General features: G+C 45.4%; 1 protein-coding gene across 2 annotated transcripts; it reads right to left on the bottom strand.

The window, feature by feature from the left end:
* Positions 1 to 49,611: 49,611 nt before the first annotated feature.
* Positions 49,612 to 102,201, bottom strand: gdf3 (growth differentiation factor 3). Of its 2 annotated transcripts, XM_031898480.1 has the most exons (4): positions 102,051 to 102,201; positions 63,486 to 63,588; positions 51,759 to 51,933; positions 49,612 to 50,978 (listed from the first exon to the last, which is right to left on the bottom strand). In XM_031898480.1, exons 3-4 carry the CDS (start codon positions 51,925 to 51,927, stop codon positions 50,167 to 50,169), a joined length of 981 nt encoding a protein of 326 aa, XP_031754340.1. In that variant the 5' UTR covers positions 51,928 to 51,933; positions 63,486 to 63,588; positions 102,051 to 102,201; the 3' UTR covers positions 49,612 to 50,166.
* Positions 102,202 to 114,623: the final 12,422 nt, after the last annotated feature.

Raw genomic sequence — 114,623 nt, 5'->3', positions numbered from 1 at the left:
AATTTCAGCAGCTATCTGGTTTGTTTACCTTACCAACCAGGCAGTGGTTTAATTGAGAGACTGGAATATGAGTAGGACAGGGACTAAATATAAGATAAGATAAAGATAAGTAATAAAATGTGACAATAAAGATCACAGAGCAATAGTTTTTGGCTGCTGGGGGTCAGTGATCCCAATTTGTGCAGGGCAAATAATTTAAAAACTATAAAATAGAAATAATGAAGACCAACTGTAAAGGAATAGGGCATTATATAAAATACTAAAAGTTAAGATAAAGATGAACCACCTCTTTTAAGGTTTTCTTCATCCTTTATTGGTAACCATTTTCAATAACTATAGGATAGAGACACAACCGGTGTTTGACCATATCGTAGTATTCTAGTGAACCTAGGAAATCAGAACACCACACTTAAGAGCCAGTAGTAGTAGTAAATAGGAGTATGGGAGAGTACATCATCAACAGGCCTATACTGTCCTTGCCCAACAGGATATTCTAACTTGCTACCAGTTTGTCTCTATATAAAGAAATATTAAGGTGCTGAATGTAAGGATAGAGGCTAAAGCTGAATAATGCCCATTATATTGGGCAACTTTAGAAACTCCAATAATTCAAATAAAAAATCAGTCTTTGTGCCAAATAATTAATAATAATGCAAGCTTGAGAGGTCAGCAGCAGTGGTTCATTCCAAGTCTTTAGGGAACTTAACTGTCCTACTATCAAATAGCTCCAGGCTTCACTGTTAAACTAAGCTTAGTAGTGGAAAGCCTAAAAGAATGGGGGTTTCCATCCGGCCCAGACTGACAATCTGTAGATTCTGGCAATCCTGCCAGAGGATTTGCTGTAAGATGAAATAGACAGTGACTATTCATTTGGCTGGTGGGGCTGTATGGGCCACTGTGTATTTGAATTGTTCGGGCCTATTTTGAATCCCAGTCCACACCTGGTTTCCATTGTGTTAGACAACCCACCATTGCCAAAATTGCTATGTTTTTTCTGGTCCAGTGTTTTAAAAAAATGTATCACCCAGGCTTCCCTTGTGCTGATTCAAGCTGGGTACCCTGTGCATTCCAACATGAATTAGAAGTTTTAACTCTCACTTAAAGAATCATCGGGAGAGACATGCAAATTACTTCTTTTTATCCCTGTAGTCAACTATACATCCAGAACTGCTTGGATTACTAGTACAAATACAACCTAAAGAATCGTACCCAAAAATCCTAATGAATGCCTTTTATAGCTAGGAATCTTAGGCTAATAGCATGTTCTCGTGCACCTTGTGTGTACAGTAACCGGTAAATGCCATTTCCCTATCACAGCACACACAAGCAAATTGTGTTAGTTACTGAATGCACAAGATGGCAGTGGGTTGTAGTGGTAGCAGGTGGTAGTGGTCACTTAATTGTGGGGGGGACGACACATATATTTGCATCCAAAATTTGCAATTTGGAAACTAAACTGTGTTCATAAATGCCCCTTTATCCGTTGTAAGTCAGTGCTTTTTGTCTAACACATGGGATGTGGATTACCCTTTATAGTCTAGTGCTGGGGTCCCCAACCTTTTTTTTACCCGTGAGCCACATTCAAATGTAAAAAGACTTGGGGAGCACCACAAGCATAAAACATGTTCCTGGGGGTGCCAAATAAGGACTGTTATTGGCTATTTGGTAACCCTTATAAGGACTGGAAGCCTACAGGATGTTCTGTTTGGCAATACATCTGGTTTTTATGCAACCAAAACTTGCCTACAAGTTAAGAATTAAAAAATATGCACCAACTTTAAGGCCACTGGGAGAAACATCCAAGGGCTTAGAGAGCAACATGTCGCTCACTAGCCACTGGTTGGGGACCACTGGTCTAGTGCCTTTCCACTGGGCTCCTCACAGACACAGCTGGTTGGAAAATTCTGATTTCACTCTAATCACAATACACAGTTTTTAAAACATATAATACAGAGCCCAAAGTACAGATATGACAATATTTTTAATAATTTACATCTTAACATCCCTCATTGATGGTCCCTAATATTTATTTATGGAGCATCAGAATAGAATCTAGCTTACTGGCGCACTAGGAGGTACATGTTAGCTCCATAGAAAACCGCTAATGTGTAATAAGGCACCCAGCTTTTTTACGTACTGCAGAATCTGTATCTCTGTACACAGTATGATGAAGTTATTTGGACCTTTTTTGACTTAAGAAATTTTTGTTAAAAGAAAGACCAGATACGTGTATGTTTTGCTTTACTTCAGATGCCATTGGTGGAGTTCAATACTAATGAAGCACAGCATCTCTTTAACAAACATCATGCCTGAATTCCAATTCCACTTTTTGACAAAAAGGCACCTCTTGCATTCTTAGGCACGACAACCGGACCAAAACTATTAGTACCATCAGGCTTCATTATCAGTCCCATTTGAATCTGCTGTCTTATTCACCTAATGTCAAGTATTACCAATGGCCATTACCATCAGTTCCTACTGCATGAGCCGCTCCCTTTAACACTTTCATGAGCACCATCATTTCCAACAACTTTAGCCCATTTCATTTGCCCTTCTTATCTTGCCCTTTTAATAGACCATTGCCTTTTGACTTTGTTATCAGCCTCTGCTTCTTTTGATAGATCTTTCCATTTGCTTATGGCTCTTCTGACATCTGCCTTTGGCCCATTCCATCGGCTATTGTCTCTGGCCCTAACAACCAGCCCTTTCAGTCTGCCTCTGCCTGCAGCCCCTTTCACTGGCTGCAATCTCTGGCCAATACCACCAACCCCCAAAAGTGTCCCATTCCATTGGCTTCTGCCTGCAGCCCCTTCCACCAGCTGCTGTCTCTGGCCCACACCACTGGCCCCCAAATGTGGCCCATTCCATTGACCTCTGCCTGCAGCCCCTTCCACCGGCTGCTGTCTCTGACCCACACCACCGCCCCCCAAATGTGTACCCTTCCACCAGCTGCTGTCTCTGTGCCTTGCCACCGGCCCCCAAATGTGGCCCATTCCATTGGCCTCTGCCTTCAGCCCCTTCCACCAGCTGCTGTCTCTGGCCCACACCATCGACCCCAAAACTGGCCCATTCCATCGGCTCTGCCTGCAGCCCCTTCCACCGGCTACTGTCTCTGGCCCACACCACCAGCCCCCAACACTGGCCCATTCCATCTGCCTCTACCTGCAGCCCCTTCCACCGGCTACTGTCTCTGGCCCACACCACCGGCCCCCAAAAGTGGCCCATTCCATTGGCCTCTGCCTGCAGCCCCTTCCACCAGCTGCCTTCTGTGGGCCTTACCGGCCCCTAACACTGGCCCATTCCAATGGCCTCTGTCTGCAGCCCCCTGGCTGCTGTCTCTGGGCCTTGCCACCGGCTCCCAACACTGGCCATTTTTTAACTGAAAAACAAACAACTTAGAAAAACGTAAAAAATTATAATTACAAAACAAAAGCAGATATTCTGTCTTACGTATAAACAAAAATCCACAAATAAACAAAATGTGCATCAGTAAACTTGAACTTATATCATATATTTACATGCATTTAACCAACTTCAACCAAAGTATAAAGATAAATATGACGGTAGGGTAACTGCGCATATATACATATACAGTATTTACTCAATACAAAAGCCATCTCTGGGCTTTGCCACTGGTCCCCTACACTGGCACATTCCATCAGCCTCTGCCTGCAGTCCCTTCCATTGGCTGCTGTCTCTGACCCACCCCACTGGCCCCACACAACACTCTGTGGCCCTTACACCTTTAGCCTTTCTCATCATACCACATTAACTTTAATTTTAAACATTACTTTTTACTACTTTTCCAAAAGTTACCACCACAAAGCTTCTCCACAAGCACATACATAGCATTAGAGTGCCCTGTAAACCATGTTGTGTTCATGATATAGAACCTTTTTTAATTTTCTCATTGGCCGCAATCCATCAGATTTTCCATCGCGCTACCTGCTGATTGGGTGGGGCCCGGCCCTTTCCATGTAAAAGCAAGGGCACACCTTGTGGCATTACATATAGGGGTAAAAATCTTATTATGATGTTTCAGTGTGTCTGGAAGGCATCTCCCCAATAATGCAGTCCATGGGTCAGGTTCCATATGTCTTTGTTATAGCTGTGAGAGAAGAGTAAACATGTGGGTCTGGCCTTGCTGTATTCCCGGGCATACCCACCAATTATTCTGCCACTGCACAGCAAACCCAAAAGCATGTTCCCTGGTAGCCTGAATCCCATTTCCATATATGTGTGGGGATATTCACTGATATAGATTAAGATTTTATAGAGTTTTTATAATCACATTCAATCAAGTATTTGCCATGTCCCCAAGTAGTTCAGACTGTATTCATCGATACAGGCTTGATATAGTGGGTTATTTGGCAATACTGAAACTTGTCTTGTTAAGACATCAAACTTGTCTTTGATGGAATCCCAAAAAGCTAATTTTCCTAAATGAATCATTTTGTACATAGACTAGATACAGTACCTTTGTTTGCCCAGAGTCTGTATCCTAGAGTAACTAAACTTGGAGGGGAATTAAGGATTATTATGTATGGGGACAGTAATACTTTTAATACTTTTAGCACTCCCAGATCTGTAGTGTATGATATATATGAAAAAAGGAGTGGATTGTAGATGAAGGCCTATGTTTTTTGGCTAGTTAAGGGCGATCTCTTACCACTAAAGTATTTCCAATGTCCACTCTCCTATGAGGCAATTCCATAGGGTGCCGCTGTGCTAATTGTGCCAGCCTGGGTAATTTTAATGTTGGACAGGCTCCATTCACCGCTTAATTTGTAAAGCAGGACAGAATAAATTAGAGTAATGTAATAGGGTAAATACAATAGTTATAGTGGAGGTTAATGTAGGAATGCAGGAAACTAGCAACAGTGTATTATTTAATTTGAAGGTGACTATAATAGTTGTAGCCATATTAGTTTGCGTGTTGGTGTGCGTCTGGATTACATATTGACAAAACACAGCAGTAATCTAAAGGTAATGCACAAATAAAATAAATCAAAATCTTGCGCTAAAAGGCTTTCCAGGATAGGATCACCTCGTGGGTAAGGGCCCTATTCTTATATATTGGTATGAGAAACTCTGCTTTATATCTGAGTAACAATCAACTCCCTTAAATCCGAGCTGGGAGTGAAGAGACAACAAGGTTTAATGTAGTTCAGTTAATAGGGAATGTTGTACCACTGTGTCTGGAAGGCAGCCCTGGCTTTTTTTCCTGGTTTTCCCTTACACCCTATAACAAAATACCTCAAAATGAGAAAAACAACGCTTGCTCTAAAACACTGGACAAATTAACCAAATGGTGCAGTTAAAACTTAGTTTTATTTAAAGAAAAAACATCTCAAACAAAAAGCCTGATGCGTTTCATGCCTTTCAGGCACTGCTTCACTTTACTATTTAATCCATCTGAGGTACTATGATTAGTGCCATCTGGCCATACCTTCAGCACTATCTGGCTGATTATCTGCTTTTTATGGGTCTCCTACATGGGGCATGTGGATTGCCACCAATTGGGGGTCACTTGGCACATGGCATTTCCATCAGTCCTGCGCAGCCTCTGTGAGTCCTTTTTTCCCTATTCATGTGTCATCAATTCTAAGCCTTGATCATGATTCATATTGTCTGCATCTGTTGCACAAATTTTGCTGTGAACTGGTTCTTCTCAAAACCCTCCATAGACCTGTTTTGTGCAAAATACTGGCTGCTTTTGCCCCATTTTTTTGCGGTTTACACATTTCCCTGGCTTGATAAATGAACCCAAATGAGCCCTAATGATGTTTATGTATAAGTGATGTGCGGGTCGACAAAATGTAAACATACACCTGACCCTACCTGCACCCATCCTGACCCAGCAAGGCACCTGTATTTATAGACCCGCTCGCCCCATCCCCAACATCACAAGGGGGAATGTGGGTAAGGGAGTAAGGTTTGTGGGTGTGCGGAAGGGAGAGCTCAGCCTAAACCTGGACACAACCCGCAAGTACTGTGTGAAGGTCGGGCCCAACCTACCGGCAAACCTGCCCCCCCTCACATCACTATTATGTATATTCTCACTTATAACTGACAGCCTTCTCTCTATAATTGTATTTTATATGTAGGAGTTGCTATAGTGTTTTCCTTAGGAAGTACAGTATGAGGGTATAGCACATTTTGCGTCTGATCCCGCAATTTCAACTATATAAAAGGAGTATTTTTTGAAAAAAAAAATGGATGGGGTGTGGTAATTGGGGCGTGGCCACAAAAGTGGTCGTGGTCAAAAATTTTGCCGTGCTGCACGCGCCAAGTCTTTTTATCCCTCTTTTCATTTTTCAAATGTTGGGAGGTATGTATATGTACATATGTTAACATTCAGGAGTACCACACAAAGTGGCATAAGGGGAAAAGCTTTTCAGGTTCTGTAGGGAAATGTTTAATACTTTTAGTGTCCATCTTCTTTCTTCCATTTTTTTGTACCTAGAAGCCCTTTATTAAATTGTGCATTATCTTCATTGTAATTTTGTGCACAATGCCTGCTGGAAGAGTCATTTCCTTATTTGTAAGAAAACTGCATGGAGGCTTTTCTCGATAATGAACGTTCCCTGAGTAAAGGATAGTATAATGTAAGTTACATTCTAGGGCGATTTGGGGACAGTTATATGGTTTGGAGTGAGACATTATTAGATATTTTGTTAATCCAACTTGGAATTTCCAGTGAAATTATTGCATATAATATGTAATAATACAAAGTTAAAAGAACTGTATAGCCCCTGTATAACCCCATAATATGTAATCTTTTTCTCTTTTGAAAAGCTTCTATGCAGCAGAGTTGGTATGTGGCCTGGAGTATCTTCATTTAGGGATTGTCATCAGGGAGTGACAGCATGCAATACCTTTATACAAATGGCTATCCTATAGTGAGTAAACATGTACTGTCATCTGTGGTTTTTTTCTCTTCACTTATGTGAAGATTCGCTGTTTCTTTAAAGGGGAGTTGTGATTCCCCAAAAAGGTGCAGAATTACAGGTATATATTGATTAAAGCAGGTCTCCTCTAGCAATTAGCTTTAGGCTGTATTATCTGGCAACTGGGCTCTGCAAAAATATGGTTTTGTTAAAACAACAACAACAACAAAACCCTTACACTATTTTGTTTCTGAAGGTACTTATATAAAAGTCCATGCATGGCTATCCTGCTGTCAACTGAGATTTTTGTGTGTGTGTGTGTTTAATAATCAAGGCATTGGGCATAAGGGGAGAAGATTAAAGAACTGGTAAGGGATGACCTGATGACATAAGGGTTTGATTGGTGCCATCAATCATATGTGCCTAGGGCAGCCCGAACTTTAACTACTGTGTATTATTGAGTTTGTGAGGCTAATCCTAATTCAGGACTGTGTCATTTTTTGAGTAAGGGAATTCAACCCATTGTCTGAGTAATGCCTCCTTAACCTTACCATTTTAATTCCAAATCAAGTTTCTACTTTACTTATCAATGTATTGGAAATAATATAATCTGACTAAAAGGGCTTCCCCTGAAAACTGCATTACCTGCTGGTGAACAAGCAGTAAAATCCCAGTTGAGTCTGTAAATAGGTTACAAACTTGACTTTTCCAAAATCTTGGAAAAACTATTTTCTAACTTATTATTGTTAAGTTTCATTATAAATATATTTTTCTGAGAATGATGCTTGAGCAATTTATTGGAATAATTAATTGAGAAGGCCAGTTCTTACAGTTTTGATCCATTCTGGAGAACGAGCCTCAATATCCACATTGGCACAACCAAGAATGACATCATTTTCTGCAACAGGTAAGTATAAGAAATTAGAGCCAAATAATAAGACATTTCTCTAGAATGATTTATATGTGAAATGGTGGAAATAAGAAAGTGTTAATCTGAACTGACATTGGTTGAGGCCCACTGGGAAATTTTTTGGTACTGTGGCAGGCCAGTCTGATGCTGCATGGCAGTTTCCAGAGGCCAAGGAAAACTGTGGAGAAAGGTAACAAAGCAGATACAAACAGCAAAGACTTAGGGGCATATATATTATAGTGTGTGGTGATGTTGTCCATAGCAACCAGTCAGCAATTAGAATTTAATGGTCATCTACAAGGTAGAAAACAAAGGCTAAGATCACATTGGTTGCTATGGGCAACATGGGCAACATCACTGTTGATGTTGGCTTACACAGCATAATAAATATGCCCCTTAGTTTCTTGGTCCAACTTGTTTGAAGAAATGTTCTTTATTATGTTGTTTTATTCCATCGTCATTCAACATTAAATATTATCACCTTCTTTAAACACCTGATTACCATTGGCTTAATTTTCAGCCATTACATTGGGTCAATATCATGCCCTGCCATCAGTTTCAATAGGCACTGCCACCATCTCCATGTGCAGCCCAGTCATTATCTGACTCTACCATCTTCTGCTCTATCATTTGCTTCATCTAGGGCTCTTCCAGTGCCTTCATTTATTACCCCGCTAATGGCTTAATTTTTTGCAGTCAGCTTTATCTAAAGCCCTCACATTGGATTCACACACAGGTAGCTCTCTTTAATCAGCTTCATATATAGGCTTAAGGATAAGATACTGTACATTACATTTAGACAGCAGAAAATAAAAATCTAATATCATAGATACAATCTGCTAATAAATTCTAGGATATGATAGGACATAATAAACTATGAAGGTATTAACATAGAATAAGATAAAATAATTATAGGATAAATACCTGTAGAATATACAGCAGAAGATAAGGATTGGTGAAATATAATAACAAACCAGAATAACTTTTGTTGCAGGAATTAGTAAATATTGTAAGATCTTAATCCAGGGAATTATTAAATTGCCAGTTCAGGTGTCAGAAAGGCTGCAGACAACTTCTCATGGGGCTTTTTCACCTTTCTCTGGACAAGCAAAAAGTTACAGTAGAATATAAATATAACTTACACAGTAAAAGGCAAGGATAAAATGCATATATTATAAAAGATAAAATATAAAGCTAGAGAAGCCAGTAGTGGTTACGCACAGAATACATTTGTAAAATAAAATAGAAAACGAGGATAGAAAAAATAAATAAGACAAGAACACAAGGATGTTTAGTGATCTATGAGACAGAAGACAATAGGTAAAGACATATAATAATACTTAAAATATATTAGACAGTAAAAACTAAAGCTGGCCATACACGCACCGATAATATCGTACGAAACATCGTTTCATACGATATTCGGTGCGTGTATGGCAAGTCGGCGAGTCAACTCGCCAATCGGCCAGGTTTAAAGATTTTGATCGGGCGCCATAGAAGGCGCCTGAGCAAAATCTGCCGTCAGGGCTGAATCGGCAGAAGGAGGTAGAAATCCTATTGTTTCTACCTCCTTATCTGCCGTTTTAGCCCTGAACGGTTAGTGGCTGATTGAACGATCTTTCGTGCGACCATTGGTCCCAAATCGCCACGTGTGTGGCCACCTTAAGGATACAATAAGTATATATATATATATTTATGTGTGTTAATCAATGATACAAAGGATACATTAAGTAAATATAAATAAATAAAAAGATAACAGCTTACAGTGAGAAAGAAAATAGAAGTAATTGATAAAGTAATTACATAAATTACACAGTAGAGCAAGACTGGGATAAACAAAATAGAATAGAAAATTGGACCTGAGGATCAAAAAGTTCCCCCCCTTTTACTGATGTTCCACAGGATTTTGTATTGGCATGGAATTTAATGTTGTCTGATTGCTCTAGAACAGTGCTGTCCAACTTCTGTGGTACCGAGGGCCGGAATTTTTCCGACCTACGTGGTAGAGGGCCGATAATGGAAGCCAGTTTTGACCACTCCCCTTTTTGAAACCGCACCCACTTGAAACCACACCCATGTTATCACATGACCATACCCATATTAATGGTTGTAGTACAGCAAATACCTGCCATACTCTGCCTTCCCTACCCTGCCTGTGTGTGCCATACTCTGCCTTCCCTACCCTGCCTGTGTGTGCCATACTTTGCCTTGCCTACCCTGCCTGTGTGTGCCATACTCTGCCTGCCCTACCCTGCCTGCGCCATACTCTGCCTTCCCTACCCTGCCTGCATGTGCCATACTCTGCCTTCCCTACCCTGCCTGTGTGTGCCATACTCTGCCTTCCCTACCCTGCCTGTGTGTGCCATAATCTGCCTTCCCTACCCTGCCTGTGTGTGCCATACTCTGTCTTCCCTACCCTGCCTGTGTGTGCCATACTCTGCCTTCCCTACCCTGCCTGTGTGTGCCATACTCTGTCTTCCCTACCCTGCCTGCATGTGCCATACTCTGCCTGCCCTACCCTGCCTGCGCCATACTCTGCCTTCCCTACCCTGCCTGCATGTGCCATACTCTGCCTGCCCTACCCTGCCTGTGTGTGCCATACTCTGCCTGCCCTACCCTGCCTGTGTGTGCCATACTCTGCCTTCCCTACCCTGCCTGTGTGTGCCATACTCTGTCTTCCCTACCCTGCCTGTGTGTGCCCTACTCTGCCTTCCCTACCCTGCCTGTGTGTGCCTTACTCTGCCTTCCCTACCCTGCCTGTGTGTGCCATACTCTGCATGTGTGTGCCATACTCTCTCTGCCCTGTATGGCACACACAGGCAGCATACAGTGACACAATGTTGGCACTGCTCCTACAGTCTGCACAATAACTATATATTAAAAAAAAAAAAAAACTTTTTAATTGCAGTACCACCTCAGTTCTTTTTGTAGTGTGCAGGGTTTATTTGTGGGTTTCTACTGCTGTCTGAGGTGTGAACAGGTAAACAATGTGGGTGATTACAGCCTGAGCCTGAGGTGTGAACACTGCAGGGGTTAAACAATGTAGGGATTAAAAGGTGTGAACAACACAGTGGATTACATTTTTAAACAATACAGAGGGATTACAGCCTGAATCTGAGGTGTGAGCCATGCAGGGGGACAGTTAATCACAGTACTGATACCATTTAAAGCTTACATAAGAGTAAGCCATCAAAGCAGCCAGGCAGGTGGGGGGCCACACAGAGGGGGGTCGCGGGCCGCATGCGGCCCGCGGGCCGCCAGTTGGACAGCACTGCTCTAGAAAGCTTATGGAGCTCATTGTAACATATGACAAGCAGGAATTGGAACGTGTGCAAAAGGAAGTGACTGATTTACAGCTGAATGTTCGCTTCCATGCAGGAGCAGAGTCACGAGATGTGATACAACTGGATAAACTTACTAACCAGGTTAAACAATATAAATATGTTGTTAAGAATGCTAAAAGAAAGAAATTCATGCGGAATAAACATGATTATGATATGGTTTATATATGGAATAATATTAATCATGAATCCTTTACCCCTCGGTGGCATTTTGAAAGACATAAGAAATACCAATTTTAAAATCAAGCAAGTCTGTCCAATTTGCGGAACATGAGGGGAAGCCTTATATCGCTCAAGAGTCACGGTCTTGTTCCCCCTCCTCTTTTTTAATGTCAGACCCTGATCTGTCAGGGAGCGATCCAGGTGAGAGCCGGGAATCCACTATGCGGTTCGTAAAGAGGGGAAAGTCTTCGACACAGAGGAAAAAACCAATAAAGACACGCAGGTATCGAGGCAACAGAGGAGAGGTGGATGGCGAGGCAGGCCAATAGACATACGTAAAACGTTCAGTGAGGAACAGGAAGCCATGGGGTGGTAAGAAGTCATGTAGTTAAAGTTATCTCTGATTTATCGAATAATACATCTGTCGACCTATCCACATCTCATCCTGCTACGTACACTCCTAATGAATATACAGATAATGTCAATGGTTTGACTATCTCAGAATCCTTTAAAAATGTTCTAAATCTATCCTCTTGTATCCTATCCCCCGATTAGTGTAGTTTGTTGTTTAGGGATCTGAACTTTATTCTGGATAGTGAATTGGATATGTTCTCCACCATTTTGGATCTTAATATTTTTGTGAGACTGTTAACTTTGAAACGTCATTTTGCTACTTAAAGTGTTGTTGGAGAATCACTTGAATTAAGGGATGAAAATGATATTTCTGAGGATGGAATTATGACTACTAACAAAAAAGATAATTTAATAGAAGAATCCCCTGTGGAAAATATATTGGTATGCCAAGATGGGTTTCAAGACTTTTGTGATCTGATTTACAGGATCTGGAAGATGAGGGATCCACTCAGATGGAGAGAGACTCCTAAAAAAGTAGCGATTGTTTCTGGAATGAATAAACACTCTGATTTTTATCCAATAATTCCTAGAGTCAACAGATAGTAATGTTTCACAAGTTGGTTCAGAATAATATTGAGGATATGGGTAATAGAAGGAGAATGACTAAATATAGGAATATTACTATGGTCAAACGTAAAGCATTGCAATCTTTGAGCCGCAATGAAAGTATTGTTATTAAAAAGGCAGACAAAGGTGGCTCAGTGGTTGTCTTGGATGCCTCGGCTTATGTAGCAGAGGTAATGAGACAACTAACTGATAAAGAGAGTCTACTAAAGAATCAATAAAACGGTAATTAAATCCAATAGGATGGTTTTGCATCCAATAAGGATTATTTATATCTTAGTTGGGATCAATTACAAGGTACTGTTTTATTACTACAGAGAAAAAGGAAATCAGTTTTAAAATTCTGAATTATTTGATTAAAATGGAGTCTATGGGAGACGGGCATTCCGTAATTCAGAGCTTTCTGGATAACGGGTTTCCGGATAAGGGATCCCATACCTGTACTATGTATTTAGCATGAGGCAAGAGAGGAAGGAATAAAATAATCACTTGGGGCTTCTAAGTTGTTAGGCTTCCCCCAGTGATTGTAGTTGTTTACTTCTGAGCCCGGGCCAGCATTCCCCTTCTTGTTTCCTACAGTTTCTACAGGTATGGGATCTCTTATCCAGAATTACAGGAAGGGCATCTCCCGTAATGTGCATTCTAACCAAATAATGATTTCCTTTTTCTCTGTAATAATAAAACAGCACCTTGCACTTGATAATTAAGCTGCATGAATCCATATTGGTTTCCCTAAATGCCAAAAATTAAATGTTGATACTTGTCATTACAGTTGGAATTTTTCAAAAATCCAGGCCTTTATACCTGAAAAAGCTTCTATTTCTTTAATCCCCATTCTGTTTTATTGGATATCATAGGCAATTTAGACATTCATATGTCAGACCCTTTGCCCCTTTAAAGTAATCCACTTATATAATATATAAATTATATTTAATTAGCTATTTCCTATATGATAAAGTACCGGTGTCCGAGAGTAGATGTATGTACTTATCTTAAAGAGACATGTCTGTTAGATGCAGAACAATATAGAAATGATTCAAAAATATTTAGAAAAAAATATTAATATTACATGGATGGTTTATTTTAGTAACATAAGAGAGTTTATGTATAGTTTCAAAACTATATGAATTAACTTTCTATTCTAATCTATTTTGGCCTTGCCCTGGTGCTCATCGAGATGTTCTCTTTCTTTCTCAACACACTCATCCATCTTATTTAGGGTCCCCAATTCAGGGCTGTTTCACATAAATTGGAACACTTGTTGCATGTATAAGAACTCTTCTGCTTGTATCTGTATCTTACAAAGGCCAAGGTAATATTTACTCTTCTAAGTTCTAGTGAGTGTTTTCCCTGATGCATGCACATATACAGCACATGACACTGTGACAGTTGGGCTCAATCTTGAGAGTGACAGTTAAAACCAGTACATTGGTTTGACTCAGACCAGCGTGCATCTCTGTGAGATTCTGAAGCGCCTACTAGCGATTTTTTCATTTAAAAAAAGCGAAATCCCCAATTATGGGTGAGAAAGCTCCACCATCTGTGGAGAAGAGTACTCCTCCAATAAGGAGTGAGGAAAAAGAACAATTACAACCAGCTACAAAGGAAGAGATGGATAATGAGAAGAGTGGGAACATCAGGATGAAGAGAAAAATGGACACTGAAGGCAGCACTGAACAAGAGGTAAGTGGTAAAAAAAGGAAGAAAAAGGTGAAGAGACATAGTTGCAGCATCAACAGCAAGAAGGAAGAAAAGGAGGAAAACCATGAAGAAGAAAAGAATGAGAAAGAAAAGAAGGAAGAACCAAAGAAAAGGCCTAGAAGCAATGATGAGTCCAATAAAGCAGAAGGTATGTAAAAATGGGTGATAAGCCTAAAAATAAAGGATACAGATTCTGTATTTATGGGTTAATTGCCACAGTTTATAATGTGTATTTTAATGAAAGTCTCAGGTGGCAAAATCTAGAACTAATGTATCTGTGTAACTGTCTTCGTACTTGTCAGTTGGTCAGATCTGCTCTGCTCTGTTCTTTCTGTGTTAGTACCCATCTGTATATCACTCTTTCTACCTATTACATTTTTTTGGTCTATCTATCTACCAACAAGTTAAAAGAATTCCTTTCCCATTTCCTCTACCATAGTATGCACTACCGCATCTCTCTAAATCAAAATCGCATGCCTCTGTGTGTATTCACAATCCCTTACAGACCCATCTCAACAGATTTTTTAGGCTGTGGTGTGTCTGTTTATATATACATAAATAATCTAGTTAGCTTGTGTTGTGTGTATTTCATAATCTCATATTAAATAAATGCCAATATGCACAAAGGGAAAGTTGTTTTTATATTTTCCAGTAACTACTTTTATCCTATTTATGTTTCTTTTCTCCCATAAGGAGGAGGTGACATGAAGAGGCCCTGTTTGAAAGATGAAGAAGAAATTCCTCTCCCCATGGCAGTCAGCAAGTGTACGTTCCATGCAAAGCTTGGGGGCGGAGCATATGGCAAGGTAAGTGATGGATATCTGGGAAATAGTTGTTTTTTCCTATTTAGATCAGGTAGTAAGGATGAAAAACAATGATTGTCCAAATAGCTTTACTGAAACATTAATAGCAACTGAACTGAAATATCTTAATATGGATAGAGACTGAATTAAAAGAATGTAAGCAGCAACCATAACTTTTCTATTCCTTTTCTAAAACCAATAACTGTCACTTTTATGTCCTTTCAAATGTATAAGTTTATTCAGAATCTGATGCCTCCTTTTATCGCAGGATTTGTAGAAATTCTACATACTACAGGCCCAAATCCACGGTACCAGAACTTGTGGGGGTTGCAGGGAGCCCTGTATTTTGCTACTGTTCTCATATTTATAAAGCTAGATCTAGGACATTTTGGGATGAATCATATGCTTATGTAGGATTAATGTCAGGATTCTGCCCATGTGCCACTGCTTTAAAACAGTGGCCTGTGTGGCGTTACAGGTAAATCCAGCCATGGACCTTGGAAACAATCTCTTAATCAGTTTTCTTTTTTACAGGTAGTTTTGGCATCTTTGCCCAACAAAAGCCAGCAGGTAGCCATAAAGTTTATCAAGAAAAATGACAAGATCGATCCTGCTGTCCTCAAGAAAGAGGCTCGTGTGCTGAAGTTGGCTGCTGGGTGCCCCTACCTTTGCCATGCTTATGGATCATTCCAAACTAAGGTACAAAATGTGTCCCTTGAAGTCAATAACTTAATGGGGCGTGTTTATCAATGGGTGAAATAGAACATGCCATGATTCACTTTAAAAGGGTTTGTAGGGACATATAATAAAGGGTAAACTCTTACCCATTGATAAATGTGTCCCTTAAAATCCCATACAAGTGTACAGAAAGTTATGGTGAGTTCCATTTCAACCTTTGGTCATTTTGCACCAAAGTGAGTTTTTAATTAATATCCAGTCTTTCCCAAAAAAAAGTACCGGCCTTCCTATCATTGTTATATATCTTCAATGTAAACTTGGTATGAAGTTCCATCCACCTCTCTCTAAATGTCTGCATATCTGTATGTAATGAATTTGAATTTCTCTACCGATCTCTAAATCTGTTTGTCTATCCATCTCAATACACTATTTTTTACACTCTATCTTGTGTAACCGCCTTAGACTCAAAATACATTCCTGACTTCTACCTTTTGCTGTAATGTAGAGGTATCATGCCAGTTGGCCTATTTTTCACCATACTATGGGCACAAGAAGGGGGTTAGCAATACATACAGGGCCCTCTCCATCATGATAACCTGGAACCTGATTTCAGAACCACACTGGCTATTTTACTAACAGTTTCTTTGGCCATAATATCAGTGTGTATTCACCAGGATAATAACAAAATAAAATAAACTTTTGTGCAAAAGTCTGCAGTCATTTATGTGTCTTATTTTCACATGGACAAGTGGTTTTAGATTTTTCCCTTTTCTTTCTCCAACCAGTGCAATGCTGTCTTTGTTATGGAATATGTCTGCGGAGGGACCTTGGAAGATCTGATCAAAGATGCAGGACTGGAGATGGACTCAGTGATGTAAGTGGCCAAATATGTGTGATAGGGATAAGACATAACAGACAGAGCAGGGTATGGCTGAAAGAATCTGGTTATTTGTAGTTTCATATAAAAGCTAGAATAAACTGAGGTTGGTACTCTTGGGGTCATTTTTGAAGTTGTGGGCCAGGTGCAAAACAGTGACAGAAACTACTAAAATGGGAGCAAATCTTTGTGATTTAGTACCAAGAAGACCTAAACTCCCCCCTTAAATACAGCACTTATTTCATTTGGCAGCACAGTATTTATCAGGGCAGGCTGGAGGAGGTGCATAGGTTTAATGACAGCCCTAAGGCAGTAAGAACAGTGCTGCCTTGTGCCCACAAGTATTGCACCTTGCACCAAATGTTTATTCTGGTGCACAGTGCATATTACATAGTGCAATGGACCTTTTTGTTCCCATTAGTGCTCCAGCTCCTTTAGAGGCTACACTAATGAAAGATACCTATTTATTATAAATATTTAATTTTTTTTATTTATTTCAAAGATTCTGTTCTGCGGAGATTGTGTGCGGCTTGCAGTTTCTGCACAGCAACGGGATTATCCATCGGTATGTAAGATTTATAAAAACCTCACTCATTATATTTCTGGGTCTCATGTATCTATTCTGTCTGGTGAAACGACATGGAGCTTGTCTGTGACCCGGGCTGGGGATGGTTCATGGCACCTGTCACCGTGCCACTGGCATGCAATTTGTCCAATGCCTATAGTCCCTCTGTTACCTGGGCAGCAGGTGTCCCTTTCTAGCAGGGTACCAGGGGGCCCAAGTGTACATTGGGGGAACAATCCAATCCCAAAATTTAAAAATAAGTCACTGTGACTGCCCAGGTCCCACCTGGGTCCTTCTCAGAACTTCCCTCTGTCCTGCCTGGTAGTGGCTCTACCTTGCAACTAGGTATTTGTTTGTATATAATAACAAAGGAAGAGTTGCTTAAGTTTTTTCTATTGACACCATGGTAACTTTTACGCCCTATTCTAACTTATTAAAAGTGGATCACATAATTTTAGATTTAAGATCATGAATAGCAATTGATCCTTTACAGAGAGTGACACTTATGGGATTTCAGCTGTGGGATTTTAGACTTTCAAAATTTGGGTTCAACATCCCTGGCCATCTTTCCATTCAAATTTTGTCAAGCCTAATCTGTACCTTGCAGGGATCTCAAACCAGCAAATGTCCTAGTGACCAGCGAGGGACATGTAAAGATTTGCGACTTTGGCCTGGCAGTTGAGGGCATCTTTGGAAACAAGAAAACCAGAGGGGTAACAGGAACACTACTCTACATGGCTCCGGAGGTAAGAGACTCAAAGCAAATGCATGTAGCACCAAGGTGTTAGGGGTATGATCTAGGATAGGATATATGCTTTTTGTGGGGGGTTTTCTAATTTACCATTCTCTAAGCATAAGAGGCTATTTACAACCCACAAGTACAGTGTGTCAAGTGCACCATTGGACACCATTGTCATGTTTTTAGCCACAATGCAGCATAATGTCAGCTAAATTCTAGTCACCAGGTGGACATAGCTATGGGCTATTTAGTACAACTACAACTTCACTTGTAAATGACCCCTCTAGTGTAAATGCACTGCGTGTAGAAGGACCATGAGGAATATGAGTATGTTTGTTTATTACCTGCTACAGCTAAAACTTCTTAAAAAGCACCAATTTAGTGACAGTCAGGGCAGGATTTCTGAATAGGGCACCCCGAGGCCACCCGCACTCCCCCCGTGTGCGGTTATGTGCACCACCACCCGCACGCCACTTAACTCATACGGAGCGGTGGGGACAGGACACGCTAATGTTTCTGTGTGTCCTCTCGCCATTCCTCCATATGCGGGCGAAATACTCTGGTGCGGCTGTGTGGCATGCCGCCCTAAGCCTGGGCCTTTGTGGCTTCACCACAAATGCGGGCCTGGTGACAGTGGCCTGAATGGATCAGAAGCTGGTTGGCTGCTGGAGATAAGTTTCAAGGCAAAGATTATTACTGTCAAAATTTAAGACATTTGCAAGCAATTTAATACACTTCCCATTAATGTCTATGGTCATTAGCTGTCATTTTTATACTTATTGTATCTCTTTTTTAAATCACGCAAACCCAAGTGAATAATGCAACTAATGAATTGGCCCCTACATTTAGAGAGAGATTTATCAATGTTTGAGTTTGATTGTTTTCCCAATTTGAGTTTCTCTGTGCTAAATGTCTGGTATTTATTAAGTGCAAAAAACCTAAAAACTCGAATGTAAAAATGTACCATCTAAAAGCTTGCGAGTTTCTATAGAAGTCAATGGAAATTGTCCTAGGCAAAGTCAAGCCATATTTTGAAACTTAAATTTTTGTGTGTTTTTTTTATTCAAATGAGATTTCTTTAACTTGCCCAAAAGCAATTATGTAAAGAGGCAGTGAAATACCAAGGTTAAAAGCACAGGGGGATAATAATGCTCTATATGTGAGTTCTCCGGAAACTTTTGATAGTTTTGAAAATAATTATTTTTTAATTACTAGTTGCTAAAAAAGGAGGACTATAATACAGCAATAGACTGGTGGTCGTTTGGAATACTCCTATATGAGATTGCCACCAGATCCCATCCCTTCTATAGAGGCAGTGATGCAGAAGATTGCAAGAAAGCCATTATCCATGAGGAGCCCTGCATTCCAGATTGGCTCAGTGAAGAATTTCAAGATCTTCTGAGACAAGTGAGTACAGGAATTTATGTGCAGGATGTCTCCAGCCCTGATATAACATATATGTTCCCAGAGAATGTATATATATATATGTACAGGTATGGGACCTGTTATCCAGAACGCTCCGGACCTGGGGTTTTCCGCATAAGGGATCTTTCTGTAATTTGGATTTTTATACCTTAAGTCTGCAAAAAACAGTTTAAATATTAAATAAACCCAATAGGATTGTTTTGCCTCCAATAAGAAATAATAATGTCCATAAGTTAGGCTCAAGTATAAGGTACTATTTTATTATTACAGAGAAAAAGGAAATCATTTTGTAAAATTAGAATAATTTGCTTATAATGGAGTCTATGGGAGACGGTCTTTACGTTATTCTGAACTTTCTAGATAATGGGTTTCCGGATACGGTTCCCACACACACACACACACATATATATATTAAATGTATATTGCCTAGGCTTTGCCTTAAATAACGACCGGTTTGCACATAAAGGTTTGTTAGTCTATAGCTGGTTATGTGTGCTTTATGTCATTACCTCTTGTTACATAGTTTGATACATAGACCCCTACATGAAATAATAGTGAATAAAAGATATCATACTAGATACTCCTATTGAGGAACCTGAAAATGATCATCCATTCATAAATTTCCACATTAATAGTCAATGAGCAAATTAATCATAAAAGTTTTGGCTTTGGCCAAAACAAATGAAAACAACAAAGCGGTGCATTTCATCAATATTTATACATAATATGTTGCAGCTAACAATAATGGCAATAAAAAGTATGATAAAGTAAAGGTGGAGTTAAATATGTAGATAACGGATGTGCAAATATGTTTGGTTAGCTGGGAGCTCATGCAAACTGCACTGTTTGTGCCCAAGGGTATGGGAAGGTATAATTAGGGGGAACTGAATGCATCTAAAGGCAATATATTTAGGGCCACCCCCTCAAGAAGGGGGTTAATGCATATATATTGCATAATATATATATATATTCATTTGTCCCATATCAGTAATGTCATTAATTAATCATATTGTCATATTATCATTTTGTTACAATATTGAGTATCATTTTTGTTCACTACGACATCTTCAGGTATATGTATAGGTGAACTGTATGAAATACACCAACTTTGGTTTTAGTCTGTTCTGAATTTTGATTACTTGCTTCTTTGTGATATGAATGGCAGGTGTTTAGCTTAAGTTTAGCAATATATAAATAACTGATCATATTATCTTATACTTCAGCTTTTGAAGAAAGATCCCGAGGAGCGACTTGGCTGCAACGGGAACATCCGGGAACACCCATTCTATCATTCCATTGACTGGGTGAACCTAGGAAATCAGAACACCAGTAGTACTACTAGTAGTAGTAGTAAGTAGGAGTAGTAAGTACATGTCTGTAGTATAGCTAATTCACCAGAACCACTGCTCTACTACTAGAGATATAGGATGTATTATCCAGACTTCCCAACAAGTTGCTGTCTCTGGCCCACACCACCGGCCCCCAAAAGTGGCCCACACCATCGGCCTCTGCCTACAGCTCCTTCCACCGGCTGCTGTCTCTATGCTTTGCCACCAGCCCCCTCAACACTGGCCCACTCCATCGGCCTCTGCCTGCAGCCCCTTCCACCGGCTGCTATCTCTGTGCCTTGCCACCGGCCCCCCCAACACTGACCCACTCCATCGGCCTCGGCCCGCAGCCCCTTCCACCGGCTGCTGTCTCTGTGCCTTGCCACCGGCCCCCCCAACACTGGCCCACTCCATCGGCCTCTGCCTGCAGCCCCTTCCACTGGCTGCTATCTCTGTGCCTTGCCACCGGCCCCCCCAACACTGGCCCACTCCATCGGCCTCGGCCTGCAGCCCCTTCCACCGGCTGCTGTCTCTGTGCCTTGCCACCGGCCCCCCCAACACTGGCCCACTCCATCGGCCTCTGCCTGCAGCCCCTTCCACCGGCTGCTCTCTGTGCCCTGCCACCGGCCCCCCCTAACACCGGCCCACTCCATCGGCCTCTGCCTGCAGCCCCTTCCACCGGCTGCTATCTCTGTGCCTTGCCACCGGCCCCCCCAACACTGGCCCACTCCATCGGCCTCTGCCTGCAGCCCCTTCCACCGGCTGCTCTCTGTGCCCTGCCACCGCCCCCCCCCCAACACCGGCCCACTCCATCGGCCTCTGCCTGCAGCCCCTTCCACCGGCTGCTGTCTCTGTGCCTTTTCACCGGCCCCCCTAACACCGGCCCACTCCATCGGCCTCTACCTGCAGCCCCTTCCACCGGCTGCTGTTTTTGTGCCTTGACACCGGCCCCCCCAACACTGGCCCACTCCATTGGCCTCTGCCCGCAGCCCCTTCAACCGGCTGCTGTCTCTGTGCCTTGACACCGGCCCCCCAACACTGGCCCACTCCATCGGCCTCTACCCGCAGCCCCTTCCACCGGCTGCGTCTCTGTGCCCTGCCACCGGCCCCCCCTAACACCGGCCCACTCCATCGGCCTCTGCCTGCAGCCCCTTCCACCGGCTGCTGTCTCTGTGCCTTTTCACCGGCCCCCCTAACACCGGCCCACTCCATCGGCCTCTGCTTGCAGCCCCTTCCACCGGCTGCTGTCTTTGTGCCCTGCCACCGGCCCCCCCAACACTGGCCCACTCCATCAACCTCTGCTTGCAGCCCCTTCCACCGGCTGCTGTCTCTCTGCCTTGCCACCGGCCCCCCTAACACCGGCCCACTCCATCGGCCTCTGCCTGCAGCCCCTGCCACCGGCTGCTGTCTTTGTGCCCTGCCACCGGCCCCCCCAACACTGGCCCACTCCATCGGCCTCTGCCTGCAGCCCCTTCCACCGGCTGCTCTCTGTGCCCTGCCGATGGAGTGGGCCGGTGTTAGGGGGGGGGGCGGTGGCAGGGCACAGAGAGCAGCCGCTGGAAGGGGCTGCAGGCAGAGGCCGATGGAGTGGGCCAGTGTTGGGGGGGGGGCGGTGTGAAGGCACAAACACAGCAGCCGGTGGAAGGGGCTGCAGGCAGAGGCCGATGGAGTGGGCCAGTGTTGGGGGGGCCGGTGGCAGGGAACAAAGACAGCAGCCGGTGGAAGGGGCTGCAGGTAGAGGCCAATGAAGTGGGCCAGTGTTGGGGGGGCCGGTGTCAAAGCACAAAAACAGCAGCCGGTGGAAGGGGCTGCAGCCAGAGGCCGATGGAGTGGGCCAGTGTTGGGGGGGCCGGTGGCATAGCACAAAGACAGCAGCCGGTGGAAGGGGCTGCAGGTAGAGGCCGATGGAGTGGGCCGGTGTTAGGGGGGCCGGTGGCAAGGCAGAGAGACAGCAGCCGGTGGAAGGGGCTGCAGGCAGAGGCCGATGGAGTGGGCCAGTGTTAGGGGGGCCGGTGGCAAGGCAGAGAGACAGCAGCCGGTGGAAGGGGCTGCAGGCAGAGGCCGATGGAGTGGGCCGATGTTAGGGGGGCCGGTGAAAAGGCACAGAGAAAGCAGCCGGTGGAAGGGGCTGCAGGCAGAAGCCGATGGAGTGGGCCGGTGTTGGGGGGGGGCGGTGGCAGGGCACAGAGAGCAGCCGGTGGAAGGGGCTGCAGGCAGAGGCCGATGGAGTGGGCCAGTGTTGGGGGGCCGGTGGCAAGGCCCAGAGATAGCAGCCGATGGAAGGGGCTGCAGGCAGAGGCCGATGGAGTGGGTCGGTGTTAGGAGGGGCCGGTGGCAGGGCACAGAGAGCAGCCGGTGGAAGGGGCTGCAGGCAGAGGCCGATGGAGTGGGCCAGTGTTGGGGGGGCCGGTGGCAGGGCACAAAGACAGCAGCCGGTGGAAGGGGCTGCAGGCAGAGGCCAATGGAGTGGGCCGGTGTTAGGGGGGCCGGTGAAAAGGCACAGAGACAGCAGCCGGTGGAAGGGGCTGCAGGCAGAGGCCGATGGAGTGGGCCAGTGTTGGGGGGGGGCCGGTGGCAGGGCACAGAGAGCAGCCGGTGGAAGGGGCTGCAGGCAGAGGCCGATGGAGTGGGCCAGTGTTGGGGGGGGCCGGTGGCAGGGCACAGAGAGCAGCCGGTGGAAGGGGCTGCAGGCAGAGGCCAATGGAGTGGGCCAGTGTTGGGGAGGCCGGTGGCAGGGCACAAAGACAGCAGCCGGTGGAAGGGGCTGCAGGTAGAGGCTGATGGAGTGGGCCAGTGTTGGGGGGGCCGGTGGCAAGGCCCAAAGACAGCAGCCGGTGGAAGGGGCTGCAGGTAGAGGCTGATGGAGTGGGCCAGTGTTGGGGGGGCCGGTGGCAGGATAGGCTGCTGTCTTTGTGCCCTGCCACCGGCCCCCCCAACACTGGCCCACTCTATCGGCCTCTGCCTGCAGCCCCTTCCACCGGCTGCTCTCTGTGCCCTGCCACCGGCCCCCCTAACACCGGCCCACTCCATCGGCCTCTGCCTGCAGCCCCTTCCACCGGCTGCTCTCTGTGCCCTGCCACCGGCTCCCCCAACACTGGCCCACTCCATAGGCCTCTGCCTGCAGCCCCTTCCACCGGCTGCTGTCTTTGTGCCCTGCCACCGGCCCCCCCAACACTGGCCCACTCCATCAGCCTCTACCTGCAGCCCCTTCCACCGGCTGCTGTCTTTGTGCCTTGCCACCGGCCCCCCCAACACAGGCCCACTCCATCAGCCTCTACCTGCAGCCCCTTCCACCGGCTGCTGTCTTTGTGCCCTGCCACCGGCCCCGCCAACACTGGCCCACTCCATCGGTCTCTGCCTGCAGCCCCTTCCACCGGCTGCTGTCTTTGTGCCTTGCCACCGGCCCCCCAACACTGGCCCACTCCATCAGCCTCTACCTGCAGCCCCTTCCACCGGCTGCTGTCTTTGTGCCCTGCCACCGGCCCCCCCAACACTGGCCCTCTCCATTGGCCTCTGCCTGCAGCTCCGTCCACCGGCTGCTGTCTTTGTGCCTTGCCACCGGCCCCCCAACACTGGCCCACTCCATCGGCCTCTGCCTGCAGCCCCTTCCACCGGCTGCTGTCTTTGTGCCCTGCCACCGGCCCCCCCAACACTGGCCCACTCCATCGGCCACTACCTGCAGCCCCTTCCACCGGCTGCTGTCTTTGTGCCTTGCCACCGGCCCCCCCAACACTGGCCCACTCCATCGGCCTCTGCCTGCAGCCCCTTCCACCGGCTGCTCTCTGTGCCCTGCCACCGGCCCCCCCCCCCAACACCGGCCCACTCCATCGGCCTCTGCCTGCAGCCCCTTCCACCGGCTGCTGTCTCTGTGCCTTTTCACCGGCCCCCCTAACACCGGCCCACTCCATCGGCCTCTACCTGCAGCCCCTTCCACCGGCTGCTGTTTTTGTGCCTTGACACCGGCCCCCCCAACACTGGCCAACTCCATTGGCCTCTGCCCGCAGCCCCTTCCACAGGCTGCTGTCTCTGTGCCTTGACACCGGCCCCCCCAACACTGGCCCACTCCATCGGCCTCTGCCCGCAGCCCCTTCCACCGGCTGCGTCTCTGTGCCCTGCCACCGCCCCCCCCTAACACCGGCCCACTCCATCGGCCTCTGCCTGCAGCCCCTTCCACCGGCTGCTGTCTCTGTGCCTTTTCACCGGCCTCCCTAACACCGGCCCACTCCATCGGCCTCTGCTTGCAGCCCCTTCCACCGGCTGCTGTCTTTGTGCCCTGCCACCGGCCCCCCCAACACTGGCCCACTCCATCGACCTCTGCTTGCAGCCCCTTCCACCGGCTGCTGTCTCTCTGCCTTGCCACCGGCCCCCCTAACACCGGCCCACTCCATCGGCCTCTGCCTGCAGCCCCTTCCACCGGCTGCTGTCTTTGTGCCCTGCCACCGGCCCCCCCAACACTGGCCCACTCCATCGGCCTCTGCCTGCAGCCCCTTCCACCGGCTGCTCTCTGTGCCCTGCCGATGGAGTGGGCCGGTGTTAGGGGGGGGGGGCGGTGGCAGGGCACAGAGATCAGCCGGTGGAAGGGGCTGCAGGCAGAGGCCGATGGAGTGGGCCAGTGTTGGGGGGGGGCGGTGTCAAGGCACAAACACAGCAGCCGGTGGAAGGGGCTGCAGGCAGAGGCCGATGGAGTGGGCCAGTGTTGGGGGGGCCGGTGGCAGGGCACAAAGACAGCAGCCGGTGAAAGGGGCTAAAGGTAGAGGCCGATGGAGTGGGCCGGTGTTAGGGGGGCCGGTGGCAAGGCAGAGAGACAGCAGCCGGTGGAAGGGGCTGCAGGCAGAGGCCGATGGAGTGGGCCAGTGTTAGGGGGGCCGGTGGCAAGGCAGAGAGACAGCAGCCGGTGGAAGGGGCTGCAGGCAGAGGCCGATGGAGTGGGCCAGTGTTAGGGGGGCCAGTGGCAAGGCAGAGAGACAGCAGCCGGTGGAAGGGGCTGCAGGCAGAGGCCGATGGAGTGGGCCGGTGTTAGGGGGGCCGGTGAAAAGGCACAGAGAAAGCAGCCGGTGGAAGGGGCTGCAGGCAGAAGCCGATGGAGTGGGCCGGTGTTGGGGGGGGCCGGTGGCAGGGCACAGAGAGCAGCCGGTGGAAGGGGCTGCAGGCAGAGGCCGATGGAGTGGGCCAGTGTTGGGGGGGCCGGTGGCAAGGCCCAGAGATAGCAGCCGATGGAAGGGGCTGCAGGCAGAGGCCGATGGAGTGGGCCGGTGTTAGGAGGGGCCGGTGGCAGGGCACAGAGAGCAGCCGGTGGAAGGGGCTGCAGGCAGAGGCCGATGGAGTGGGCCAGTGTTTGGGGGGCCGGTGGCAGGGCACAAAGACAGCAGCCGGTGGAAGGGGCTGCAGGCAGAGGCCAATGGAGTGGGCCGGTGTTAGGGGGGCCGGTGAAAAGGCACAGAGACAGCAGCTGGTGGAAGGGGCTGCAGGCAGAGGCCGATGGAGTGGGCCAGTGTTGGGGGGGGCCGGTGGCAGGGCACAGAGAGCAGCCGGTGGAAGGGGCTGCAGGCAGAGGCCGATGGAGTGGGCCAGTGTTGGGGGGGGGCCGGTGGCAGGGCACAGAGAGCAGCCGGTGGAAGGGGCTGCAGGCAGAGGCCAATGGAGTGGGCCAGTGTTGGGGAGGCCGGTGGCAGGGCACAAAGACAGCAGCCGGTGGAAGGGGCTGCAGGTAGAGGCTGATGGAGTGGGCCAGTGTTGGGGGGGCCGGTGGCAAGGCACAAAGACAGCAGCCGGTGGAAGGGGCTGCAGGTAGAGGCTGATGGAGTGGGCCAGTGTTGGGGGGGCCGGTGGCAGGGCAGTCTGCTGTCTTTGTGCCCTGCCACCGGCCCCCCCAACACTGGCCCACTCTATCGGCCTCTGCCTGCAGCCCCTTCCACCGGCTGCTCTCTGTGCCCTGCCACCGGCCCCCCTAACACCGGCCCACTCCATCGGCCTCTGCCTGCAGCACCTTCCACCAGCTGCACTCTGTGCCCTGCCACCGGCTCCCCCAACACTAGCCCACTCCATCGGCCTCTGCCTGCAGCCCCTTCCACCGGCTGCTGTCTTTGTGCCCTGCCACCGGCCCCCCCAACACTGGCCCACTCCATCAGCCTCTACCTGCAGCCCCTTCCACCGGCTGCTGTCTTTGTGCCTTGCCACCGGCCCCCCCAACACTGGCCCACTCCATCAGCCTCTACCTGCAGCCCCTTCCACCGGCTGCTGTCTTTGTGCCCTGCCACCGGCCCCGCCAACACTGGCCCACTCCATCAGCCTCTGCCTGCAGCCCCTTCCACCGGCTGCTGTCTTTGTGCCCTGCCACTGGCCCCCTAACACTGGCCCACTCCATCAGCCTCTACCTGCAGCCCCTTCCACCGGCTGCTGTCTTTGTGCCCTGCCACCGGCCCCCCCAACACTGGCCCTCTCCATTGGCCTCTGCCTGCAGCCCCTTCCACCGGCTGCTGTCTTTGTGCCTTGCCACAGGCCCCCCAACACTGGCCCACTCCATCGGCCTCTGCCTGCAGCCCCTTCCACCGGCTGCTGTCTTTGTGCCTTGCCACCGGCCCCCCCAACACTGGCCCACTCCATCAGCCTCTACCTGCAGCCCCTTCCACCGGCTGCTGTCTTTGTGCCCTGCCACCGGCCCCCCCAACACTGGCCCACTCTATCGGCCTCTGCCTGCAGCCCCTTCCACCGGCTGCTCTCTGTGCCCTGCCACCGGCCCCCCTAACACCGGCCCACTCCATCGGCCTCTGCCTGCAGCCCCTTCCACCGGCTGCTCTCTGTGCCCTGCCACCGGCTCCCCCAACACTGGCCCACTCCATCGGCCTCTGCCTGCAGCCCCTTCCACCGGCTGCTGTCTTTGTGCCCTGCTACCGGCCCCCCCAACACTGGCCCACTCCATCAGCCTCTACCTGCAGCCCCTTCCACCGGCTGCTGTCTTTGTGCCCTGCCACCGGCCCCGCCAACACTGGCCCTCTCCATCGGCCTCTGCCTGCAGCCCCTTCCACCGGCTGCTGTCTTTGTGCCTTGCCACCGGCCCCCCAACACTGGCCCACTCCATCAGCCTCTACCTGCAGCCCCTTCCACCGGCTGCTGTCTTTGTGCCCTGCCACCGGCCCCCCCAACACTGGCCCTCTCCATTGGCCTCTGCCTGCAGCCCCTTTCCACCGGCTGCTGTCTTTGTGCCTTGCCACCAGCCCCCCAACACTGGCCCACTCCATCAGCCTCTACCTGCAGCCCCTTCCACAGGCTGCTGTCTTTGTGCCCTGCCACCGGCCTCACCAACACTGGCCCACTCCATTGGCCTCTGCCTGCAGCCCCTTCCACCGGCTGCTCTCTGTGCCCTGCCACCGCCCCCCCCCCCAAACACTGGCCCACTCCATCGGCCTCTGCCTGCAGCCCCTTCCACCGGCTGCTCTCTGTGCCCTGCCACCGGCCCCCCCCCCAACACTGGCCCACTCCATCGGCCTCTGCCTGCAGCCCCTTCCACCGGCTGCTGTCTCTGTGCCTTTTCACCGGCCCCCCTAACACCGGCCCACTCCATTGGCCTCTGCCTGCAGCCCCTTCCATCGGCTGCTATCTCTGGGCCTTGCCACCGGCCCCCCCAACACTGGCCCACTCCATCGGCCTCTGCCTGCAGCCCCTTCCACCGGCTGTTCTCTGTGCCCTGCCACCGGCCCCCCCCCAACACCGGCCCACTCCATCGGCTTCTGCCTGCAGCCCCTTCCACCGGCTGCTTTCTCTGTGCCTTTTCACCGGCCCCCCTAACACCGGCCCACTCCATCGGCCTCTGCCTGCAGCCCCTTCCACCGGCTGCTGTCTCTCTGCCTTGCCACCGGCCCCCCTAACACTGGCCCACTCCATCGGCCTCTGCCTGCAGCCCCTTCCACCGGCTGCTGTCTCTCTGCCTTGCCACCGGCCCCCCTAACACTGGCCCACTCCATCGGCCTCTGCCTGCAGCCCCTTCCACCGGCTGCTGTCTCTCTGCCTTGCCACCGGCCCCCCTAACACCGGCCCACTCCATCGGCCTCTACCTGCAGCCCCTTCCACCGGCTGCTGTCTTTGTGCCCTGCCACCGGCCCCCCCAACACTGGCCCACTCCATCGGCCTCTGCCTGCAGCCCCTTCCACCGGCTGCTCTCTGTGCCCTGCCACCGGTCCCCCCCCAACACTGGCCCACTCCATCGGCCTCTGCCTGCAGCCCCTTCCACCGGCTGCTCTCTGTGCCCTGCCACCGGCCCCCCCCCCCAACACTGGCCTACTCCATCGGCCTCTGCCTGCAGCCCCTTCCACCGGCTGCTGTCTCTGTGCCTTTTCACCGGCCCCCCTAACACCGGCCCACTCCATTGGCCTCTGCCTGCAGCCCCTTCCACCAGCTGCTGTCTTTGTGCCCTGCCACCGGCCCCCCCAACACTGGCCCACTCCATCGGCCTCTGCCTGCAGCCCCTTCCACCGGCTGCTCTCTGTGCCCTGCCACCGGCCCCTCCTAACACCGGCCCACTACATCGGCCTCTGCCTGCAGCCCTTTCCTTCGGCTGCTATCTCTGGGCCTTGCCACCGGCCCCCCCAACACTGGCCCACTCCATCGGCCTCTGCCTGCAGCCCCTTCCACCGGCTGCTCTCTGTGCCCTGCCACCGGCCCCCCCCCAACACCGGCCCACTCCATCGGCTTCTGCCTGCAGCCCCTTCCACCGGCTGCTTTCTCTGTGCCTTTTCACCGGCCCCCCTAACACCGGCCCACTCCATCGGCCTCTGCCTGCAGCCCCTTCCACCGGCTGCTGTCTCTCTGCCTTGCCACCGGCCCCCCTAACACTGGCCCACTCCATCGGCCTCTGCCTGCAGCCCCTTCCACCGGCGGCTGTCACTCTGCCTTGCCACCGGCCCCCCTAACACTGGCCCACTCCATCGGCCTCTGCCTGCAGCCCCTTCCACCGGCTGCTGTCTCTCTGCCTTGCCACCGGCCCCCCTAACACCGGCCCACTCCATCGGCCTCTACCTGCAGCCCCTTCCACCGGCTGCTGTCTTTGTGCCCTGCCACCGGCCCCCCCAACACTGGCCCACTCCATCGGCCTCTGGCTGCAGCCCCTTCCACCGGCTGCTGTTTTTGTGCTTTGACACCGGCCCCCCCAACACTGGCCCACTTCATTGGCCTCTACCTGCAGCCCCTTCCACCGGCTGCTGTCTTTGTGCCCTGCCACCGGCCCCCCCAACACTGGCCCACTCCATCGGCCTCTGCCTGCAGCCCCTTCCACCGGCTGCTGTGTTTGTGCCTTGTCACTGCCCCCCCCAACACTGGCCCACTCCATCGGCCTCTGCCTGCAGCCCCTTCTACCGGCTGCTCTCTGCCCCCCCCCCTAACACCGGCCCACTCCATCGGCCTCTGCCTGCAGCCCCTTCCACCGGCTGCTGTCTCTCTGCCTTGCCACCGGCCCCCCCCAACACTGGCCCACTCCATCGGCCTCTACCTGCAGCCCCTTCCACCGGCTGCTGTCTCTCTGCCTTGCCACCGGCCCCCCTAACACTGGCCCACTCCATCGGCCTCTGCCTGCAGCCCCTTCCACCGGCTGCTGTCTCTCTGCCTTGCCACCGGCCCCCCTAACACCGGCCCACTCCATCGGCCTCTACCTGCAGCCCCTTCCACCGGCTGCTGTCTTTGTGCCCTGCCACCGGCCCCCCCAACACTGGCCCACTCCATCGGCCTCTGCCTGCAGCCCCTTCCACCGGCTGCTCTCTGTGCCCTGCCACCGGTCCCCCCCCAACACTGGCCCACTCCATCGGCCTCTGCCTGCAGCCCCTTCCACCGGCTGCTATCTCTGTGCCTTGCCACCGGCCCCCCCAACACTGGCCCACTCCATCGGCCTCTGCCTGCAGCCCCTTCCACCGGCTGCTCTCTGTGCCCTGCCACCGGCCCCCCCCCAACACCGGCCCACTCCATCGGCCTCTGCCTGCAGCCCCTTCCACCGGCTGCTGTCTCTGTGCCTTTTCACCGGCCCCCCTAACACCGGCCCACTCCATTGGCCTCTACCTGCAGCCCCTTCCACCGGCTGCTGTTTTTGTGCCTTGACACCGGCCCCCCCAACACTGGCCCACTCCATTGGCCTCTGCCCGCAGCCCCTTCCACCGGCTGCTGTCTCTGTGCCTTGACACCGGCCCCCCCAACACTGGCCCACTCCATCGGCCTCTGCCCGCAGCCCCTTCCACCGGCTGCGTCTCTGTGCCCTGCCACCGGCCCCCCCTAACACCGGCCCACTCCATCGGCCTCTGCCTGCAGCCCCTTCCACCGGCTGCTGTCTTTGTGCCCTGCCACCGGCCCCCCCAACACTGGCCCACTCCATCGACCTCTGCTTGCAGCCCCTTCCACCGGCTGCTGTCTCTCTGCCTTGCCACCGGCCCCCCTAACACCAGCCCACTCCATCGGCCTCTGCCTGCAGCCCCTGCCACCGGCTGCTGTCTTTGTGCCCTGCCACCGGCCCCCCCAACACTGGCCCACTCCATCGGCCTCTGCCTGCAGCCCCTTCCACCGGCTGCTCTCTGTGCCCTGCCGATGGAGTGGGCCGGTGTTAGGGGGGGGGGGCGGTGGCAGGGCACAGAGAGCAGCCGGTGGAAGGGGCTGCAGGCAGAGGCCGATGGAGTGGGCCAGTGTTGGGGGGGGCGGTGTCAAGGCACAAACACAGCAGCCGGTGGAAGGGGCTGCAGGCAGAGGCCGATGGAGTGGGCCAGTGTTGGGGGGGCCGGTGGCAGGGCACAAAGACAGCAGCCGGTGGAAGGGGCTGCAGGTAGAGGCCAATGAAGTGGGCCAGTGTTGGGGGGGCCGGTGTCAAAGCACAAAAACAGCAGCCGGTGGAAGGGGCTGTAGCCAGAGGCCGATGGAGTGGGCCAGTGTTGGGGGGGCCGGTGGCATAGCACAAAGACAGCAGCCGGTGGAAGGGGCTGCAGGTAGAGGCCGATGGAGTGGGCCGGTGTTAGGGGGGCCGGTGGCAAGGCAGAGAGACAGCAGCCGGTGGAAGGGGCTGCAGGCAGAGGCCGATGGAGTGGGCCAGTGTTAGGGGGGCCGGTGGCAAGGCAGAGAGACAGCAGCCGGTGGAAGGGGCTGCAGGCAGAGGCCGATGGAGTGGGCCGGTGTTAGGGGGGCCGGTGAAAAGGCACAGAGAAAGCAGCCGGTGGAAGGGGCTGCAGGCAGAAGCCGATGGAGTGGGCCGGTGTTGGGGGGGCCGGTGGCAGGGCACAGAGAGCAGCCGGTGGAAGGGGCTGCAGGCAGAGGCCGATGGAGTGGGCCAGTGTTGGGGGGGCCGGTGCAAGGCCCAGAGATAGCAGCCGATGGAAGGGGCTGCAGGCAGAGGCCGATGGAGTGGGCCGGTGTTAGGAGGGGCCAGTGGCAGGGCACAGAGAGCAGCCGGTGGAAGGGGCTGCAGGCAGAGGCCGATGGAGTGGGCCAGTGTTGGGGGGGCCGGTGGCAGGGCACAAAGACAGCAGCCGGTGGAAGGGGCTGCAGGCAGAGGCCAATGGAGTGGGCCGGTGTTAGGGGGGCCGGTGAAAAGGCACAGAGACAGCAGCCGGTGGAAGGGGCTGCAGGCAGAGGCCGATGGAGTGGGCCAGTGTTGGGGGGGGGGCGGTGGCAGGGCACAGAGAGCAGCCGGTGGAAGGGGCTGCAGGCAGAGGCCGATGGAGTGGGCCAGTGTTGGGGGGGCCGGTGGCAGGGCACAGAGAGCAGCCGGTGGAAGGGCTGCAGGCAGAGGCCAATGGAGTGGGCCAGTGTTGGGGAGGCCGGTGGCAGGGCACAAAGATAGCAGCCGGTGGAAGGGGCTGCAGGTAGAGGCTGATGGAGTGGGCCAGTGTTGGGGGGGCCGGTGGCAAGGCCCAAAGACAGCAGCCGGTGGAAGGGGCTGCAGGTAGAGGCTGATGGAGTGGGCCAGTGTTGGGGGGGCCGGTGGAAGGATAGGCTGCTGTCTTTCTGCCCTGCCACCGGCCCCCCCAACACTGGCCCACTCTATCGGCCTCTGCCTGCAGCCCCTTCCACCGGCTGCTGTCTTTGTGCCCTGCCACCGGCCCCCCCAACACTGGCCCACTCCATCGGCCACTACCTGCAGCCCCTTCCACCGGCTGCTGTCTTTGTGCCTTGGCACCGGCCCCCCCAACACTGGCCCACTCCATCGGCCTCTGCCTGCAGCCCCTTCCACCGGCTGCTCTCTGTGCCCTGCCACCGGCCCCCCCCCAACACCGGCCCACTCCATCGGCCTCTGCCTGCTGCCCCTTCCACCGGCTGCTGTCTCTGTGCCTTTTCACCGGCCCCCCTAACACCGGCCAACTCCATCGGCCTCTACCTGCAGCCCCTTCCACCGGCTGCTGTTTTTGTGCCTTGACACCGGCCCCCCAACACTGGCCAACTCCATTGGCCTCTGCCCGCAGCCCCTTCCACCGGCTGCTGTCTCTGTGCCTTGACACCGGCCCCCCCAACGCTGGCTCACTCCATCGGCCTCTGCCCGCAGCCCCTTCCACCGGCTGCGTCTCTGTGCCCTGCCACCGCCCCCCCCTAACACCGGCCCACTCCATCGGCCTCTGCCTGCAGCCCCTTCCACCGGCTGCTGTCTCTGTGCCTTTTCACCGGCCTCCCTAACACCGGCCCACTCCATCGGCCTCTTGCTTGCAGCCCCTTCCACCGGCTGCTGTCTTTGTGCCCTGCCACCGGCCCCCCCAACACTGGCCCACTCCATCGACCTCTGCTTGCAGCCCCTTCCACCGGCTGCTGTCTCTCTGCCTTGCCAACGGCCCCCCTAACACTGGCCCACTCCATCGGCCTCTGCCTGCAGCCCCTTCCACCGGCTGCTGTCTTTGTGCCCTGCCACCGGCCCCCCCAACACTGGCCCACTCCATCGGCCTCTGCCTGCAGCCCCTTCCACCGGCTGCTCTCTGTGCCCTGCCGATGGAGTGGGCCGGTGTTAGGGGGGGGGGCGGTGGCAGGGCACAGAGAGCAGCCGGTGGAAGGGGCTGCAGGCAGAGGCCGATGGAGTGGGCCAGTGTTGGGGGGGGCAGTGTCAAGGCACAAACACAGCAGCCGGTGGAAGGGGCTGCAGGCAGAGGCCGATGGAGTGGGCCAGTGTTGGGGGGGCCGGTGGCAGGGCACAAAGACAGCAGCCGGTGGAAGGGGCTGCAGGTAGAGGCCAATGAAGTGGGCCAGTGTTGGGGGGGCCGGTGTCAAAGCACAAAAACAGCAGCCGGTGGAAGGGGCTGCAGCCAGAGGCCGATGGAGTGGGCCAGTGTTGGGGGGGCCGGTGGCAGGGCACAAAGACAGCAGCCGGTGGAAGGGGCTAAAGGTAGAGGCCGATGGAGTGGGCCGGTGTTAGGGGGGCCGGTGGCAAGGCAGAGAGACAGCAGCCGGTGGAAGGGGCTGCAGGCAGAGGCCGATGGAGTGGGCCAGTGTTAGGGGGACCGGTGGCAAGGCAGAGAGACAGCAGCCGGTGGAAGGGGCTGCAGGCAGAGGCCGATGGAGTGGGCCAGTGTTAGGGGGGCCGGTGGCAAGGCAGAGAGACAGCAGCCGGTGGAAGGGGCTGCAGGCAGAGGCCGATGGAGTGGGCCGGTGTTAGGGGGGCCGGTGAAAAGGCACAGAGAAAGCAGCCGGTGGAAGGGGCTGCAGGCAGAAGCCGATGGAGTGGGCCGGTGTTGGGGGGGGGGCGGTGGCAGGGCACAGAGAGCAGCCGGTGGAAGGGGCTGCAGGCAGAGGCCGATGGAGTGGGCCAGTGTTGAGGGGGCCGGTGGCAAGGCCCAGAGATAGCAGCCGATGGAAGGGGCTGCAGGCAGAGGCCGATGGAGTGGGCCGGTGTTAGGGGGGCCGGTGAAAAGGCACAGAGAAAGCAGCCGGTGGAAGGGGCTGCAGGCAGAAGCCGATGGAGTGGGCCGGTGTTGGGGGAGGCCGGTGGCAGGGCACAGAGAGCAGTCGGTGGAAGGGGCTGCAGGCAGAGGCCGATGGAGTGGGCCAGTGTTGGGGGGGCCGGTGGCAAGGCCCAGAGATAGCAGCCGATGGAAGGGCTGCAGGCAGAGGCAGATGGAGTGGGCCGGTGTTAGGAGGGGCCGGTGGCAGGGCACAGAGAGCAGCCGTGGAAGGGGCTGCAGGCAGAGGCCGATGGAGTGGGCCAGTGTTGGGGGGGCCGGTGGCAGGGCACAAAGACAGCAGCCGGTGGAAGGGGCTGCAGGCAGAGGCCAATGGAGTGGGCCCGTGTTAGGGGGGCCGGTGAAAAGGCACAGAGACAGCAGCCGGTGGAAGGGCTGCAGGCAGAGGCCGATGGAGTGGGCCAGTGTTGGGGGGGGGCCGGTGGCAGGGCACAGAGAGCAGCCGGTGGAAGGGGCTGCAGGCAGAGGCCGATGGAGTGGGCCAGTGTTGGGGGGGGGCCGGTGGCAGGGCACAGAGAGCAGCCGGTGGAAGGGGCTGCAGGCAGAGGCCGATGGAGTGGGCCAGTGTTGGGGGGGGGGCGGTGGCAGGGCACAGAGAGCAGCCGGTGGAAGGGGCTGCAGGCAGAGGCCAATGGAGTGGGCCAGTGTTGGGGAGGCCGGTGGCAGGGCACAAAGACAGCAGCCGGTGGAAGGGGCTGCAGGTAGAGGCTGATGGAGTGGGCCAGTGTTGGGGGGGCCGGTGGCAAGGCACAAAGACAGCAGCCGGTGGAAGGGGCTGCAGGTAGAGGCTGATGGAGTGGGCCAGTGTTGGGGGGGCCGGTGGCAGGGCAGGCTGCTGTCTTTGTGCCCTGCCACCGGCCCCCCCAACACTGGCCCACTCTATCGGCCTCTGCCTGCAGCCCCTTCCACCGGCTGCTCTCTGTGCCCTGCCACCGGCCCCCCTAACACCGGCCCACTCTATCGGCCTCTGCCTGCAGCCCCTTCCACCAGCTGCACTCTGTGCCCTGCCACCGGCTCCCCCAACACTGGCCCACTCCATCGGCCTCTGCCTGCAGCCCCTTCCACCGGCTGCTGTCTTTGTGCCCTGCCACCGGCCCCCCAACACTGGCCCACTCCATCAGCCTCTACCTGCAGCCCCTTCCACCGGCTGCTGTCTTTGTGCCTTGCCACCGGCCCCCCCAACACTGGCCCACTCCATCAGCCTCTACCTGCAGCCCCTTCCACCGGCTGCTGTCTTTGTGCCCTGCCACCGGCCCCGCCAACACTGGCCCACTCCATCGGCCTCTGCCTGCAGCCCCTTCCACCGGCTGCTGTCTTTGTGCCTTGCCACCGGCCCCCCAACACTGGCCCACTCCATCAGCCTCTACCTGCAGCCCCTTCCACCGGCTGCTGTCTTTGTGCCCTGCCACCGGCCCCCCCAACACTGGCCCTCTCCATTGGCCTCTGCCTGCAGCCCCTTCCACCGGCTGCTGTCTTTGTGCCTTGCCACCGGCCCCCCAACACTGGCCCACTCCATCGGCCTCTGCCTGCAGCCCCTTCCACCGGCTGCTGTCTTTGTGCCCTGCCACCGGCCCCCCCAACACTGGCCCACTCCATCGGCCTCTACCTGCAGCCCCTTCCACCGGCTGCTGTCTTTGTGCCCTGCCACCGGCCCCCCCAACACTGGGCCACTCCATCAGCCTCTACCTGCAGCCCCTTCCACCGGCTGCTGTCTTTGTGCCTTGCCACCGGCCCCCCCCAACACTGGCCCACTCCATCAGCCTCTACCTGCAGCCCCTTCCACCGGCTGCTGTCTTTGTGCCCTGCCACCGGCCCCCCCAATACTGGCCCACTCTATCGGCCTCTGCCTGCAGCCCCTTCCACCGGCTGCTCTCTGTGCCCTGCCACCGGCCCCCCTAACACCGGCCCACTCCATCGGCCTCTGCCTGCAGCCCCTTCCACCGGCTGCTCTCTGTGCCCTGCCACCGGCTCCCCCAACACTGGCCCACTCCATCGGCCTCTGCCTGCAGCCCCTTTCACCGGCTGCTGTCTTTGTGCCCTGCTACCGGCCCCCCCCAAACACTGGCCCACTCCATCAGCCTCTACCTGCAGCCCCTTCCACCGGCTGCTGTCTTTGTGCCCTGCCACCGGCCCCGCCAACACTGGCCCACTCCATCGGCCTCTGCCTGCAGCCCCTTCCACCGGCTGCTGACTTTGTGCCTTGCCACCGGCCCCCCCAACACTGGCCCACTCCATCAGCCTCTACCTGCAGCCCCTTCCACCGGCTGCTGTCTTTGTGCCCTGCCACCGGCCCCCCCAACACTGGCCCTCTCCATTGGCCTCTGCCTGCAGCCCCTTCCACCGGCTGCTGTCTTTGTGCCTTGCCACCAGCCCCCCAACACTGGCCCACTCCATCAGCCTCTACCTGCAGCCCCTTCCACCGGCTGCTGTCTTTGTGCCCTGCCACCGGCCTCCCCAACACTGGCCCACTCCATTGGCCTCTGCCTGCAGCCCCTTCCACCGGCTGCTCTCTGTGCCCTGCCACCGGCCCCCCCCCAACACTGGCCCACTCCATCGGCCTCTGCCTGCAGCCCCTTCCACCGGCTGCTCTCTGTGCCCTGCCACCGGCCCCCCCCCCAACACTGGCCCACTCCATCGGCCTCTGCCTGCAGCCCCTTCCACCGGCTGCTGTCTCTGTGCCTTTTCACCGGCCCCCCTAACACCGGCCCACTCCATTGGCCTCTGCCTGCAGCCCCTTCCACCGGCTGCTGTCTTTGTGCCCTGCCACCGGCCCCCCCAACACTGGCCCACTCCATCGGCCTCTGCCTGCAGCCCTTTCCACCGGCTGCTCTCTGTGCCCTGCCACCGACCCCTCCTAACACCGGCCCACTACATCGGCCTCTGCCTGCAGCCCCTTCCATCGGCTGCTATCTCTGGGCCTTGCCACCGGCCCCCCCAACACTGGCCCACTCCATCGGCCTCTGCCTGCAGCCCCTTCCACCGGCTGTTCTCTGTGCCCTGCCACCGGCCCCCCCAACACCGGCCCACTCCATCGGCTTCTGCCTGCAGCCCCTTCCACCGGCTGCTTTCTCTGTGCCTTTTCACCGGCCCCCCTAACACCGGCCCACTCCATCGGCCTCTGCCTGCAGCCCCTTCCACCGGCTGCTGTCTCTCTGCCTTGCCACCGGCCCCCCTAACACTGGCCCACTCCATCGGCCTCTGCCTGCAGCCCCTTCCACCGGCTGCTGTCTCTCTGCCTTGCCACCGGCCCCCCTAACACTGGCCCACTCCATCGGCCTCTGCCTGCAGCCCCTTCCACCGGCTGCTGTCTCTCTGCCTTGCCACCGGCCCCCCTAACACCGGCCCACTCCATCGGCCTCTACCTGCAGCCCCTTCCACCGGCTGCTGTCTTTGTGCCCTGCCACCGGCCCACCCCAACACTGGCCCACTCCATCGGCCTCTGCCTGCAGCCCCTTCCACCGGCTGCTCTCTGTGCCCTGCCACCGGCCCCCCCCCAACACTGGCCCACTCCATCGGCCTCTGCCTGCAGCCCCTTCCACCGGCTGCTCTCTGTGCCCTGCCACCGGCCCCCCCCCAACACTGGCCCACTCCATCGGCCTCTGCCTGCAGCCCCTTCCACCGGCTGCTCTCTGTGCCCTGCCACCGGCCCCCCCCCCAACACTGGCCCACCCCATCAGCCTCTACCTGCAGCCCCTTCCACCGGCTGCTGTCTTTGTGCCCTGCCACCGGCCTCCCCAACACTGGCCCACTCTATTGGCCTCTGCCTGCAGCCCCTTCCATCGGCTGCTCTCTGTGCCCTGCCACCGCCCCCCCCCCAACACTGGCCCACTCCATCGGCCTCTGCCTGCAGCCCCTTCCACCGGCTGCTCTCTGTGCCCTGCCACCGGCCCCCCCCCCCCAACACTGGCCCACTCCATCGGCCTCTGCCTGCAGCCCCTTTCATCGGCTGCTGTCTCTGTGCCTTTTCACCGGCCCCCCTAACACCGGCCCACTCCATTGGCCTCTGCCTGCAGCCCCTTCCACCGGCTGCTGTCTTTGTGCCCTGCCACCGGCCCCCCCAACACTGGCCCACTCCATCGGCCTCTGCCTGCAGCCCTTTCCACCGGCTGCTCTCTGTGCCCTGCCACCGGCCCCTCCTAACACCGGCCCACTACATCGGCCTCTGCCTGCAGCCCCTTCCATCGGCTGCTATCTCTGGGCCTTGCCACCGGCCCCCCCAACACTGGCCCACTCCATCGGCCTCTGCCTGCAGCCCCTTCCACCGGCTGTTCTCTGTGCCCTGCCACCGGCCCCCCCCAACACCGGCCCACTCCATCGGCTTCTGCCTGCAGCCCCTTCCACCGGCTGCTTTCTCTGTGCCTTTTCACCGGCCCCCCTAACACCGGCCCACTCCATCGGCCTCTGCCTGCAGCCCCTTCCACCGGCTGCTGTCTCTCTGCCTTGCCACCGGCCCCCCTAACACTGGCCCACTCCATCGGCCTCTGCCTGCAGCCCCTTCCACCGGCTGCTGTCTCTCTGCCTTGCCACCGGCCCCCCTAACACTGGCCCACTCCATCGGCCTCTGCCTGCAGCCCCTTCCACCGGCTGCTGTCTCTCTGCCTTGCCACCGGCCCCCCTAACACCGGCCCACTCCATCGGCCTCTACCTGCAGCCCCTTCCACCGGCTGCTGTCTTTGTGCCCTGCCACCGGCCCCCCCAACACTGGCCCACTCCATCGGCCTCTGCCTGCAGCCCCTTCCACCGGCTGCTCTCTGTGCCCTGCCACCGCCCCCCCCCCAACACTGGCCCACTCCATCGGCCTCTGCCTGCAGCCCCTTCCACCGGCTGCTCTCTGTGCCCTGCCACCGGCCCCCCCCCAACACTGGCCCACTCCATCGGCCTCTGCCTGCAGCCCCTTCCACCGGCTGCTGTCTCTGTGCCTTTTCACCGGCCCCCCTAACACCGGCCCACTCCATTGGCCTCTGCCTGCAGCCCCTTCCACCGGCTGCTGTCTTTGTGCCCTGCCACCGGCCCCCCCAACACTGGCCCACTCCATCGGCCTCTGCCTGCAGCCCCTTCCACCGGCTGCTCTCTGTGCCCTGCCACCGGCCCCTCCTAACACCGGCCCACTACATCGGCCTCTGCCTGCAGCCCCTTCCATCGGCTGCTATCTCTGGGCCTTGCCACCGGCCCCCCCAACACTGGCCCACTCCATCGGCCTCTGCCTGCAGCCCCTTCCACCGGCTGCTCTCTTTGCCCTGCCACCGGCCCCCCCCAACACCGGCCCACTCCATCGGCTTCTGCCTGCAGCCCCTTCCACCGGCTGCTTTCTCTGTGCCTTTTCACCGGCCCCCCTAACACCGGCCCACTCCATCGGCCTCTGCCTGCAGCCCCTTCCACCGGCTGCTGTCTCTCTGCCTTGCCACCGGCCCCCCTAACACTGGCCCACTCCATCGGCCTCTGCCTGCAGCCCCTTCCACCGGCTGCTGTCTCTCTGCCTTGCCACCGGCCCCCCTAACACTGGCCCACTCCATCGGCCTCTGCCTGCAGCCCCTTCCACCGGCTGCTGTCTCTCTGCCTTGCCACCGGCCCCCCTAACACCGGCCCACTCCATCGGCCTCTACCTGCAGCCCCTTCCACCGGCTGCTGTCTTTGTGCCCTGCCACCGGCCCCCCCAACACTGGCCCACTCCATCGGCCTCTGGCTGCAGCCCCTTCCACCGGCTGCTGTTTTTGTGCTTTGAGACCGGCCCCCCCAACACTGGCCCACTTCATTGGCCTCTACCTGCAGCCCCTTCCACCGGCTGCTGTCTTTGTGCCCTGCCACCGGCCCCCCCAACACTGGCCCACTCCATCGGCCTCTGCCTGCAGCCCCTTCCACCGGCTATTGTGTTTGTGCCTTGACACCGCCCCCCCCCAACACTGGCCCACTCCATCGGCCTCTGCCTGCAGCCCCTTCTACCGGCTGCTCTCTGTGCCCTGCCACCGCCCCCCCCCCCCCTAACACCGGCCCACTCCATCGGCCTCTGCCTGCAGCCCCTTCCACCGGCTGCTGTCTCTGTGCCCTGCCACCGGCCCCCCCAACACTTTGAGTAGCACCCAACTTATGTACACCTTTGGGTCCAGATTCAGCTCCTTTGATTATATTTATTATGTATGGCAAAGGATATAACTAAAGGACTCGTATTTAAAAAATGAAGAGGAAGATTTACATTGTTTAGCCATATGGTATAATTAGGAAGGGACAGAACCTTAAACATTAAATAGACTACCCGAATATAGGCTACCAGAATAAATAAGGACCACTACACATAGTACATTAGCGACCCAGGGACCAGTACAATTACCATATTGGAGTCAGGAAGGATTTTTTTTCCCCTTTTGAGGCACATTTGGCACATTTGCCTCAGAGGGGTTTTGTTTTCCTTCCTCTTGATCAGCTTTAAGATAAATAGGAATTTAATGAATTAAAGCTTAAGCTTAAATTTAACCATAGTTTTCCCACTTAATAAGTAGATAGTACCTTGTAATACTTCCAAATTATAGAAAAACCACAACTCCCAAAAATGTTGGATAATTAATCCCATATTTGTATATAGATAAAGTTCATCAGGATTGGATAAGATAAAATGATTAAAAATTTTATGCCAGAAGCACTAAATAGCAAAGAATACATAACATTAGATTATAAAAAATTGTGAAAAAAATAAGGCTAAATAATAAAGTAATAAGGACAAGAAATTTAAATTAGGATAATAATGATAAGGAATACAACAATGAGGATACAGAATAAAGAAATAAAAATAATAAAAAATAAGAATAAGATGGTAAAAAATAAGGATAGTTACATATTTCCTCATTATAGAATTGCCTTCACTTACTGCCATCTTAATACTAAGGACAAATATGCTAGTGCTGGCCTGAACTTATAGCTTAAAGGAGTACAGTGTAAGGTAAATAGAATACAAGTAGAATAACATATATAACATAGGATGGCAGAAAATAAAAATAGGTTATCATAAAATATAGCTGAAAAGATTAACATTAAAGGCAATGGCTGCTATTTAATGTCACCGATAGTTAGTGAAATGGGACTGGCTTCTCTGGCCCATGTATTTTAGAGTTAGTGGATGTAATACAGGGTAGAAATAACTAGGTGATTTAAGAAGATGGATAGAATAGCAGTAGAGGAACGTAAAGTAGTATAAAAGAAATGACATAAATGTAATAAGATGGATAGAATAGTTATAGTTAATATAGGAATACAACAAACTAGCAACAGAGTATTATTTAATAAGGTGGATAGAATAGTTGCAGCCATATTAGTCTAAAGGTAAAATATTAGTACTTGTTGGTACCTGTTTGGATAATATATTGAGTTTTTAGGGCTAACTTCTCTATGTCAGGGCCAAGCAGCTCTTATGCTGATCAGTACCGCTTAGACATGAGGGAGAATGAAGTTGTTTCTCTCAAGAGCTAGCCATAAAAGTTTAGTTGAATAGAAATATATATTCCAAATACCACAGTACTTATATTTTACTCATTTAATAAGATGGTTAGGATAGGTTAGGGACCTGCTCAGCGAGTCTACCTTGACGTGGTGGCAGGCTTCATATCCTTTAGCCAAACATATTTAATTTTTATAAAGTACTAGAATTGTTATTGGGTGCCATTCAGGTTGTACAGAGCCACAATTTCTGATGGGATCTCTGGCCATAGAAGAAGCCAAGAAATAACTGAAGATATAAAGCTGCTTGAAGCAAACATTTATTTCCCTCAGCATGATTCATACCTCTTCTGCTATGGAGCCGGCCAGGAACGAGATGTCATTGTGTTCCTGAGGTTTGTACTATTCACTAAGCCTAAGCAAGTAGTTCTGTAGGACAACAGTGCCATATAGTACTCTGTCCAAAGTCCAAGGAAAAGAAATTGTAGGCTAGAAACCACTCAAGAAGGTGAGAGCTTGTCTTACTGTGTTTGTGCCAAATGCACCCATAATCTATTCTCCTGTTAAGTGATGTACCTCAAGGCTTTGTGCTGGGTCTTCTGTTTTATCTTATGATACTAAAGATCCAGTATAAATCTATACATGCCTTGTCAGTATCTGCCATGAATGGCAAGTCACAGTCATAAAGGACAAGGAAAGGCTTTACATTGGGGTGCTAAAATGTTAAGACATGTGCCCCCACATTGAAATCAAGTTTTTTTTTACCCAAGTTGGTGATCCTTAAAGGGATAGTGACACATTCCAGATTTTTACAGGAACATGTCACTATGCCTGCATGAACCCTAGTGATGCTTTTCTTTTCTACTGAAAGTGTCTCGGTCTCACCATTATCCATCATAATTCCCTTCATGCCAGTGTGTGCCAAGAACTTACAATCACCAAGAAAGGTCTCAGACATGCACACTGTAGCCTCTCTGCAAGCCAAATGATGTTTTTCTTAACAGATGTGTGTCAGTTTAGGCATTTTTTATCTGATATTAGCAGAAAGGATGACAGACAGGCATGGTGGACTGTGTTTTGTCCTAAACAGCCGTGAAAACTATGTGCTGTAACCCTTAAGGTACCCTTAAAGGTAAATCAATCACTGGGGGAGCCATATGTCAGGAACCCCCCAGTGACTTAGATGATTCTACTGTTAGCAAAAAAACTGCCCTGGCCTGGGGGTACTTCTTTGCAAGCTCCCACCAGAGAGCCATGTTCTTTCCTTCTTCTGCCCTTAAAACCCCAGAGCCGACACATGCAGAGTAGAGTGAAAAAGCCTGCCTTTTGGTAAAGTTCGGCTTTTCACTCAACTACAGATGTGCACCTGCGCGAAGAAAGACAAAGCAGGAAGAGGAGCACTCTGTAAAGCTTGCACAGAAGTACCTTGAGCCGGTGCAGTCTTATGCATGCAGTGAAGTGCATGGGGAAAATCATGGGAGATAAGGGTTACCGGAGATGGCAAAAGGAAACTGCCGGTAACTTGGTAATAGCCGAAATTGTTTTTAAACCTGAAATTCAGCTCTTTCTATTTAGGAGTACCCAATAGCACATAACACTTAAAAAGTATATTTTTATGAAAACAGCAATGCAAAGCATCCTGCCTGCGTATCATGTGTAACTGTACAAAGATCACAGAAAACCATATATCTTTTTTCTTTACTAGATGCTCTCAGAAAACTTAGCAGTATAAAGGTAGCGCTAGCTTCATGCTCTGTCTGTAAAACATAGCTGTGTAAAGGCAGAACCAGCTTCATATTTAATGTCTACCTTTAGCTACTACAGGTAACAATTTCATATACGTAACAATCACGTTGGTAATATCTTATTACGGTTAAAATAAATATAAATGTGATGGTGTAATAAAGAATATAACGAACTAGAAAGGGAAGTTTGAGAACAAACTTCATGTTGGTTTGAAAAACGTGAAGTCACTGAATGAAATCTGATTTGTTGTTGGCTCCGCCCACTTTTTCTAACCTTGGGCCACAGTTAAAGTAAAACCAATGTGCAAAGTTTGGGGACCCTGGTTTTAATAGTGTCTGAATGGCAGCAATTTAAATTTCCCCACTGAAAGTCAACGAGTGACATCTGATTGGCGATTGGTGGCTCACTTTTTCTAACCTGGAACTGCAGTTACCCTGTGACTTACTCTGCAAAGTTCAGGGACTCTAGGATTAATAGTTAACAAACAGCAACAGTTTCAATGTAAAGGCAAGAAGTCTATAGGTGAAATCTGATTGGCTGTTGTTGGCCCGCCCACTTTCCACTTGGAATGTAGTCACCCAGTGACAAACTGTGCAAAGTTTGGGGACCCTGACATTAAACATGTGAGAATGGCAGCAGTTAAAATTTCCCCACTTAAAACAGTGAAAGAAATGTGATTGGCTTTTGGCAGCCCTGCCCACTTTTTCTAACCTTGAGTACGAATTCACCCAGTGACTGACTGTGCAAAGTTTGGGAACCCTGGCATCAACCCAATAAAATTCAATAGGTGGAATCTGATTGGTTGTTGGTGGCTCTGCCCACTTTTTAAAACTAAAACTGCAGTCCCCTAGTGACTAACTGAAAGGTTTGGGGACCCTGGTGTTAATACTGTGAGAATGGCTCCCAAATGGCCCACTCCATCGGCCTCTGCTTGCAGGTCATTCCACCGGCTGCTGTCTCTGGCCCACACCACTGGCCCCCAAAAGTGGCCCATTTATTTTTTATATTGAAAAAACAAGCAACTTAGAAAAACAATAATAATAATTACAAAACAAAAACAGATATTCTATCATAAGTATAAACAAAAATCCATAAATATAAACAAAATGTGCATCATAAAACTTGAACTTATATACATATATTTTATACATATATTTACATGCATTTAACCAACTTCAACCAAAGTATAAAGATAAATATGTCGGTAGGATAACTCTGCACATATATACATATACAGTATTTACTCAATACAAAAGCCCACCCCAACCCTAAGTACAGAAAGACAGAGACGCAGGTTACTCACCTAAACCAGCTCCCAAGACTGTCTTCTCTGGGCCTCGCCACCGGCCCACAACACTGGCCCATTCCATCAGCCTCTGCCTGCAGTCCCTTCCATTGGCTGATGACTCTGGCCCACACCACTGGCCCCCAACACTGGCCCCCAACACTGGCCCATTCCATCAGCCTTTGTCTGGAAACCCTTTCTACTGGCTGCTATCTCTGGCCCACGCCACTGAGCCTCAACACTGGCCCCACACAACACTCTGTGGCCCTTACACCTTTAGTCTTTCTAATCATACCACACTAACTTTATTTTTAAACATTACTTTTTACTACTTTTCCACAAAGCTTCTCCACAAGCACATACATAGCATTAGAGTGCCCTGTAAACCATGTTGTGTTCATGATATAGAACCTTTTTTAATTTTCTCATTGGCCGCAATCCATCAGATTTTCCATCCCGCTACCTGCTGATTGGGGCGGGCCCTTTCCATGTAAAAGCCTTGTGGCATTACATATAGGGGTAAAAATCTTATTATGATGTTTCAGTGTGTCTGGAAGGCATCTCCCCAATAATGCAGTCCATGGGTCAGGTTCCATATGTCTTTGTTATAGCTGTGAGAGAAGAGTAAACATGTGGGTCTGGCCTTGCTGTATTGCCGGGCATACCCACCAATTATTCTGCCACTGCACAGCAAACCCAAAAGCATGTTCCCTGGTAGCCTGAATCCCATTTCTATATATGTGTGGGGATATTCACTGATATAGATTAAGATTTTATAGAGTTTTTATAATCACATTCAATCAAGTATTTGCCATGTCCCCAAGTAGTTCAGACTGTATTCATCGATACAGGCTTGATATAGTGGGTTATTTGGCAATACTGAAACTTGTCTTTGATGGAATCCCAAGAAGCTAATTTTCCTAAATGAATAATTTTGTACATAGACTAGATACAGTACCTTTTTTTGCCCAGAGTCTGTATCCTAGAGTAACTAAACTTGGAGGGGAATTAAGGATTATTGTGTATGGGGACAGTAATACTTTTAATACTTTTAGCACTCCCAGATAGTGCTGGGCGGTATACCGATTTAACCGGTATACCGGTTTTTTTAAAAAAAACGATATGAATTTTACACATACCCCTATACCGGTGTGCGCGCCTCCTGCAATTTATTTCCGGGTTGCGCCCCGTGCGTACGTGATGTCAGCGCGCATGAGACGTCGGCGCGCACGCAACGTCTGCAAAAATCCAGAGATGTTGACATTGGAGCGTTGCATTGTTGAACTAGAGCATTTTGCAGCTTAGACATTTCTGGTTTGTACAGCTACTTCTATGAGAAGAGCATTAAAAGAAGAACTTATTTATGCCTTATATTTTATTTCTTTTAATGAGGATTGTGTTTTCTGTATTAACCCTTTTATTACCAAATGAAAAACAAGACAATTAGTATTGTAGAGCTGTTTTGTTTTCAGTTGTTTTACTGTATTACTTCCTGCCAATTAGGGACTCATGGGGGCCTATACCTCTGCTTCCTGTATTTACACCCCAGCCTAAAGGGTAGTGCTTGGCGGTATACCGAATTAACCGGTATAGAGTTTTTTTTAAAAAAAAAAACGATATGAATTTTACACATACCCCAATACCGGTGTGCGCACCTCCTGCAAGTATATCCGGGTTGCGCCCCGTGCGTACGTGACGTCAGCGCGCATGTGACGTCAGCGCGCACGCAACGTCTGCAAATAGGGGTACAGGGGCCTGGCCACCAATATTTATTATTTATTTATATACCGTCAAATACCGTGATACCGATATAATTTTGAAAAATACCGTGATATAAATTTTTGGTCATACCGCCCAGCTCTACTCCCAGATCTGTAGTGTATGATATATATGAAAAAAGGAGTGGATTGTAGATGAAGGCCTATGTTTTTTGGCTAGTTAAGGGCGATCTCTTACCCCTAAGGGCTGCACTAAAGTATTTCCAATGTCCACTCTCCTATGAGGCAATTCCATAGGGTGCTGCTGTGCTAATTGTGCCAGCCTGGGTAATTTTAATGTTGGACAGGCTGCAATCACTGCTTAATTTGTAAAGCAGGACAGAATAAATTAGAGTAATGTAATAGGGTAAATACAATAGTTATAGTGGAGGTTAATGTAGGAATGCAGGAAACTAGCAACAGTGTATTATTTAATTTGAAGGTGACTATAATAGTTGTAGCCATATTAGTTTGCGTGTTGGTGTGCGTCTGGATTACATATTGACAAAACACAGCAGTAAATCTAAAGGTAATGCACAAATAAAATAAATCAAAATCTTGCGCTAAAAGGCTTTCCAGGATAGGATCACCTCGTGGGTAAGGGCCCTATTCTTATATATTGGTATGAGAAGCTCTGCTTTATATCTGAGTAACAATCAACTCCCTTAAATCCGAGCTGGGAGTGAGGAGACAACAAGGTTTAATGTAGTTAATAGGGAATGTTGTACCACTGTGTCTTGAAGGCAGCCCTGGCTTTTTTTCCTGGTTTTCCCTTACACCCTATAACAAAATACCTCAAAATGAGAAAAACAACGCTTGCTCTAAAACACTGGACAAATTAACCAAATGGTGCAGTTAAAACTTAGTTTTATTTAAAGAAAAAACATCTCAAACATAAAAAGCCTGATGCGTTTCATGCCTTTCAGGCACTGCTTCGCTTTACTATTTAATCCATCTGAGGTACTATGATTATTGCCATCTGGCCATACCTTCAGCACTATCTGGCTGATTATCTGCTTTTTATGGGTCTCCTACATGGGGCATGTGGATTGCCACCAATTGGGGGTCACTTGGCACATGGCATTTCCATCAGTGCTGCGCAGCCTCTGTGAGTCCTTTTTTCGCTATTCATGTGTCATCAATTCTAAGCCTTGATCATGATTCATATTGTCTGCATCTGTTGCACAAATTTTGCTGTGAACTGGTTCTTCTCAAAACCCTCCATAGACCTCTTTCGTGCATCCGTGCGCATATGCCCAAGTCCAATAATTAATATATTCAAAATGACATTTAGGAGCTCTTATCAACCAAGTATCTGTGATTCATATTTAACAATATATGTGCTCTTTCCTCTCCAACCTTAGGGGCAAAGTGTGAAGTGCAAAATACTGGCTGCTTTTGCCCCATTTTTTGCGGTTTACACATTTCCCTGGCTTGATAAATGAACCCAAATGAGCCCTAATGATGTTTATGTATAAGTGATGTGCGGGTCGACAAAATGTAAACATACACCTGACCCTACCTGCACCCATCCTGACCCAGCAAGGCACCTGTATTTATAGACCCGCTCGCCCCATCCCCAACATCACAAGGGGGAATGTGGGTAAGGGAGTAAGGTTTGTGGGTGTGCGGAAGGGAGAGCTCAGCCTAAACCTGGACACAACCCGCAAGTACTGTGTGAAGGTCGGGCCCAACCTGCCGGCAAACCTGCCCCCCCTCACATCACTATTATGTATATTTATAAGTTTGATTTTAAGATCTTTGTAAGCATTGGAATTGTTGCTATTTTATCTTCATACTTTGAGCTGCTGATCGACTGATAATATCCTGTGATGGTATTTATCAACATTTGTCATTTTTTTCCAGAATTAAATTTTTCTTTTTGCATTAAAAATCAATTCATTTGAATAATGGCTAAAAAAACTACAAACTTTCACTATTTATTAAGTAAAAAAGAACACAAAAAATGCAAATGTAAATCTTCTAAAGAAGGTCACATAGAAGTCATTGGGAACTGCAAAATTTTAACTATTCAAATTTTTGAATTTTTTCTTTCCAACTTTATGACCTCTTAAAAATGATGCAAAAATGTAGCATTTAAGAAATTCAAATTAATTAATGGTTTTGGTCAATCACATTTATCTAATACAGATTTTTTTTTAACATTTTTAGGGTATTAAAAGTAGGAAAAATATGAAAACAACACAAATATTGATAAATAAGCCCTTAGCTGTCTTTCCCTTTAAAAGCCAATAAAGCAATATTAATTTGCAAGTGATCTATAATTGCACCTCTGGCTTGAGGAAGGGTTGTTTGTATTCTGACACATTGCCATATAGGGGGATTTTACAAACTATAATTATATATATTAAAGAAGTGCTGCTGTTTTAATCGTGTGCGTGTATATATATATATATATATATAATCTACATGATTTGACTTTTTGTGATGATGTGAGGGAGAGAAAATTAAACGGTAGGTGTACATTGTGTATTCCCTTGTTGTGCAGAGGCCCTTCATTTACTTCTGTGTAAAAATATTCTCACATTGCTATATTTAAAAGACATCACTGGGGTGTAGGTAATTAATGAAGAATTGCATGCTTTGCTTTCACGCTTAAAAGCCCTCCAGCAATTAGCTGAGTAAATTTAGATAGAGACAATCAACTCTGTATAAACAATCCCTGCCCCTCTTTTTGTTGTGACTGTTTCGGTTTTACAGATATGCAGAAGTCCATTTTGCAGGGGGTTTATCTTTAGGCTGGTAGTTGAATTATCTACGAAGAGCCAGGAATTTGAGAATATGAAAGCTTAATAGCAAGAAATAACAAACACCACACATTTTTTATAATTACAACAACAATCAGTGTATTTATGAGAAGTCTAAATTATTTTGAATGGGGGTATAAAGCACATTGGCACAAAGCATCATTTTTACCAGTGACCTTTAAATCGACATGCAATAGTGTAATGGTGCAATGGCTGTGCTACCTTAAAGCTGCTGCTACTACTCTCCACCACCCTTCTTGTGTGAGGAGTAACAGCTCACAATTAGGCAACCCAATGTATTTCCCCTACTGAAAAAATGAAATAAATGAAAATAAGAATGTTAAATCACATTTTATTTACAACAATCAACTGTATTTAAACATTAGTCTTAACAGTTCAAGAGCAAAGCAACAAGTGCAGGCCAGTTCTTGGGCACCAACCTAGCCATATGCCCAATATATACATACATAAAGAAATTGAGAGCAGTAGTCATTTTGCAAAGCATTTCATCCTGTAGCTCTGTTAAAAGTCACAAATGAAAGTGGCCCATCCACCTAAAGGGCAACTTTTGTTTTGCTTCCTGTGCCTAGCATATGCCAAAGAATCTGAATTTTAGCTAAAAACAATGCATAAAATTTGTGCATATTAATGTTATTGGGGAGAAACAGGTTTTACAAAAAATATAGTCTCTGTTTTTATGGGAATACATTTCCTGGTACGAATGTTACAATTTCTAGCTAACAGAAGCCTATCTTGCTTCATGGGGGGAATTGTAGCTGAACACTAATGGTCAAAGCCACTGTCACACAAGGAGAATCACTCCATGATTAAGTTGCCAGCAGTCCCTTAGACAATAAGTTTAATGAGAAGAGTAGTCCTAGCCAAACTCACTTGCAACCACATTCATCTACTACCATATCTTCATAGTGCCTCAGTACCACATTGTCATTGTTGTCATAATATAGCATGGAGATAGGAGACAGCTTAGTGGGGGCACAGCAAGGCAAAGGGGTGCTTTCTGGTTCTACAGAATGCACCAGAGTCTGCAAAACAGCATGATTTGTGCCCCTGAGCATTTCTGTCAGTGGATAGGGGCACTCTCCATAGCAGTAGTTGGCCATGTAACCACGGGGTGCAATCACCCAGTTCTGCCATCCAACATCCTTGAAGTCAATGTACAGGCGCCTCTTTTTGCAGATATTACTTGGGGTTGGAGGCGATGAATGAGTACTTCTCTTGGCTCGCGGAGTTTTGCAGCTGGATGGGTCTAGAGACACAGTGAGCAGAGAAGTGTAAATGAAAGACTGGATTGGTTCACACACTGCAAATGATCTGTTGTCTCCTGCAAGTTTACTGCTAGCATATATCTCCAATAACAGTCCCATATTCTTCTCAGGGGTTTTCCAGTCCTTTGCCACCTTGGTCAGGTTAAAATAGAGGGACTTATGAAGAAGCCGGAAAGACTGTGACACTAGAAGCTTCCTGTTCATCTTGCTCTCTCTCATACCCTTTAGAGATAGCTGAAGGGTGCGGTAGAGGCGCAGATGGAACTGTTGTCCATAATACGAGTTGTGCTTGAACTTAATTTCCAGTTGGCCTAGGGTCAGTTGCTCCTTATTCTCCACTGCTGATAGGTCAAAAAAGAGAAATTTCTTTAAGCACAGTGATTCTTGTGGCTCCTCCATGGCTGCTACAGGTCCTAGGAGAAAGATGAAAAATGGACAACTGTTAATTATGATCTTATATAATCTTGTTCTTAAAAGATTTACAAACACTTTCATCATATCTTTTAAGCATATTTATGTACATGTCAGGAGAGAACCAGATAACACTGGTTACCAAGTCGACAGAAAAAGTAGGTATATTCCATAATAGGTGCTGAGTAGGGTACTCCTCCCTCCAGTCAGTGCATGCTTATAAACAATAGGTTAGGAGTGGGTGCACACCAGCAAAACGATCTATCCAGTGCTGGGTATACACTGGCAGACTCAGAGGTATTTTCTGTACAGAAGTACAATAGGACAGTCATTAGTGATTATAACTGTTATTATTAAACGGACAGGCAGAATGCATTAAAGTTAAAGCTCCCTTTTTCACTTTTTACCACGTGTTCAAATACTTTGTTTGCACTACTAGTCAAACACTTACATTTAAATTGTACACCCCTTCATTTTCTAATGAAGGTGCCATGTTTAAGTACCTACACTGGAAGTCTGGTTTATCTTGCCAGCAGGCTGGTGTGTCTGGCTTAATTTATGTCATACACGGAGAGGTACCAGATCAAAATATGCCCTCAAACAATGGTGCCTACACACAGTATTTATAGTTCATTAATTGTAAACACTTTTCAGCACTGCATTTTGGATAACCTCTCATTTTCTGGTTAGTTACATAATCTTTGTCTGACTATACACTAATAACTATATAAATGACAAGTTTCAAATTACAAATCCTTATCCTACAGGATTCCCTCACTTACCTTGATCTCGATATGAGCGGACAATATTTCCGGGTACCCCAAAACCTTCCATCATGCAGGGGTTGTCCTTGTTTATCCCCTTCTCAAAAATGTCTCTTAAAGACTTAGGTACAGGACCTGGAGCAATGGGGTTTGGTCTGGTGTTCAGCCCCAAGGCTTTGAGGAGCATTCTTTCCTGGAAGGTGAGTGGAGAGGATTTCACCATTAAAAGAAAGGAGAAAAAGCAAGCGAGTGAGAGCATCATCCCTTCCATGTTGCTTTCAGCTGTAGGTCTGGACTTCTGACTTTGAGCTCCTGTCTTAATACCCTGCAAGTGTCCTTTGTGTGAAATCTGTCAGCTTTCTGGAGTCAGGAGGGAGGTGTCAACAGTTCCTCATCCTGTCTCCTCTCTTTCTCATTTAAATCCCCCTTTCTATGAAACAATCACCTATCGCAGACACCTCTCTGTGCTCATCCACTGAATATACATGTGCATGTTAATTACGCCCATTCCTGCCTCCATTGTTTTGTTGGACAACTTATTGGTTTCAGACAAATATTATGACAGAAATGCAGGGGGTCATCTTTAAATTAAGTACAGATTATCTGAAAATACATTGACAGTTTGTTAGTATAAATATATAGTAAATAGTGTCCCAATGAAAGCTATTCTTGTATTATTATTATTATTAACATTTATTTATAAAGCGCCAAGTACCAATAGAAACCATATCTTGCTACATACAGTGCAAGTATAGGGCCTGTTATCCACAATGCTCAGGACATGGAGTTTTCTGGATAAGAAATCTTTTTGCAATTTGAATCTCCATACCTTAGGTCTGCTAAAACCTCATTTAAAAATGTAATAATAATAATAATAATGCCTCCAATAAGGGCAAATTATATCTTATTTATGATCAATTACAATGTATATTTTTATTATTACAGAGAAAAAAGGAATAGTTTAAAAAAAATGTAAATTAATTGATTAAAACTGAGTCTATGGGAGATTCTTGTAATTAAGAGCCTTCTGGATAATGGGTTTTGGATAACAGATCCCATACCCTTTCTACCCATACATAGTGCACAGACACAGGTTGACTTTATGTGATCACTTCTGATTTATTTACCTTATGGTTTGAAATTTCAATCTCCTTTCTCTCCAAGAGCCAAAACTTCTAGGAATGTTTGCTCCCAACATTTGGAGCCACTGCCATAATATTAAATTGCATTAAAAAAATGTATTATGGTATTTACCAGGGTCCCCTGACCAACACAGGAGCCAAGTGATCCTCCTGCTACATAAAAATGACTTCTTAAATTGTGTACTAACGTAAATATTCCTTTAGTATTCATATTGTTAATGAGTATGATTTATATATAATATTAACCAAACAAGGTCAGATGGATTTGTCAGTCTATATAATCTACCATAATGCTTTAGTCCCAACCCAATGTTAATGTTAGCACCCCTCCTCAAAACGCCAGTTAGCTTCCTGAAAGAAATAGTTGAACCTAGGTTTTCTAACCCTTTTTACTTGCCCCAAATTAGTTTTCGTTTGAAATCTATGACATGAAAGATTGGTTTAGAATCAATTATTCACCTCATTTTAACTGTTTTTATCTTTTCAAGGCAGTCATATAGTATTAAAGGGGATCGAGGGGACCAACCCTAAGCAGCATTGTGACTAATTTTTATTTTACTTTTAAAAAAAAATGAATTATAATCTTATAATGGACTCTATGGGAGATGGCCTTCCAGTAATTCTGAGCTTTCTGCATAATAGATTTCCAGAAAATTGATACAATCCTGTAATTATAGTATCGATAATTTTGCTTGAACTGTCTGTATTGTCTTTTGGATCTTTCTACAGATACAGTACTGTGGAAGATGTTGGTACATTATGAATATATGGTAATAATAATAGAGATCAGTAGTTCATATGGCCTCTCTGCTGAGCTACAATGTATTACTATATACATTCACATACTGTATAGCAATCATTTCACTGTTTTTGTTTGGGGGAGATAGGGTTTATGTTATTACAGTAGAATTAATATTGTATTTTTCTTTTATTTCGTTCCATTGAATTCTGATGCCTATGCCATGTTTATATCTGCTGGTACTTATTTGAATGGGCAAAGGCAACCTTTCAACAACAGCCATAACAATAATAAAAATCATTAATGCCATTATGGGGATGTGCCTTTGAATAGAAAGGATGTTTCATGTCAAACAAATAGGTGCTGTGCCAGTTTGTTTTGCTAAGCTATATGCTAAGTAACCCAGCTATTGATAGATTGAATCCACAGCTGTTAAACAGCTATTTACACTGATACTGGAGTCTGCTAGGCCTCACCGCTCTGAACCCAGTTTCACACCAGCTCTGAAGTGCCAACTGTTTTAAGAGGTGTCAGAACCACTTGCACCCTGCTGGCAAGAGCCACTCATATCTGCATGACTAAGTGGTTCAGGGACCTAAGTGTGAACTGAATGTACAGAGAGCACACTTATTTATTCTCTCTGCTTTCTATCTGATCCTAACAGTGAATAAAAGATTAAGGGGCAGATTAAAACACATTCTAATTAGTTTTCTAAATGCATACATTTAATTAATATATGTGTTTAGACCATGGAACCAATGCTGCCTCTGTGCTTTTGGCTGTGTGTACAGAAATGAGCAGAAAATGTACAGAATAAAGGTCCCCATACACAGGCTGATTCTAGCTGCCGATATCGGTCCCTTAGACTGATTTGGGAGCTAATCGGCCCGTGTATGGGCACTACCGATGGGCCTGCCCAACCGATATCTGGCCTGAAATCGGGCAGACATCGATCGGGCAGTTTAAAAACTCTAGTCGGATCGGGGAACGCGTATGGGCGCTACCGACAGGCCTGCCCGACCGATATCTGGCCTGAAATCAGCCAGATATCGATCGGGCAGCTTAAAAAATCTAGTCGGATTGGGGACCGCATCGGCTAGTTGATGCGGTCCTCGGACCGAATTTGCCTATACCCGTTGTTATAATTCGATCGTTTGGCCCCAAGGGAATTAGCCTGGATTCTCTCAATATCGCCCACCCGTAGATGGGGGATATCAGGAGAAGATCCGCTTGCTTGGCGACATTGCCAAGTGAGCGGATCTGAAGGTGTATGGGGACCTTAAGTATATAATTGTTTGTTTTAACACTAAAGCTTTTGCGCACACCACGGTTTGCTGTAAGCGCCGGTCTCAACATCTTTGCGCACATTATAAGAGTTCAGTTTAGGCCCATTGCCTGGAACTCTAGTTCTCATATCAGTTAAATTAGGCCATAAAGAATGCATTTTTATATTCAGTGAGCGAACAATTATCCTTTACCATAGGTGGAGGGTAACTTCTCTGTTTGGGGAGACTGTTTCAAAAATTATTTTAGAAGTATTCAACCGTCAAGTACAAAGAAATGCATTGCCTATATGATTTAAGCTGTCCAGAGAAAAATGAGAAAATTCAATGGCAACTTGATGTTTAATGCCCCCAGAACATGACAGAAAACATGCATTGTCTATTTTATTTATATTAGTCCAGAATGCATGGCAGGATAAATATGGTGCTAGTTGTAACTAAAAAAAACACTAGAATACATGGCAGCAGGGTCGGACTGGGGGGTGAAGGGCCGTGCCGCCACTACCCCCCCCCCACAGGGGCCCCCCTAATGTGAAGGGGCCTGGCCTGAAACATTGTCATTTTTATCTTGACACAAGGGGGTATATTTATCATGCTGTGTAAAAAGTGGAGTGAAGCATGACCGGTGATGTTTCCCACAGCAACCAATCAGCAATTAGATTTCAACAGTTAAAAAACCAAAGCAAAGCATCTGATTGGCTGCTATGAGCAACATCACTGGTAATGTTTTACTCCACTCTTTACACACCGTGATAAATATACCCCTAAGTAAATACAGGGGTTACTTTCCGTTTGGTAGTTCAGTACTAGTGCTGGTATTTATTTTAACTCATCCTGTGTAGGGGTGCTGTCCTCCTATAATCCTATACAAGCACTGTATACTACATTTTAGGGAAAATGTGATGCCATTGTCATGTGGTATACCCACAGAACACAATGTGATATATGCAGTTCCAATTTAATGAATAATACCCCAAGAACATATGGCAGAGTAAATGAAGGTCAAGGATCAGCCCCTACACTGGCATCAGCCTTTCCCTGTCCCTGCACCTGGAGCCATTGCTTTGGCCTGGGTGCAGGCAAAAGGAGTGAATTTCGGTGTAAAATGTATACTCAAGCGATTCGTTACCAAACTCCGCTCCATGTGCCTGCACTTGGGCCAACCCAATGGCTCCAGGTGCAGGCACAAAGAAAGGCTGATGCCAGCATAAGGGCTGATACTCGGCCTGCATATATCCACAGGCCGAGAATCAGCCCGTGTGGCATTACCCTAAGCTTCCCTTAAAATACACCCATGCTTCTAATACACTAGAGGTTACATATACCAAACAGACATATTTGAAGTGAGTGTTTAAGACTAGCCCCCCATATTTAAAAAAAGGCACTAAGTTTGCCCAGGTGAAGTAACCCATAGCAACCATTAACATGTTTGCTTTTAAACAGTTGACCAGTAAATGCTACCTGCTACAATGGTTGCTACAGGTTACTGCACATGGGCAAACCTAGTTAGTTTAATACATCCCCCCCCTTTAATCCGAAATGTTCATAAAGTTCTCATATGACACTTGTGTTAAATGTGCTCCCTTTGAAGTAAGAAGGACAAGTCTTTACAACCAAATACAAAATCTCTTCATCGAGGTCTGGGCTGGTATTGAAAATAGGCCCTGGAATTTCAAGTACAAAGAGTCCCAAACAGCCCCATAGCCCAATAAATAGTAACTGTCTATGGCATCTTACAGCAAACGCTCTGGCATTTGCCAGAAATTAGCACAGCTTGCCTTTTGGTTCCTTGATGTTGGTTTTATATTGTTACATTGTTTTTAAACGTATAGGCATTCTGTATTTAAGGCTGATGCCACACGTGGGGTTTTTACGCTGCGTATTTTCTCAGCCTAAAAACGCTGCACAAGCCACACAGCCCCTGACTATGGCTTTTTTCAGCCTAGTACTGGTGACGTAGCAAATCCCGTTTCCATGGTGCTAATAGTGCGAAATAGTAAAAAATGCTGCGTATTTCCGCTAGGTCTGGCAGCTGCCTTTGTGTATACATAGGAATAGCTTGCTGTGCAAATACTGGCGTATTTCGGCCTACGCTTGAAAAATCCGTGGTAAGGTGTATTCTAGCGTATTTACGCATTGTGTGGTTTGCTTTGTGTCTTTTCAAGTTATTTCTATGGATGATATCGTGCGTTTTTCAGCTGCCGAGAGAATTAGAAAATACGCAGCGTAAAAACGCCACGTGTGGCATCAGCCTTAAGCAGTAGATGGCACTGTCTACAAGTGTTTCAATGGAATGCACACATGCTGTCTATTAGCCTATAATTAAGGGTTCTTCCAGAAACGTGTCAGGCTGTTTCCTTCTCAGTATTCATACATGTTTTTATATTTAATGAAATAAAAACTTTAGAAGGAGTGCAGATGTTTTTCTTTTTTTATAGTGTCCTAGCAACCAGCTGCAGAATAACTGAACAGGAGAGCCGCTAAACTAAAGCTTAATCATTCAAAATACCAACTGCAAATTACCTCAGAATATCAGTCTACATTACACTAAATTTAATGCAAAGGTGAACTAGGCCAATAGAATAAGTACAATAGAAGGTATTCAAATACCACATTGTATTTACATAGCATTGCCGTATGAATGACAGATTTTAGCACACACTTCAGGATGGGTGCAGGGTCAGATTGGGGTGTGCAGAGCCCACCGGAGCTTCTGCCTCATGGGCCCCTGCATCCCCCAATGGTCCCCACTGCCATCACACACTCTCCCCCTCCGCAGGGACCCCCCAACACCAGTCCGACCCCCTCTCCCAAGCACGCCTAAATTAAACTTACCTGAAGCGTGTTGAAGGAGGGCGACCAGCAGATCAGTGATGCTCCCTGCTGGGATCGGGTGTGGGCCGGGGCTCGCCAGGTTTAAGAGTGAAGACACATGGGGCGACTAATTGCCGTGCCACAAATTGCCGCACCATTGGTCCCGCCGACTAGTACACGATTAGTCGCCGCTGTCGTGGTCATGGAGATTAATAGCCCCATGTGTCTTCTCCTTAAACATTCCAGTTATCTATCATAGTTGTTGAATAAATACAATACATACTCAGATATTACACTATAGCGTAAGGCATTAGTACTTACGTATCTCCAAATACTCTACACTACATGTAATAAGTTGGGCAGTGCTGGTAGCATCAAACAGGAATCAGTGAAGCAAGGGGCACCATAAGATTGCCAAGTATTGCAGAACACCAGGGGTTTGCTTAATATTCCAGAACCCCAACAGATTGCTAAACATCTCAGGAGATTGCTAAACATTCCGGAAATGATAACATAATCAACCAGTTAGAGATCCATATATATTTGGAAAACAATATAAATTAAAAATATGCTAAGGAGCCTCCGACATGCCCCCCATATAAGCTTTGAAGCCTTCATCCAATGAACTTCCCTGCAGTGCAATGCTAGCGTGCATCCAGAAGTTGACATTAACCCAGTTTTTTTCTATTAATGTAAAGGGTAACTTGGCCCTCTTATTTGAGTAGAACAACAAAAAAATGTAAACAGTGTGTTGGCTCTGCTGCACAATTGATGGAGTTGGTGATTAATAAAGTCTTTTATAATAATATGTGGCAGATGGTACCATTTTGCAAAGTACCCCCAGTCTAGGGCTTGCCAATAGTTGGAAACGGAACAGCTTAATTGCAAAGACCATCAATAATAAAGGCAGGAGTGGTAACAATAACATTCAAAAAGGTAATTTATTTGGACAGAAAAAAGTCTAACGTGTTTTGTGCCTTATGGGCACTTACTCATAGGCTCCATGGGCTCAAATAGATCCACCGCCTTGACAGTCCCCATGGACTGAATGAACTGATTTCTTATACCCCCTTTTATTAATGGGAGCGATTGTTTCAGACTTATGTATTTAACCCAGCACATACAAACCTATACTGACCCATCTATACACTCACATACATAAACTATATATATACCAACATCAATACTATCTGTAGATTTTAGTATCACAATAGCCTTGGATACTATGCTTGTTCAAGAACTCATCCAGGCATTAACAGAATCACATCACTAGGAAGGGCATTCCACAACCTCATTGCCCTCGCCGTGAAAAACCGCCTACGCTGCTTCAAATGATAGTTCCGGTTGTAGCTGGCACAGCCTGGCAGCACTAGTTAATTGAATTCTAGAGGGGTCTGATTACAATGCTGACTGGCATTTCTATATCTTTTTTGACTTCTCTCTTTTTCTTCCTTCCCTCTTCCTTACTCTGCTCTCCCAGTACATTGGAACTGGGCATTACATCTAGGTTGCTAGCTAACCTCTAAATAGCATTACGGAACGTCTTATGATCTCTACTTTGTAACAATGAATATCCGGCGTGAGTCTCCACACTGACCACAGCACTGATTTGCCGGTTGCTAGATACACGACTGCCCTCTGTAACCCGTAGTATTTGGTGGTGTTTTCTACAAGTACCATATAATCTGTCCCGTTGAGCGGCACCCATCCCCGTTATGCAATAGCCCTGGATTGCATCTTTTCGTATATATAATCGCTTCCCTGGTTTCCGCGCTGCTCACAACTAGCGTCTTGTTCCTATCCCTCTGTACTAACATAGATTCATTGTGCGCATTTTTGATATTGACAGAATGACATTTCTCTACAAACTTCAAATTAATTATGTAGTTATTTTGTTTGTTTAAATAGAAAGGAAACTTTGTTATCTAGCAGAATCTGAAAATGCGGTTACTTTGTTTATTTTGAATTATGTAGAAGGTTTCAGTTTTTTTTTTTTTTATATCTGTCTTGTACTGTTTGCTTTTTTTCACTGTGATGCATTAATGGCCTTACTGCAGTGACACCCTGGTGACGCCACGCCTGCTACTTTCCCGCCACTTAGGGTTCAACCGGCAATGGTTGTTGTATGCTCACTTTGATGTGAGTGCTGGCTAACTCCAAGATTTTACTTGTACCAATGTGGATGCACTCAAGAGAGAAGCAAATGCCCTGGTGCTCAAGAAAATGAATAAAACGTTTGAAGAAGTATAGCACTCACAGGTCTTAAAAAAATTGAAAGTAGTGTATATTCAATGCTTCCGCCCCCACTGGAGCCTTCTTCAAAATTAGATTTTTTTTTTTATTGAGGGTTGACGAGCAGAGAATTTGTTATTGCACATGCCCACACTGTGACGCCACTGGATGCGCCAGGGCACATACGTATACACGGCACAGTCTGTGAGAGAGGAGCAGAGGGGGCAGCATGTGAATATGCGCACACATCAGTGGGAGAACTGATCTCTCTACAAACGGCTGCCAGTGGTTGGAATGTGCCTCAAGTGTAACTATATAGAGGGCACCCTCTTTCATCTGCTTCTTGTCATAATCTGTGTGCTGCTGTACTGGCTTTACTGCTTTATGGTGAGATTACAGATCCTGAGCTGTTAGGGACTAATATTATTGGGAAAAAGATCCAAAGTGGGGGGGGGCAACTGGGTTGCCACTGGGTTGTACCGAGAGAGGTGCAGATGATGTAGCTGACCATCCATTCTTTAATGTAAGTGCTCTGTCTCTACTGTCTTAATAATTCTAAGATCTTCTTGGATACCCTCTGAGAGGTGCAGTCCTTTCATATCCTCAACTTCTAACAATGACTATAAGGTCTCATTTTCTGAAGAACCTCTAATAATGAGCATTTTTATGGTGATTATTTTACAGAACATAGTCTGGGATGATATAACTGATAGAAGGGCAATGGCTCCATTCATTCCAAGCCTCAGCGGACCGGAGGACGTCAGATATTTTGACGAGGAGTTCACCAACCTGTCGGCCAATCTGACGCAGCCTAAAGGACCTCCTGCCCAAATGGCAACTGAGATCAAAGACGCCTTTCAGGACTTTACCTATTCAGCATTTTAAGTCCTGATGGCATGATGGGTAAGAAATTGCCTAAAAAAAGACAGGCGCATAGCGCAAATCATAAGGATAAATGCCTAGCATTAGGATTTCTTGTGTTATTGGTGCTGATCAGAACAGAGCTGGTTACGGAAAGCAGGCATATTGGGTACTTGCAACAAGGAGATTCTATGGGAATATTGAGCTGATCCTTGATATGATTGTTTTTCATACATCCTGCAGAATTGCAATCAGTGCCGGGCCAAGCCGGCCCAACCAGCCCCCCCCCATCGTGGTGGGGTTGTTGGGGCCGCTGCAGTGTGGAGGGGAAAGAGTCCGGAACTAGAAGGCCTGGCGCCCCCCCCCACCGTTGTGTCCTAGGCAGGTGCCTCTTCTGCCTACCCCTAGTTCTGGCCCTGAAAACAGTCACAAAAAATAAGTAAATCCCAGACAGCTAACATGTGTTGAGATGTCAAGGAAATTAATGGGAAGTCTATCCCCTAAGTGGCATACAGGAATATAACTCACTAAGGTATGATTTTGAAGTTAATTTGTTTGGCTTTTGCAGATGGTCTCAGATGCGTTCAGATTAGGCACCAACACCATTGATGAACCTTCCTTCAGCTACATCAGTTCCATCAATTGTGTTTTCAGGTAAGACCAACAATGCACCTCCTTCTGTCCACCATATTTCCACCAGTGGTACCATCTCTTTTATCCACCATTTAACAAAATTCCATCTGATACATTTTTACCAGCAGTGTATGCATTTCTTTCCACTGCAGTTTAACCTGCGCTGCCCCCTTGCCACTCACTGCACTTTCACAAGCTGTGCCTTCCTGCCAACAACCTTAGTTACAACGGCGGTGCCTCCTCTGCCACCAACTGTAGTTACACCAGCGTTGTCTCCACTGCTGCCTATTGTAGTTTCCCCAGTGGTGCCTCCCCTGCTGCCCACCATAGTTGCACAAGCAGTGACTCCTCTGTCACCCACCGCAGTTCCATCAGTACTGCCTCTAATGCCATCCTCCAAAGATCCAGCAGAGGTGCCTCTCTTGCCACCAACTGCAGTTCCACCACGGATCTCCTTTTTCAACCAGATATGGCACCATATGCAGAAGCACCCATAAGATGCTGCATTCCATTTCACTCCACCCAACAGACTGCAGAAGCCGGGGTCTGCAGGCTGCTGGGGGCCCAACAGAATGGGAAGGAATACAGAATTCACTTAGCAGCTTAATGGGCGAGTATGTGTATGCTGCCATATCCCTTTCTCTATAACTCACCATCAGTGCCTCTCTTTACACTCACTTAAGTTCTACCAGCGGTACCTTTTTTTTTTTTTTTTTTAACCAAATATGACACCATGAACAAGAGCATCCGAGAGCCACTCGGTAGATGCAGCATTCCTTTTCACTCCATCCATCAGACTGCAGAATCCGGGGTCTTAAGGCTGTCTCGGGTCCAATGGAATGGAAAGGAATGCTGCATTAACCTAGCAGCTTAATGGTGCTAATGTATATGCTGCCATATTCCTTTCTCTGTCCCTCACCATCACTGCCTCACTTTCCTTTCACTGTAATACCACCAGCAATACCGCCCTTTACACTTATTTAAGTTCTACTAGCAGCACCTACTTTTCTTTAACCAAATATGGCACCATGAACAGGAGCATCCGAGAGCCACTCGGTAGATGCAGCATTCCTTTTCACTCCATTCATCAGACTGAGGAATCCGGGGTCTGCAGGCTGTCTCGGGTCCAATGGAATGAAAGGGAATGCTGCATTAACCTAGCAGCTTAATGGTGCTAATGTATATGCTGCCATATTCCTTTCTCTTACCATCATGGCATATTGATCTCTGGAGCAAATCCGATTGGCGTTAAGAAGTCAGGAAGGAATTTTTCCCTCAAGTGAAGCAGATTGGCCCATGCTTTTTTCTAGAGTTTTTTTGCCTTCCTCAGGACCAAAAAAGCCCAATATATAAGTTTTTAAAGATTAGCCATCAAGCTGCTGTGTGTTTGTGTCTTTATTCTGGGTATTGGTTTTATTTGGCAAGAGTAACATATAGAAGGGTAGAGAGTGAGAGAATGGATCAAATCAGCAATGAAAAAACAGTGAAAGGTTCAATACCTGTGAGTGACAGTCCTCCTGCGGTTATGGCTGCTTCACCAAGCATTCTTACAGTGGCCTAATGCCTAGAGATTCTATTTATAATGGTCATTCTTGGCATCCTCTCACCATTCCCCATAAGGCATGAATGTTGTATACTCAGTGCACCTATTGGCATATACATACATCAATAAACCGGGGGGTGAAAAATGTATAAACTAAACCCAAATTGGAGTTTAATGTGATGCTGATACTTTTGCTGATGCATGTGACATAAAAATAGGGAGGAATGCACCAATTCTATGACAAATGCATGTGCATAATGAATGAGCTGGAACACTCCTCATTATGCACATGCATTGATCCCAACATGGAGGCATAACGCTAGGGGCAATTTATGGGCAAAATAAAATTGCTTCCGCAAACCAAACTGCAGGCTCTGTCAACACCTTTAGTGGGATATTTTGCTATGATAGGTGCCCTATAAGTAAGCTCTATGCTTATGGCAGAGGGTAGGGATACGTGTACAACTATTCAAATATCAGCCGTGCACACCTACTTACCAGCAGTGCCCGTCTCTCCTTGCAGTTGGATCCACATGTGCTCAAGCTCTTCTACTCACTCCTTCAGTTCCACTCTCCCCTCCATCAGGTCACCAGACTGAAGCTGAAAACAGATGAAAGCTGGCATAAAAGCTCCATTTTACAGCATCAAATCTCCCACAAACCTTTGTGTACCTAACTCAAACAACCTAAAATTAATTCCAGTGCTCTACTGAGTAGTCTGATGCCCAAAATACATGGGTTAAAATATGCATAGGTTAAACCAAGTATAAGGCATATTAAGGCCCCAAAATGAAAACTCTTATGTATTTTAATGGTTAACATTTTGCTGCAGAATAAGCTCCCGCTGTGCATTTGGTGTCTCATAAGAGCCCCCAAAATTATGAGGACTCCTAAAAAGTATATATTTTTGGAAAGGACACGTTCCCCGAATCTAAAGTGGGTAACTACGTCTTTTTTAATCGAAACTAACAAACCTGCAAATCTTTGAAAAAACAACCAGCTTCTATGGAATTTCTAAAAGACTGCTTAAAGGGAACCTGTCATCCTAAGAAATAACTCCAAATTATTTTCTATATTGTTAGTTGAGCAAAATAAACTTTACTTACTCTATATAAATAATATAAATCTTGTTTCCTTCAGTCTTGGAATTACTCAATCAAAGCAAGCAGGTAGGCACCATTTTGTGGACACAGTTATGAAGGCAAGCTTTGTATCATGCCAAAATCTTGTTTATGTGCCAGAATGGGGGACCTGATGCCCTTGCCCATGAACTAGCTACACAATTAGATGATGAGGAGGGAGGGGAAAAGTGAGATGTGCAGTGGCATCTACTGGTAGTGCTGAATGGAAAGCTAAAGTTATTGTCTGCAACAGATTGTTTAATAAAATAACAAAATAACTGATCTGACAGTGTGATTAGTGCTTAGAATACCCGATCCAATAGTCGCACAGCCAGATAAACTTGTTTTAGTTGAAAAATAAAATGATAAAATGAAGAAATACAAGAATTTTTTTTTTTTTTTAAATAAATGTGTGTGTTTGTGTGTTGAATCCGTATACAAGTATGGGATCCATTATCCACAAACCCGTTATCCAGACAGCCCTGGCCATATTGCATAGACAAGGTTTGGATTGGGGACTGCAAGGCCCTGCGGATAGACTCCATTTTAATCAAATAGTAACATTTTTTTAAACTGATTCCTTTTTCTCTGTAATAATAAAAAAAGCAGCTTGTCCTTGATCCCAACAAAGATATAATTATTATATAATATAATCATTATTGGAAGCAAAACAACCCTACTGGGTTTATTTAAATATTTTTTTAGTACACTTCAAATTACTAGAGTTTCAAATTACCTGTACTAAAAGAGCAGAAACGTCCCCAGTCTGCAGACGGTCATGCAGCAGGAATTGTGTTGGCAATAAGGGTCTTTGCCTACCGGCGTGTAGGAGGCAGGTACTTCGCAGGCAAATGGTTGAATGGAAGTGTGGTTTGGAATTTTAAGCAACCTTTGCTGCTTAAAATACTGTGTGTAGCTACATGGGATTGCCCTTGGTGCAGCCATGAACTCCACACAATTTAAGCAGGGTATGGATTTGGGGCATCTGTGTTCCGTGAGTGGCCCGTGTGAAGGGTATAAGAGACACTGCCAGCAGTGACCCTGGTAGTCAGAACTCAGTGTGAATATTGTTCCAAGGACAGAATTGCTCACTGGTGCTTCTCGCCTGGTCCCAGACCTTAAAATTCAACTGCTGTATTTTCAAGCAATGACTGCCCATTGAGCAGGAATTTACCTAAATTGTATGTTTGTCTGTAAGGGAAATCAATCAACTGTTATATGCTTAAACTGGTCATACTCATACCAAAAACAAGTAGTTGGACTAAAAATGTTCCCCTATGGGCATGGGCAGAGGGTGATTTCTTTTGTTTGGGGAGGCTAAGGTTAAAGGCACTCGGGAACATTTGTCGAGGCTTAGCCCCTTCAAGCCTTAATGAAAATCTGCCTATGCCTATGGGTTGTAGTACAGTAACAACTGAACAGCTGTGGGATGCCCAAACGCCAATAAGTGCCAATAACGACAGCCCTGCACTGCACTGCACTGCATATGGCAGGGGTGTCAAACTCAATCACATAAGGGGGGCGAAATCTAACACAGGCTAAGTTGCTGGCCAATTTTTTTATTAATATACTTAGTAAGATACTAAGGGGTATATTTATCACAATGTGTAAAAAGTGGAGTAAGACATTACCGGCGATGTTGCTCATAGCAGCTAATAGATGCTTTGCTACTGTTGAAATCTGATTACTGATTGGATGCCTTGGGCAACATTACTGGTAATGCTTCACTCCACTTTTTACACAGCATGATAACTATACCCCTAAAGGTGCCCATACACTATAAGATATCTTCACCCGATATCCCCACCTACGGGTGGGCAATATCGGTTAGCAAGTAAACTTAAAAAAAAAATAATCCGATCGTTTGGCCCATTACATCTGTGGTTATGGGGCAGTTGGTTCGGGGACCGCATCAACGAGCCGATGCGGTCCCTGACCCGACTGGATTTTCTAACCTGGCCGATCGAGATCTGGCCAATTTCAGGCCACATATCGGTCGGCCAGGCCGCTCTGTTCTGCCCATACACGGGCCGATTAGCTGCCGAATCGGTCCAAGGGACCTTACTACTTACCTACGTACCTTACTACTTTTACTAAGATGAGGAAACACTGTTTATCAGACATCAATAAGGCATGCTGTCCACGTGCTATAAATGTCTCTGATATTTTATAGCAAGGGCATTAAAGCCTGTACTGTGCATGAGCCAATTCATAAGTATATGAACAGTGTATATGATACTATAAGGCAGGGGGCTCAAACTCAATTTACCTGGGGGCCGCAGGAGGCAAAGTCAGGATGAGGCTGGGCTGCATAAGGGATTTCACAAAAAATTGGCTTTCAAGGGATAATGCAAGGCACGGCGGGCGGGAGCTGCTGATTGCGGAAATGACGTTATGCCATCATAACAGTTATTATGGGAAGACGTTCTGTGTGCACAATTAGCTCCTTAGCAGCTAATTGTGCACACAGAACGTCTTCCCATAATAACTGTTATGATGGCATAACGTCATTTCCGCAATCAGCAGCTCCCGCCCGCCGTGCCTTGCATTATCCCTTGAATCGCAATAAAAATCGCGATCCATTCATTGCTTTTGAGAAGGCGTTGGTGCGGGCCACAAAATACTGTACCGAGGGCCGCAAATGGCCCGCGGGCCGCGAGTTTGAGACCCCTGCTATAAGGGTAGGCGTTTAAGAACAGTCTTCTGGCTCGAGCAATTGGGTACTAAAACCCCATATGGCCAATGAGCACTCCTTTAACCCCAAACAAGTCTGTAAGTTTACTCAAAATATACTTGTGCCTGCAAACTGGTCCAGCATCTGTATCCTGGCACATACAGACAGTACATCTGTCACGTGGATTTTTGAGAGTCCAGGGCCTCAAGGTATCAATGCTAGCCACCCATCTATTATGCACTCATGTAACAGACTGCACAACCTGAAAACAGCCAATCCATTTTTGTGAAGTCCCACTACTACGCTACTGCAAATAAGTGTAAGTGAAAAATGTAAAGCAATAAAAATGTACGTGAGTAAACCCATGTTCATGTCCCTGATGAATGTTGCTTTAGTGCGACCAAAACGTTTGACGATATGATTTAACCATTTTAATTGTGGTTACTTTTTCTTGTTGTAGGCATTTACACTGTACAAATAACTGAGACATTAGTTTACAACCAATAAATCCTTTAAAGGCTTCTTAAGTCCTAAGGGCTGTGGCACACGGGGAGATTACTCGCCAGGCGACTAATCTCCCTGAAATTCCATCCCACTGGCGAGAATGTAAATCACTGGTGGGATGGCATGCGCGGCGCCGAGAGGCAACTTCGGCGATTGCGGCAAATAGCCGTGCCACGTATGCCATCCCACCGGCAATTTACATTCTCGCCAGTGGGATGGAATTTCGGGGAGATTAGTCACCCGCGACAAGGGAGATTTGTCACGGGCGACTAATCTCCCCGTGTGCCATAGCCCTAAGATTGATCAATCTGGAAGAAAGAGCTGCACATTGTACACAATATTAATCATGGGTCAGTCTTACCATAAAAGTGCTTTAAGAAAGGTGTTAGTTTGTATTCCTGGCATACTTTTATCTTTGCCACATGACCAGCTTTTGTTCCTGACTAATAGACACCTCTTTGACAAACAATGGATTATACACCTATCTGTACTTATTTAGCTTTAACTCAATATCACTATATCACAATATCAAATAGGGAGTCCTTGAAAAAAAAACAGGTAATTTCATCACCACCACAGTCTCTCCTTAGAACCTTGCCCATGTGTGGGACCAGCACTTGGAGGATTTATTAGTAATATTACACATGGTGATTTCTAACAAAACATTATCACCCCACAGAGACAGATGATTACCTGCTTTCCAATCATACACCAGTAAAACCAACACAAGTAATTTCCTGTCAGTCAATTATTTAAAAGAGCCAGGATTCCTAGCAGCCTTGAGTTAAATACTAATTTAACTTCCCTGCTGCTGGTGTTGTAAGACTCCATTCTGGGTATGACCTGGAAGGGAAACGATTTTCCTTGGATAAATAGATAGAAAATAAAAATGGATAGAATAATAGATCACGATATGTAGTGGAATATCATGCAGGAGAACAGTAGCCAATCTAAAAAAAAAAAAAAAACCATTAAAGGGGATGTAAAGGCTATATGTCTTGAGGGTGTTTGTGGAGTGAACTGAAGCTTTTTTGTTATTGCAATGGTTAAGCCAATCTGTACATATTAAGCAGTACAGGTATGGAACCTGTTATCCAGAATGCTCGGGACCTGGGGTTTTCTGGATAAGGGATCTTTCCGTAATTTGAATCTCCATAACTTAAAGGAACAGTAACACCAAAAAAGAGCTTTAAAGTAATAAAAATATAATGCACTGTTGCCCTGCACTGGTAAAACTGGTGTGTTTGCTACAGTAACACTACTATAATTTATATAAAAAGCTGCTGTGTAGCTATGGGGGCAGCCATTCAAGCTGGAAAAAAGGAGAAAAGGCACAGGTTACATAGCAGATAACAGATAAGTTCTGTAGAATACAATAGTGTTTTATCTGTTATCTGCTATGTGCCTGTGCCTTTTTTCCTTGGAATGGCTGCCCCCATGGCTACATAGCAGCTTATTTATATAAATTATAGTAGACTTTCTGAAGTAAATACGCAACTTTTACCAGTGCAGGGCAGCAGCACATTATGTTTTAGTTACTTTTATACACTTTCATTTTTTGGTGTTACTGTTCCTTGAAGTCTGTAAATAATCATTTAAATATTGAATAAACCCAATATCTTGGCTAACTAAGATAATCATAGCAAGCTTTCAGAACATTTTAGTTCCTTTTTCAAGCTGATTATCAGCTTGAAAAAGGAACTAAAATGTTCTGAAAGCTTGCTATGATTATCTTAGTTAGCCAATAAAGGTATCACCTTTATACCACTTTTGTTATTTTTTATTTCAAAAGGGTTACCCTGTAAACATTTTTGACTGGCCAACACGGTACATCACCTTTTCCTGTCTCTTCTATCCAAGTGCCTGACACACCTCCACAGTCTCCGGCTGTGATATTCACTCTGCAGTCTGGGACACCAATAAGGAGTAGGGGGTGTGTCTGTTTGTAACCAGACTCACAGTAAAAGTGCTTATCTATAAACACAACCACGCTGCCTTTTGCAGACACTGAACTGTCAATCAGTAAAAGGAAAGGAGGAATTCCAGCGAGAGAGTTACTTGTCCATAATTCAGTTGGCTGGAGATGCTGAGGAGAGCACAGATCTGTTTAAGTTAGTTTTAAAGCGATTTTGGTCATTTTGATTAGTAAATTTTAAACAGCTACTGATATTAAATATCTTTATAGTGACAGAGACAGGTAACAACGCATTTTTTTTATCAGCAACTTTACATCCCCTTTAAACCAGAATAAATCTATAGTAGATAAGGTCCCCATACATGGCCTGATTCTAGCTGCCGATATCGGTCCCTTAGACCAATTTGGCAGCTAATCAGCCCATGTATGGGCACTACCGACAGGCCTGCCCGACCGATATCTGGCCTGAAATCGGTCAGATATCGATTGGGCAGGTTAAAAAATCTAGTCGGATCGGGGACCGCATTGGCTCATTGGCCAAACGATCAAATTAGCCTGGATTCTACCAATATCACCCACCCGTAGGTTGGGGATATCGGGAGAAGATCCGCTTCGCTTGGCAACATCACCAAACGAGCAGATCAGAAGGTGTATGGGCACCTTTACTCTTTTCTTAGGTTTGCTAATAGGTTTCCACTGAACAGTTTGCTGCCCAATGTACATAGGTTTACCTAAGTATGTGGCAAGTAAGCGCCCCAAAATAAAAATACCCCATATGCTCTATTATTTCTGTCACTTAAGATACTGCAAAATCAACACATCTACAGCATTTTATGTGGGATAAAGCTACAAAAGAGTATGCTCATGTCGTTCTACTCCAAGCTACCAAGCCACAAGATTTCCTAGAATTATCAAAAATTATTTTCAAAAATCACCCAAAGCTTCCATTTTGCAGCATTATATCTCCCACATAAAATTAGGTAACAAGAAAAAACCTCCTAAATATGAATACCAGTGGTCCAGTAAAAAGTTTATTGCGTGCATAGGTTTATCTAAGTATATGGCATTTAGGCAAGATAGAGATACCCTATATGATCTATAATTTCTGTATATGATCTATTATTTCTGTTTAGCTACTGAAAAATCAACAAATCAACAATTAATTTATATGAAGCAAAGCAAAGACAAAAAAAAAGTAAGTTTGAGCCAAAAAGCCACATTCCCCCCAATCCACACATGGGTACAAGTGGCTTTCGACTCCAAGCCACAAAGCTTTCCAAAACATGGCGATTTTGATGAAATTTATACTAATCACTTTAAAACTCCCACATTGCAGCATCTTATCTTCTACAGGTCATTAGGTAACCATACAGAACAACCTAAATATGGATGCCAGGGGTCTACTGAATAGTTTGATAGCCAACTGGCATGTAGAAACCCCAAAATAGGTATATGCATACTAATTTCATGGCTTACATTTACAATAATTCATAAACACATCACCAGTTTTATGTGTGGCAAAAGCCTCAAAAATACAGTGACCCACGAAAACCATATATGTTTGGAAAGTACACATTCTGACAAATCCAAAACTTCTTTCTACTCCAAGATACCAAACAGCAAAGCTTTTCTAAAATTTGCGGTTTTGATGGCATTTCAAAAATGTTGCAGTTTGCTGCATTTATCTCACACAATTTTTACATAGAAAGGTAAGCTTAAGCAACGAGTGCAGAGAACGGGCACAAGATAAAGAAAATGTAGCTCCTACGTGCTTGGGGCCTAACGACTTTTTATGCCAGCACGTAGGGGCTACGTCATTGGCAGGGGAAGGGTTAACCCCACCTCCAACAGTTCCGGCAAGCACAGCTGATACTAGAAATAGAGGGGTGGGACTCCCTGTGTTGCCATGACGGGACTCCAAGAAAAGGTTTTATTGGTGAGTAGAAACTGAGTTTTCCCTAGGCAGCACAGGTACCAGTGGGTTCGTCCCAAAAAGTGAGAATGGGTGGAATACTTCGAGAATGAGATTAGGAACAGGAATACCTAGAAAGAACAGAGTAACAGAAGGCTGGTGGTGCCCCAACATGGCAACTGAAGGTGAGTGGAATTACATCACCGCTAAATGAAGAACTTTGCGACCAAAGGCTGCTTCTGCATGTCAGGATCTGATTGCATTAACCTACTGAGCCACAAGAGGCTCTTTGACCAGGACTAGGTCAGTTGCCCCGATGTGCATCCAGCATCTCTGCCTGTTTGCCTTCAGTCTCCACCCATCTTGTTAATCGCATGTGTTGCTGGTCTAGTAATTAGCGGCCTTTATAATCCTGCAGGGTCCTCTGTGCAGCGCTCACAGCAACAGGAAGTGAGTGGGCGTCACTGGAGGGAGGGGGAGAAAGCAGGGGGGGAAAGCAGGGAGAGATGAAGAAGAAGCAGCAGATGCGATTGCATCTGCTGCTTGGAGGTTGGTCCTGCGATGATCACATTGCAGGGCCCACATGACAGCCCCCCTGGCTCGTTGCCCAGGGGGCTGTCATCGCTCAGAACTCTCTGCAGAAGCAGCACATGCTGCTTCTGCAGAGAGAAACCTAGATCTGCCAAACAACGTATGACATACGTGGTTGGCAGATAACACATATTTCTGCAATCAAGTATGCCATACGTCGTTGGCAGGAAAAGTGTTAAAGGCTGAAATAGTTGATGAGAAGATATTTTTGAGTAAACTTTCTGCCTTCCTGTCCATAGGGTCCCCAAAAGACATTCTGTCCTCTAGTGCGATGGTGGTAGCTACTGGTGCGTCCACCTTAGGAATGCTGTCCCATGATTCCTTATATGTTTGGTCAAATGGGTACATGGTGTCAATTCTCTGTCTTTAGATAGTCGGCGGTCTGGTTTTCCATTCTTTTTTAACAAGCTCTTCTACCGTCTCCTGTACTGGGAAATGTTTTTGGTGATGGTAGGTTGAGCAAAAAGTTTGTCTAGTGTCTTTTGTTCCTTCACTTCTTCCTCTATCCCTAGGGTTTAGAACATGTCCATAAGAAAGACGTTGACGGCCTCTGACTGAGATCTGTCGGATAGGTCAGTAGAGTGGGTGGCAGGACCTGTCCCTTCACTGAAAGTTGAGTCACTGAAGGCTGGGTTCCTCAGAGGTATAGACCTCTGTTTCTGGCTGTGTAGGTTCCGTTACTGCACTAACTGCTGAGCCGGTTGGGGTGGTCTTGTCTGATGAGGTACCCTGGTGGGCTAGCTGTATTGTAGAGAGCTTCTCAAGTGAGGTAGAGATGCCTATCGATGTGGTTTGGAAAGGCTTAAACCAATCAGGTATATCTGTTGGGCCCTCTGTCAGTTGTGGAGACAGTCTGCTTCTATTACTTTCTTGGTTTTGTTCCCTGGGTTTTTGCGCACCCTGAGTCGGGTCTGTGGATCTTGGTGGGTCCCCTGTGTCTGGCTTGGGAGAACTGCCCACCTCAGAAGCCATGTTGGACTGGTTATAGCCCAGTACAAAATAGGTAGGAGAGAGCTAGTGGGGAGATAGGGAAAAAAGTGCTGTGCCAGTGGTACCTGTGTGAGGTCTGGTGGTGCCCTTAATAAGGCCGCATGGCGTGTTTGAAGCCAGAACTTCCAGATGGCACATAAGTCTCGGCACGCTGAAAATGGATACGGCGCGGTCCTTGAGTAATGTGGCAGGAATGGGGAGACAGCGGCACCGTCTTCTGGGTGCGGGTGGCCCAATAAACGCCTCAGTCAGATCGCATGATAGTGCTGTGGCTTGTCTTAGTGTGGGTATGGCTGGGGTGGTTAACGCAGTGTTACGACATGCCCTTCCAACCTTTCCCCCTGAAATCGGCAGCGCAGCAGCATGCCGTGTATGGCCCTCTGTGCCCTGGCAGTGTAGAAGCGTGCCATAGCAAAGCAAAAAAAAAGAATGAAATTAAATAAAGGGAGCAGAGCTCCCAAGCTATCCTGTCTCCTAAAAGGAAGAGTGCATTAACCCACTGGTACCTGTGCAGCCTAAGGACGACCAAGAAATGACACATAACTTTAGTACATAACCACCATATATTCTGTAACTCCAAGGGTCAAATGGTGACCCAGACTAATTGTTTTTTGTGTAGCATCCCAGGGATGCTAATAGTTCCAAGAGAAATATATTATAGTTTAGTTTTAAGAAGACCAGCTTCTACAACTGCAGCTACAGGGCCCCCTCTTTGTCAAATCTTTATAGCTTCACCCTTGCTTAGCGGCACTTATTGTACCTTGAAAAATGTATATGAAACTATAGCAATTCTATTTAATGTTATTTTATAATTTCTTTATAATACACACAAGCCATAATTATCCTGTAATTTAAATCTTTACAAATGGTACTTCTTGTCTTAAGGGAACATTTCCTAAATATAGTATTGTTATGAAGTTCAGGAACGATGGAGGGGAAATATTAGGCACTCATAAGAGATTACAATCTAAAAAAAGACACAAGATGATGTGTGTGCAAAAAAGAAAAATTGATAGAGATACAGTAAAAAGTGTGCTAGGGAATGTAAAGAAATACAGCGCCCCTGAAAGGAGCCAGCCCAAGGGAATAACTAGCCCAGGGGAAAGCAGACACTGTGACAGTGGAGGGGGCTGGTCAGGAGGTAGAGGGCTCAGTGAGGCACTGAACTTATAAGCAGTTTCAATATGATGTTGCTGTTGGGCCCAGTAACATCTAGTTATGGCATTGGAAGTAGCTAGAATGGAATCAGAGAAGAGGATCATGGGTAAGGTAAGGTTAACAGGAGGTGAATTCTAATGCAAGTGTTCCAATAATAAATTATGGGAGAAATGTGGCTGTTGCCAAATGGGATGCTAGTGGGCAATGTGATGGGGCACTTTTATATACACACCCATATAACAGCAGCTATTTTGTTAGTATATGTCTCTACTTTATCTAAATATACAGTGGCTTGCAAAAGTATCCCCCCTTGAACTTTTCCACATTTTGTCACATTACAGCCACAAACATGAATCAATTTTATTGGAATTCCACGTGAAAGACCAATACAAAGTGGTGTACACGTGAGAAGTGGAAGGAAAATCATACACGATTCCAAACATTTTTTACAAATAAATAACTGCAAAGTGGGGTGTGCGTAATTATTCAGCCCCCTGAGTCAATACTTTGTAGAACCACCTTTTGCTGCAATTACAGCTGCCAGGCTTTTAGGGTATGTCTCTACCAGCTTTGCACATCTAGAGACTGAAATCCTTGCCCATTCTTCTTTGCAAAACAGCTCCAGCTCAGTCAGATTAGATGGACAGCGTTTGTGAACAGCAGTTTTCAGATCTTGCCACAGATTCTCCATTGGATTTAGATCTGGACTTTGACTGGGCCATTCTAACACATTGATATGTTTTGTTTTAAACCATTCCATTGTTGCCCTGGCTTTATGTTTAGGGTCGTTGTCCTGCTGGAAGGTGAACCTCCGCCCCAGTCTCAAGTCTTTTGCAGACTCCAAGAGGTTTTCTTCCAAGATTGCCCTTTATTTGGCTCCATCCATCTTCCCATCAACTCTGACCAGCTTCCCTGTCCCTGCTGAAGAGAAGCACCCCCAGAGCATGATGCTGCCACCACCATATTTGACAGTGGGGATGGTGTGTTCAGAGTGATGTGCAGTGTTAGTTTTCCGCCACACATAACGTTTTGCATTTTGGCCAAAAAGTTCCATTTTGGCCTCATCTGACCAGAGCACCTTCTTCCACATGTATGCTGTGTCCCCCACATGGCTTGTGGCAAACTGCAAACGGGACTTCATATGGTTTTCTGTTAACAATGGCTTTCTTCTTGCCACTCTTCCATAAAGGCCAACTTTGTGCAGTGCACGACTAATAGTTGTCCTATGGACAGATTCCCCCACCTGAGCTGTAGATCTCTGCAGCTCGTCCGGAGTCACCATGGGCCTCTTGGCTGCATTTCTGATCAGCGCTCTCCTTGTTCGGCCTGTGAGTTTAGGTGGACGGCCTTGTCTTGGTAGGTTTACAGTTGTGCCATACTCCTTCCATTTCTGAATGATCGATGGAACAGTGCTCCGTGGGATGTTCAAGGCTTTGGAAATCTTTTTGTAGCCTAAGCCTGCTTTAAATTTCTCAATAACTTTATCCCTGACCTGTCTGGTGTGTTCTTTGGACTTCATGGTGTTGTTGCTCCCAATATTCTCTTAGACAACCTCTGAGGCCGTCACAGAGCAGCTGTATTTGTACTGACATTAGATTACACACAGGTGCACTCTATTTAGTCATTAGCACTCATCAGGCAATGTCTATGGGCAACTGACTGCACTCAGACCAAAGGGGGCTGAATAATTACGCACACCCCACTTTGCAGTTATTTATTCGTAAAAAATGTTTGGAATCATGTATGATTTTCCTTCCACTTCTCACGTGTACACCACTTTGTATTGGTCTTTCACGTGGAATTGCAATAAAATTGATTCATGTTTGTGGCTGTAATGTGACAAAATGTGGAAAAGTTCAAGGGGGCCGAATACTTTTGCAAGCCACTGTATCTAAATATTAAGACATGCAGTTGTTTTTTTGTTCACAGAAAACATTATTTATTTTTTGCTGCGAGACTGATTTACACAAGAGGTAAAATTTAATTAGCCCTTACAGAATATTTTACAGTGGCAATATTATTATTAAACTGTAGGATGTTTGCTTGTCCTTGCTTATAAGTAACTTTTAGATGAAGGAGACATTGGAATGCCCATATTTTGCTGACAAATGAAGAACCGGAAGCACTCCTGTTTCTTCCAGAATCTATAGCTGCAGCTTAGTGGAAGCCAACAGGCAGTATTGCTACAATGCACACTTTGACATGCTTCTGTAATTAATGGCATTAGAGAATTCCCATTTAATAGGTAAGAAGAGGGGGCAATGCTTTTATATGTCATGGAATTCTCATAAACTTTAACAGCCATTATGAGTAATGTTTCATTGTATGCCAAAGCCCTTTGATGTTATCTTCTATAGAGCATTTGTTGTTAACTGTACTTTGAGCTTTGTAGTATGTAAAGGGCATCCTGTTAATAGGTGACATACTGTAATGGCTATGTACCCATTATAACATTTATCAAGCCATAAACCCCAGCACTTAAACTGCTCACTGCTGTGTCACATAGCAGTCACTTTGCTGATAATAAACCTGTGTGGGAAGATAGATGTCTTTGCATAACTCTAGATATATGTTAGAAATGTTTGTTTGCTAGTGTAACACACAGAGCTTCATAATATAAAGGCAACATTTTAAACATTCAATAAAAACATATGTATGAATGTCTGTAACTAGTAAAAACTGAACTTTTAAATATGACATAAGGCAGGAGAAACTTGCTTCTGCATTAAAGCCATTCCTGATATCTAATGTAACTGTAACTTAGGCAAATGTTTTGATGGAAAATTGGATCTTTTAATAAAGCACAACTGTCAGCCCTGAATTTACAGTTTGCGCAGCCCATAGGCTGGCCACCTAACGTCATGCTCTGAACCCCATGCTCATACACATGAGTAGAAGTTTCACTTATCCCCACCGCACCACCACTGGCCCTGTCACTCACGCTCCACCTCTGGAAAGTTAGACAAATCCCCTGCTTGCCTATTTTCCCAGTGCTCCAGAAAATAACAAATGCAGCTGGGCGGCAGGCCGCCCCTTGAATCGTGCTGCCCTAGGCCCGGGCCTTTGTGGTCTTCGTACCTATCCGGCCATGGCACAAATGAAAGAGAAAGAAAAAATCTCTAAAACCACAAAGCTAAAAAAGATTAGCCAACTAAGGAAGGACAGCTGCCACTGACTTCTACATGAGCTTGACAGCATTTAGATGGCGTATTTTGACTTTCGGATATGTCGCAGTTTTGATGCATAATAAATGGCTTTTTTCTGTTTAAACACTGCAATTTTGAGCTTAGCTAGATGTTCCGGATTTAGCAATTTTTTTGCATGCTTGAATGATACGTGGCAGCGTAGAATTGCCCGAATTATTAATCCCCACTTGAAATTAGCATCAGGATAAACAGTTCAGAAAGGTGATAGCGTCTGGCTTTTGTGCTTTAACTTATCCTTGAAAAGTAATGCATAGACTGTAATTCATTTGTCCAACCACATGGTGATGCTGTGGCAAAATGTACTGAGTTTGTTTGCTTTCCTAACTTGAAACTTTACTCGGTTTGTTTATGCTTTTAGCTTAATGAAGTTGGTTGTAACTTTACAACTGTAAAGGACAAACCATGGTTTTGATGTGGTTCCCTGGACATGTACTAAGTTTTTAAATCTGACCAACTGCACAGAAGCACTTCAATTATATTATAGCTATGTCTCAGTTCTTAATCATGCCATGTGATGTCTTTTGTTATATGCCCTTTTTAAAGGGGATGTAAAGTCAAAATCTTAACTCTGTTTATAATACATGGGTTGAGTGTGATTACTTTGTTTGGGGAGGCTAAGGTCAATGACACACGAGAACACTTGTATTAAAAAGAATTACTACTGTGGGTGACATATCTCCCCCAAAATGCCTCTAATTAAAAAAGCATTACCATGGGCAACAAATCTGCCCATATGTAATTGACCTAAATGAAGCCGCACACACAGGCTGACAAAGCTAATTTCTAATAATGAGAGCTGAAATGAACAAACCAATGGGACTTTAAAGCATGGAGTCTTGTGTAAATTAGCCTAAATAAGTTTAGTTGTTTAGGTTTAGTATTTTAGTGCCAGTGTTATCTGTAGCACAATATACCATTAGGGAAATGGGTAATGGCATTACCATCATCTTATACATTGAGGGTAGTGGGTGCTGCAACCTAAGCACATTTTACTAAGAAGCAGTGAGCACTGGAATTGTAAATTGTAATGAAAAAAAGCAGAGGGTGCTGGCCATGTGTGGTCTGATGCCCCAGTAGCTCCCCATCTTCTTTTCTGCTGATTCACTGCACATGTTCTGTGTGCTGCTGTCACTTACCTGAGTTTAGGGACCAACTTACAATATACAGTATTACAAAATATAAATGTCCCAATATCAGCCTGATTAGTAATTAATTCAGATTCATATTAAATAGCAGCTCTGAAACCAGTGCAGTTGCATTAGAATTTAATAATCAGCCCTGTAGCTTCAGCTTATATGACAGATGAACCTTTTTTTGTTTGTGCCAACCCCTGAGCTAACAGCTGCCCAGAGGGCACTAAGCATGTGCAGTGCAACTGACACTTCTAACAAAATCCAAGATGGGGAGTTCCTGTGACAGCTTTGAAGGCCCAGATCATTACTACTGTAGAGATGATAAGCTTTAGGCTTGTGCGGTAAGTTTAGTATATAAAATATGGCATTTCTAGCCATAATATTTAGGGTTTAGTTTCCCTTTAAAATAGACCAATTTTCTCTAAGACCCAAGCAGCACCCAAAAAGCCCAAAATAAAGAACAGATTTTACAACAGTTCCTCTGAAATTTTAGATTGCTACTACAGGCCTGGCAATGTTAATTTATTATGGAAGCAGTATATACTGACACCACAAGCATGTTATACAACCTTCACCTTTCCTTCTTCTCTTACTTTTTCTTCACATCCAATGAACTATTTTACAATCTTTTTTTCTCATTTCCAACTCCTCTCACATCTGCTTTTCTATCAGGAACTTTTTAGCAACCCACACCCCTTAATTCCATGCTGTTTACATATACTTGCTCCCCCTTTCCATATAGCCCGATTTCTATTATCACTCTCTATAACCTTTTTCCACCATGTCACTTTTTTCCCCAGTATTCTCAATTTCCACAAAATAAATAAATAACAAAAAACAACCCTCCTCCATTACTTACCTGCAGCTGCAGTCATAGGTTGTCAGAACCATTGGGGGGGGGAGTTAATGTGGTACTTAAATGATGCGTGTCTGTGTTCACCCTCCAGCCAATCAGACTCCCTGAAGCTGTACCAGGACTTAAACTTTAAAGAAACAAGCACAGAAACTTCAGAATGCTTGACTTGTGGTTACTGATGTTTAAAGAAGCCATGCACAGCAGTGACAGTCCCACTACTCATGTCTGACACAACAGGCTGCAAGTAGCAGGCATTTGCAAAGGTTTGCAAAGGTAAAGCAATTGTCCTGCTTATTTTATTGTCAGGTAGCTAGGTTTGGGGAGACTCAATTACAATGCAGTATGTGTTAAAGGATATGTCAATCCCAAAAATGATATAAAAATAATAAAAGAAAACTTAATTCTAAGCTACTGTGCAATATACATTCATTACATTTTTGTAATTTTTTTTTTTAGTTGTTTGTATATGTAACTGCTATTAAAAGCAGTGTCTGCCTGTCCTTTTTATTCTCTCCCCTGGGGGCTCTGGGGTTTGAAACAATGTAACACAAGGCAGCAGACTGACAGACCTGACTTGCTGGAGGAGCCAGGCATTTGCAACATTGTAACAACCAGGAGTTCAGCAAATGCTGCTTTCCATTGCAATTACATTTACAAATAACTTTTAAAGCACTAATACTTTTTAATAATTTGATATTGGAAAGTTGCTTAGAATAATGTTTTCTTTTATTAGGCAAAAAGTTATTTTTGGGGTAGACACATCCTTTAAGTTATTTGGTCAAATTCTAGAAATTTTGCAAGATTTTCATCTTAAACAAATCCAAACTCCACAAGTCTTTGTCATTACAGCTCTGGACAACTGAATGCAACAATAGTTTGTTTAATATGTATGGAATTCTTAGGATTTTCCTATTAAGGTATTAATATTTGGTATTCTTCCAAATCCAAAAATTATGACTTCTCACCCTTCTCCAAGTGATGAATAAACAGGTTAAATGGTAGTAGACCCAATACCCAATACAGGGTATTTAGAACGACAGTTAAATTAGAGAATGTTGCACTGACAACTTCACATGAACCTTTACAAAGCTCTTTATTCATATATAAATAATTCCCCCAAGACCAACATACCTTAGATGATCTGAGGAGGTATTTAAATGCAAGTGTGAGCTTCACCATTGTACTGCAATACACAATGTTCTATATATATTAATATTTCCCTGATATATTTTAAATATGTTGCATAAAGCCTCTAAGTAATGAACACAGAGCTATGCTGTTCATAATGTGACACGTGGCCTTACAAGGGGGACACTATGTGAACAACCAGCTAAGTACTTGCATATTTCACATCACTGTGTATTTATACAATATCACACTATTTATACCAGAAGGGGGTTTCCTCTTTCACTTTTGGGTCTCTTTACTTCTCCTTTTCTACACAAGTATTATTTTTACATTAGAAATGATTCATGGGTTGCTGTTTTCAAGATCAAGTTATTGAAAAACAAGTATTAAAAATACCAAAGGGGGGGTGGTGTAAGTGTAGGAAACAAAGAAGAGAAAATGGCAAAGGAGAAGAGAGAAAGAGGTGAATGTTAGAAGGTGTATGCTCTGCTTCTACATGCATAAACATTTCATTAGTTAAAATACATACAATAAAGGTGTCTCTTGTTACTCAGATGATAAAAACGACAACTAACTCTGTTGCCTTCATGAAATCAGCTCTCCCATCGTGCCAGCCAATTACAGCCCCAGTATTTGGGGGCTTTATTTGACTGGCATGATTCACATAATCACATAATGATTCATGCCCTTCCTGCTATGACGGTTTCATGTAGGTCCCATGCCTTTAGTCTCTCTGAATTACAGTTTATCTATACACATTACTCCATAAAAAACCTAACATCACTTAACCATATGTTAAAGTCTCCCTGTACAACTGAATCTTTATTTCATATAACTGTCCCATAGACATTAAAAAAAAAAACAATGGTCTATCTGTTGCCGCCATAGGCAACAGGAAAGTCTTAGGGTGGACTACAGATTGGGTGCAAATAAGAACAGGTGGAAGATGACTTAATGGTTAATACAGGGGCTAGTTGTCATTAAGAGGCCAGGAAGACATTTTGTCCTATCATTGACACAGATCACAGTTCTATGTTTACTGATATGGGATTTTTAGAAGCAATTTTATCAAAAGATGAAACAGCAAACTCTAGTTTCACCCTTTGAATAATATGATCATAAATCTTCTATACAAGTGAACAGAAATCTGGGCAGTTCCCCAATGGTGATCTGTGATAAACTCTATCTTTACTCTTCAGTAATATTCCCAATAGTAATGGTTGGGTTTTTAGGAAATAGGAGAAGCCACACAATATGGGTCATTTAAGTAACCCCTAGGTGCAGGAGCAAGAGCACAAAAGGGTGCAGAAGCAATTCCTCTAGTGCTCATGTAGTCAATTGGAGTAGGGTAAAAATATTTTGTTTTGAAAGATTCACAGATTTTTCTTTTGCAGTTGCTTAGTAAATACATAAGAAACAACGTTTTCTGAGAAAAGGGGGATGGAAATAAACTTCCAGTTTATCCAATCCATTCCTGTACAACGGTTTTAATACAAACAAGAAATCTGCTCATCAAATAAGATAAAATTACTTTGGTCATCCCACCCTATTTCATATGTGTGGCATTTTCAAAAAAGACTTGATTTACTGAATAAACCCAAACTGAGCATTACAGAGATAAAAACAATAATTTTGACATATGGTCTGTGTTATCTGTGATTACATTTGGAATTTGACATGTGCTTTTCCCTACAGGTTACTGTTTTTGAGCTATGCACAATGTACGTTTTATCCCTAGATGGCACCATATCCTACAATATCCTATTAAACAGAATTTAGTTACGTGTTTCAAATACAACATTTTAAGTTAAAATTACATGGCAATGAGCTGACAGTATTTCAAATTCCATTTGATAAAATGTTTAAAAGCGTATATTATTGCCAACTTAAAGGTTTTTGTGCACTTATTAAAGTAATGCACTATTTTGTGTTCTTAAAGTTGCAGATGGATTGGATTTCTTACTGGGCAGATTGGTGTTACCTTTGGGTAGAAGATAGTGGGTGAGCTTGGAGTTGTCCAACTATAATGATGTTGTATCATATGGGAATAGAGTAAGGTGGCTATACAAAGATTTGCTCGGCCAATTTGACCAATGTTGACTATACTGACCAAGGAAGCCAATTTTGACACATTATCCTACAGTTTACATGTAGTTTGTTTAAACTGAAAATTTCTTGTTGCACGGGTTGGCAGATTGAGGAAATAAGAGAAGTTGAAGCTCTTTCTCATTTCTCTGCAAATCAGCTTTTTTTCCATTATCCCAAATGGATGTGGCCAGATACACAGTGTTTTGCATCTATTTTTTGCAGTTTGCATCTTTCCTCCAGTTCATAGTTAAGTACTACAAAGTTTCTTAATTCAGTCTCTGATCACTTGGGAAAGTCAGAGGATGTGGGTCTTGGTCACACCCACTTGACATCCCTATGAATTTCAATGGTAGGTGTAAGTTGGGATTCAGGTGCATATTACAGGTGACTGGGTGAGGGAAGATAGACCTGGGTGACTCCTGAAAAGTGCAGGTGAGTGGACATGTCTAAAGCTTGGTTAGGGAAGAGGGCCCCATAGTGAAGTATTAGCCATTGCAAAACTAGGTCCTAAGCTAAACTGAATTGACATGGAGATGGCCAGTGAGTACATCAGCCCAAAGCTTAATATAGGTGTAAAATCCATGGCAGTGTAACAAGATTATTAACAATACAGGTACTCAGTGCTTCTGAGTTAGGCACTCCCTTAAAGTGGACCTGTCACCCAGACATGAAACGTTGTATAATAAAAGTCCTTTTCAAATTAAACATGAAACCAAAATTCATTTTTATATTAACACATCCAAACCCATTATAAATGCATTTAAAAATCCCAGCTGTCAATCACATACTGCCTGCCTCGCCTCTATGCCTTAGGCATAGAGGCAGGGCAAACAATTACTTAAACTTTCCATTCAGCACTCACATTCTCCCTACTATCTCACCATCTAATTGTGTAACCAGCCAGTGCATGGGAAAGGGCATCAGGTCCCCCATTCTGGCACATACACAAGTTTTTGGGGTGATACAAAGCTTGCCTTAATAACAGTGCCCACAAAATGGCAGCTGCCTGCTGACTGTGATTGTATATTCCCAAGACTGAAGGAAACAAGATTTATATCATTTATATAGTATGTGAAGTAAATTTTGCTTAACAAACACAATAGAAAAGAAATTGGAATTATTTCTTAGGGTGACAGGTCCCCTTTAGGCACTGATGATATTGTACGAAACCTTGTTTTGTAAGATATTCGGTGTGTGTATGGCAAGTCAGCTAGCCGACTGATATCGCAGAAGACTGCGGATATCAGTCGACTCGCCAACGGTCGGGTTAAAAGATTTTGATCAGGTGCCACTGAAGGCACCTAAGCAAAATCTACCTTCAGGGCTGAATCGGCAGAAGAAGATAGAAATCCTATTGTTTCTACCTCCATATCTGACGATTCAGATATCGCCACGTGTGTGGCCACCTTTAGAATGGAGTGATCATCCATGTCTACCATGTCAACAACATAGCTTTTTTTTCTGATGTTTGCTACTCACAGCTTATTGGCTGGTTTTCACAGCTCATAGGACTATTGTCCTTATCTTGGTTTGTCCAGGTAATTTTTATGCTATATAATATATAATCTATCATGTGTACATTTTTGGAGATACATTTTGGTACAGCTGTTTGCCGTGTTTTTAAAACCAAAAGTGGACAGTCCTATTCCAATATTCAATCTCAGAAAAACATTCAAGGACAGATACCTCAGATGCAACTGCATGCTCTTTATTACATTGTACTTAATCATACATAATCAGGACTGCTTTAAGGTACCAGTGGGCCTGGGGTAGAGATCTCAGTAGTGGGCCCCCACAGGCAAGAAATCTGTGGTAGAACTCAGTAAAAAATCAGTATAAGTGAGACATCCTGGTCCAACAGTCATGGGAGTGGATAAACCATTATTTCACCACAAAAAAACATTTAGCAATAATAAAGTTAAAACAAGAACATATAGTAGAGTTCTTCCAGCTGACTAAAATGAGAGTCTTTTTTGGGGGATGCTTAAGTTCAGATAGTGGCCTCCCTAGGTTACAAATGGGGTGGCATCCTTCCACAAGGCCATCAGTTTTTAATCAGGAAGACCAAAATGCCTAGCCAGCCTAGCCAGCCAGACGCCCTAGGCAACCCAGCTGGCCACCTCACCCACCACATGCGATGACTTCCCGCCGGAAGACAAGCATCAGTAAGCCGTAAGTGGGGGGGGCAAGGGTGCGGAGTAAGGGTAGGCAAACTGAAGAGGCATGTGCCTAGCACCCCCCAGTGATACACCTGAGGCACGTGTCTCTTCTGCCTTCCCCTTAGCTCTGGCCCTGCCAGTGCCCTAATGTTTAGAGCGAATATAACAGGTAACACAAATTCAAACTGGATGCAGGAGTGGCAAATTAAGTAGCAAATGTTAAATATTTTGGTTACCGTGTATACTCGAGTATAAGCCGATCCGAATATAAGCCGAGGTACCTAATTTTACCTAAGAAAACTGGAAAAACTTATTGACTCGAGTATAAGCCCCTCAATGGTGCAGCATGAAAAGCATCCATATATACAAAATCTTTAATCCCATAACTAAATATGGCATTTCTATGATCTTTTGCCCTTGGACTATATGTGACCTGTGACCATGGAGCCTGACTGATTCAATCTGCAGCATCAATGGTTGTTTGCAATGTGACCCTGAAGCAAGACATTACAAACAGCACAAAAGTCAATATAACCAGCACAGAATGGACTTACCCCTTGTCCCATAGGTTCCGCAATCACTTAAATGGTGAAGCGGCGCACAGCACAGCAGGCAAGCTCTTCCCGGGGGGGGGTGCTCCTCAATGGCGCACGGCGCAGGACATACTGAGCGGCAGACAAGGTCGTCGTTACCCATGTCCTGCACGGCGAGGTCGGCCACGGGGGGGGGGGGGTTGTGTGCGCAGGGCGCAGGACATACTGGGGGGGGGTTTCGGGGTTGCAAGCGCAAACATATATCCACGGGGGGGGTTGGGAGCGCACACTTGCAAGCGTGAACATATGTCCAGGAGGAGTGGGTGGTGCGAGCGAGCGTACGGCCGGGAGAACGTAACTACCGTATATATTCTAGTATAAGCCGAGGGTGCGTTTTTGAGCACATTATTAGTGCTGGAAAACTCGGCTTATACTCGAGTATATACAGTATTCTCTATGTGAAAACCATACAACATAACTGAAAAAGAACTGCAGCTCTTTCTCCGACATGTATATAAGCTTGTTCGGGTCAGTGGTATGAACACACGAACAGTGATATACAGTCATATAGGTGGACAGTCAAATTGTACAATAGAAGAAGGAGAAGGAAAAACAGGAATATCCTCTCAGAGGACTATCCCTGTATAGACTTCAGGACACTGCACCGAAAACCACCCAAAAAAATATATGTAGTTTATTATCAGGTAAATTTCTTGATCAGGTGTGGTATAGAGATTAAGACTTAGCGTTTATTATTCACTTTTTTAAAAAAATAATAAAATTTACCACGAACCAAACCCTATTAAAAAACGCGTGAGGTGAAATACAACTCAAAAGAAAACTCTAACAAAATGCAAGGCGGCTTAGAGTTAACTTGCTTGCTAAGATTCGCTACAAAGTTTTATCTTACAGAGTAACCATTGTAAATTGATTCTCCTAAGCCTGTGAGGGCAATTCAAGGGAGATTTAAAAAGTATCCAAAACTATTGTTGCGAAAGTGTTGTAATACAGATAAGCAGAGGAATCAGTTTCCTTGTAATCCGAAATAACTGCTTAATCACAAGGGGGATTCAAACCCCGTTGTTACTAAATGAGAAGTGCACTTCTCTTTAGGTATAGAACTATCATTAGATAATTGGGTGTACCAACACCCCGTAGTGAAATAAAGTTAACCCCAGCTTTAAGCCAAGTTTCTGGTTTCTAGATTGTAGCACCCACGCTTATTAAAAAGCACATCAATCCTGCATCCCTTTCAACCCACCCTTCCAACCACCAAACCCCACATCAACACCCGTTCATTCCCCCCTATATAAGCCCGACGCGCGTTTCGCTCCTATACACGCGGAGCTTTTTCAAGGACTTCAATACAATATCTTATAATTTAGCCCCTCTGGCAATAAATTAGAAGTCAGCCTAGGTACAGCCTTCTAAAGTACAATTCATGTTAATGCTTAAGGCTGTAGACAATGGTATTTTATATGCAGCACACACAGACTCATATTTGTCTTATCCCACATGACTTTGTGCCAAACAGATGTATCACATCTTTTATTGACCATGCACATAGACTGCCAGGTAGCAGACTGCCAGATTCACTACATCGTCGGATGGCCTGATTGACTAGGTGTAATGACTACAGGAAAGTGTGGTCCCTTACATTTTTTGGGATTGCTGATTCCACTTTTTTTTTGTTCAAAAAGCCTGGTCTGAATACAAGTTAAGTCAAAAACACATTCATGACTTTAACCCATAACCATTTTGAAATAGCTGTCTGGGAACAGTTTTCTTTAGCCCGGGCAACTGCATGATCTCTCAGGGGTTTTGCTATGTCTTGCAGTAGCCACACAATCAAAGGAAACAGTAAAGAAAACAATTCTGGATATCATTCATTGTCACAACAATAACACAGCTAAAAAACATTAGTCCATCTAGTATGTGAAAAATGTCACTATAATGGAAGTATCTGCAAGGTATTTTGATGGGGGGGCGGGAATTATATATATATATATATATATATATATATATATATATATATATATATATAAAAGAAACAAAAGGAGCACTCCCTACAAACAATCAACTGCCCCAGGTGCTGGCCATTTATGTAAATGAAGAACAGAGTGCCACACACACAGGGACTTAAAAAAGAACAAAAAATCTTTATTAATTCAATGTTTCGAATACTAAATGTGTTCTTCTTCAGGGACAGATTTGTCCCTGAAGAACACATTTCGAACACTAAATGTGTTCTTCTTCAGGGACAGATTTGTCCCTGAAGAACACATTTAGTGTTCGAAACATTGGATTAATAAAGTTTTTTTGTTCTTTTTTAAGTCCCTGTGTGTGAGGCACTCTGTTCTTCATTTATATATATATATATATATATATATATATATATATATATATATATCTATATCTATATATATATATAAAATGTACATGGCATATTCCTTCATTCGCTGATGATGGCAGCACTGAGGCTGTTTTGTAAACTCTAGTGGCAGAACACTACTGCATCAGTACATTAGTGCTCTAAACCAAAGAATCCCAAAGAAACTGAAGTAATTTCAAAGGCTTGCACTCTGCTCCAACACCTTACCATGTCACAAAGAGCTACCTTATGTACACTATAACTGTCAACCTTGTGTCGGAGCGTTTTATTGCCATGCCCCATGGAACCCCACTGACTACACCATGTTACTCTAGGTCACATCTAGTCATGCTCCCATGCTTCAGGTACGTTCTAATCTCCTATTTCTCCCAGGAGTGTTTTATTAAAGGGGTTGTTCACCTTTGAGTTAACTTTTAGTATGATGTAGAGAGTGCTATTCTGAGAAAATTTGCAATTGGTCTTCATTTTTTATTATAGGTAATTTTTTAATTGGTTTACATTTTGTTAGAAAGCTCTTCAGGTCCAATTTACCTTGGTAACCAGGGAGTGGATTGAGAGAGTGACTGATATATGAATAGTAGATGGGCTGAATAGAAAGATAAGTAATAAAAAGTAACAATAACAATAAAATTGTAGCCTCACAGAGCAATAGTTTTAGTGGCAGAAGAAGAAGACAAATAATAAAAAATAAAGACCAGTTAAAAAGTTGCTTAGAACTGGCCATTCTATAACATAAAAAGGTATAGTTATAAAGTTAACTTAAAAGTGAACCACCCCTTTAGGGCTAGGCACACTTTTCAGGTGGTCAACCCTGAGTACGAATTGCTTCATTAATCTACTATTAACGTACATGTAAGCATATTTATATGGTGCCAAACACCTGTTCCGATTCCAGCCATATGTTGCACTTTACTTGGCTATTACTTGAGTGGCCCTTTTGGGAGGTATATACATTGAAAGGCATAACTTTGGCAAGCATTTACAATTTTTGTTTTGGGGGGGGCTAGAGTATGTAACATGTTGCCTCTAATGACTCAGTATATACCTGTGAAACTCAGTTACTCATGAATTCTATTTCTGCAAGTAAATGACTAATCGGGAGAATTACGTCCTGTCGTTTTCTCACTTACCAGTGAGAAACATCTTTCCAGGACCCCTGCTCCTAACAGTACTGAGAGTCTCTTGTAAACAGACACAGTTCTAGTCACTTGGAGAGTCTCTATGGAAAAACACAGAGAAAGCTGCCTTAGCTGTGTAACCCTCTCTGTCTTACCAAGGGGCTATATTTTATCCTACTGCATGCTGTGGGCCATTTCAATGTACTGGACACAAACATTATGCCTAAATGCTTTTGGCGGGAGAGATTTATGATATGATATAATAAAAACACCACAACTGTTTGGTCCTGTGACAGAATAAATGACAGGCACACACATGCCTTTCTCACAAGAAATCATCATGTTCTGTTTACAGGCTGCAGGGCATTTTTATAGGAATTTCACTCATTTTGACACCTTAAAGGCTAAATGTTAAGACAGAACATCACAAACAAATCCTTCCTCGTCATTAACTATACACCTGTGGCGTAGCAAATCTGAACTAAGCGTCATATGGGTGAAAAGTCATTATGTTCTTAACACTAACTGTCAAAAGGAAACAGAAATATTTATTGAGTTGCATACTGCCCTCACAATGACATCTGTCTGTAGAACTGTATTGCCCTTAGGACACAACATGTAACATATACATACTTTGGATTATTTTCTGACTATTGGAATCTTGAGGGACACCATAATTATCTATAAGTAATATTCATAAGTTATCATATACATGTGCACTGTCACTCAGCACTTTCTAAAATGCACTTTTACTGCTGCAACAGAAAAGTTTATGGGTCCTTTATGAAAAACTTCATTCCACAGTAACCAACCCAGTCTTTAGGCTAATAAAGGTTCTATTGCTAAGGAAAATGGATAATATAATCATCAACACAATATTAAGCAAAGCACTGACACATACTCTAGTGAATCACCATAGTCAGCGACACCTCACCAGCTTTATTAGCCAAGCCAGGATTAAAGGTTCTTAGCCTCACAATCATCAGATTTTAATTATATCCCTGCATCAGTACACACAACCAAGTCAAAATATTGTGCTGAAGCTGAAAAGTCCTTACAATTGGGTCACCTAGGAAAAGACAAGCATTGATTAATTACTGAAAGATCTGTCAGGACACAAGGATCATAAAGCAGGTCTGGACTGGGATTTAAAACAGGCCCTGGCATTTTGGGTACACAAAGGCCCAAAACAGCCCCCACCAGTTCCATAGTGACTATTAGTGTATATGGCATCTTACAGCAGCCCCTTTGCCAGATGCCACAGATTGCCAGTCCACACCATAAAGTCACCAGATTAACTGCATGTATATGGCATGGAGTGTCTTTTCTTCTATAAAAATGGAACACAATAGGGTATTGTAGTAAAGCAAACTTAATAGGAAGTCAGTCAGAGCATGAGGATATTTATAACAACATTAAACTGCAAGAAACTAAAATTAGGGATAAAGTTTACCAAGACATAATTTACAAACACATGTACATTTAGGGGCCTATATATCATGCTGTGTGAAAAAGGTGTCCTGTTTAACAACAGGACTGGAACTAGGGGTAGGCAGAAGAGACAACTGACTAGAGCCACAACGGCACTGTGCATGCCTGGAATTATGTGCACATGCGCATTTGGGGAGGAGGGCTGAGGTGGCTAACTGGCTTGTGTAGGGTGCCCAGATGGCGTGAAGGTCTTAGTGGCTTTCAAAGTGGCACAATCATAGGATGACACCTTTCCAACAAGTTAGTTTCTACCCTGCTTTAACTGCCCCCAACAGGAATGAAGGGTAAACTAGATGGCTAACAACAGACAGCTTTTTACAATAGAATGTATAGCTGTAAACTTGACATCTAATTAAAATGACCATAGTGTCTGTGTAAATGTGATAAGGACCTTAGTAGTGATGTGCGGGTCAAGAAAAGATCAACCCGGACCCGCTCAATATGCTTCTATACTTTACCAGTCTGACCTACAGTACATAACAACCATAAGCCGCAATGGTTGCCCAAATTTAAACTTGAACCCACCTGACCCACAGGTCCTGAGGGTTTTGGGTCAACCTGCACATCACTAATTGTAAGCTCCACTCGGCACAGACTAGTGTGAATGAGCTGCATAAATGAGTCAGCACTATAGATAAATAAATGCTAATACAATAACATTTGATTCCAGAGATCATTGTGCCTCACACAGCTGTGTATACAATTTATGGAAATAATTAAATGTATTTTATAACTTTGAATTGGTCACTAGCTAGGAATGTGGGAAACCATTTTATAATCTACTAATCAGCTTCTGCTAAAGAGCAGTCATTTTTATCAATAGCTATATTCACTGCATAACCTTGTAATTAGCAGGATGAGAATGCATCATCAAAAAGGCAATACTTTTAAGCAATTGTTGAAATGCCAAAAAACTTGAGGTTTATATATACATGCCTGCATGTATTGCAATACGCAGTATGCACACATGTACCTTGACTATTTTAGTTAGTTTTAATCATCTGGAAGTGAATGTGACAAAGAAGGTACAGTATGTTCATTTTATTCAAGTTATGTAATTCACTATACATGTATTGCAAGTAAAAAAGCAGTCAGAGGATGGGGGTAATTGTTCTTTTTTCCCTTGGGATACAGAAAGAAATATTGGCGGGGGGGATTAGGTTCAGAGAGAGCATGAGAGTGTCACTATACCAGTTCAGTCCTGTCCACTGCTCTCTATCTGCAGGAAACACCTTTGCAGGAAGTCAGCATGTACAATTAGTTTGGACTGAGAGGACATAAGGACATGACGGCCTTAGAGGCTCGACCAATCACAGCACACTTATTTTGGGATGGGGTATATAAGTCATCAACAAATGGCAATGCCTGTGTTACTCAGACACGAAGGCCACTGGCAGCATGTAAACGGTTCTGCTGCTGCGTGCATGCCTGTACATACAAAGCTGTATCTTTGGGCTCAGCTAAAATACATATGAATAAATATGTATGATATGTGTATGTGTCCAATTACTTTTATCTGTTTATACTTGTCTGCTAGGTTTAATGTAAACTAAGTGATAGTTAATGGCACTGTGTGCTTCCTGTCCTTATCTTACCTGATATCTCACAGCCCCATTCCCTTTCAGGAGCCTAATATTTCCACTGCTAATAATGGCATCATAGTATGTCTGTTAGCCTATATCTGCTATCCCTCTCCATTTGCTTTTGCTACAGGCACCATCTTAGGGCAGTCCCACACGGGGAGATTAGTCGCGCCGCAAGAAATCTTCGTTGTTGCCAGCGACTAATCTCCCCGCAATGCCATCCCACCGGCTAGAATGTAAATCTCTGGTAGGATGGCATACGTGGCGCCGCGATTTGCCTAAGTCGCCCGAAGTCCCTTCGGCGACTTTGGCAAATCGTTGCGCGAATAATCCCCCCGTGTACCCCTGCCCTTGTCCAACTATAAAAACAGCTACAGTCCCTTCCCAGAGGATATTATCTCTGCTACTACAGGCACTTTATATTATCAATTCTCATTCTTTCAAATATCAGTTCTCATGCACACTGCCTTCCTTATATTTAATGAGCCATTAAATTTCCTAAATATGCATTTTATTCCAATGGTACAAGGGGTGTTTTCTCCACCAAGGTTTGTTGTATTTAGCCTGCAGAGAAACATCCAAAACCACCCATACCAGCTCCCATAAACTTCAGTGCCTCTCAGCCTTTCTGTATTTATCAAGAGACACCTATATTTATAACCCTGGCAGGGTGGGGGAGACAAATTAAAGGAGAACTAAACCCTAAAAATAAATATGGCTAAAATGCTATATTTTATATACTGTATTTACTGCTCCAGCCTAAAGTTCAGCATCTCAATAGCAACAATGATCCAGGACTTCAAACTTGCCAAAGAAGCTCCCAATCTTGGAAAGTGTCTGCAGGGTCGGACTGGGGGGTGAAGGGCCCGCTGGGGCTCTCGCTCAAGGGGCCCTGCAGGTGTCCCCGCCGGCCGCTTCCCCTAACCCCCCACAGGGGCCCCCTACCAGTCATCCTCCCCTGAGCGCGTACATTTAACGCGTCAGGGGAGAAGCGGTCGGGCAGGGGGAGCGCTGGCAAGGGTCGGGTCTGGGCCGCCGGGGCCCACTAGAGCCGGGGCCCACTGGGATTTTTCCCAGTGTCCCGGTGGCCCAGTCCGACCCGAGTGTCTGCGACACTTACATGCTCAGTGTGATCTGAGCAGCTGTTGAGAAGCTGAGCTTAGGGGTTGTAGCAAATTATCAAACAGAGAATGAGGTTGGCCTGTCATATGAGCTGATGCTACAGGGATAATTATTAAATCCTGATACTAATTGCACTGGTTTCAGAGCTGCCATGTAATGTCAATCTGAATAAATTACTAACCTGCTATATATTGTGACACTTATTTCCTGTATAACAGTATATTGTGAGTCGGTCCCTAAGCTCAGTAAGTGACAGCAGCACTGAGCATGTGCTGTGAATCGGCAGAAAAGATGGGGGGCTACTGGGGCATCTTCACTGGCACAGATCTTGTGTGGTTGGATTAGGCTGGTACAGCCCAAGCTGAATTTTCAAACCTGCACAACTGAGATCTGGCTGATTTTCAGGCAGATATCGGTCGGGCAGGTGCATCAGAGGTCCCCAATTAAGCTGCCACATCAATCTGAATGGGCTAAATTGGCAGCTTAAATCTGCCCATGTATGGCAACCTTAAAGGAGATGGAAAGGTAAAAACTAAGTAAGCTTTATCAGCAAGGTCTATGTAAATACAGCCAAAAGCACTCACAGAAACGCTGCACTGACTTCTCTGTCAAAAGATTTGTTGTGTCTGTAATTCATGTGCCAGAGACACGCAGCTCTCTGCTCTCTTCCCTCTCCTGCTCCCCCTCCCTCAAGAATGCTAAGAACTCACTAACCCCCACTTCCTCATAGTCTTACAAACTGAGCATGTTCACTTGGTCTCGGTCTCGGTGCAGGAGTGAGGCATTATGGGAACTTTCTTAACACAGCTCAGCATTTTTTCTTCCTGTTTGGCTTCTGATCATCTGAAAAGGTGAAATATGGGGAGACTTAAGGGTACTATTGAGACAACTGAAGGTATGCCTGCAGCTTGAGATTAACTCTTTATTAGCCTTTCCTTCTCCTTTAAGAATCTCCCGAACCGGTAACCTGTAAGTTATTATATATTGGATTTGGATTTAAATACTGCTTATTCCCAATAAAAAATGTACTTAATGATGGCACAGATGAACCACCAATAATTAACATATTTCAAGGTGTTTCACGCTATAAATAGATAGACAAGACTATAAAAAATGGACACTTGTGTTTCCAAATGCATGCAGTTTTCATGCACTTAAAACTGTAAACTGCATTATTGTGTACTCAGTGAGTAGCATCTCTTCTGTTTCTCTGAGCGGACACTTCCCCACCCATTTTACTGAGTACATACAGACAACCCAGGCCTACCAAACCATAGGCACTAGGTAGATGCACGTAACATAAAAAATGAATAACTGTTGTGATAGATGTAAGAAATGTGTAATTCTTTCAAAATGCTATAAAGGGGCTGTACATCCTTAAGATAAGGAATGTCAGATTTGCAGCCCTTTTTGGACAAATAGAAATACATGCATACTTATATATATATTGACCTCACAATATAAATGTAAAATGTACATTGCATTATGATGAACAGATTAGGCCAAATAAACATTTAAAAATAAAACTTTTTCAAAATGTAAATGTAATGAAAATGTGATTTGATAAGACCATTTCTGTATCCAATAACAATTTCCATGCTAAGGAAAGTAAATGAGGAAAGGAAGTAAGTGTAATAAATTTATTACACAGATGACACATATTTTACCACCAATACTTTAATGGGAATACATATATAGATAAGTTATAATTAGTTGACTGAATCTTCCTTGGAACTATACAACAGAGTTCAGTCTAGTGTAGCATGGTCCTGGCTTATTAATCATAATGCCCTTTAGATTACAGAGTAAACTGGCTGCAACCAGGTCATAGTGGACTACAGCTCCCAACATCCAGTGACAATCCAATATGATTGGGATGTACAGTACATAAAAATGCAAAACTTATCTTATAGCCAATAAAGTGGCTTCGTTATAGTGGCACTAATGGAAATCAAAGGAAAAGCCAGATTTGAGTTCATGCTTCCAGAATTTTAACTTAATTTATGTTAATTACATTTGATGCTAGAATGAGCACATAAATACAGTATATTTGCCTTCATCAGGCTTGCCCTATTTTTTCTATGATTCATTATGAGTCAGGGAATGTCAGACTGAGCAACTAAGTAAGAAATAATTTGTGATATAATTATCTGTAATATGCCAAAGTATAATCAGTTTGTTTGGTTTGCTCACTAATTATTCCAAATCTGGAAATGCAAAGAGAGCAATGTGATACGGTGGTACAGTAATGACAGCCACACAATAAGCAACAGAATGGGGAGAGATGCAGTTAGATGGGCAATAATAACATACTTGCAACTGTAAATTATAAGGATATTAAAAGTAATCTAGGCGTTCTGTAACCATATAAAGGCACAAGGTGATAGTCAGCTGATTTTATATCGGTCATGGATCTCTGACATCACTTCCAATAATCCTTAGGGGTCATTTACCAAATTCTGTGGATAGATAGAGCACTAAGGGGCTCAAAATCATACCCCTTATTGCTCATTTACAGAGCTCTTGCCTTAGGGGACTTCAGTGCAATCTATGTCTTGCTCCTTGCAAGGAGCCGTGCAGCTGTGCATTAAATGTCCTGTAGTGGAGTTTTAGGGGGTTACTGTAGGTAGCAGGCGGATTAGGGAACACTTATATGCTGACCTTAGGAATACAGCACTTCCAATCACAGGCAGAGCTGTCTTCATCGGGGGGGGGGGGCAGGCTCTTGCACCACCACCTGCCCCACAAATAGATATTAAAAATGTGTTATGATTATCAAGTTTCAATTTTATTAATTGCTCCTTTATATTATAATTCTGAAGACTTGTAATACAAAGGAGCAAATAATAAAATTGAAGCACATATATACCACAAACTGACAGCATGTTTGTATTTAATATAGAAAATAGTTATTTCCAAATTATTTAGCAAATTTCCAAAATTCCTGTGTGCCTACCAAAATATTGTTAAAACACCCAGAGTAATGGAAAACAAATCTGTGTATGTTTGGGACTGTTAGGAATCAATAACATAAGGGTAAAGGCAGAAATTCCCTAGTAGTTAGCCAGAAAGCTCTGAATTACGGAAAGGCTATCTTCCATAGACTCCACTATAAGCAAATAATTCTAATTTTTAAAATGAATTTTCTTTTTCTCTGTAGTAAAAAACAGTACCTTGTACTTGATCCCAACTAAGATATAATTAATCCTTATTGGAGACAAAACAATCCCATTGGGGTTATTTCATGTTTAAATGATTTTTTAGTAGTCTTAAGGTATGGAGATCCAAATTACGGAAAGATCTCTTTTCTGGAAACCACAAGGTCCCGAGCATTCTGTATAATAGGTCCAATAACTGTACTGGGAAAAAAAGCTAAAGTGTTGCCAGTTGCATATTCCCATTCTAAAATAGCAGCTGAAGATAGACCCATTATTTTAGGGATCCTACAAATCAATTTTAATACTGCTTAAAGGCTTGGAGGTGGCATGGTCAAACAATGAAAAAGCTTCCCAATGGCATTTAAATAATGAATTGCATTACTAAAAGCTTACTGCTCAGAATATGGGATATTACACAGACAACACAGAGAAGCTCCAAGATTCCCAGTTTCATATTTTGTTTATCGCAATGGGAATTTGTTCCTTAAATGTGTTTTACGTCTGGAAGGACAAAGCTCTTTTCTTTCTTCTGCTCCCTCTTAAAACAACTGCACATTAAAGCTGATGTCTGGAATGACAATTGCTGGAAGTGCCGTCCGTGCTAGGGTCACGAACAAGCAAAGTGCCACTGACAATATCAGTCTTTTCACACGTGTGCCCCTCTGACCCCAATGACAGAAGCATGCAACCTGTTTCTTAAGCTGACAAACCTCCCCTTCTCCAAAAATAACAAAGAGAGATGACGGATGAAACCCCATAACTTCAGTTGTGGTCTGATACATTAAACAACTTGGTTTTAGCTGGCCATTAGCACTACTGTGCAGTCATTATTGTTAAAAGCTGCCCTATAGGAAGTGGGTGCTTGTCTGTTACAACCCTATATATAATAAAAATAATATATAAAATATTATATATATAAATATATAATATATAAAATAAAAAACATAGGATATAGTTATACTTGATGCCACGATAAAAAAAGTTAAGAGATAAAGTAGCAACCCTAGTTGCAAAACTCATTTGCTGTTTTAGGCCAAGACTAGGGCTTTTGTCAATCAGAAGCTAAAATATCCCAGGTCACTATAAAGAGAGAGGGATAACTGGACAGAATGGGGTCACTTTAAAACAGAACTGTGCCACGAAACCATGAAAAAATGCTTTTAGTTGCTTTAGGGAGCGCACCTGGGGGCCCATTTACTTACTCACGAACCGGCCGAATGCGTCCGATTGCGTTTTTTTCGTAATGATCAGTATTTGGCGATTTTTTCGGAAAACTATCGCAACTTTTTCGTTGCCATCCGAATGTTGCGTAAAATCTGGCGATTTTTTCGTAGCGTTAAAACTTGCGCGAAAAGTCGCGCCTTTTTCGTAGCCATTCCGAAAGTTGCGCAAAATGTTGCGATTTTTTCGTAGCGTTCGGATTCATTCAAGCTTCAGTATGGTGACTTTTCTTGGGCCAGGTTGGAGCTGCAGGGTGCCATTGAGTCCTATGGGAGGCTTCCAAAATCATGCTAAGTCTGAAAGTTTCGGCCGCCGCTTCGACACGAATTCGGATTCGAATTCGTGTCTTAGTAAATCAGCCCCCTAGGCTCCTTCCAGTAGTAAGTATGGGAATAACCAGACTGTGCCACAGTCAACCCAACTTAACCACAAAATAATGAAAGGACATAGTTTTTATTATAGTTCCATTTATTATAAGATTTGTTCATCTCATCACTGTGATTATGCTGTCTATGTCTTATAGTAAAATTAGTCCCATTCAATTAAGGGTGATGGGCTCCAAACTGTGAGGCTGACCCCCTAAGGGCAAACTACAAGCAGTGGCTAGGGGAGCCTAGGTTGAGAGCTATTTAGGACAATTCCAATTCCAAGTTGCACTTTAAGATAAACTTCAAAGGCAATACTAAAGGTCAGTTAGGGTGAGATTTAAAGGGAACACTTTTATTTCCTGCCCTGGATATTTATGAAATAATGGTTAAACTACTGAAACAGGAGCGTTACTGAAACAGGAGGGAAACAACTTAGTTTGAACCTCAAAGGGGGCCTGGAACAAAGAACACTCTGAAAAGCTCCTAGTCTATAAGAAAGAGCTGGTGCATACTACATGTTTGCCACTTGGCTCCTTTAGTGCCAGTCACTTCTTTCATTACCTGAGGAAGGGAGGCCCTCTTTGGCAAAACGTCATTGAGTATCTGGCACAGTAGATGTGTATCGATCCCCTTGCGTGACCTACATTCTGTATGCTCCAAAAATGTCATACTTAAGATATAACAGATATGGTAATGCAAACAAGCTCTTATCTAGTAAATATTTGTGTATTCAGTGGATTAATGAATGATTCACGCATATGAGCCGAGAAAGGCAGAAAAACTTGCAAATAATCAAATCCTCTGGAAGCTGGAACTCAGCATTTCTCTTGTGTTTCTGCTTTCCGGAGCACTGAACAGGGCAGAATGATAGAATGTACAAGACAGGACAGAAAAATAATATTTGTGTAAAATTCCTGTAAGAAAAAAACAGAGCGAAACATGTGGAGATATTTAGCAATCTGTATAAACCATTCATTATATGCATTCCACTCGCAACCTGGCTAAGCGGCCGACCGCGGTATGAAAGGGCAGGAAATTCTGCATTAACTCAAAAGATTTGTACCTGGATTTCAAGAAAGAGGAACTATCAATGGGTCTGTTTCATATGCAAGCAAAGGCCAAGGAGGTAGAGAACTGGTTTAAAAGCACAGAAATGGTAAAATACAAGAGTATGCTGTAATATTTAACTTCTCATCTAGCCCACTAAAAGTTTCCATACTTTGTTTAAATTCATAAATATATGACATATCGTGGGTTTTTTTCTTTAAATGGGGGTCGGTGTAAATCTGTATCGAACTACCTGTTTCACTGCACCTAAAGAAGCATGGTGTCCTGAGAGAAATGTAACAATGTAAAGAGCAAACACAGGACAAAACAAAATATTACATCACAAGCCAGTGGGGCTAAGTGAAAACCAGTTGCTATTTAAGCTTTAACACTTTTGTATGCAAAACAGAAGGAATTCTGGGATAGAAGTCACATTTTTGAAAGTTACAAGGTTTGATAGCACATCACAAGGTTTGAAAGCACATCCAGGGGCATAACAAGCTGCCACTGCTTGGGGGAAACCAGAGGTATATGAGGACTAGTGGGGCACTGACTAATAAACTGCTTCAAAATAGATTAAAGCAAAATGTCCTATTCCCAAATAGGGGGCCTAAAATGATTTAGCTAAGGGGTCCAGTATCTTATAGTTATGCCACTGAGCACAGCTAGATTATGTGCTGATCAGGAGTGTTTCTTGGGCTGCTGCTGCCCCAGTGCAAACTCCCTTCTCCCCCTTGCTTATTTCTTGTGCGTTGGAGAGGGTTGAGGTGGGGCTGCATTGCTTTAGTGCAGAGAGTTGTTCTCTCTGAACTAGGAGATGGATTTATGTTAAAGGGCACCTATCACGCCTAATCTGTTTCCCCCACCAAAGGTTAGGGCTAATAGAGCCCATCACTCTGTTTGTCTGGAGGCTCCCAGTCGTTCCTATTCACTTATATACTTGTGTAGTGGTGAACTATAAACTTACTGTATATACTCGAGTATAAGCCGAGTTTTTCAGCACTAAAAATGTGCTGAAAAAGTAACCCTCGGATTATACTCGAGTATATGGATGTCCACGGCTCGTTTGGTCAGATGGATGTGCGATGTGCACGTCTGTCCATGGGGGGTGGGGGGCGCAACGAGCACCCCCCCTGCACAACGAGCCAGTGGACTGTCAGCCGTGGACTGCAATCTGTAGTAAGCCGTGCAGGAGATACATTGTAATACATTTGCATTGCACAATTACTGCAGTCCAGCATCAAGAATTATTTTGCCCTAGTAACTAGTATTGTACTACTGTGGTGGGACTTGTACACTGGGGTCCACTGTTAAGCTCTGTTATGTTCCTGTATGAAGCTATGGCTATCTTGGGGCATTTTGTAGGCATTTATGGGCACAGCACTCATAGTGGTTGCTAGTCAGCTTGGGGAATGTACACAGGGGAGCGCACACAGCAGGATGGCAAGTACTTGATAATTAGTATGGCAGCTTCCTTAGCCTTCCCAAACTTGCTTTTGTCTGCTGCTGTAGCATTTTTCTTTTCCTAAAGTTATCTATTATTTATTTGATTATTGAAACTTAGCAGTAGCGGCTGCATTTCCCACCCTAGGCTTATACTCGAGTCAATAAGTTTTTCCAGTTTTCTTAGGTAAAATTAGGTACCTCGGCTTATATTCGGATCGGCTTATACTCGAGTATATACGGTAAGCTTAAATGTAATGGTTTCTTATAACGAGCCAAATGCTCACCAAATTAGACTACAGGTCCAGGTGCTTATGCCCCGAACCTCGCTCTGTAGATATTCAGTATTCATGTTAGTGCAATTAATATACTACGTACAGTTTTGAGCGCTTAGATATACATTCACCGCTTCCTCTCAGTGGCCCGGGTGCAATGCCCTAGACCCGCAGCAAGGGAAAACACAACCTCAAATCAGGCGTAGAAACATCTCCGGCATGCACTCAACGGACTCCAGGACAGCGGTTGTAAAACTTCAAAAAGCTTTATTCAAGGATACAGACCTGACGCGTTTCATGTGTTGCCACAGGTATTCATAGGTAATAGAGCTAATAGAGCCCATAACATGTGGTTGGCCATGTTGGGTCACACAAATGCACATAAAGAGGAGTGCCACAACTTGCTCATTATGCACATGCATGTGATGTAAGCTTGGGAGTCGCATCCACCACATGTCAGATGCACATAATGAGCAAGCCAGGAGACTGATGAATTATGCGCATGTGCATAGGCAGAGGGTTTTTTTTTGGTTTGGAGAAGCTAAAAATGGTCGTACACTGGCTGACTTCAAGCTAATGTAAGATGTAGCTGATTCTCTGCTTGTTTCTAAAGTGACATCCCCCTAGTACTACCACTTGCACCTCTGACTGACTGTAATGGGAACCACCAGTGGGGTAACTAGTGTTGACTGGCCCTGGGGACAGGAAGTATACCTGGGCCCTCTCCCCTCTGCATGTGGGCACAATATCCTCTGAATCTGTGCATTTTAACGTACCATGAGAAGCCACTGCATCTTTGGTAGGCCTCAAGGGGTGCGGCCCGGGTGCAGTTGGAAACCAACACCCCCCACCTGAGGTTACGCCACTGGGACACTGGGAACCATGCAGAAGTGCAGTTGGGGTGCTTTGTTTTTCAACTTAAAATGCTCACACAAGGCATTATATATGAAATAAGAAACAATGGGTAGTGGCACATTACATACAGTGGGAGACAGTGAATCCTGACATAAGGAGGAGCACTTTATAAAATTTGGGTTTGGATAAATCCTAGGTAAAAAATGATAATTCAATTATAATAACCCCTTAAAAACAAGGTACCAAGAAGATATCACAAGATTGTAAATCCCTACTATCACAGATCTTAGCAGCTGCTAGATGGGTAATTGCTCTCAACTGGATTGCCCCCGCTCTTTCACTGTTACAACTGCACCAAACATGTCTTATCTATCAGCTTGGTTGGACTACACACTATATACCCATTATGATATTTGGGCAAAATGGGATAACTACAAAAAAGACAAAGTTATACCTACAGCCTGAACTGAAATACAAATAAGGAAGCGCCTCTTACATATTATTCACATACCTCTACACAAATCAAAATCCCATCTATAACAGATGTCATTCTCAGCAACTAAGAGCTATTGATGTTATTTAAATAACTTCACTCAAATCACATAACAGTATTTATGGTATTGCTACCTATTATGTTCTCTTTTACTTTTATATCGTTATAACTACATTTTTTGTTTGTTTTTCCATTTCTATTTGTTGTCATCTCATTGTTGAAAAACGTATAAATAAAGGGAGACAAAAAAAAACAAGGTACCAACTTTATCTGTAATACCATCAAAAAAAACATCAATGGCAAGTACAAAACCCTCAGCATATTTATCAGAGTAATTCACTTTTACAAGGCCTCCATCTACACTAACACAAAACAATGAAAAAGTAAAAACAAAAAAATATTACAGAAAACAAAAAAAAAAAAGGAAAATGTAAATTCATGTGCAAGGGAATGGACTAATCCAATTTTTACTCCAACTTGTGAAACGTTTGCTATATACGACCCTCAGTCCTCAAAATTTATTTTGTACCTGTCCGAATGAAATGGAAGTTGCTTCTAATATTCCCAATTGGAAAGGAGTAAAATCGTCACCTCATTTTCCAGTTTCACTTCGGCCAAAGCCTTCAGTCTGTAAAGTATACGCAGCCCACACTACTTCTGCACCTGATTGGTGTATTTGACTGTCTGTAACGATAGCTGTGCTCTGATTGGATAAACTACAAGCAGGACTATCAATCAAGATGCAGTTTATCGCTACAGCCTCAAATTTGGATAGAGACCCAGGGTGTTTTTCATCCCGCTTCAAAGGAGTAGGTTTTTTTTTTGGTTTTTTTTTTAAATCTTTTAGGTGTCAGAAAATCCGCGTGCGCATGCGCGCTATACATCATGGTCATACAGAAGTTGTATGTGACCCAAAGGCCATGTGAGCCCTTTTGTAGTGTGAGCCTGAGACTGTCTTTCTTGTCACACTCACACTGCCATGAGATTCTGTCAAACCCCTGACAGAAAATCTTAGTTTTCTATAAAACATTGTCCATTCCAGTCTGTTTGTTCCCCACCTCACCTGTCACATTGTCCACCTTGAGTTTCTGAAAACTGCCAGCCTGACTGTTCCAGAACCTACAGATTAAGGGAATCATGATAAAAATATCCCAAGCAATTTACAGCCTAAAATATACAATTCACATTTGCACCAAATATAGTCAATTGTTTTCAACATTATTAGTTAAAATGTAAAATGCACAGAGACTTTAGAAAAACATGTTCAAAACAGTGGTAGATTTTATCCATTAATAGAAATAAGAGGATTTTAAGGTTAACTTATGAAATGCAACTCCACCCTTGAACATGCAGCTCCACCTCCTCTCCTCATCATCTCCTGATTTTAGGCTCAGGTTTCAAATCCCAACGCTCTCACAATTTTCCATGCACAGAATTACATACAGTGGGTTTTGTTTTCTGTTCTGATGCAGAGAGATCTGTGTTGTGTTATTTAATAGAGGGATATTTTCTTCCCCTGCCGAACAAAAGTCCCCTTTAAGAAATGAGAGAAAGAGTTGAAGTTAATTAAAGGGGCAGAGCAAGCAAACATGGCTTTTAATCGCGTGCCCAGCAAGGCGGTTTTTTAACGGGACTCATTCAACTTGTGTTTCGGAGCCAAAGAGTATGTGTGTTCTTTCTCCAAATTGAGGCCAGAGATGTGAAGCCGCGTCTGCTGAGGGAACTTGGGAATATGCAGTATGGAATGCCTGGAGAGGAAGGCCAGGGAATATTTGTGGAGAACTTAATGTTGCTGTAGACGAGAATGGTCAGGGAGAAGTTCAGGCAGAGGTGATGTCCTAGTTTTAGAGCTTATTCAAAGATGATGGGGCCACAGACTGTTATGGGCAAGTGACAAGGAAAGAAGCAGAGTTTTCCTGCAAACAGGAAGAAGACAGATATTACATACACATCATTAATCCTTTTAATAAGGACCTTATTTGTTGTAAGTGGTACAGCTTTATGTGCAAAAATCTAGTATATACACATTAAAATGTCTAATGAGTACAATAGGGTTGCCACCTCTCCTGCATGGAAACTCCAGGCAGGGAGGTGGGGCGTGACTTCACTGGGCGGAGCAGCGACTTCGCGGGGGGCAGCTCACTGACATCACAGGGACGGAGCTATGATGGCAACCTAGGGTACAAGCAGGTCCAGGCAGGGATTTAAAATAGACCCTGCCATTTTAAGTACTCAGAAGCTGAAAGTTAAGAAGGGCTGCAAAATTTTCCCTTACACAAGACACTTACACGTAGCCCTAGCACCAGAGTTACATTCTGCCACAATCTTAGCTGTGCAAGGTCATACCCCTAAGCTCCTAGGACCAAATTTCTTTGTTGAAAAAGTACAAAAGATAGACACAGTGCACCCCCAGTAAGTAAATCTGTGATGTTTGCTTGTTTATAATAGACCAATATGACCTATATTTTTCTCCTTTTACTAATATACAAATATATGGTTGAGGACACATGGAGCTACTAAATGCCAGAAAATACCCTGCCATAGACAATAGTGAGAATTGCCTCTGGTAAAACACATATAGAGACAGAAATCAGTAAATGATCAGCATTGTCTATTTTAGTAGTTGTGATAAGTAGCTGCTACTCATAGCTCCGTGTGTCTTCACCCTAAAGGCTCATTTAGAAAGGCAACTGTGTGCTAAATCTGATGTAAATTGCCAAGTTTTTTACCCACAATGCAACGTCACAGGCTACCACTAAATCACACAAGTTGTGGCATAAGTTTTCATGATAATAGCAAAACTTCCATAGCATAAATAATGGCATTAGCGTGTAATGCACTGGATAAAATTCAGTTGTGTGTTAAGGCACAGCACACCAAGGAAACCCCAGAAGAAACATTTCTTCAAGGCAGGTGGTAATTGGGTTTACTGATCTGCCCCTCAGCTTTCCCCAAGTGCGCATGTATTAAACAATAAAGAGCATTGGGAATGCAGCATTCCTTAACAGCCTGCATTGTGGGTTTAGCACAAGACTAATAAAAATAAATTGGCCATTCATTTCCATTGCTGGAATGTTTTCTCGTATGTAAGGTTAAGAATGGCTGCTTTTGCCAGTATTTTTCCCTTCTTTTTCAACTGTATGATATTTCAAGGAGACAGTGTAAGTCCTGCTTTCAAAGCTGGAATAAAACAAGACTTGTGTTTTCCTGAACACTGAGTATTTTTGCAGCTGGGACAGCTTGGTTCACAGACACAGAGAGCGCAACATTGTGGTTTCTACGTGGTATAAAAACATCACAGGTTTAAGCTCCGTCCCCCCACTCCGACGCTTGCCCCCCCTCTATTTTCCCGGGCTCCATATAAAAGAGAAGGCCTGTTCCAGGCTTGGGTATATCTGGATTTCTGTGGCTTTTTGCAGAGGCTCAAATTAAAGTCTGGAATGTTAAAAATGAACCATTCACTGCCAGATATAAACACAGAATAATTTCAACTCACCCTAAACTCCTCTGAAGTTTGGGTTTCAAGTCTCTTATTTGGAAAACCTATTTACTCTTAATTATAATTCTCTTTCAGAGGGAAAGGATACTTTGTTCTCTTTAACATGCACACTGTTCTTTAATGCACCTTTATAGGATAACAGCCTCAAAAACAATACATTGCCTTATGGTTAGTGAGCAATAACCTCCCTGTGTAAGTGTATTATAGCAACATTTATCCCTATAACAGGATTTTCAGATATTTGCTTTATTGTGTGTGTTAGAAAACAGCATTTGCAGTTCAGCGCATTCAAAAACCCTTTTAACTGTGGGCCTACAAAGAAGTATTTTGGAACTGGGATGTCTGCAATTTAGTTTCCATCCAAAGGTATAACATCAAGTAGAATGGTAGTGTTATAGCAGTAGTGATTCTGGGGCTGCTGCCACCCCCTCTCGCAGTAACGTAACTAGTCATCCCTGGGACTGGGTGCTGGGCAGCGTGCCCCCCCACCTTGGAAATTTTTTTGTGCCAAATGTGCACCAGTGTGAGCATCCAGAGGGCCCCGTTATTTCCGCCACTGCCCTCTGTCCTGCTCTGTGCTGACAATCAAAGCTTCTGCCTGTGTGCACTATGTAGCTGCATGCAGGGAGAAGCTTTGACTGTCAGTGCAGGGAGATGCTGATTAGAGCAGGTCTACTTCTCTGTCCACAATGACCCCCCCACGACTGCAATGCACATGTGGGGGGTGAGCACTAGCCTTAGATCTCCATCCACCAGCCTGCTGTCTTGATCTGATATTCCCCTAATTATATAAAATTTTCCCATCCAAGCTAGAACTGCACATGTACAGTGAGCATTCAATGCAGTTCTTTGTGCACAGGCGCAGTGACATCATCAGGTCCCCCAAGAAGCCCTGATGCACACGCTGTGATTTCTCCAGGGATCAGGCTGCTCAGTGTAGTGCACTTTTTCTCTGGCTTGATTAATGTTATTTGCATGTGTAATATCAGCACACTAAAATGTCAAAAGCGCCCATTGGTATAATGATGTATTCATAAAAATGCCAAAATATTATAAAGTGCTATGCAATAAAAAGTAACAATAAAATTGTAGCTTTACAAAGCAAAAGTTTTTTTGGCACCTGGGGTCAGTGACCCCCATTTGAAGTCTAGAAAGAGGCAGAAAGGCAGGGCAAATAAGTAAAAACTATAAAGAAAAAATGACCAACTGAAAAGATTTAAGTAAGCATTCTGTAACATACTAAAAGTTACCTTTTAAAAGCGTCTTTATAATGGATTGAAAATGATTTTGTTGTGGGGCCCAGTAACTTCTAGTTCTGCCACTGGTCTAAACAGCTGTGAAAATACAGTTACCATCTGTCAGAGTGTGAGGAATAAGGAGCCTGCCCCAGAAAGCGCAAACTGATGAGACAAAGTTTTCATGTGGGATCCCATATCAGGCCTAAAGGGGATACTTATTAAAAGCAAATACTAGAGAGGTATATCAGGTGGAAAGTTCGCTCCAGGGCTAGTAACCCATGATGGCCATTGAGCAGATAGCATCCACTCATCAGATGTTGAAAGACATTCCATAACATGCATAACATTTATGTATCCCTTTAAGAAACAGGATCTGATTCTGGTCTGCTGAGATCTGCTTAATATTAATATGCCAATCTGGATCTGAGATCACATTTTAAACTTTGCTTTTTTGAGGTTTGCACATGTGACTTTGGTCACGGGGAAAGTATTCCCCTTTAAAGAACTAGAAAAAGAAATATGGGAAAGAATAAAAATATAATTTATTTTATACTGACTTATGCAATGCATACATCAATATCCATAGTGTTTACCGGGGACTGTAAATTTCAACTTTGAGGAAAGCAACAGACAATGAGAGATGCTGTTGGAGTTAAAAAAAATTACCCTCTCTTTTTGGTGAAGAATTAACTTAAACTTAGATCAGCTCAAGTTTCTGACCTTGCTACTTTACTTTACGGCAAAAAAGGAATGGCTGTAAAGTGTAGCTCCATAAGTGGCAAGTTTAACGTAATGTTGGCCTTTTGGGACATTTCATTATACACAGCGGTCCTATGTAGCATATTCATACCATGGGACTTACTATTTATATAATACTTGCTATGTATGTCTGTTGCTAATTGGTTCTGTCAGGTTAATAACGATTCCTTGTATACATTTCAGTTTTCTAAAGACTCTTACATATACACAGACAGATGTGTCGGCCACCCTCCCCTTTCCCAGGTCTGCATTACACAGCACTGCCAACTCCAGTTTGACTCCAGCACAAACACTCTGTCTGGACGGGTACTAGCAGCATGGATGTGCGAGAGGAAAAGAATCGTCAGCTCACACACCCCATACACTTATTACACAGACTCTTCTGTGTCTTCTTGCATCAGCCAACACCCCGCCACCCCCCCCCCCCACCCCACTTTAAAACAGCAGGCACTAAAAATAGAAAGTTTCCATAAAAAGGTTATTTTCTGCATCACCTTAACATCAAAATTCTGCAAGTGTGTGTTTATGGGATAACCCAAGTCATGGAAAAAAAAAGTAGTTTCATTTCCGAATTTGTAAAATATGAGAGAGCATTACTGTACAAAAGACCATCTATTAAGCAACATTGTGATAGAATTGATGGTAACTTTCTCCTGAAAAGACAAGATATAACACAGAAGAGTTATAGGGAGAAGGTGTGACAAGACATGCAATCTATAGAGAGGGCTAGATTTACTAACCTGGGTCAGCCATGGGGTATTGTGGCTATACAAATGCTCCAGTACTGCTGTCATGTTCTAAAGCCAACAGACCATATTGCCTATTAAATTATAACTAGGCCCGGACTGACAATCTGTGGATTCAGTCAAATGCCTGTAAGATGCCATAGACAGTCACTATTTATTGGGCTGGGGGGGCTGTTTGGGTCTCTGTGTTCTTGAAATGACAGGGCCTATTTTGAATCCCAATTGAGGGAGTATCTTATTAGATAGAAGTAAGAGGATACTGTCTGCATGCTGTCATCTTATCTTTCTATAAGGGTTTATGTTAAAATAAGTTCAAACACATATGAATTTATAATTTTTAAAGAAAATAAGAAGCTTGTTGTGCTCTCATCTGTAAATGATTATTTCAAAGTTAATCTAAATATTTAGCATGTCCATCTGCCCTGCAGCAGTACAGGAAGGAAAGAAATACAATCCCTGACTGACAGAAAGAAGAGTCTTCAGCCTGTGCAAGGTTAGTCTCAAATACACCTCACATAATACTTACATAGTTTTCAGGTGTAAATATACTGTATCTTATGAAAATCTTAATCATGTGCTGTTGCAACACCATTTGATATATCTTTTTAATGACAGTCCCTGTTTTAATACTGTAACGTAATCTTTTTTCTTTACATTTGTAACACCTATTTGGCTATAATATGGCCAAACCCAGACTAGTAATAGGTATAGAGCATGTGTTACATGCGACCTTAATACACAGGAGTGGGCCTCCGCTACGTGGGAGGTATTAATGGAGCTAAGGGTGTAGTTGAACTACAACTACATAGAGCTTGTGTGGTGCAGATAGAATAATGGACGCCAGAAAGGTTCTTGCTGATAAACTATAGTACAGGTTTATTGGACAAGGCACAACTTAAATAGTGCAGCAGGGTTTATACTCACAGACACAGCAGTATAGGATTATGTCACAATGGAAAGTAGCAGAGGTGACACTTTAGGAACAGTATAACCCACTTTGAGGATATGCAGAGTATTAGCTGGATACCTGAGATGAAGACCTTTCAGTAGGGAGTGTTCCAGTCGACTATGGTGCAGGGGCACAGCACCTAACCTGGTACCTGCGTCTAAACCGGTCCCTAAAGAACGACAACAGAGCCGGGGTAGGCTAAACCCTTTACAAACTCCTTGATGGGGCTAATAACTGCCCTTTCTAAATAGACTACCTGTACTCACCACTTCTAGAGGGTGCTATTACATAAAACTGACTGCGCTGGCTTTCACTCATTCACGGGGCCCTGTCCCCGACTTAGGAAGAAATAGATGGTTCTCTTTACTGGGGCCTTATGCCTCCAGGCTCAATGGTGTGAAGCCTGAGACAACAGCAGCCAGAGAGGAAGACACTCCTCCTTGCAAGACACTATATAGTCTGCAGAGGGAGTGGTCAACCTGAGCTAAACCTATTAGGAGCAGCTTAATAACTGTAACCTGAGTGTAGAGGGCTCTGCCCTATAACAGCACAGATAAGGAAAAGATAAGGGATAACACCATAGGGAGCTTAACCCTATGGGTCCCTACACATTAATTCCTTTTCCCAACAAGCTAAAAGCATTTGCCCGGGATCTCACAATTGTTTTTTTGTTCTATCTGCATTGCTTTATTTTAACAATCAGCTGGAAAGATTAAACTCATGGGACGAATTCTGCCCTTGGTGGTTAGTCTGGAAAGGTTTAGGGAGGCCTGGGTTCTTATTCTCAAAGCACCCACTACTTCTGTGGGGAAGGAGGGACTTGCTGTGTGTGCAGCTCTGTGTGTAATTTGTAGAGCTATAGAGGGATACAAATGTCTGCTGTAATAGCAGGTAAGTAGTATTTAAAAGCATCAGTAATACTTTGACAAGCCACTTTTCACTCATTAACGTGAGCTTTTAATACCAGCACAGTGAGGAGAGATTAAATATGTTCCCCATTACACACCATCTAGCTTAGGGTGTCATAAAAAATGGTTCCAATTTACAATAAGCCACCTGCTGCCACAGAAGAGTAAAATCTACCCCAGGGGTCCCCATCCTTTTTTACTTGTGAGCCTCATGTAAAAAGAGTTGGAGAGCAACACAGGCATACAAAAGGTTCCTGTGAGAAGGGATGGGCCAAGCCGACTGGGTCCTCCCCTCTGCAAGCGGTAGAGCAAGGGAGTGCAGACCAGGGGTAGGCAGGAGAGGTACCTGCCTGGCGCCCCCTGTGTTACGTCCTAGGAAGCTGCATCTTCTGCCTACTCCTAATTCTGGCCCTGCCTGTGTGTGCCAAATATGTTTCCTGGGGGTGCCAAATATAGGCTGTGAATAGCTGTTGGTAGCCCTATGTGGACTAATAGCCTATAGGATGCTCTGTTTGGCAGTACACATGGTTTTTATGCAACTAAAACTCCCTAAGTAAATCGGATAGTAACTCAAACTTAAAGTGTTAAAATGCACACAAAATGATGCACTTTTTGACACTATTCAAAAAGGGACTTGTTGCAATACACACTGCTTGGAATGTTAAGTCAAGTGGCAATCGACTTGCTCATCGTGCTCTAATTGCACTACAGGGCAAAGTATAAAGTTTAAATGGATGTAAGGGAACCCTTAGACCAGTGCTGTCCAACTTCTGTTGTACCGAGGGCCGGAATTTTTCCGACCTACGTGGTGGAGGGCCGATAATGGAAGCCAGTTTTGACCACTCCCCTTTTTAAAACCGCACCCACTTGAAACCACACCCATGTTATCACATGACCATACCCATATTAATGGTTGTAGTACAGCAAAAACCTGCCATACTCTGCCTTCCCTACCATGCCTGTGTGCCATACTCTGCCTTCCCTACCCTGCCTTTGTGTGTGCCATACTCTGCCTTCCCTACCCTGCCTGTGTGCCATACTCTGCCTGCCCTACCCTGCCTTTGTGTGTGCCATACTCTGCCTTCCCTACCCTGCCTGTGTGTGCCATACTCTGCCTGCCCTACCCTGCCTGCGTGCCATACTTTCACTGTGTGTGCCATTCTTGGCTGGTTTGTGCCATACTTGGCCTGTGTGTGCCATACTCTGCCTGCCCTACCCTGCCTGTGTGCCATACTCTGCCTTCCCTACCCTGCCTGCGTGTGCCATACTTTCACTGTGTGTGCCATTCTTGGCTGGTTTGTGCCAAACTTGGCCTGTGTGTGCCATACTCTGCCTGCCCTACTCTGCCTGTGTGTGCCATACTCTGCCTTCCCTACCCTGCCTGTGTGTGCCATACTCTGCTTGCCCTATGCTGCCTGTGTATATGGCACACACAGGCAGCCTACAGTGACACAATGCTGGCACTGCTCATACAGTCTGCACAATAACTATATATTAAAAAACTTTTTAATTGCAGTACCACCTCAGTATATGTTCTTTTTGTAGTGTGCAGGGTTTATTTGTGGGTTTCTACTGCTCCTGAGGTGTGAACAGGGGAACAATGGGGGTGATTACAGCCTGAGACTGAGGTGTGAACACTGCAGGGGTTGAACAATGCAGAGATTAAAAGGTGTGAAAAACACAGGGGATTACATATTTAAACAATACAGCCTGATTACAGCCTGAATCTGAGGTGAGAACCATGCAGGGGGGCAGTTAATCACAGTACTGATACCATTTAAAGCTTACACAAGAGTAAGCCATCAAAGCAGCCAGACAGGTGGGGGGCCACACAGAGGGGGGTCACGGGCCGCATGCGGCCCGCGGGCCGCCAGTTGGACAGCACTGCCTTAGACTAATATATTCCTTAATCTGCTAGTAATTCAAGGCTTCCAACACACGCAACTGACACGTGTCCAGTGAATAACACTCTGATGCTGTTAGTGCATTTACACACAAATGCAGTAAAAAAAAAACATTTGCCACACACTGCATGCAATTACAGTGGTGTGAAAAACTATTTGCCCCCTTCCTGATTTCTTATTCTTTTGCATGTTTGTCACACAAAATGTTTCTGATCATCAAACACATTTAACTATTAGTCAAAGATAACACAAGTAAACACAAAATGCAGTTTTTAAATGAGGGTTTTTATTATTTAGGGAGAAAAAAAATCCAAACCTACATGGCCCTGTGTGAAAAAGTAATTGCCCCCTGAACCTAATAACTGGTTGGGCCACCCTTAGCAGCAATAACTGCAATCAAGCGTTTGCGATAACTTGCAACAAGTCTTTTACAGCGCTCTGGAAGAATTTTGGCCCAATCATCTTTGCAGAATTGTTGTAATTCAGCTTTATTTGAGGGTTTTCTAGCATGAACCGCCTTTTTAAGGTCATGCCACAACATCTCAATAGGATTCAGGTCAGGACTTTGACTAGGCCACTCCAAAGTCTTCATTTTGTTTTTCTTCAGCCATTCAGAGGTGGATTTGCTGGTGTGTTTTGGGTCATTGTCCTGCTGCAGCACCCAAGATCGCTTCAGCTTGAGTTGACGAACAGATGGCTGGACATTCTCCTTCAGGATTTTTTGGTAGACAGTAGAATTCATGGTTCCATCTATCACAGCAAGCCTTCCAGGTCCTGAAGCAGCAAAACAACCCCAGACCATCACACTACCACCACCATATTTTACTGTTGGTATGATGTTCTTTTTCTGAAATGCTGTGTTACTTTTACGCCAGATGTAACAGGACACGCACCTTCCAAAAAGTTCAACTTTTGTCTCGTCGGTCCACAAGGTATTTTCCCAAAAGTCTTGGCAATCATTGAGATGTTTTTTAGCAAAATTGAGACGAGCCATAATGTTCTTTTTGCTTAAAAGTGGTTTGCGCCTTGGAAATCTGCCATGCAGGCCGTTTTTGCCCAGTCTCTTTCTTATGGTGGAGTCGTGAACACTGACCTTAATTGATGCAAGTGAGGCCTGCAGTTCTTTAGATGTTGTCCTGGCGTCTTTTGTGGCCTCTCGGATGAGTTGTCTCTGCGCTCTTGGGGTAATTTTGGTCGGCCGGCCACTCCTGGGAAGGTTCACCACTGTTCCATGTTTTTGCCATTTGTGGATAATGGCTCTCACTGTGGTTCGCTGGAGTCCCAAAGCTTTAGAAATGGCTTTATAACCTTTACCAGACTGATAGATCTCAATTACTTTTGTTCTCATTTGTTCCTGAATTTCTTTGGATCTTGGCATGATGTCTAGCTTTTGAGGTGCTTTTGGTCTACTTCTCTGTGTCAGGTAGCTCCTATTTAAGTGATTTCTTGATTGAAACAGGTGTGGCACTAATCAGGCCTGGGGGTGACTACAGAAATTGATATTGAAATTGAAAATTGAAATTGATAAACCACAGTTAAGTTATTTTTTAACAAGAGGGGCAATCACTTTTTCACACAGGGCCATGTAGATTTGGAGTTTTTTTTCTCCCTTAATAACGTAAACCTTCATTTAAAAACTGCATTTTGTGTTCAATTATGTTATCTTTGACTAATAGTTAACGGTTTTTGATGATCAGAAACATTTAAGTGTGACAAACATGCAAAAGAATAAGAAATCAGGAAGGGGGCAAATAGTTTTTCACACCACTGTATGCTGGAATCCTGTGGGGGGAAATGCTGTATTGAGGGTAAAAAAAACCATGGTCAGAATTAAGTACTTTGCACAGAGCACAGCTTCAGTGAATGATCCCCTGGAAGTAGTGGTGCCACTGGTTTTAACCTGAACAGTTTGTTTTTTCTTAGGCCTGTTTGGGTCTCAACGGTCTGTTGGGTTTTTAGCCTAGTGAAGCCCAAACCATAATCTGGACAATAAATAAAAATCATTTAAACACTGAGGTTTTTTTTTCTATCAACATGGCTTAGTTATCATCAAGTTTAATTTATTTCTTATTATTACAGAAATAAAAAGCAAATTTCAGAGCTTTCTGGATAACTGTTATAACAAACCCCATACAATTAATGGATTTGGCTTACTCATCAGGCAGAATAGACAGAACTAGGGTTGCCAATCATCTGGTTATGAACTGGACATCCTAGTTTTTCATTAAAAACCTGAACGGAATTCCACCCAATTGTAAGTGATGTAGTAACTGCACCCTGGCATCATAACCCCATCCAATGTGCCTGACCCTGATGTCATCATGCCCACCCCTAGCTTTACTGCCCCACCCCTCTTGTTCAGGTTTAGATGACAACCCTATCTGGAAGTAAACTCCAATTATTATCTTTCCACAGGGATTCCAAGTGCAGCTTCTACAACTAAAACTGCTACCTTAGCCCCCCTTCTTTCTTCTTTTCTTCTCTTGTTTGTTTTATTGTTGTTTTATTGTTTAAAATATAAAATATGAAAAATAAAATCTTTAAAAAAAGAAAATAAAGTGTTTTACAGCCATAGAGCTATATCAAAGGATTCCACAGGGGCAACTGACATACTGTAAATGGCGTAAGTAGCTATCGTCACAAAAAAGAAAAATCTGAGGGGGCCTGGTATACAGCAGACCTGGTTGTGGGAGTCCAGGGGGCCCAGTAAATGGGGTATGTTTCCTCTATAGTTACACAACTGAACTTAAGCCATATTACTATTGTGCACTAGGCTAGAATTCTCATTTCAATTGATATGTTGGGACTTAATGCACACTAACAATTCTGTACAAATGTCATATTATTTTGGCTATTATGCCAAAGTGAATGGCTCAATTATTTTATTACTGGCATGGTGGGCAGAAAAAGTTATGCATTAACATGGTAAAAATTTGTCCCAGATCAGCCTCGCATCAGGGCTTCCATCAGACAGGAGAAGGGTAGGCGTAATGTCACAGGCTCTTTTAAATAAGGGAGCCCAGTCTAGGGCTGGAGCAGCATTTGTGAAGACTGAGAAGATTTGGCCAATTGTACCAGGTCTTCCAAATAGTTGGGGCA

The sequence above is a fragment of the Xenopus tropicalis genome, chromosome 1 (assembly GCF_000004195.4).
Source record: "Xenopus tropicalis strain Nigerian chromosome 1, UCB_Xtro_10.0, whole genome shotgun sequence".
NCBI lineage: Eukaryota > Metazoa > Chordata > Amphibia > Anura > Pipidae > Xenopus > Xenopus tropicalis.
This window is presented reverse-complemented; position numbering and strand designations above follow the sequence as displayed.

Bases quoted from the DNA above. Each gene is read 5' to 3' on its own strand.
- gdf3 (XM_031898480.1), bottom strand. From the start codon at position 51,927: ATGCTCCTCAAAGCCTTGGGGCTGAACACCAGACCAAACCCCATTGCT. The intron at 50,979-51,758 runs GTAAGTGAGGGA...TCTTTCTCCTAG, and splicing joins CCGCTCATATCGAGATCAAG to GACCTGTAGCAGCCATGGAG.